A 144,179-nucleotide genomic window follows, 5' to 3' on the forward strand; every position below is an offset into this window, starting at 1 on the left:
CCTTGATGAAAAAGCCTCTTGATGATAAATATATACAGAATGTCAATAAATCAAATTAAACAGAAAACTATTAATAATTACATTTACAGCACAGATCAATAACTTCTGACACCTTAGCAGTTCTTCAGCTTGGATTGTATTGCTCTCCTCTCCTTGTAAGAATATCATATGAATCATAGTACAATTCATCTTGTTCCAGTTTCAGTGCCTTCAGTACAGATGTTTACTCTCTTCATGTTCCCTTTATTGTTTGCAGAGAGCAGGTACTTTAAATGCACAACTCCTTTGGCCAGTTCTGAATAACTTTCTTAAGATTATGTGAGTTGCTTTCAGGATTTTTTTTCTCTATTCGCTCTAAGAAGGAGCATTAAACTGAATGTGGATCTCTAGACTGTGAATGTCTTCATACAGTTATATGAATTTTGCCTAAAGTCTCAAAAGTTAGATTACATCTATCACCTGCCTTATTTACAGAGCATCTCACAAAAATTACTTTTTGATTGAATTGATTTACAACAGCAGACACTTTCCAAAACCTGTTAAAAGAGAATCAGTGGACTCAAAACCACTTATAAAGTCAAAAATTATCTAAGGGATCTTCCTGTAAATATTTAGATAAGTAACATTTTAAATATGTATTTAGGACTCTTACAGATATGTCTCGGTTCTTAAAAATAAATAGATTTTAAATTCTATTTAGCATGGCATATCGAATTAAATACAAAAGACTAAAAGAATCAAGTAAAATTTTCAAACTTTAGCACTACTTCTCTCCTTCAGTAATGTAGAAAAAAAAATCCTGCATAAATATTTGTTTCTCCTGTGTTAGTCTCTCCCTTTTGGCCTATTTTTTTTCTTGCTGACAAAACACTTTTTTTTCCTTTATAGGGAAGAGGGCAGAGAAGGAAAGAGGAGTGAGGGCTTCATCCTTTAATTAATCCATGACAGTGTTTTTTCCATAAAAAACAGTATTCATCTTTCATGAGATATCTTGTATTTGCACTTCAAAAATAAAATATCTTTTGTTGACTAACAGAAAACCTTTACATGCTTAAAATTCTCTGTCCACTTTAGCTACAGCAATTAATGTTTGAGAAAATTGCGTATTACCCTAGTGATTTGATGGCCTCAATATACAAGAAGAACAAGGTTTCTATCAGAAGTAACATGATTTATTAAGCTGTATCATTTATCTAGTTAAAACTGACAAGCTTTCAGGAATTTTTCCTTCTCACAGGTTATTATAATTATCATCATCATCGCCATCATTATTATTGAAACTATTATCATTAGTTGTATCCATACAAGCAACAGGTAAATTTCAAGTGGTCCTGAAAAATATAGCTTTGAAAACTATGCACTCTTCACAAGAGAATGGTTCTATAAATCTTTAAAAATTCATTACAGAGAATAGTACATAATGCATAGTACATAAAAATGTGGTGATAAATAAGACATTGCTACCATATTTTGTGTTATAATTCACTTAGAGAAAGCTATATCTTATTTTTAGAGAGAGGAACCTATCAGAAAAGTGCTATGAAAACTTTATTTCCATGAAACATAACATGCCACTAATTATAAATGCCTCGTAATACAAGAAATATTGAAAGCTTCCCTTTCTGTTTTAAAAAATTGTAATGGAATTTTTGAATCAATTCCTGCAGTCCTAGGAAAAGCTGTGAAACTTTTTTCAGAGTGCTGTTACTAGAAGCAATTAAGCTGCCTATAATTAGACCTCATAGATTTTTTTCCAGGTTTATGAACATTTCATTGATTTGAATGAGAGTCCTACACAATGAACATCTTTGAGATTGCTTGATTAAACTAATTTTTTTTTTTAGTTTAGTAGACTTTTTGAACTGGTATGTGTTTTTCCTAATCCTACATTTGTACCTTTTAAAATATGCATTACAACAAAGAAAAATTAAAAAAAACTTACAGGAAAGACATAAAAAGAATCAAAGTATAAAGATAGTAAATAATTGAAGATCAGATTCATTGTGTAGTTACTCTCTATGAGCAATAACACTTCTGTATTGGAGCAAAGCATCCCTTCTCTATTCATCACTGAGAATAAAAGAAAGCATTTAAAAACAGCTGAGCCTAGATATCGATTAGTTGGTTAAAACTACGGGACATTAGCTCCACCATGGCTTTTCTGCACCTGTCTCCCTAAAAGAGGAGAAAATGCTGTTTTCTACTGCCTCAATATTTGTACAGATGGGAAATGGACAGGTCTCAACTGAGCATGGAACGCTTTTCTTCCGGAAGCAGAGGGATTTCAGGGATCTTCAGGGAGCTAAGGGTTCTCACTCTCTTCTCCTGAGGTAGTAATTAGCATCTGCTGGAAATCTCCATCTTTTCTTACTTCTCTGAGCTCCCACCCAGGGAGAAAAGACAGATTCACCTTTCTTATCACTCTTTCTCAAAACCCAACTCTTCAGATTTTGGTATGTAATCTGCTGCTTTATACAAATTAAGTAAGATTTTGTTAAAAAAATTTCTACAAGATCTTTTTTCCATTTTCTGTCTCTTTCTAGTCTTGTGGGCTTGGGGGTTTTTGTTTTCTGGGTTTTTTTTTGTTTAATTGGGTTTTCTTTTTTTCTTTCTTTTTTTCTTTTTTTTTTTTTTTTTTTTTGGTATTTAGAAATATGACATATAAAGTACAGAAGTAGTCACATACCCATCTTGTGAAGTAATTTTCAGTGTTTAAGCCTGCAGGAATGCTGCTAGTTACCACTGCCTCATGATCTTCTAGGTGGATGCACACACTGCACATGGGGATCCATTTGGGAGTGCAGCAGATGTTACTGAGAGGAGGATGCTCCAGGTGGAACCATGTAAGATCCATTTTGAAGAGCTACACCATCCCTGTGTTGTCAGCCTTGACTTCTGCAGCTGTCAAAAGAGTAAAAACCTGATAATGAAAGAACAGAGTTCTCGTTTCTGAACAATATGATTTTTTAAACACTTTGTATATTCATTATTTTTGGAATTGCAAATATTCCTGCACTTTATTATTCTTTTAATATTTTTTCTTGTATATGAAGCAATTTAATGTTGTTCACATATTGCCTGGTATCAGTTACCTATAAAACAAAAAGACCATTTCTCTTGAATACAGATCTTCTGTTTTCCTCAGCAAGTAACAGATTATTACTGCATCTGCAACAGACATGGGTGTGACAAGGCACAAAACTGCTTCACTGCCTATCTTTTCTGACTGAAATTGGATTCATACCAAGCAGAACAGGGAATATAATCTGGCTTTGAAGTTCAATCCATCCATTCACACAGTCAACCAACCATGTGGTAAAAACCAATTATCCTCACTTATAATTCATTCCCAGAATCAAAAGACCAGATTCTCACAGTAATCAGTGCAATCTTCAGCACAGAAAAAATTAATACTTGCATATGAGTGAGAATAATTGAGTGTAATGAATAAAATGTGTGGATTCACCTTTTTTCAGTAGACAACATGAAGCTTTTCCTGTCATCCATTTTTCATAGGAAAAATAGACTTCCCTATGAGAAAGAGGACTTGTAAAAGGAAATTGTTTTAAGCCAATTGTTCATTAATTTAAGCAATTGTTTAATTAAAAGAGACAAAATGTTTCATTAGAGGGTAGCTCAAGGATATGAGAAACTGAGTGAAGTGCAAAGCTATTCCTCCATGAATATTTTAGTTTTGGCTTCAGATTATGTGTGCAGAGCTGGTTTTCCTCAAGAGATCCATAAGCCCAATTGAATACAACAGCAATGACCAACCTGCTGCAGGCAGCTGTAGTAGGTGCCACGTTTGGGCTGGGCAATGCCCAGGATCCCTCCCACTTCAGCCATTCTTCACTGTCTGTGGTTCCATCATTTTTCACATTACAATTGTCACTCATCTAAAATGACTCATAAAGAGCATCCTTTTTTGCCATAATACAACATGATTGGAAGAACTTAAGACGTAAAATGCTACAGGCTTGGGGCAGAATGGCTGGAAAGCTGCTCAGTGGAAAAGGATATCAGACTGAACCAGCAGTGTGCCCAGGTGGCCAATAAGGTGAATGGCATCCTAGACTGTATTAGAAATAGTGTGGCCAGCAGGACCAGGGCAGTGATCATTTCCCTCTGCTTGGCACTGGTGAGGCCGTATGGTGGACTCTGTCCTCAGTTTTGGGCCCCTGACTCCAAGAAGGACATTGAGGTGCTGGAGTGATGCCTGAGATGGCCACCTAAAAGCAGACACCAGAAAAGAATAAGGGAAAAAGGTAGGTATTTATTTGAAGGGCCTTCAAAGTTACACCCTGGACAGTCAAAAGGCTACACACAAGGTGGATCGTCGGTCACAAGTTCTTCACACTTTTATAAGTTTGGTTCATTTGCATATCAGGGTTAATTGTCCAGTTACAACCTCAGTTCATGATGTAATCACCCCAAGTTTGCCCCTCTTCAGAGGCTTTTAGTGTACACATTTTGGGGCCTGGTGTCCTTGATGCAGAAACCTAGAGAGGGTTTGTTATGTCTAACCAGCATGAGAGAACAGTAGTTAGCAGGCCACAAGAAACTTCAGAGTTACACACTAGGCAGTACAGGATTCGAAAAATATAAAAGTTAAAACCTAAGGCATCAGGAGCATGTCCAGAGAAGGACACTGGAGCTGGTGAAGGCTTTGGAGAAGCCCTATGTGGAGAAGATGAGGAAGATGTGGTTGTTTAGTCTGGAGAAAAGGAGGCTCAGAGGGAAACTTATCATTCTCTAAAGATGTCTGAAAGGTGGTTGTAGGCAGGTGGGGATAAGCCTCTTCTCCCAGGTAAGAAGGGATAGGACAAGAGGAAGCAGCCTCAAACTGTGCCAGGGGAGATTTAAATCGGATATTGAGAAAAATTTCTTCCCTGAAAGGGAGGTCAAGAATTGGAACAGGCTCAGGAGGTGGTGGAATCCCCATTCCTGGAAGTGTTCAATAAACACGTGGATGTGGCACTTAGAAACACGGTGTAGGTGTGGACCTGTTAGTGCTGGGTCAGTGGTTGGACTCAATGGTTTTTTCCAACCTAAATGATTCTGTGATTCTATATTTTGTGGGAATGAGAGTCAGTGAAAAGCAAATGCTTGGTAATGCTAACTTCTTATCTTCACTTGCTCAGGCAGACAGATAGAAGTCTGTCTCCAGAGTCATAAATTATTCCTTGTGAACCGAATTCTTGGAAAGATCCTTGAGGAAATGTTCTGGACTGTACATCTTTTCAATAGCAACCAAAATCTTGAATCTTCATTGCACCTAAAATCAGACTGGAATACTGTTGTCAAAATAGGAATATGACCAAAATTTTTACATCTTCAGAAAATGCATAATATGTATCTTAGGAAAACACTCAAAGACACCATCGGGTTTCCATTTGCACTTCAGCCCCAGGACTATCTTAACATGGGAGCAAAAGCCTGGTCTTGGTTTTGTCTGCTAAAATGCTATGAAGTGATAAAGAATGTTATATATAGGGAAGAGTAGCAAAACAAACAAACAAAAAGACTGCTTTTTAAAGAGCTAACTCACATAATTCTCTTTAAAAGATAACATTTTATGTATTTTTGATTGTACCTTGCAGACCATATTTGAAACAGCAGGAAAATTTGAAAGGAAAGGAGTTAAGAAAATAATTCTAGGATCAAGGTATCCCTTATAATCCCACACATTTCAGATTGCTATGCTCAGAATTAAATGGATAATTTTATTAAAACTAATAAAAGCAGAGATTATTCATGTGACTGCTCATTGGCTGACTGCCCTGTGGAAAGAGCAGTGCCTGGAATGTTTCACCATAATGAATAATCCAACATTTACACATTTTGTCCAAAGTGAACTAACAAAATTACCTGGACAATGACATCAAGTGTTTCTTACTTTCACGATAGTATTAGCAGGGAAATACTTGTCTGTAACTAGCAGGAGACAACCAGACATTCGTAGATTCTCTCTTCTATCATCCATTACAAAACTTGAGCAAGAAGTGTCCAATAAATAAATGTATAAATCATGTATCCAGCACCCTAAGACTTTAAACAGTTAACTATTCACAGTTTTCTCAGTATTTCCAAACACTCATTATTTGCCTTCTTCATCCCTTTGATTTAGCTTCTAAATGCTTTGTACCAAAGATAATCTTTCTGCTTATTTTTTTTTTCTTCTTTTTATAAATGGATAATTCCAAATCTTAAAATGCAACAATAATGGTAAACACAGTTAGAGTCATCACAATAGAGACTAAATTAGAAAAAAAATCATTCTGTATAGTTTGCTAGTAAGCAATTAGAAAGAAAATCAATAACCAGCATGGTTCCGTATCCATTTCCTTCTCTAAAAACATTTAATATATGTTTTCTGAACAGCACATTGACAGGCACTGGGATATTTGTATTGGATTTGCACAGCCATAAAGTCATATGTAGACAACATGCATTGTATTTCTCCAAATCAAACTCCAGCAAAGAAAATTGAGTGCATTAATAGCACTCCTTTCCAGTTCTGACATTCAAATTCTGTACTAGAAATATTAAGCAATGTAATCAGGATCAGAGGATGAGAGAGTCAGAAAGAGAAGCAAGAAAAAGGATATCCTGTTATTCTGTCCTAACCATCAGAACTATCTCTGTCTTTTTGAATTAGTGTAACTGAAGTGTACTATTATAAAGAGTTAGATTGAAGTGGTATGATTTCAGTAAAATGCAGATATTCTTGTTGCTCATTTAAATAATTTTTTAGCAACAAAAGGGCAATAAAACCAGACAGAAAATTCTGGATTACCATAATTTCAACAGAATTTCATGAATTGCACTGTTAAAAGGCTGCACATGATACCTTTATTGACGACATTCAGTGAATGTAGCAAGCTTGGAATGTGGCTTTAATTCAGTACATTCGATAATTGACTAAGTCACTGATTTTGTGCAGGTTATTTTGGCTTGTGAAACTACCAGGAAAAGTAAACACATACATAACTGAAAGAGAGCTACATAAAGTGAGGGAAAAAATGTCAACAATAAAAGTAACACTGCTTTGTCTTGATTGACAGCTTTGAGTTATCAAAATTAATTACATAATACCAATTCGCTTCGTGAATCATAAAGTTGACAAGAAAACCAGACCAATGGATATTGAATAACACTAACTTCACTAGCACTAATTTCAAAATAAATTTTCCACAAAATAAAAGTTTAAAATTCCACAGATGGATAATGACTCTCATGGTTTCGCTGCTGTCCTTTTTGCTTTTCACAAGACTTGGTAAATGTTTCCCACATCTATTCACGTGAGAAAAATGGTAGCAACAACATTTTGTATCATTAGATTTTCTTTTGAGGGCTACTTAGTATCAACATTTCAATATGTTAAATACCAGCTGTAAAATACAGTTAACCACTTTTCTTTTACCTGATTAATGAGATTTTACATCAAAGGAGTCATGTATTATTTCCTCATATTGTTTGCTTCAAGTGTGTTGGAGGTGTATGCAATTTAAAGCAAAATTATGTGAAGGACTTTGGAAAAGTCCCTGGTTCTGGTCATGGTAAATCAGAATGATTCAGAAGATACAGCTGTTCACTATTTACACTACTTTCTAGTCTACTCTTTTAGCCTTAGAAATCAGAATTCAAGTGGTAAAAGTCAATCTGATGATACGCAGTTGTTAAATTTTGTTTCACTGGGTAAGTATATTTTAGTCAATACTCTACAGGAAAAAATCTGACTGATATTTCTATAGACAAGATGGAATAAAAATTGTATCTTTCTTGATTACAAAGCTCAGTGAAATATCAGAAATTATGCTTGATCCTCCACAGCCTTGTACATTTTTTTGCTTTCTACATTATTCTGATATTCTGATTCAGTAGCATATTTCAGTTTAAATAAGTACAAATAATCCCACAGGGCTGCTCAAAATCAGAGTCTTTTTATGCACAGAGTTCTGAAAAGCCATTTGTGAGGAATCTCTATGGTGAGCTAAAAATCATCTCATCTTTATAATTTCAGAGCAATGACAGTATATGTTGCTAAATTTAAGTAGACATGGAAATAAAGGCAGAAAAATTCTCATTATGGAACAATGCACACGAAGACATGCATATTTTAAGAAACCAGTAGCAAACTGAAAGAAAATGTTAAATGTTTCTGAGTATGCTACTCACAGCTTAAGAAAGTTATTTCACTTTTCTTGTCAGTGTTTCTTTAAGTCACTGCTGTTTGCCTCTAGAGAGTATTACCAGGAGTAGGCAGAACTTTCCGTTTTAGCAGCAGTGCTGGTATTTGACAAGTATCCTCAGGAGACAACATAGAGTGCCAATTCTTCTGTGAGATAGGCTTAATTTCACTAATTTTAAGTCTAGAGACACCTTACACATCATACTAGCTAATACATCAATTTCTTTCGTCTTAGACTTGGTCTAAGATTAGGTCTTGTAGCTGCTGTAACTTACAAATTGTCTGTAGTCCTGGTTTTCAGATATCAGGTTTCAGTTATAAACCATGAGTCAACCAGAAGTCTTTAAACTTTAGGCCTTTTTGTTCCTAGTTATGTATTCTAATTTTATCAAACAGATAAAAATCTAGAAACTAGATATAAATCTATAACCAGCTTTATAAAGTAACTGGTACGATCATGTCCCCTGTATAAAATTAGATTAATTCTAGATTTGGTTCACTCCCTTTCTACTTTTATTCTATCTCCTACTTCATGTTTTTTTCTCTGTATCTTATTCCACAGGGTCTGACATTATTCCTTGTATTTGGATGGCACAGAAGTTATGTCTTCTCTTCTGTTGCAATAAAATCTTTTTGTTTTCTTGTGGTTTTTTTCTCCATTTTGAAGTATCAAAGATTTAGTACCTCACAGAGATCCCAATGAGAGATTCATAACAAAAGAAATCCCCTAGAACTCAATAAAGGAAAGAGACTTTCAGTCAGGGAAGATGTGATCACTGGTGCTTATAAATGTAGTCAAGAGTTGTAGGAGTTTTTCCAAGCCAGACTCAGTGGGTGTATGGATAACTGTGCGCCTGTAAGTCTCTAAGTCCTGTATGATTCAGCCTGCTCTTCTTGTCTCCTTCCTCATCTCACTCATTATTTTATTCTCCCCAAATGGTCAGTATTTCTGTTCAAAGAGGCTTCTTTCACCTTAGTGCTCCTGCAAGGCCCGTTTTCAGGAAGGAATACAAAAGCATTGACTGCTAAATTGCCTGCAAGCTTCCTAGAGCAGACCTGAAAATCTTCCTTATGTCACAGTTCTTCCTTTCCTAACGCCATTGCTCAGGACATATGAGCATTTGGGGCACCTGAGCCATGTGTCCCACTCCTAGCAGCAGCCCCACTATTGCTGATCCCTCTCCAGACACGCTGTAAGCAGAAGCAGCGGGGAGGATACTATTGATATCCGCTCCTGTTGGTGTATAGCTCCTATATTTGGTGTGGGGATTTCTCTCACCAATTTTTACCTTTCTGAAAGTTTGTTCTGGCTTCTCTCCAAAACACAGGATCCTCTTTACCAAGGGCTTTAAAGCTTACTATTTTTTTTCTTAAACATTCTTTTTTTTCCCCCAAAGTTATAAAAAATAACTCCTGTAAAACATGTCATCACATGCAACCCAGTCCCTCAGCATGTGACTTCTCTGGCACTATTGGCAGACCTGTCCAAACATCTTCATATGTTTTTCGGTTGGCTTCAAGGTTTCAGGATTTGATCTAGGTGAGGAAAATACATTCATTGTTTTAAGTTCTGCTGCTTCAGTATCCCAAAGACCTGAAAAATTGATTCTTTCATGTCACTAATGAAATTTTCATCTTCCTCTCTCTTTACTGTAGCTGCTTCAATTCTTTTGTAGAAATATAAATCTCTCACAGTTAAAAAATCGTTTTCTCCACTTTTGCTTTCTCTATATTTTCTTTCATTTGGTCCCTTTCTGACTTTTTACTTCTCTCCTTTTTCTCATTTCAGTTCTCTCTGACTTTCTGGTTTATATGCTTTTTAAGGCTAAATTCTACCACAGTAAGATTCTTTCCTATTCTCTGCACCACAATGTGAAAAGTCTCCTCTTTTTTTTTTTTTTATTATTTGGTTGGAAATCTAGACTAAATACAAGAAAACAGACTGTACTTTGTTCAAGCATTAGAGAACCATTAACCTGAAACAAGAGTACAGGTAAAAGAAAGAAGTGAGACCACTTCAAAATAGGGATAATACCCATTTCCCTGAAGAATGGATACATTGCCTTTTAAAGAGATTTCTTTCTAGTCAGTTCTGTCAACATTTCATCTCGTTTTCTCCTTTTACCTACATATTTCTTCTTTAAAAGCAGTGTATACCCATGCTCTGTTACAGTTGCAGTGCAATTTCCCAATTTTAAATTTTTGTTAAAAGAAGGCTTCATTTTTTCTAAACGTTCCTTTTTGATGAAAATTCATTCATGTTCATTGAGCATCAGACCAGATTCAGTAAAAAAGGAAAAGAAAAAAACCAAATTAATATAAAACACATATACATATGCTCAAAAGTCGTGTTAAGATTCTATCTACTACACTGAATTCTTTATTATCGGCTTTTCTCTCTTTTTACTTATTCAGACTTCCAGAGCCCCAAAAAGGAATTGTCTTACTTTCTTAATGGGCAGCTGATCTGAGAAGTGAGGTAAATTGGTGTTTCCTTTTGTTTGTGGCTTTCACATAACTGAATATTTTTTGGAAGTAGATGCTTGCTTTATGATAACCATATAACTGTGGGTTGGCCTGGAGAGTTCTTTGAGAAGTTATATCACACAGGGATTTCATCAGTGCTTCTAACATACTTTGAACAAAACATTATTGGAAATGTCAGCTTTTCCTAGCTTTACTGATGCAAGAGACAGATGAGAACATCATATTGTCTAGTCTGACCTTCTATATACCACAGGTCAATAAGTTTCACACAAATATTTAATAAAATTTAAAGATTTATTTAAGCCAGAGGTCTCAGTTCTCAAATTGCTGTACATTGAGGTAATGACAGATTTAAGCACAATGAGTGCCTTAGGCTTCTTCATGGTTGGAAAACTCTTATGGTGAGATGCTCCCAGCAGGGAAATCATGTCTGATGCAGCAATGTTTCTTCCTTCTCTGCTTCTTCATAAAATGCCTACCAAACCTGAGAGAAAATGCTCATTTATGCAAAATCAACACCCAGTGTTAGTCTGGGTAAGTGAACTATGCATCACAGAGATTTTTTGTTACAGAATTGACCCGCACTACTCATTATTCACCTTGATTTTATATATAAGTAAAAACCCAGAAATTGCTTATTTTTGTCCACTACTTGGACAGGTCAATTTAAAAAAATACTGACTGTGATGGAAGCATTGTGACTGGAGATGGAGATTGTCCTGGATGCTGTTCATGAGGGGAAGGAGCCATAGGGTGGGATGGGCAGATCCATCAGCACCTGTGTGGTGGCTAAATCTTAGAGTCTCTGCAGAGATTAAGCCTGTGTTGATGTTTGCCATACCATTCTCTGGCACTGCATTCAGCTGGCATGGAGCAGCCTCTGTCTTCACTATGAGACCCTCTGACCTTCTGAAATGTGGTGACTGGGTCCAGTGCATCTTTGGGGAATGATCTTCAGCTGTTCTAGCTCTGGAAGCACAACCAGGGTTTTTCAGGGATGGCCTTTGTTGACACCAAGCACAGCCAGTGACTGGTCTAAAAGTCTGGCTATGTAAAACACCGACTCATGGGGGTTAGGAGTATTTCCTAGAGTTGCTTGATGTGTCTATGTAGGCACAGTCTCACGGACTGGAAAGTGTGATAGTGTGAAAGAAACTGTCTAGGTAGTAATTGGCTGCCATGTGGGAGCTGCTATGTCACTCCCTAGAAGCAATGACATGTACTGTGGTCTGGGATGAAGATGTTTAGAAAGATCTTCCAAGGCATGAAGTTTAATAACTTTAATTTCCATTTTATCTTCCTTACTTCGAACTTTTGCTATGTGAAAAGTGTTCTGTTGTTCATGTAATAGAATTTGGCTTTTTGTAGTTAAAGGCCTTTAGACTTTCTCTAGAAACCATGGTAGGAAAGGCAGATTCACACCAAGGCCCTGGCCAACTAGTCTCACAGTCTCTATCAATTGAGAAAGACATGGAGAAAAAGTCACTAGAAATGCCACAGGCCACATATATATGGGAGAATATTCTAGACAGAACCTAGTTGCACCCCAAAGTTTAAGATTTGAAAGTTTTTGCCTAAAAATGCAGCTTTCTGTTCTTTTCCAGCAACATAAATTATTTTTAGAAACAAAGGGCTGTAGGATGGTATTGAAGATTTTTACACTGGTGGGGGTAATCTGGGATTTTACTTCTAAAGCCTTCCTCTTTTGAAAAAAATATTAGGAGAAATTTAAGGAGGATTTACCATCAAACAGAATAATTTGTGGCATATGAAGCAATCCCAATCCCATGTTCCACTCCTTGCACTAAAAGCAGAGCTTTACAAATGGCCAAATCATTTCCATTTGAGGCACAGCACTTTGGAGCTTCTTTTTTTGAAAAATAATGGACTGTGCACTTTTGAATCGTTGTGTGCCACAGCTTCAAGTGGCTCTGAAAAGAGAAACACATGATTTAAAAATTGTTTGGCATATCACTGTTTTGAGTCCTAAAGCCTAGCTGGAAAACATAATCAATAGGACTACTTTTCCTGGCAGGATAGACTTTGATTAGGTTGTTTTATTGAAATTTCAAATGTTCTGGAAAATAAGTCTTAAAATGCTCTAAAACACTTTTTCTTGCATTTCAGGTAGATTTTTTCCCAATGTAAGTGGCTGGGAATGAGAAATGTCTTCTCAAGATAGAGTAACATTTGAGAGACCAGAGCTTAAGAGGCATGTCAGACTTTGAGATGTGAATAAAAGTGTACCACACAATCTCATCTCAGGTTCACATCTCTCCTAAACAGACAATGGAGGCTGGTTTACAGAGGCATCTCAACAGTCCTTCTGCTCTCAGAGCAAATGGTCAAATTCCTGCAACAAAGAGCAAAAAGACTAAATTATATTTTCTTTCTTTAATTTTTTGACTACTAGAAAGACAGTGCTTTACTTAGTTTATGAGAAATTCTGTGAAGGAAGCTTATCTTATCAGGGTTTTGGTTTCATACCATTGCTGACAGGACAGCTAGCTTCCTTTGTCTCTGAAAAGTTAATATCAGCATTCTTCAATAAAATGAAGAATGATCTTGCTTCTGGCCAATGTGATTTGTTTTTCTGCCAGAAGTAGGCTCTGTGTACTCTAAACCCAAACTGTGCTGCTGTGTGTAACAGTTCAGAGATTGACTGTCTGCTATGCTGAGCCTTTCTGTGCCTTCAGTCTCCCAGGGCTTCCTATTTCCACCATCCTTGCCACTTGGTCCCATCTGTCACTGCAGAGACAACTTCAAGAGCGAAAAAAAGATACTCAGGTTGTTGTCTGAAAGTACCTCAACCCTTTCCTTGGTAAGGTTCAAAATACTTCTCTGGCAGCTCTGCAGCAGCCAGGGAACCTAGGGTATTGCTACAGCCATATATCCCAGTGTCATGGTTTAGGATGGGTATTTCCCATATCAGTATTCCCACTGAAACAATGCCCTGCTTGCTTGCTCTCTCCTCCTCCTCACCCAGCAGCTGGCTGGAGAAGAGAATTGGAGGCACAAATGGTAAAGATCACAGGCTGAGATAAGCACAATTTTCTGGAAACAGAATAAGATAAGAAAATGAACAGTAACAGCTACAATATCAATTTCAAAGTGTACAAGATAGGCAAACGATTCACATGGGATTGCTCAGAACCCACATTACCCAACCACTCCCTCCACCATGCTTACTCAGCTGGAAGGACTCCATTCTCCCTGGAAGTGACTCTATTTCCCATGCCCTTGGCAATGACCTGAGGTGGTAGAGAATAACCTCTGGGTCCCAGCCCTGATCCTCCTGGCTGCTGCAAAAATTAACCGTGCCCTGGCTGGAACCAGGACACCCAGCAGATCAGAAATTATTTTCTGCTCTCACTTCAACAGGCAGTTTCAAACTCCAACGTTTCACTCACATAATTCTTCTGTGAAGAATTATAAATAATAAAACCAATATAAATAAAAAACAATATAAAGATGGCACAATCTTATGTATAGGTGAAGTTCTGCTTGGATGTATTTGTATTTCAGCAATATTGATTCCGTAAGCTACTTCCATCACTCATGTCAGTGCTAGTCAGACAGCAGAAATGAGGTTTGTATTTCTACTCACTTCACCAAACTTTCATCCAGCAAGGAATAGCGTACATACTAGGAAACAACTCAGAAAATAATAATGATCATCTCAATGCCAATGAACCAATGAAAGAGAATCAAAGATGAATTTGCTGTACATCTGAAGGAGTTAGTCAGAACAGTTGGACTGATTTTGTTTACTGCAATATATTTTAATTATGATTTACAGTTGCATAGGAATTCTGATCTACTGGAAAAAGAGCAGTTATTCAAGATGAAAGTAGGAAATAAAAAAAAAATTATTGGAAAATTTACTTTTAAATAAATGAATTTTCAGACTCCTTAAAAAGGAATAGAAAGAGTCATGGAATAATATAGAATATTTGTACATAAGGGACTTAAACTTTTAGAGCATCTCTTGAGTCATGTTACTTTCTTAGCATTAACTGAGCAATAAAGATACAAAGCAGGTGGTGGTGTGGTCCTTTATTATTTCTTTATAATACTTTATTTTTTATTAAAAGAAAAATACTTCTTCCTAATTCTATGCCAGTATCTTAGGATCTTGTGGCCTTGTAAGTCTTTTTTCAGTCAGATTTTTATTTTCAAGGCCTAAAAATATTTTTAGGCTTGTTCTACACACCACTTACTACTGGAAATCCTTTAAAATCTACTTATTCTGTCGTTTAGTTTTACAACTGTGGAAAAGTAATAACTGTTCATAATTTTTTTTTGTGCTAGTGCAAAATGGATTGGTAAATATTGCTGCCAAATCTCTACAAGCTTCAATGTAGGAACAGTGCCAATTCACCTAAAGCTAATAAAAGTCTTCCTCTTAATTTGATCAAGAAATGGTCTGAGCATTGACAGAGTAAATTAATTTGGCTGATTTTGGACTGAGGTGGACTCCTCCTTCTCTGTACCTGATGTGATAATGCAGTGATAACCAGTGTTAACGCTGTGGTGCTGCAGATTTAGGAGAGGTGCTTTATCATCAAGGCTTGCCACTGCAGTGTTCAGGCTCTCTCACTGATCATCTGCAAGTGATAGCATTGAAAGAGACCTGTCCATTCCTTTCTCCCCTCTGCACTTTGCGTAATGTTGCACAAAGTCTGTTACCTATTGCATCCTGCAGAGCTGTTACACTTCCCAAAGAGACATTTAATTAGTACACTAAACCTCTTTTCTATGCAGTAGCTTCTGTAGCTAATTAAACCATCAAATAAGAACCATAACAAATGCCAGTGCCCACTAAAGTTGCACACAAATAAATTTTACTCTGCTTAGACCATGATTTCTATGAAGTGGGCTGTATCTCAGCCCTGTGCAACCACACAGCCCTTTAATAGGATACTGCCATTACCAGTAACAGGCCACAAGCTTTGTAAGGAATTTCCAAAATCTCAGGACTGAGGCTTGAGAGCCAGGCTCAGTTCAAACTTTTCTTCACCTGTTGCAGCTTTGTCATACTTGTTTAACTGTGACAATAAATTCTGTAATTGGCATGATGTTTATGTCTATCTTATTTTGGTTTTATCACTTTGTATGGCACAACCACTGTTTTACACAGGTGGCATCAAGCAGCAATTTTTGAAAGCAGAATGAGATATTTATGACTCTGACATAATGATGTAATGTAGAGAAATACCTGTCTGATAAAACAGCAGGGTTACTGAGTAGTGAAGGCACAGGATGTGGCACAGACACGGGCAGATGTGCTTGGTAATGGAAATCCCACAGCTATAAATATATCACTGATACTCTGTCAGAAAAAAAAGAAAAAGTAGAATTCTACAAAACTAGTTTGGAGTGTCATAAAGACTACAAGAAAATAGTATCTAGAATGTATAAAATACATTGTATATAGATGATGCATGTGTAGCATAGAGAGCAGGTCAATCAAGAAAGAAAAAAGGCTTAAAAGTGTGGTAGTAAACATATAAGAATTAATCCAGAAAGATTAAAGAAAAGTAAAAGTAAAATGTGAGAAAAGTAAAGAAACTGTCAGAATGAACATTACATTCCTCCCAGAAAATCACTCTAGTTGCTGGCAACTTGAGTGTGTATAAAAATTCTAGCTGTATTATTATTGGTTTTTTTCTCTACTATTCAGAACCTGGACTAATATTTACTAGATTCTGAACATTTCCTGATTTCCTGAAGATAGTAGTGTTACTATAGTAGCAGTAAATTATAGTCTTTGTGCATACACATATGCATTTCTACTTTGCCCATAAACAATATTTTGAATGTAATATGTGCTCACATCAATAACAAAAGGCATTCAATAACAAAGGATTTCAGTGGGGTTCAGGACTTAGCACAGATCAATTTCATTCTACCTCAACTTTTAAATCCTATTAAGTTATGGGTCAATGCATGTCAGCCCACACTGTCTTTTGACGCTGTCTAAAGCCTGGAAGGCTTTTTTCTTGTGGCAGCACTTCTGCAGCAGCTTTTAGCTGCTTCTGCCCCCAAGGCTAGTCCCTGGTCTCTTGGGAACCAGTGTCATTTCCCTGCTACCATGGCACACCTTAAGGTATACTGAGCTCAAACCTTTACAATTCAGAAGTCCTGTGTGCTCCTAGACACCCAGCAGAAAATTACCAGCTGATGCCTTGTGCACATATAAAACTGAATCTTTATTTAGGCATGGACAGTGAGTTTCATAGGATGTTAGGAACTGCTTCACAAAAATAGTTTTTCTACACGATAAGTACCATATATATATATAAGTACCATATATATATATAAGTACCATAAATACATTATTTCCATAATATAATATATATCTGCTTTATGGTAAGGTTTCAGAGTGTGGCTCATTTAACATTGCTGTTAACCTTAATTTTTTTGAGAAGATGGCAGAAGTCTGAGCTATATTTCAAATCTGATTGCTTATAAACCATCTGTTTTATTAAAATTGGAAGCCCAGAGAACGACATCACAAAACTTATTATTTCCTTTCTTCTTTATTTCCCCAGTGAAAGGAATATCTTTTTCCACTTCAATTAGTTTTCAGTCTCCCTTCTGCAATACAATCAAGATGTTTCATACTGGCCAAATTATTAGTGACAACTGACTGGCATATGGAGACTTGTATCTAAAATGTGATTTAACAAACTGATTGAGTCCTAAATGCAGAGCAGTCTGACTTTCAATGTATCGATTCAAAATCATTTCCGGTACTATGGGAATTCCAGTATTTTTTGAACTACTGTTGTCGGGATATTCTAAAGCCTATTTTTTGTCTGACTTCTGAATACTTTCTCTAGGTGATTGTCCCATTGCCTATTATGCTACTTGCTCTACCAAGCAGTACATCAGTAAAAGGTTCAGTTCTTGTTAGCCAACCCTGAGCAGTGTCCTAGTTAGTGAGCTCAAATCTCTGGGTCACATTGCAAGAAAGATTTTTATTGTATTACAAACTATCTGGGTAGATATTCTTGTGGTTCTTGTGAGAATTTGTCCTGAGTACGAAATATTGAAGACAAGTAGTGCTAAGATAAGGACTTGCAGGTCAGATAATGGAATTTAAATATCAAATAATTTCTTAAATGTTAAATTATGTGCTAATTAATGGAGAATGAGCTTTACATTTCTATTTCTGAGACTTTTTTAACTAGCAAAATTTACTGGCTAAGATACATCCTATAATAATATGGAATCACAGAATCATTTCATTTGGAATAGACTTCTGAGATCATCTTTTGAGTCCAACCTTTGACATGATCAAAGACCATGGCATTAAGTGCTATATTCAGTTGTTTCTTGAACACCTCCAGGGATGGTGACTTCACCACCCTCCTGGGCATATTAATCCAATGCCTGAAAACCTTTTTAGTGAAGAAATTCCTTCGGATGTCCAGCCTGAACCTCCCCTAGCACAGCTTGAGGCCATTTCCTCTTGTCCTGTCACTTGTTGCCTGGGAGAAGAGGCCGATCCCCACCTGGCTACAGCCTCCTTTCAGGTTGCTGTAGAGACTGATAAGGGCCCCCGTGAGCCTCCTTTTCTCCAGGCCAAGCAACTCCAACTCCCTTGGCTGCTCCCCATAGGACTCATTCTCTAGAATCTTCACCAGCTCCATTGCCCTTCTCTGGACTTACTCCAGCACTCCAATGTCATTCTTGGAGTGAGGGGCCCAAAACTGGAGAACACTTGAGGTGTAGCCTCACCAGTGTTGAGTACAGGGGGGATAATCACTGCCCTGGTCCTGCTGGCCACACTATTTCTGACACACGCCAGGATGCCATTGGCCTTCTTGGCCACCTGGGCACAGCTGGCTCATGTTCAGCTGCTGTTGACCAGCACCCCAGGTTCTTTTCCCCTGGGCCACTTTCCTGATATGAATTTTTGCTGCCTTCGATGATAGTGTGCAGGAGTAGAAAAACCTCTGCCCCAAACAAGATGTCAGTCATAGGCTGTAACTCATTATTTTCAACAAAGTGGATGCCTGTGGAAAATATAAGATTGAAGACCAGTAGGAAGCAAAGCTTTCTGCTGTGGAAACTGTATCCAGACCATTGAAATACAGACATATTATGCTCCATGAAATGGCCTCAATTTCCTTTGTATCTCTTTATACACTGATCTGCCAAAAAATCCTGAAGCAAAAGACTTGTCAAGAGCTATGGAGGCTATATGTAACAGTATTTGCTGCCATTCCCTGTAAACCTGCTGCGGTACCCCTCACTTTTTGCAGTTTCATAAACAGTTCCAAAGCATTCCCATAACCTCCTCAGTGTTCTCTTCTTGCTTTAAAGACTTCTGTTTTTCCTATCTTGAGATGTAGGGTCTCCTACCAATTAGAAGAGTTCTTAATAAAACTGGTCTCCTCAGAAGTTTAGAAGTTATTTTCTTGCTATCCTACTTTGTGCCTTTCCTACTTTGCCATAGGCTCATTTAGATGGAGAACAGTAAGTATGTTCAGTTGAATCATAGACACTCACAATTGCACAGTGCTATTTGACTTTATTGGCTAGTCTCTAGTAATTCACATTACTTGGTGTGCTGTTTCTTTAGCATTAACTCAGGGTTCTTTTGACATTGTCACATAAATCCTGACCAGTCCTTCCTTGGTAGAACAGTTATTTTAGTGATATTAGTGTTTAATGTTTAGTGAGGACTGATTTTTCTCATTTAGAGAATTTTCTAGTGCACTTGATGATTTCTATCATTTTATTGTTGGCTTACTCAGCATGGTCTTCTCTCCTTCAGAGAAAGATTTATTTGTAATATTCTTAAATACTAACAGTGAGTTTTGTCCTTTCTCTATCTACATCCTTTTAATCAGTTACATATGCACTGAAAGGCATAGATCTCTCTGAAGTTCTTCTAACAACAACTTTTTACTGATAAACTTGACCTTTTGATGTTCCTTCCCATCATTTCATAAATTCTGACTCTAAAAAAATTATGATGTTCTCCTACAGCTTCTTGATTTGTTCAATAATCTCTGATGAGGGAAGCTGCCAAAAACATATTTAGAACTTTAAATACTATTTATCTGCTGAAACATCTTTACAAGAAAGGTGGCGTCCCTCATATGCTGCTTTCCTTCACCAGGTAAGGAACCCCTTGGTTCAATATCAATACAATATTCTTGGTTTAATAATTACTCATCTGGCATTCAGCTAGAAACTGCTTCAGGAAAGGCTTTCAGTCTGTATTAAAAAGTCAGATAAAATGCAAAAATCACAGTGAGTGCTTGTGCAGTGACAGCTTTTGGATTAAGAGAAGTGATATGTGTGATGAAGATTACTCTCTGTGATGAAGATGGAGTTACTCTATATTTATGAGGCAGGTAATTTACACATCTAGAGCGAATCCACAGTGATCACGATGCTCAATTTAACAATTCCTATGAATGTGGTGATACTTCTAAGAGTTCAAACAAAAGTTGAGCCTATCATTTTTTGCATTTACTGTATATGAAAAGAGAAGGGTTTTTTCAGCTGTGCTCATTATTTTAAGTGATGCCATTGTATAATTCAGACATTTTTCCATCTCTTTTATTTTTGAATAATCAGTGAAACACAAAAAATTAATTCACTGTGATAAAACTAGATTCTTCTTCAATATAAATTTTCTGCCTGCTTTATTTTTTATTATGGCCTGTAAGTGGCAGCAGCACTTGCTGCATGAAAATCTAATTTTTTTTGCACAGAAAAATTCATTTAGCCCAATATGTCATAGATAGGAAAGCAACTCAAGGACATAGTAAATGGGAAAAAAGAAATGACTGGGGTAAAAGCAGCCAGTACAAGAATTTTAATTCAGTGGAAGTCAGTTGAGATGGAAGGACATGCATTATACTAATAGTATTATTTTCTGATTTTTTTCTGATGAATGTAGTTAAGATGCTAAAAGCTTCACATTTTCCTTCTGTACAACAAACAGCAGACTGCATGTGGCCCAGAGCAGGTAAAGAGCAGGAGCTTAGAATTTTTCAAGGTGCAATCCCATGGATAGCTATGCCAGAGAGTAAAAGTAATCCATTGCTGGAAGTTACTTCCTCACAAGATACAGAAGGAATATTCAAACATGAGAATGAGATTTAGGTTTTCGATAGACTATAGATACAAACGGAGGATTAGAAACAGGAGAGGATTATCCAGAAGCAAACTGGAGTGTACACCAGTAAGCTTTTAGCACAGTTCCCTTAGTAACATACCATACAGTTGGAAATAAGGAGAATGTTTCCAAGTCCGATTCTTCAATCTATTTCAGAAAACTTCATTTTCTGATAAAGCTGAGGTACACAATTATTACTCTTAGAAATGTAGTGTGGTGTATGATTTTCTAATGGCCTTGAGTCACAGTATTGTTGGTCAAAGAGTGTGCTGGTGATTATTCAACTTTGTTCAAGATAGAGATGAGTGTATTTCTAAGACATTGTCCTTCTAGACACTTACATGAGGCCTTCTCTAAAGGCAAATACTGCCAATATTTCTCTTCTGCTGCCTCTTACACTGACAGAAAATGAGAAAGAATCTAACATGATATTAACCCTTTTGTAAGCCCTTTGAGAAATACATTTCAGTAATATCTCATACCCTATTCAGACCTTTCACATTCACCTCACAAAGACATTAGAGAGAAGCCTGTTTAATTTTTCATAATGTTTTAAACAGGTTTATTGGGAAAGGTATTCTCAGTTCCACAGAGCTGCTCTTTAGTCTTCACTGCCCAGAACCTTGCTTCAGAGGGAAATTAAATCAGAGATGCTAAGGAGTAAGTGGATTACTGAGTTGCCTTTATGATGTCTACTGAAGATTATAAAATATTATCTAAGGCCTACTATGATTTTCTTCAATTTTGTCGTGACCCAGTAAATCATTATATGTGCAGTTGCCTTGGATTCTCAGCAAAGAAAAACTCCATTTAAACAGACATTTTTGTTTTATACTTCAAGTAGGCATCTTCATTTAACAATAAGAAATTAATGTCATAAAGGTAGACTTTTACAAACAAAGAAGAAAACAGTAGTATTTCACTCTAATTCCTTATGTAATCCATTTTAATATAGCAGAACATTCATTATTCTTTGGAGAGTGTTCTCCCAATGCTTATGATAATTCATTGGATACAACATTTATCTTTTATCTACTCATAATAAAAATCTTTCTAGGTGAAAACCAAATTAAATGAAAGAGATATTATGTCAAAAGAAAAATTTTCAGGCAATTTGAAACCATTATTTTTATTTTTACTTTTAAAGATTTTCACTACAATTAAATATGAATAAAGCATAATTAGATTACATTTAAATAAAATAGTTTGAGTTTAAATACAAGACAGATTAAGATGAAGCCCTGTCAAAATATTTATGTGAAAAGTATGCAGGGTTTTTTTTTCTCTTTACAAGTACTGTTTTCATAAAGTGATATTTTCTGATGAAATTAATATTTTCCCCTGAAAAGAAGATCTTGCTAGGTCTAATTTCTTCTGAAATTACTTCTGCTGTATAAATCTGTGGTCCAACTTCAATTAAATTATCTCTTTATTGTCTCTCACAAACCAGAGGACAGATGGCATTATTATCATCTCTGTAGGACAAGCTTCAAACATTGCAACATCTTTATTAAAAAATAGTAATTAATTTCTCTATAAAATTTTCCAAGATCGAGTTAAATAATTAATTTGAACTATAAAATAAAAAATGCATGCAGAATATAATTTAAATATAAAAATACTTACTTTTATCTGTTTCCTTATAAGTTTGCAGAGAAAGTTGATATAATGCCATGTTGTAAGATAGACTCAAGTACCATAAAAATGATAAAATATCAGTGACCAAGCATAGGAGTCGTTCATGGGATATAACACCAGGAAAATGAAAGGTTAGAAATGTTCAAATTGACTTCTTTTATTTAAGTCAAGCAGCAAAAGCTTGTAAACACAGGTTAATGAAGACCTAAATTTCATCTTTTTACAAATATCAAACAATCAGAGTTTGTTTAAAATGTTATAAACATGACTGAATGTTAGAAACATAGCTGTCATTTTTGTCATATGTATTCTGTTCCAGCCTGAATGTACTTTTGGATTTGGACTGTCCTATTGGTATAATAAGTCTTGGAAAGAATTTATTACCATTATGAAAGCAGCAGTTGTTCTCTGTGCTTTGCTGCATAAGAGAGGCCCCTGCACTTCTGAAGAGCAATCCTCTCTCCTTCTTATGCCCAGTGTTTGCCAAGGTGGTTGTTGGGCTTAATGTGGGCTATTATGATTGCCATGTGTATACTTCCTGCTAAATATTGGCTTAAAAAGCAGCTACAAACAGTTTTCAGCTATGCACAAACTCCCCAAATCTGTTATCAGCAGGTATTACTCTTATGCAGCAGTCATCCATTCCCTATTTTCCCAAAACTTCTTTTGAAGATTGGTTTTGCTCATCTCTCTAGTCCTGGTTTAATGGCTGTGTTGGGGTTATATAACCCCCATTTCCATTTCAGATTTAACAGAAGGGGAAAAATATTCTGTCAAGAGCAGTGCAGGTTTACACTATTATCATGTGGATGACAAAGGCTGCAAGAAAAAAATGCAGAAGGTAAATAAGGAGAAACATGTCTGACAGCTGTATTCAGACAGGCTGCCATGTTCTCTATGCTCAGTGACACACAGAGGTTCTGGGAGGGGTTAGCAGGTGCCTCCTGTGGCAGAAATTTGGGGTTTGATAAAGAAAAATCTCCGATTTTCTTTATTGTAGCAAAATGTCCTTCTTTTTTCCTTGAGCAACCAGCCACGGGAGACATGTCAACCCCCACCTTCTTCACATCAGGGTCTGATTCTTTTCCCCAGTATACTGACAGTTTTCCCAGTTTTATAAAAGATCCACACTACTTTGGGGACTGCAGCCCCAGGAGTCATATGACAATGATGGGGCATTCATTTTCATTCTCTAATAAACTTGTGGAAGTAGGAAGTAACAGGACGCATTAAGTGATCTCTACCTTCTTTACATCTTCGAGTTTGCAACAATTTAGGGCATGTTTGATTAATGCATAGCAACAGCATTATAGTCAGCTCAGGTTTTCTTTGTTCTTTTCATATAACACTTGTGGCTCTGTATCTTTATTGAGCATGAAATTGAGGAAATGGTAATATTTATTATTTCAGGCCTTCTCCAGTGTATTCTAGCTTTCTCTGCTACTTGAGACATATTGTCTTATTTCAAACTGAAACATATGCTGCTCTAAACACAGAGGTGCTGCACTGGAAGGACTTCCTACTACTAAAGATTGAGCATAAATATTTTCTTCATGGCATTTAAATGTAAGAGAACATGTAATCTGATAAACCAGCATACATTATGTTTATGGGGATACAAATTTGACTGCCTGAGCTAACTCTCTAGAGAGAGGTAGATTGAGTCCATAAACTAACTAATTTTGCTCGCTCTCTGTGTACTCCATCCTTTAGTTGTGGATGAAACAGAGCTGATCTGAAAATGACATTAGAAATGCAGCAGAAGCTATGTCCTCAAGAGGCGGCTGACAGTCTGGGTAAGGAGACATCAGGGGCTTATGCACAGATATGGGGGAGAGGACACAAGCTGTGACAGCTGTCAGCCACTGTCTGGCTCCTTGTCATGGAGCCATTCCACCACACTAATGAAAGATGACTGTCAGTGACTCCAGAAAACCAGCACCATGAAGCTCTGTGAAGGGTCTTGTTCTGCTTCCCCTGCATTCAGATGCTGAAGGTCTTGTTTATCTAGACCCAAGTTATTATTACACTCTAAAAGATGTCCTCATATCTTACTAGTGCCGTGGGACTTACTGGTGGTAAAGCAAGTTAGTGGTGGTAAACCAACCGCCGGCGGTGTTGAAACATAGATTTAGAATGATTTTAGTTATAGGCTAGCTGTGTTGAGATTAGTTGGAACAGGAAAGAACTTGGGCCCAGTGAGAGTTAATTAAAATAGTTAGGAGAGCTGGACCTGTAATGGGTTTTAAGATGTTAGTAACTGATTGCCAAATAACTGATGATCTGTCATTTGCATGTTTGCTTAGCTGTGCTTAGAACGAGGAGTAGAAACATTGATAAGTTGGTGTAGGGAACAAGGACAATTACCAATTTCCTCCCTTTGTGGGAACCCGTCCAAAAGTCATGCAAGGTGAAACTTAGAGGTCACTAAAGTAATTAGGATTGTCAAACTCAGAAAGGCAAAAAGGTCAAAATGAGGAAGATGAGCATAGTTCATCTTTTTTGGGACCACCGACCCAATTCAAGACCACCAACTCAATTCAGAACACACACTACGCATGCTTAATGACATTTAAGCTTATTTCCATACAAAGAGGAGAATGGGATGTGTTAACATTATGAATATGCATTTGTATTTTGGATATTCATAATATTTGGAAATAGAAGGTATCGTGTTTGCTTGGATTGGGGCCCTGCGTCTTAGGGAGCTATCCCATGCAGTGCCTGGCGCCAAATAAAACATACACTTTCTAACTCTAAAGTGTTAGAGAGTTTTTGTCTGTCTCAGTTGAATATCAATATTAGATCAATATTCATATTTTGGTAAATCAGTGTGGTATATAAAAATTTGTTAAGAAGCTTCTATCTGGCCAGAAATTATAGCTCAGCATGAATGAATGGGCTTCCAGGCAGTCCACGGCCTGTCTTGCTAGTTCATGCCTTTAGACTCCTTCTAACTGGAACTGCCTGCAAATGTTTATTTTAACCTAAAGTATTTATGTTGATGATGACCTGCAGACCTTGATGTAGCTTCACATGAATTAGCATGGATAATTGCCTGGCTGATTGCTCAATAAATCTGCTATCTGAATGTCTGGACAAAAGGGCTCTGTTTTGTTTGGGTAGTATGGATAGCCATAAGATTTCAGTGTTCACTACTGTTTTAAAGTATTATAATTCACTTTACTACTTTGGCTAATGGGCCTGAACCTTAAAGTTGGAACATCTAATAGAAGAAACTTTAATTATATATGGAATAGCTGTAAATTTGTGCTTAAATAGACATTTAATCAGATGAAAACTGCATTGTTTAGAACCCACTGAAATGCGTCTCTTATTAAGACACGTTAAAATGAGGAAAAAATTCTGCTGAAGTGGAATGTACAAGTGAGTGACTGCTTCCAGGCCCAAGGTAGAAAACTGAAAATTGTTTTAGATAAAGAGATGAGATCAAAACAGAAACTTGCATAGGACTATGAAAGACTTAGAGAAGTGGAGTTTTTTCAGGAAATGCTTTTATAGCTGAAATTCAGAAAGATGCCATTTTTCTTCATTCTAGAAAGATAAAAGACTCAAATGAAGCCTCAAAATTTATTTTCCTTATTCAGAAAGAACATCAAGAATGTCAGTGGATTCAGCTTTTATTTCACCTCCTGTCAGTTCTTTACCACACCATGACATATCATGGGATGAGGTAATAGGCTGAGGAGAACCTGAATTTAGTGAATAGAAATTTCACAGATTCAGTTCAACAATTAATGAAGGTCTAGGAAGTCAGATGGATCTTTTGATTTAGTTCTGGTTACCAGGGGTGAAGGACATCACTTCAAACAGGGAATTTTTCTCTTATGGTTTTTCCATACTTTGAATATGAGAAGGCAAATGTGGCTCACTTCTTTTCAGGCTACATCAAATGTCTCATTCTTCTACAATAAGCTAACACTATTTTTCTGCTGACAGGAGTCCCCTGCATAATTTCTCCTGAAGAACTCAGAAATTAAAGTTCTCTAGAGAGAACAACATAGCTCAAAAGTTTAGTTATTAAAATTTGCCCCTACATTAGTCAAACAATCATAGAAAGTTGGAAAATGAGGCATCGGATTGTCAGGTCACAGACTTAGTTTTAGAGAAGTAATATATAAAATCTATTCCTTTTGAGTATGCTGTACTTGGTAAATTGAGCACCTCAGAAATTTGCCAGAGGTCTTTAAAAAAAGAAAAGAAAAAAAGATGTTACTCTGTAGCATGATGATTAAGGCAATGCAAATTGGTCACAGCGATTCTGAGTCTTCCTCTGAAACTAAAATTGCAATGTGAGAAGAAAAAACTTTCAGACCATGTTGACCTGCAAGAATTCACTGAGCAGGGAAAACAACATATTAGCAAGCATCATTTGCCTTCTTTAAATAAAAAAAAGTCTAAATTGCAGGCAGCTATAGAGTGCTGGTGCCATTCAAATCTAGTTCAGTTATCTGTCCCACTCACTGAACCCCTCTTTCATGGTCTATTTTCCCGTGTTTTGATCTCACAGAAACCATAGAAACATAGAATGGTTTGGGTTGGAAGAGACCAGATGGATCACCTAATTTCAACCCCCAGTGCATCGGGCAGGAACACCTGTCACTAGACCAGGTGTCTCAAAGCCCCATCCAACCTGGCTTTGAACATTTCAAAGGATGGGGCATCTCCTGCTTCTCCAGACAACCTGTTACTTACCACCCCCACAGTAAAGAATTTCTTCCTAATACCTAATCTAAACCCACCCTCTTTTGGTTTAAAACCATCGCTCCTTGTCCTATTACTACATGCTTTGTAAAAAGTACCTCTCTGGGTTCCTTGTACCCTTTAGGTACTGGAAGGTGGATGTCAACTGCATCACACAGGCTGGTGTTGTCAGCAAACTTGCTGAGAGTGTGCTGCCCATGTCACCAATAAAGATGTTGAAAAGTGGTGGTCCGAGGAACACCATTCCTCACTGGACTTCACTTGGATATCAAGCCATTGACTGCAACTCTTTGAGTGTGACCACCCAGTCACTTCCTTATCCACTGACAGGTCTATTCTTCAAATCCATGTCTCTCTAAAGACAAGGATGCCATGTGGGACAATGCCACTGTAAATGGCCTTTTTACCATGAGGTTCAAGTGGAGTCAAACAAACAGTGATTTAGGGAAATTTTGAATTTGATGATGAAATATAAACAAGCCAAAAAGCTAACTTTTCATTTGGTATAAAGCCATAGTATGTTTTACAAATGCTATTCCAGCTGAAGGTTCAGCCAATTAACATGGCAGTTCATTAAAAAGATTGATTATTATTGGAGTGAGAGAAGACTGCTAAGTACCAGTTTCAAGCTACCTTTAAGAGCCTCATATCTGTAACAGATGCTGGTTGTCAATTCTCCTGGGAAATGCACAAAAAATATTCAACACAACAAATGGCCCTTTACAAAGTGTACTCTCCAGCCTCTGGAAATCAATACTGTGGAAAGTTTTTAATGGAGAATTTTCATTTGTGTTGTCAATTAGAGCTGATGCTTATGCCTCACTTAAAAAAAAGTAGTGCTTGCATGTAAGATTTAGAGATGGCAAAAAAAAAAAAAAAAGTTTTTTTCTGGTTGCTATAACATTCAGCTCTAAAACTGAAGGAAAATACAGAGAAGGGAAGTGGAAAGAAGAGATTACTTAGAAAAAGCATGTTACACTGGAAGACTATAGTTTATATTATTATCCCACAATGAATCCCAGAAGACCCAACAGGGATCCAATGGGTGTGGAATGATATGAGGCATGTACAACATATTCTTCTCATGATGTGGGATTTATAAAATATACTAGCAGTCTTAGAAATTAAATAGATGATCAGGCATTCTGTTCGGGTTACATAGGAAGAACAAACGAAGGAATTAAAAAAAAGGGTCAATCTGGAGATCTCTGAAGGACACACTGTGCTCATAATTATGAGTGCAATTATTATTATTTCTTGTTATTTTCCCAGAAGACCAAATGCACAAAAGGAAGGAGGGTTAAAAGCAGAGTCCTCAAACACTGGCTGTAAGTCAAAACATCCTCAATAAATGAAAGCAAGGGGATGTGGGGATGACTGACAAAACAGCAAGGTGCAACACTAAAGAGGAAGAAGGAAACAAGCAGCAATGGAAGGATAAGGCTTTAAAGCATCTGCAGCAGTGAGAGAACCCAGTGAGCAAGAGGAGCAGCTCCCCAGGCTGGCGATGCTGCTCCAGGTGGGAACTGCAGTGCTGCTGAACAACTCCTGCCAATGCAGTGATGAACAGACCTAACAGAGGGCCTGAAAAAGAGATTCATTTCAGCCCACGTTATCCGTCAGATTTTAAAGTATTAATTTTGAGATGCAGTTTTCACTTTTGTGGTTGAGTGATTGTCCTCTGCATTATCAAGTCCCTGGATTTCCAGGCTCTCTGGTGCTCTTGTGACCTGCACTAAATCATGTCCATGAAACCTCTGGCTCACAGCTGGCTGTAGTGGTCCATGCAAGGCTCTCCTGGGGACCTGGGGCTAATACTATCTTACTAAAGCCATCTGAGGGCAGGGAAGTTGCACGCTCTGGCAAGGATTAGGCAGCCCCCAGCATTTGCTGCTCTTCTTGGCTCTCTAAACGAGCCTTTCAACATTACCCATCAAATAATTTCAAATACAAACACAAATGAGAACTTAAGCTTTTCCACTTTTACTTCTCTTCAGTTTTATTTGAATTAAAATAATGACTGAATTTTTTTGAAGTATGAAAACATTTACACCTTTAGAAGTGTTTAATGTCCAAGAGTTTTTTGCTTTCTCCAATTCTACCACTATTTTCCACACAGATGAGCATCCCCAAAATCTTGTCTCACAAAATTCAGAATTATTTTGAGATCTCTGAAAGTCACTGAAGCATAAAACCAGTGGTTCAGGTTTCTTAATTGTTACACTATTCATTTTGACATCTTAAAATATGTTATTTGTAATATTGTTTACAAATTGTCTTATTTGTAATATTTCCAAAGTTATTTTCCTTACATTGAGTCTTACATTGCAACTTATTTCCTTCAGTCTTTTACTTAATATCCAGTGCGTTGTTTTAGAGAGAAAAAAAAAATTTTTACATTTATAAATGAATATAGAAAATCATTTATACATTAATGAAAATGTATTTTTGGTGTTATTTCATTATATTACTTGTCTCTTTTTCCTTCTTTTCTATCATTCTCCTTCTTTCTTTCTACTGTGATTTCTTATCTCTGTTTCATCTCCAGTATTGCTTTCTTCTTCTCTGTCTTATTTATTTCTAGTCCTTCATGCTTTTTTTTTTTTGTTTAACTGCACAAAACTCAAACTATTCCATTAATGAAGAAAATGTTTGGACTGTTGTGAGTCATATGGACAAGTAGATTTGAGAAGCTTCATACTCTGCTTTTATGAATTTATGAAGTTTAGATTTAATCCAGCTAAAGATCAGATATCTGCTCCAAAATTTCTGCAGAGACAGACTGGGAGACATCCTGTTCTCTGAAGAAGATTGTGTCATTTTCCAGAAGCCTGGCTCCCATTCACATGTAAACAATGGGCTGCTTGCATAGAAAAGTAAATGATGTTTCTGCACAACAGCGCCATAAGCTCTCACCCCTGAAGACGAAGTGCAGTGAAATCATTCACTCAGCAACAGCCTTTGCCAAGACACGGGAAATCTTCATCCAGATTCTATACTTCTATATTTGTCTGCTTCCCTTCCAGCATTTTCCTGTTCAAAAAGAGATTATGGTGAGTTCAGGATGAACTGTAACACACACAGCAGAAGCTAAGACCAGTTCACCATAAGAAGTCATTTTATCAGGCTGCATTTCATTTGTGAAATGTATTAGTGTTGGCCACCACCCTTCATCATTTCATCAGTTCTATATCTGGAAAGAGAATGGTGAAGTGACTCATTTTAAAACAATTAGCTGATAAATGTTTTGGGCTGATTAATCATGAAAAATAGGCCTGGCAAATACAAACAAAGTTAATGATTTGCTATAGTAATTTTGCTATTTCAGTCTGGAATTTTTTGAGCAACAAATACAGTAGAATAAGAGGCAAGGCCTGTACTCCTGTTTACAGTTATGGCTATTATAATCCCTTTTTGGCCTTTTGCCATCCTTGCCTAAAAAGCTAAGTGAAAAAACAGCCAAATTATAAATATTTGAGGGGGAAAATCCTTCCAATAGTGAGTCAGTGAAGGGATAGTAAGCTTGGACAAAGACTTTGTATTAAACAAGAAGGATTTCCTTCCAGCCTTCAGCTCTCCATTGTTCTACTCGAGGTTGTGAAATGTGAACACGCATATCTAAGAGTGCATAAAATAATGATTGGATTGACCATATTTTGTACCTTTAATAAACAAGGGGTATCAGATGAAACTTCACAGAGGTTCAAAAAAACCATAGTAAAACACCGCATTCTCAAATTCCATCTATGGATAGAAAAGTACAAAGAGCAACATCTTTCTATTTTTCTTTTGTTTTGTTTCCTAGATCAGTGAGAAAGAAACAATTAGAGACTCTTTTTATAGTGTGGTGACTATACAAACCACTTCTTCGGACATGACATCTCAAAATTATTTGTTCAATAAAACTACAAAACAGATGCTTGTAGGAGACTTCAAGAGACTCCATTCTCTAGCTGACAAATAAGATGAACTTCTAAGATCTCCTGTAGAAACTAAATGGTTATAAACCCCCAAAAAACCCAATATATACATCACTGTTCTTCACTATTGCAAAATACAGATACAACTCCAAACAAATTATTTATATTACTAAACAGGATATTTACAGAAACCTCTGAAATGCAGTTGACCAAACATTGTTGTTAAATTCAACACCACTTTTAAAAGAACTAACTTATGCTTCAGTCATACTAAAAAACAACTGTGTCAGCAAGCTTTCAGTGTGATAACCTTACATGTACAGAGAACTTAAATATTCGGAGGTACAGAGAAATTTAAACTTAAAAGGTAACTGGAATGTTGACCAAATATTTTGATGAAGGATTTGATTCAAATGAATATAAAACAAATCCCAGTCACTCAATATTTGATATGTGATGTTTAGAAAATTTGGAGTTTGGGGAATCAATACTGAACAATTTGAACATTTTAAACCATAAGAAGTTGTTTGAAGGTAAAAAGGATGACTGGAGTTTATAATAAAACCGGGAATTGCCTCATCTATGAAAGGATGGGTTTTGCCCTTTCGACCTTACAAGAAAATCACTGCAAGGCTGTTGATTTTATAATTCCAGGGAAGATAGGAAAACTCTCATAAATTGATATAGAATACTATAAATTATATGTATTATTCCATTTCCTATCAGTTCAACCACAGCAGTACTGATTTAAGAATGCCAGTTATTTACTCTGAGTTAGAAAAATAAGTCAATTATATGGGCAGCCTTGGCTTGAAAAATAGGATAAGGAGGCAACTGCCCAAGGCAGAAGGCTGGGAACAAGGACCTGCACACTAGCCTTGAAGAGATGACACTGGCTCTTCCAGACTAAATTATCACACTCAGTTTCTACCACCATTGCTCCTTACTGTGGTTGTTGCAGCTGAGGGAAGGCTTGATCTGCGCAGGACCTACACCATGGAGGGGAAAGAAGCGACTCCTCTCTGCAGAAGTCAATGGGTCCGCTTGAATTACCATTTTTTGACTCACTTCATGAAGTGAGTCATGGAGTGCATGAACTGCATTTTTTTTGGGTGACACTAAATGGTAAGCTTTATTCCAAGAGCACAACTAATGCTCTCCAATTGCTAATGACAGTTAGTCCATGGGATGTGACTAGAATAAAAATAGGGAATGGAAGCCCAAATATAGAAGAAAAGAAAGAATCAAACATAAAATCCGAGTTCTGACTCACCAGAGTTTATCCCACACTCTCCCTTATGCTTGCCAACGCACTTGCCAATGCAGACAGAGCCATAGATCAAAAACTCTCACACTTGAAGGTGGGTCAGATCTCTGAAGTCGCTCTTTGGTTTCTCCAGTCAGAAAGCCATTCTTTCATACTCTTTTGGGTGATTAATAATGAGATTTCTCCTCAGAGTCATTACTCTCTACTAGGAGAAATCAGGATGCCAGTGGTTATTTAATTTGATTCCTACACCAAAGATGTCTATTTTGTAAGCTGAAAGAAACAGCTTTCTGCACATTACACTGAAAATAGAAAGTTCTAGCTTGGGAGAAAGATGAAAGGATCAGTAATTTATGTTTGATCCTTCCTTATATATGACAAAGGTGTGATCTTTTAACCATGGCACTTTCTCTTGCTGTGCTGCGTCAATGAAATAATATGCTTCAGATGACAAAAGGTTTGGTTTCAAAGGGGTTTTTTTCGTTGTCCATGAAGTACATCTTTAAAAGTGAAGAATGGATGATTCATCTTACTGGAGATCCAAAGAATACTGTAACTCCAGGCTTATTTTAACTCCGCAAGCAGTCAGCTTTGTTGGCTTTTTTTCATGTTGATGTGCTACACATCTCCAGGCTTCCTGTACATACAAGAGAGGGTTTGTTTAAAGCATAACAATGCAGAAGCCTCAAAAATCAATTTTATGATTGTGACTTCTTGAGGCACCTTCTTTTGGAAGTTTTGATTTGATTGAACAATTTTGTAAACCATCATCTTTAACTACAGCTATATAAATAATATTCTTTCATGATCTCCAGCTTTCTGAAGGAGATGTGGTCCCTGGATTAAAAAAAGATGGCAAATAATCAATCCCACTAGATTGGACACTCAGTTTTCTTAACTGAAGTCAAATGAATAACTCTTGCACCACTCCTTGATGCTCTTTGCTGTTAGAAGGCCCAAGGATACAGCACCATCCACCTGCCAGCAAAGCCACTGTCAAAAGAAGGGCAGGGCCATTCACTCAAGGAGTCTGTTTATGAGCATAATGAAGCAAAATGGTACCTCTGGTGAAGCTCTCAGAACCAAGGCATTCACTTTGAGGTGTTTGATTGTACTTAGTCACCAGCTCTCATACATTTCCTCTTTGGGGGTTAGCAGTCTGGATGCTGCAAAACAGACTAATTACTGCAGTCAAGACAACATCTCCATAGTCAAGCACCTCTCACCTCTTAAAAATCAGGACAGGAGAGGTAGGGAAATAATAACAAAGCACAATAGTGTAATTAGGGCCTTCAGGATATTTCACCAACCAGTTGTTTCACTGAGTCTCACACAACATGAAAAAGCCAAAGACTAAGCCAAACACATATTTCCACCACTATCTCTGGCACAAGATAGTAACTTTTGAAGCAAGTTACAGTCTCAAAACTGCCAAGTACTCCACAAATCTACAAGCTTACCTGAAGTAAACTCTCAACACTTCATAGTGACTTTTTTTTGTAAACCACCAGTACCCCTTCCTGCTCAATACACACCAACAGCTCTACCCCCTAGAGTTTTTACTTTTTATCTGTTTTCACCACTGCTGCAATCACCTTCATAGCAAATAAAATCTTGTGCTTTCACCCTGTTTAACACAGCTTGAGCCCTTCCATTACTGTAGCAACTCGCCTGTTCCCCTAGCCTCTGAAAGGTCTCTATTTTAAACCAACATTAAACACAGTTCAGGTTTTGCAGCATAGTCTCACGGTGCCAAAAAAGTCCAGCTGTGACAATCAAAGTTCTCATTTGCCTCACTTTTGGTGTCTCTAGCTTGGCCTCGCAGGGGCTTTCCCTGCTTTGTCCTGTGTTTAGAATAGAGATGTTTTACAAAAGTTATCTTCACTGATTGCCCAGGGTTCTTTCCATTGCCTGCTTAGATCTCTTTGTTTGTTACTCTTTCCAGCTTTTAAGAAAAATCTTCAAAAAAGACTAAAATTAAGTTACCTGAACTGATTTCCATTAGAAGCCTCTGAATTTATGCTGGAGTGATTTTCTCAGTGCAACAAAGAACTAACTTGTCTACTGCAATTAGTAGTGACAACCCAATATATCTTAGCAGAAGGTGCTTTTTCATCTTTTATGCATATTTCATATGGGAAGTACAAAGCATTTGGGGAAGTTTACCTCAGAAGCACTGCATTGTCAGGCTTCAAAATCACTGAGAATCTTTAATGTTTCACAGAAAGCATGATTTCTTTTTCCTATGAATAATTTTTGTTTCATTATTTTTTTATAATTGCTCAACAGATGGATAAGGGTTTAGAATACCAAAATAATATCTTACTTTAGAACAGCACAAATTAAATGAATGTCACAATTTGAAAAATAAAAGTGTTTGAGATAGCCTGCAATTAGTGAAACTTTCCATGTTATGTCAACCTAATACTGAAATCAAGTACATTTTGGAGTACTTAATATTTTACTTTTTCTACTTATTTTTTTTTTTAAATTATGCATTTTTGAAATTAAATTAGAAATACTGAATGTAAATCTATGTTCATAAACACATTTTATTAGAAAAGAATAAAAGGAAAAAGGAGTTGCCAGGGGAATTTATATACCATACAACACAACAAAGTAAAACTGGGCCAGCAGAATGAAAGAGACATTGCCTGAGTAAAATCAATATAATAAATCCCCTAAATGATTTCTGAACAAATTATGATGAATATTGTTTAAAAGCTAGCACTGTGGTGATCCTGACTGGGAGACTATACTACATGGAAGAGTTAGTGGTCAGCAAAATAGATTACCTGAGTAAACCCAGTCCCACGCAGTCCTGTGCTGCACACCCAGGGTGCCCTCCCAGCCTGTGCTGGGCTGCACAAAACCCTTGGCTGAAGGATCACATCAGCTGACATTGCCACAGGCTGCTCCGGCTGGGTACCAGCAATTGCAACACCTTCCTGTTCTTGTCTTTATCCAGAAGTGCAGCAAAACTTTATGTGAGCATCCCTTTTTTTTGACAGCAGAAATAATGAAAAAATTATCCTCATTCAAGAAATTCCTATAGCAAAGGGGGCCAGTCTTCTCATGGGCAGGGTCTGGACAATTTGTACAGAGTATGTATCAGAGATCTGTTCAAAGCTGCTCAGCTAAGGACTCTCAGCATCTGAAGGGACATAAGATTGTCTATATTCTTTCTTTCTCTCTTTCCAGTGTTACCTCTAATACATAGTATTTGAAAGGATACTTTATAGAGCTTTAGTGACTTTTTTACTGAGGTCATAACAGGCCTAAATGTCCTTGTGCAAAACAACTACTTAAAATTACTATTTGAAGACAGTAGGACCATGTAGACTGCAAATGGAAATCTGAGTTTCTCATAACAGCCTTATTTCTATTTTTCTTTTCTGTAGACTGCAAATGGAAATCTGAGTTTCTCATAACAGCCTTATTTCTATTTTTCTTTTCTGTATTCATTGAAAGTACAAGGGCAACTCTTTGAGTAAAGGGTTGATGCCCAGCATGTGTACAGCTACTGCTGAACTTCTGATTGGCTCTGAAATACAATTTCCCTGCTCTCTCCGCAGGAGCACTTTCAAGAGGAATTGAGGAAATTATCTTAGACAACCTGCTCATTCCAGTTTTAGGAACCATTTTTGATGCAGTCAAATACATGCAAATGACATACAAAAATATTCTTTGTGAATCTTAAACATTCCAGACGTTTAGTCCAAAATGCCTCCGTAGCAATTACATACAGCCATTATGGGATGTAATACTGTCCTTAGGGCCCCACAGTGTAAGCCCTAAAGCTCAAATTGACAATAGCATTAGCAAAATTCTCCAACTACTTGATTAAGTGACCGTCAGATAAGACTTAGAACTTGTACTAATTTTTTTTCTTCCTTTGGCTGTTGCCTATATGTATACCCATTATGACAAATGTTCAAATAATCATGTTTGCTACAGAGAAAATATACCCTGCCTGTTACTGCATCTCTAATTGGCTCCAAATTAATACACCAACTTACAGCCTTCCAATTTTGTATCATTTGCAAATTTGCTGTGAATACTCTCTGTCCCCTCACCAGGATATAACAAAGATGCTAAGCAGTATGGGTCTCTCTAGAGTCAAGCCCTGCAGCACACCAGTAGTTCCTTGTCTCCAGCTGGACTTTGTGTAGTGACAACCATCTGAGCGCAGCTGCACTTTTTAGTCCACCTCATCCTCCACTTAGTCAATGTTTCATTAATTTGTCTATGAGGATGTTATGGGAGAAAAAAAGCCTTGCTGAAGTCAATACAAGGAGTACCTCCTGTTCTCTTCACATCCATCAAGACAGTCATCTCATCATAGAAGGTCCTCAGGTTAGCTAACTTGCTTTCCTCTCCATCAATCTACGCTGACTATGACCATTTACTTTCCTAATTTTCATGTATTTGCAAATGTTTTCCAGGCTTATTTGCTTCATAACAAGGAAGTTGCACTTCCTTGGGGTCAAGGTGAAACTGACTGCCTTATAACTTCCCAGATCCTCTGTCTTGTCCTTTGTGAAGACAAAAGTGCTGTTTGCTTTTTTCGAGCCCTCAGCTGTCTCTCCTGGTCACCACGATCTTTCAAACATAAGAACAGGTAAACAAGGACTCATGAACTTTCAGCCTCTAGTTACAATAAAACGTTGGAAGTCCCACTGGTTGAGAGTGCACATCGTAACAACTGAAGTTCTTTAGGCACCAGCAAAGAATAATGATGTAATATGGTCAAATATCAGCAGAACAGATTTGATCAGCAAACCTGAAAAACTGAATGAAAGCAACTGAATATGAGGAAATGGTTTGTGAAGTTTATAGCTTTCAAATATGTAACTGCAGTGGTTTTCATGAAGAAAAATCTCTGCAATGACCGCCAAATATAAATGGATACAGGAGCACTGAAGAGCATCACTGGATATCACTGATGCAACAACAAGGTCAAAAACAGTTGTAAGGGTCAAGTGTGAGTTTACTTCAGAAAAATCTGTACAATAACTGTCTCTTCACTGATGCACTCAAGACAGGCCTGTGTCCCTCCACAGCTGTATTTGGTTTACTTGGCAAGGTTTTTGTAGCAGGGGGGCTCTAGAGGTGGTTTCTCTGAGAAGCTGCTGGAAGCTTTCCCTGTGTCCCATGGAGCTAAGGTCAGCTGGCTCCAACACAGACACATCATCAAGAACTGAGTGTGTCAAGCTAAAGCAAGTAGAGTGCTGAGTTCCAGGCCTTTGACAAATTTTATGGATAACAAATTTTATCCAGAGCACATCTATGGCAACAATCACTGAGATGACCCTCTTAGCCTGGACGTTCACAGCATTTTGTTATTGCTCCTTTCTCTTACTCAGTGTTCTTCAGAAAACTTCTTCTCCATGTGAGAACCATTTTGACAGGAAGGATAGCTTGTTTTACTGCTTTGTTTTGTTCGGGTTCCTTTTGTTTCTGAAAAAGATACCTCCATTTTCATCTGAATGCCTACAGTTTTCAATTTTTTTTTTTCATTTTAGGTGAAATTTAAATAGAGGCAGAGTTAGCAAAGAGACTCTCCTGGTACCTCGTCCTTGGAGAGCTCCTAAGAAAGTTCTTAGCCTACGAAAAGACATTCATTATGTCAGTGGTGGTGTGATTTATAAACCTGAGAGAAAAGTGGATGATGAAAACTTGATTAATGTCCTTTCTCTCCAGTCATGTTGCTTGAAACCTGAAGAGATAATAAATAATGAAATATCCTATATGGATGACACTATCTACTTTCAGCCTAAGGGATAGGATTTGCAATTTTTCCTGTACTAAAGTCCTCTAAGTTTTGGAGGAAAGCCTCCATGGAAAGAGAAGAAATTAAGAACTGCACAAGGGGGCAGAAAATTGCCATTAACAGAATCAGGTATTTATACTGCCTGGCTTTATAAAATCTGTAATCCTTGTTTCCAGAAGCCTCAAATGCAATGTCCCTGTTGGGACGATGTGGGACAAAGTTATTTCTGTTGATTGCTACTGCTGTCATTTCCATAACAGTCACAGTTAGAGAGGCACAGTTATCTCTTTGAAGATATTCACTGTCTCGAAGGACCAGAATTCAATTGCCCAAACACACACATTTATTTTTATTTCAGATGACCTGACTATCAAAAGACAGCTGTGAGGGCAGTTGTAAACAGATGCTATATAAGACACTTAGGAAAAGGCTGCTGGAGGCTGGATACAATATGTTTGAGTTTCTAAAATAGTGTCTGATTCTTGTGGTTAGGCAGCTGACCAATCCATTTTCATTCTTCACCATGTTTCTTTAAAGCTGATACCTCTGAAAAATGTTCTCCCTATCTTAACTTAGATTGCTTTTTTTTTTCCAGCTATCAAAACAGATGAGATTCATGAAATAGTGCTTTTCATGGGTTTTTATATGCAAACATACTTCTCTGTCTAGCTGCATTTTCCATTTAACTCATTTTGGACAATTCCAGCCGATTTGACAGATGGGACAGTGGCTTCAAAGGCATAAACAACCTACAAGTGTCATGAAAATAGTCTGGATGAATGACCCTATTAGTGCTCTGACACAAAAAAAAGCATGGTAGGAATTTTATTATAGACATTGAAGAGCCATATAAGAGAGAGCTAGTTTGAGCACTCCAGCAGCATGAAAACTCCATGTGGCATTAGCAGCTCCATAAACAGCAATAATTCCACTGCTCACAGAATAATCATACTTACTATCACAATTCCACAACCATCTACATTAACAAGTGACACCCAAGTGGTGAAGAAGCTGAACATTGTATAAGAAGCAAGAAATAAAATTTAAAAATAAGAGAGAGAGCTTAAAACAAATGCAAAAACAAACATATGAAAGGTCAGAGAAAGACTCAAGGTTTTATTCTTATATATTCAAGGCAGAAAACTTAAATAACAAAAAAGAAAAATAATGTGAGAAATTTGTAGCAACACATTTGTATCTGAACTGAAAGAAACTTTCACAAGTACTCATAGATATGTGATGAATACACTATTAAGTATGTCAGTAGCTGGCACTTCCAAATCTTGTGGAAACAATTCTGCCATGTCTAACTGGTTGGCCCACACGTGGTTTTATGGCTATTGCAAATCTCTTCAGTGCCCAACAAGTAAGCACTGGGCACTCTAACTTATTTTTACAAGTAAATTCCATGCAAATGAAAATTAATTGATTCCTTAGTGTTTCTGCTAGGTTTGTTATTTTTTGTTTGTTTGCTTGAGTTATACCAATATAAGCCATCCATGTCCTTGTATGCTTTAGGAAGTACTTGCATATTGTCTTTGCTCTGCACAGGAAACAGACAACTGCTTGCAGGTCTAGGGAATAAACAGAAACATTTGCTTAGAGATTAATAGCTAACAGAATCACAGAAGTTAGAAGATGGAAAAACTACACTGTCTGTGAAATTTTCTCTGTGCATTATGGTGCCATGTTTAATGGAATGCTTTAGCTTTTCATTTTATTCCAGTGGAAACCATCTTGCCCACTAACTAGCATTGACTTTGTTTCAGATATCTCTGTGACTGTAGTTTCCTTTGCATCAGCATAAGGATTTTATCACAACTACTTAGACTGTCTGATTAGCAATTTAATGGGATTTAGTTGACCCTAAATGAAAGGACAGACAGCCCTAATGCCTGGAAGGCCATCAGATTTACGTAAGCCTTCCTACTAAATGTGTTGCCCACAGCAACCATTTCCTGGATTTTGAGCTAAAATGGATACATACTTCTGCTTATACTGGAATTTAAGGAGGTGGCAGACAGAAGGCTTTAATTGGATTAGTCCACCAGTATGGTGTAAATTTTGTATAGTAGTAAGTTATAGTATCCAATATAAAGATTTTCTTGGGCTTGAAGACTTAAAACTGTCCTACATGTCGCAGTTCCACTTTAGCTGCAGTGATGTAGGTTCAGATATAATTAAGGGAACACACTGACTTAGTACAGATAAAAGACTTATATAGCCTTGTACACCCTAATTGAGAACAAGCTTTCGCAAAGTGCAACAATAGGATGATGCATAGAGGGAAAGGAATGCAGTGAGTAGAATGATGTGATCTAAAGCACATGTAAATGTTCTCATTACAAAGCATTGGTCAGATTTTTTCTTTTATCTCTTATACTGGAATACTATATTTGATCTTTACCCATTTTTGCCACTCAATTTGAGGTATGGAGGAGAAGACATGCTGAAAAACCCACTTCTTTCTGATGTATTGTCTGATTAGTCATCCATGTACTGGCCTCGTTCTAATAGAGACTCCTCAAAGTAATTCAAAAGAAATTTTGAATTGTTCAAAGGTATAGGGTACCCAAAGGTATCCCAAACGGATTTATTCATTCTTGAGATGAATGAGGCAATGGATTTAAGTCTCCTGATTTTTCTATCTCCTGATAGAAAAATACCATAAAAATACAGTTTCTTTTCTATTAGTTTACTATTTCAAGCTGATAGAAATTTCATCTGAATGCTTACTCACGTATAAATAGGTGGTCTGCAGTAAAAATTACCTACTCCTTACCATTAAATTACCTGTGCATTAGAACCAAAGGACATAATTCTTCACTGTCCTACTGTCAATATAAAGCATAGTACATGTAAAAACGTACTATGAAAATACAGTGGACAAAATGTTGATGTCTTGGAGAGTTCTCATCAAAGCTTTCAGACAGATGTGAACTATTTTAAAGAGTGCTAGGCAGTAAAGAAGGAAGCCTGATTCCTCCTAACCCTTAGTAACATGACATTAGAAGAGCCCATTGAATTCTCATTTAACTGGCCTGGAGCTGAAAGTAGCCTGAGCAACAAGTATCCTCGGGCGATCTGGTGAAAATGTCGGCTAAAGGTTTGGAAGTAAACAGTCATGCTGAGTTTTCTTCAGAAAGGGCTAAACCCTCCTGACATTTCATTTTCAGGGTCTTTGTATATCACTGCTGAACCGAACAGGTAGAACAGAGAAATTTTTGTTTCCAGCTGAAGTATCAGGAATTATCTGAATTATCTGTTTCTGAAAGCATGATCAAGGGCTTAATTGTTCTACCCTGTCATGGTAAACCCTGCAGTGAATTCTTGTAATGAGTCTGACTGACACTGTAGGCATAGCTTGCCTACTCTCTTAGTCATCTCTTGAAAAGAAATGGCTGTATCTCTTGTGGTTACCTTGACAATCCACAATTTAGGATATTTTTTAATGCAAGTTTAACACAAAGGTGCATGCTGTACATTGCAATCCAATGGCTCCCACAGTCTGGTAGTATAAACTACACTGGCACTAAGGTAGAATAGGCAATACAGATGCAAAACACTATGGAAATGTTCTTATCATTCAGCAAAACCATATGTAGAAGTTATATAAATATGCATGCATTTCTCTCACTGCTTTAGATTCCTGCTGTCCCTGTGTCTTCATTTGCAACAACAGCCAGTCTCATCAAATCTCACATAATTAAACTGAACAGAATGGCAAGGGTAATTGTTCATATGTTGCCCCTGTGTAATGAGTCACCATAAACTAAAGGATGTGTTAATAAGTTTGCACAGCTGGCATTTTGGGTTGGATTCTGGCTAAATAGGGACATCTTAGCAAAACATTCCAAGCATTGTGCTGTTTCACCCCACAAAATATCCTCAATTAGGAAGGAGATTTTTCCACTGCAATGTTAATCTTCCCTTGAATTTTCAGCATCAGCAGCTGAGAATTTAAACACTCAGAAGTCTACACTACTGCTGGAATGTGAAACAGGCTCTTCTTCACAGACTTTTAAGGAAAACATATCTTCTCCTAGTGTTTCTCATGAGGAAACTGAATACTCCCCCAGTACTAGCTGGGCTCTTCTAAAACCTAACACACTTCATGCACATACCTATTGGTAGATGGATTTTTGTTAGGTTTATTGACCTGAGAGAAAACTTAACCACTGCTTTGCTCTATCTGCTGCAGTTACTCAAACAATATTTTTAATTTTATATAGCAAGTTAACAGAAATGTAGCAGGAATGATAAAAAAATAAAGGATTTTGTAGTATCGAGGTCTTAAAATTATTGTGAAAGTCAAGGTTGCAAACACCTCGTGTATTGACAAAATGATAGTTGGAGGAGAAAGGAAAATAAACACAGAAAAATATAGAATATTTGGGAGGGTATTTTCTGAAGTTTAGACTAAATACACTGATAAGCTTCATTTCCTACTTGAAAAAATACATCTTGAACTGTAACATGGGCATCAGAAGGCACAAAGCTACAGACAGGGCTGAAGAAACTGTACTTTTCAGGAAGACATATTCTCCTCATTAAGTGACATGAAGCACTTTCCCAGATGAGTGTCGCGGTTGACAGAAATCAGCTGGAAGTGCACTGTTGGGATTTAACAGACAGTAATTATTGGGAATTCAGGATATCTACTGCCTTCTAGAAGAAGCCCATCTGATTAAAGGCTACTTTAAAGAAAGATTTTGAAAGTCATGACCTGTTTGACATTAATGAAATAACTCGTCAGCACCTGTAATGTGCAACTCAGCAACTGAAATGTCATTCAACAAAAAACTGAGCCAGGAGCTCCTGAGTCTGCAGTAAAAATTTGTGGCCATGTGTATAAGTGCAAATGCTGTGGAAAAAATAGTCAGAAAAAGTATGACATAAGGTAAATCTTTTGCCATTACAGTGTTTGAGTGAAGAATGGGAAACAGTAGATATAAAAGGCAGTTAGCTGTCTGCAGTGGCACTGCCACTCAGCTGGGAGGTTGTTACTGTAAAAGTCTTAATCCAGTAGGAAGAATGAGGCTAAGCTTCAGCTTAATTCAGAAAAGGAGCAGAATAAAAAGGAAATGAATAGTGAATATCCAGGTTCTGAAACGGAAGACACCGCAGGTAATAAATGGCTCACATATAGCTCCAGGATGAACTAACCATCACACAGAAGTATGAAGGTAGAAAACACTAGATGATGGGGATTGGGATGTTTCCATATTCCAAGTGCTACTGATCAGTCATATGCTGAAGAAAAATACATCCAGCCACAAAATGCTGCAAGAAAACATTTTGAAGTATTCTTGGGGAAATATTTTAGGCAGATAATCATATTTGTGTTTAGCATCACAGGCTTCTTCCTTTAATATCTGTTGGCTTACCATGTCCTTATGAAACACTAGTTTGTGCTAAGTGTTCTGTAACATTCTCCTCTCGTGAGCATGAAGATTTCATACTGTAAGAAGCCTGGGATAGTAAGCAGCAAGCCAGGATGCCTTGATGTGGAAGCGGTACAAGGCAGCCAGCTGTCAGGTGCATAACCTACTTCTGCACTGACCATGCCCCCCTGATATTTCCTTGCCAAAAAGCATCTTAGTGACCTCAAACCCACACCCAACTCACATCAAAGTACAACTGAAAACAAAGAAGTCAGCCAAAACCAAGGCAGGAAATCTTCTGAAAACACAGTTTTCATGGGAACATAGGCGACATGGGCTCAGACACCTAACTCAAACTTTGCTTACCGTGTGCCCAAGTGTGGCTTATAAGGGACTATTGATTTACACTAACCTTAACTCTAAAATTATGTGTTTTAAAAGACAAAGTCTAATATTTTTTCTCCTTCTGCGCATATTGGCAGGCATCTTCAGTATTATATTATACAATGGGTATAATTCAAACCAGGACAACCAGGATTTTTTTATATCAGCTGATCTAAGAATCATAGCTATCTGCAGTGTGGCTATTTTAAACCATAGCTGTCATTCAGATATAGTGGTCATGGCCACTTGACTAGACCTACAAGCCTGTCTGAGAGCTGACACTCCAGTGGCCTCAGGAGATGTGGGATCTGCCTTCCATCTCCATGAACATGTATCCTTATGTAAGCTGGAAAAGTTACAGGTTTTAACAAGACCTAAAACAGTGCACTGTCCCCTCGCTGGGTAATCTTAGGACATGCCATGAGGCCTGTGAGTTGGAGATTTTGAGGCAGGGCATGATGTGATTATGAAAGGGAATCAAAAGTATCAGTGCTTGCTGAATCTTCCATCACCCTAAGTCCAGCAAGTAGTGCACAGCTGATTTAGTCAGACCTCATGTCTTGCCTCTTGAAATCACACTGCTGGTGTCTCCCCAGCTGTCTCAATACCCCCTGTATATCAAGGCCGTCTGGTGACTACAGTCCATACAAAACCCAGCAGAGCACATACTCATGCATGTATTGGAGTTTGAAACTTACTCTACCAGCCAAACTTCATCACAGGAAATGGGGCCAATTTGATAGCACTCAATGCTAAAACAGCCCTAGGGAAATCCTCAACGCTATTTACTGATATGTCACCATTTTTCTTCCCTGTGTCCACTATATCTGCTTGTTAAGGCATGACCCCCCCCTCAGATTTTAGGGAATGTGGAAACATTTACTGTTTCTTGGTACATTTTTCAACACATTTTCTCCCTCCCTGTATTTCAGCAGGCATGTTGGCCCGCACGTTCCCCAAAAGTTTTCACAGGATTTTGCTCTGGATATATTTCTCCTCCTTCCTGTCATTGAGGTGTGCTCCTTTCCCTATGGCGGAGCCAGTTTGCTGCTGGTCTCGAGCGTGTAGAAGAAGGAAGGAAGACAAAATGAAAATATCCCACATGGAAGTGACCAGAGACTTTTTGCACCATTCAGCAAATCTTTTATCACCTGATGTTTGGGAGACACAGTAAATGGTCTGAGGAACAGGGTGGGAATCAGATGACAACATTTGTAAAGCATGTCATAAAGAATGTCATAAATCTTATTTCACTTCTTTTCAGCCCAGGATCTATCTGCTTAATGGCTAGAGAGTAATTTTTTTTTCTTTTCAGAATAAGATTTTGAAAAAAAACCTTCTGTAACTGGGGCACCGTGTCATGCTGTAAGAACAGGCCTTATGGATTTCCACACATTTCTACAGCTCTGAGTGCCTTTCTGTTGAGCCTCTCTGTTTGTAAGCTGCATAACTGTTCACTTGAAGAGGAACATATGCCCATATTTTCAACACTTGAAGCAAATGTTCATATAAGACACAGAGAAACAGATGGACCAGACACATTACATATTATATTTGTTATATGTGTGTGTGTTTGTGTCTATTATATGTGTTTATGTTGTTATTTGTCATACAACACCAATTCTTACAATATACAGATAAATATATGAACAATTCTTCATACACCTATTTTTTCTCATCATCTCTTAGTGGATGTGTTTTTAGCTTATGTTGTACAAGAAAGACATGGATAGACAAATATTTGTGGACATCATAGTTTTGCAGCTCATTGAAGTAGATCTTTTTTCTTACATCCTTCAGTCTACAAAGAAGAGACAGAACAATCTCCTACCTCAAATACTGAAATGTAGAAGACTTGGGTTTATACAATACACATAGAATTGGTAAGTGATGGAAATGTACACAGGGAGCTCAGCTCATTATCAAACTAATCTTCCTTCTCCAGCAAGCTCATAATCTTTTCTGTCTTAAAAGTTTGAGTTCTGCCTGTTTTAGCTGTGTGGTGCCTCTGGTCAAACCCAAGGAATTACTGCATTTCATCATCAAAATTAAATTATATCTCTTAGACCTCTTTCTCAGTTCACTTAGTGTAGATCTTTGACAAATGCCATGGAAATGCCTGCTGGCTGTGGGTTCTGTTAACAAAACAGCATACTTACACTCATTCATCACCTTTAGGACATTTAAAATATCTGAAATTCATTTGCATGGCCAGTCTTATGCAATGCTCATTATGAATCTCACCAACATTCTTAATTCTTTCTCTTAGATGTTATGCTGCAGCTTCTAGGGCAGTAGTAATACTGGTATCCTGATTAGCAAGATTATAAACTGGTATTGTGCATTTTTTGTGTGTTTCTTTAATTATAACATCATCTGCATTTCCTCTGGGCAGGACATCTCCTTACAAAGGTAATTTTCTCATGTGAATTCAGCAGGGACACAATGACAACTTACTTTCTTGGCAGTTATGGCAACCTTTTTTTACTTTCTAATTTCTGCTTCTCTGCATTCTACATTGAATACACATTTCCTGGCTCCTTTACATACTTTTATCCCCTCAGATGGTTAGAATTCAGGTTTGTAAAATAGTGCACTGCAATGTCAATGAAATCCATTATAATTTCAGACTATGCAGCTCATGAAACAAGAAATCAGTGGTCAAGGAGATCTCATTTTCTTTAAAGGCACTATGTCCCACCTGAAATAGAGGTTCCCTTTTTTCAGCTGGATACTTTATTTAGATTTAGTTCAGCATGTCTCCTGAAAGAACCAGGCATTCACTTGTGATAGCTGGAAGCATTCCAGGAGAATGGAATCAATCACCATCATTTGAACCAAAAAGGCACTGATATACTGAAATGGCTCTTATCTTTTGACATAAAATGCCATCTCTTGAGTTGTACATTAATCATTGCATTCAAGATTATCAGAGGTATTTCTGGCCATGGTCTAACACTGATTCACTACAGAGATTTACAGTGAGATTTTTTCCTTCCTAGCATCTAATTGGATGGAAACCATTCATTTCAGAGACTGTATCTGTGATAATCTTAAATTAAAATTCCATTCAGTCCTGTATTTGAATTTTTAAAATATTAATAATTTCCTGAATTCCTGGGATTGAACACAAATGAGCTTACAGTTTTTCACTCCCTCTGACAGGGCACCGTAGGTACCACAAATCTGTAACAGGGGTGCTCTGGCTTACCCAGTTCATTTTCCAATGCTTATTTCCTACCTTTTAAGAGGTGTTTCATCAATAAGTATTATGGACAGACACTAGCAAAAATTAAAACATAGAATCACAGCAAGAGATTATTTTCATTCTTGCAAACAAGATACTTTTATGAATAAAGAAAATATTTTGAAAATCTGCCATCTACTTACCCCTCTCCTCATACCTCTAGAACTTTTCCTTCTTTTCCTCTCATGGTTCCTCTTTGAGTGTCACTGAAGTTTTAAAGGAATAGAATAACCACAGCACACAGTACATTTAGATTAATGAAGAAGGTTCCCATAGAACAAAGAAACTGCAACAGACTGAGAACAAATGGGAAGCTGGGACCAACAAATGCCAAGCTTTGGTAGAATATTAGGGAAAAATGGCACTGTTGAATACAAACTACTGAAGTGACATAAATGATATTATAAAAATCTTCTTGCATTATTAACACACAGATAGAAAATGAGAAAGTATTCTATACTGACAGACAGGAGGATTAACTAGCAAAATATAACCTAATGACATCTAATAGCAAATTGCCAAATTCCAGTTTATCACACTCTGAAGACCCTGTCTTATGTGCTCTGACAGAAACAGGAGAGATTTCATCCTAAATACAAATCCTTCAAATACATTTTCTTGTCAGCAGATTAAACTTTATCCTCTATTGTAAAACAAAGGCAGTAAAAAACTGTATGTTAAGAGCAGCAGGGATACATTCCACTGGGAATTATGTCAGAGCTGCACCACCAAGTTCCTGATATTCAGCTTTCCATCTGGTACCTCTAGACATTGTGGAGAGCAGACTGCACCTGTGCGGCTGCAACAGCTAGATCTTGTTCAGAACAACAGGTGTAACCATACAAATTACTTTAAAAACACATGATGACATGATGCCTTCATAACATAGACCTCACCTATTTTGAGAAGTAGTTTCAGCATATTCAGTAGTTTCCTTGAGAGAGTGTGATCCAAAGTCAACAGCAGAGCAGTAAGCAATCAGTTTATTCAGGTTCTACTAAATGCAAATAAATAATTTAATTTCAGTTGGCCTGAGTTGAGACACTATGCAAACCCAGTGACTTCAGTAGCTCTGCCTTCAAGAGAACACAGCATAGAGGAAAAAACCACAGGTTCTTTGTTAATTTTAATCTAAATAAAATTTTTCCATCCATTCTAATAGCATAGAGCAAGAGAAGAACTGTAACATTCAGAGTCCTGAAAGTTTACTGAAAGAATGAATATAAAGAGATTTACAGCATTATGTCAGTACTAGTTGGCAGTAAATTATAAGGATCAATTTCACTCTGTCTGTAAGGCCAAGAAATACAAAGCCCAGCCTTTTTTGTCAAAATAAATAATATTGGTCTTGCCACAACAAGCAAATCAATTTTTTTTTAAATTTTAATAATTAAAAGTTATAATCCGTCTCTGAAAGTATTGGGTTATTTGGAAAGCTATTATTGACTTAAAAATTAGAAACATTTGATATTTTACCTAATAGCCACAATACTAGAACAGACTACTGATTACAGAATTTGTAAAATTGGGATTCCAAGCTTTGGATGTAATGTGTGAGTATATTCATAGAGAGATAGATAAGCCACTACAGGATGTGTTCCATCATCTCTGCATTTTTCATCATTGCACTTCACCTGCCATTTTATCAGACAGCGATTTAAGAAACTTATGCCTCTCCATTATCTGCTTCAGATGGACTATCTGAAAAAGTGTTATATTACCTACAAATGGGGTCATGACACTCTTCTTGTGCATTTCAAGACAATTTGAAAATATATTTATAAATAGATTTAATATCGATTTTAGGGGCTCCAGCTGGTAACTTATTACCACTGTGAAAACTGTCTTTAACGAGATGGATAGAAGATGGTCTTATGTCCACTTCAATTTGTACCTTAGTTCCAAGGGTTTAAACACATTTTTGTACAATCATAAATGGACCAGGATGAATATGCACACAAAGGAGGCCCTCACTAAGTGAGGATGTTCCCTAAGGGGCCCTTTTGCCATCCTTAGGTTGGCCTAGATGGTACAAAGGATGTGCAACACAAGGATAGTGGGGTTCAGTGCTGTTACAAGTACATGACCTATGAAAGTTTCTGTAATTGTAGTAACAAAATCTGCAAGCAAAAGAGGTTGCACACAAATGTGGCAGCACCCTTCATCTTGCACTTTTAACAGGGTTTGTTCTTAGGGAACTCAGTGCAAAGGAAGACAGACACAAAGTTCAACACACTATAATTTTGAAAAGATAAGAAAAGTTATTAACAGGAGAGAGGAAAGTAAACAGCACATTTAATAATGTTTGTGAAGAGACTGTAAGGGAAAAGTGGTAGTGGAGGGAGCTGAGTACGGTCAAACAGATTGATGGAAACTAGAAGACTTCATGGAGCTGCTGAACTTTATCATGACACACACTTGACCCCAGAGGCATTTAAATAAAACCTCTGTTAAGCCTAGATGAGATTTTATCCTTGCAGGCAAACAAGCTGAATGCTTCAATACAGTAATAAAACAGCTAAAGATGGACATTTGTGACTATTGTCACATGCTTCACTGCATTTTATTGGTCTGTCCAACATAACACTTGCCCCAACAACCTAGTAATATGCATGTCAGTGTGGCTGATCTGTAGAAAAGTAGGATTAGGAGACCTAAATTTATAATACGTATTTATAATATTTAAATTTATAATAGCACATTGGGTGGTGAAAAAAAGCAGTCATCCTTTTCCACAAAGGCATGTGAAAGGTTAAGCAGATGCTGTCTCTGGAACTTTTCCACACTCTTAAAAAGATAGATCTGGATCTGATTCACATCAGTGCAGAAGCTTCACCTGATTTAAAAAAGTCAAATGATTTAAAAATTCAATTGAGGAAATATTATAACACATTTTCAAAACAGATGTAGCTAATTTCTCTGGCTAAGAACATAGATGGAGTCCATCCATCCATAGACGGCCATAGATGGACAAGCTTTCCCATAGTAAACTTTGCTATTCTTGAATTGCAGCACTGTTTATGGCAGAAATCCCTCTCTCTCCCTTTTCTTTACTGGAAGAGTAATACTGCAGAGCAGCTATTAAAAGGACACTGATTAAACCTGACAAGTTTTAACTCCCATGTTTGAAGAGTAATGTAAGAGCCTAAAGTAAACCTTTCAAAAGTAACGTTTTCTTTCATAGCTATCATCCTCCATTCCTTCTTTTTGCTACCTATTCTCAAGTCTGCCAAAACAGGAGACATGTCCTGATGTACATGTCCAGACGTCCTGAACTAAGTGACCTTCATGCACAGGATGATCAATGTACCTCCAGTGTATGCATCTTCTCTAACAATGGCAAATACACTGAATTAGGAAGTATTCTTAAGCTTCAATAATTCCATGCAAAGCTGACAAAAAAGGGGATTCATAAGCTCCTGTGAATTATGTCATTTTCTGCCTACATACAGAATGCAATTCACTGCCCCCCTTCATATCCCTCCTCCCTCCAAAGAACATTTTTTTTAAAAAAATACTCTAATCTTCTTCCTGAACCACAGTTCTTTCTGATTAACCACGACACTCTGAAAAAGAGCATGTAGACACTGCACTACCATCTCCACTTCTTTACTTATTGCCTTTGTCTTCTTTTTAAATTATATATATTTTCTTTTAATGAGTTTTTATTACCAACTCATCTCTTATAAATAGAAAAGTTGCTGTATGCAGAAAAGACTTAATCAGTAAAGGTCCCAACAGAGTGCTTGATATATAGAAAAATAGCATTCTTTTAGCTGCTGTCTCATTTAATTGCAAATAAAATTAGTATTCATCACCTCTTGAAACATTTGATTTACTTGAACATGCACAGTCTCGATAACTAACAGTTAAAGTAATTTTTATATTCTTTTGCTGTCCTTATTCATTACTTTTTGTATTACAGTTGGCACAGCTTCTCCTGAACCAACATGAGCTTTATCTGGCAGTCACTTATCAAGAACTGGCACTCTTATTACCCAGGAGGCCCTGGCACAGTAGCAGATAGAATTTGGATGATTAGTCAGTGTCGTAAAAATGAGAGTAAAATTAAGAAATAATAAGTACAACATTAACATTGTTAGGCTTAGATAGAAAGAAAAAAAATATTACCGAAGCTCCTGGGAACAAATGACATTGTTCTTAATCAAACTGGAAGTTATAAAATTAATTAGTTTTGATTCTCAATGAGCAAAGGCTTTTTGTGTTCAAGGACTTTTTTAAAGAGGCTTCTTCTGTGTTTACTTACCAGGAAATAAATTCTGTCCTTTGTTTTACTTAAAATTTCTAAGATGTTAAGGTCACTGGTGCTTGTTATCCTGCCCACCGACTTTTTGAAATTTGAGGCTGATTCTATATTTAAATGGCTCAAATCCATGCCTGACCCACAAGAGGACAATCAACTCAGTTTGGATAGTTCACCCCGCGTCAAGTTCACTTTCAGACAAGTGTATTGCACAAAGTTATGCAATTAATTTCATATCAGAGTACCACAGAGATTTCATTATATTGATCAGGCTAACAAGCATGGATTCTGTACCAGCATACTGAATTTCACAGAGATATTATGATCATTCATGTTGATCCAGCACAGATTATTAAAAGTAGAAGTAAGATCTTAGATTATTTGTAAAAGTTTCATGGTAGAATCAAATGGTTAGTGTGTCAATCTGCAAAAGATCTTATAAATTTGTATACATATAAAAATAAACAGGTGAATGAGAGGGAAAGATTAGAAAATATCATATTCTGAAAATTATATCTGATTGGCATAGCAGCAACTTCATAAGATTATTCACACAGTGTAACACAAAAGATCAAATCTCCACAGGAGAAGGAGAGGTCAGTAAGGGAGGAAATACATGACAAGAAAATGTCTCCACTCAATTACAAAGTGCAGAAATTGTAAGAGTAATGATAATGCATGAGAAAGGCATAAGTGTTGCCATGACTACAAGATTATATATATATATGTGAGGTTTTATTAGAAACTTGAAGAATCCCCCTACAAAGAGAACATACCAAGGAGAAAGAACTTTCAGTCGTACTTGTAGAGTAGGCAGAACCAGAAAGAGACTGTCACTCGGTGTCCTAAGCAGTGAAGAAACCAAGTAGATGCAAGACTCTTTGAGGCTCGAACCTCTTCACAAATTACAGTAATTTAGGACAAATAACCAAAAAATGGCAGAGCTCCAAGTCCTTAAAGATAAAGAGAACAAAACATTTATTGCAAAATAAAACTCAGGGAATTTTAGGTCAATCTAATGAAGAAAGAGATTAAGGAAAGCTAGCTATTCCTCAAAGGAACAAACCAAGAATGAAAGGAAACCTATGCTACTGCAGGGAAGAATTGGGATGTGTAGTCAGAACCAGATCTTCTTCCATGATTTCAACTTCAAGGAGGAATACAGAAAGTGGAAAGTAGAGTAGGTCACATAAAACTTACAGATAAATTCTGTGTGCCTACAGAGAATAATCAAACAGGGCAAAGGACAAACTGATGCATGTCTCACAGGTGGTATTTAGGATAACAAGAGATAGTTATATAAACTAAGGAAAAGGTTACCTAAAACAGAAGAAAATCTATAAAAATGTGTCATGCAAAATGGAACCTTTAAAATAAATTTTAGACAGTTCCTTAAAGAGAATTCTTGGCTTAGGGTAAATAAACATAGGTTGGAGAATTCAGATGAAGTGAAATGTTTCAGACTTGTTGGGTGCAATATCAGGAAAATTAAAGGAGTGAACAAATCTCAGAACTGTTCAAAGTTACCATTAAAATAATGGAAGAAAGGTGAGGTAACAAGCAGCTAGCAAAGAGGGCTTTGCAATTGCCTAAAAAAAATAAAGTTAGGACAAAAGTAGATAAGAACTACAAATCAGTCAATTTACTTAAACTCAGAGAAAGATACAAATAATGAAAGAGAATGACTGTCACTAACTAAAATAAAACTGGAGGACTTAGAATCAAGACAGATGCCAAAAAGAAATTGCTTCAGATAAAACTGATCTTTTTTTTGTCAACAGAAAAACTGCCTTTTTGGAAGGAGTAACAGGAATGTTATATATTTTGCCTTTAATACCTTTGGCACAATCCTTATTATTCCAGTATCAAGCTAGGATAATGTGCACTAGATCCCATATTTACAGAAATTATACAGGTTTCATAGTTACATTGTAAAAAGGTTTATACATAATTATTTAGCAAAATTGAAGGACAGATTAGTTGAGCATGTACAGGTGTTCTGTTCACTCCAGAATCTACAACATTTTCATTAACAGCCTAAAGAATAAATATTGTGCTTACTGATTTAGCAGATGACATGATTCTGGAAAATGTGAGAGGTATATTCGAGGGTAATTTGGTCATAAGAAAATGAAAAAGTAACCTAAATACTATGCTACTTGCCAGGTGCAAGTAAAGTATCTTTGCATGTATAGTCAGCAACACAAATAAAAGAAAAGTAAATAAGAAAGCAAACATTTCAAAGGCAAAAGATCTTGGTAATTTCAGACCACAAGTTAGACACATCAATAATGACCTAGCAAGAAAGGTAAATATCATTTCAAAGAGTGCAAAGAGAAGTGTAATTTACAATTACATGGAGCAATACCCCTTCACTTGGTTTAGTATTGGTAAGGTCTCAGCTTGAGAACCATGTTCTGCACTTTAAAAGCATTCACCATTTGGAGAGTGCCTAGGAGAGAGCAATTAAGAATGATCTGGAGCTTCTAAACATGACCTAGGGACAATGACTGAAGCAAGGACCAGGTAAATCTAAGCAAGCGAAGGAGACTTCTTGAGTGAACACAAAATACCAGTAAAGATAAATACCTGCTGCAAACAGGAAGAAAAATATCTGTTTTCACTGTGCAGTGTGAATGTAGCCTGAAGTGGCAGAGAAAAACACAAGAGAAACATTTCTAATTGTGCCAGTGATAGAATATTTCAGTAAATAAGCAATGGGTCATGTGGAGTCATAAGCACTGCAAAGCTTTAAAAGCAGGTCAGGCAAGCAACTGCCAGAAACAAAAGGTAATGTTTATTCTGCCTTGCAACTAGAGAAAAAGAGTAGTTGAAACTCCAAAGTTCCTTTACTAACAAATGTTCTGTGATGTCATGAATACATATAATATGGAGTACTTAAATAGAGGAAGATGAACTCTCTCATGTTGGTTCGAATGGTATATTAGCCATTTCAGACACTGAAATAACTTTTGCAAGCCATTTGTGATTTCTCTTGACCTGCTCAATATATCAAAAAGCTGTGAGTTTACAACTAAAAGCAAGGGCTTGTATTTTTTTCTTTTTGCGATCAAGTGGAACATAACATAGCTTTAACAGCTGTGATGTTTTCTCAGTCTTAAACATGTATTTAACCTCCAAGACAGGAGAAGTTTCACATTTTTTGTCTCAATATATTATACATATAGTGGTAAATTTCTTTCTGTGCTCACCTAAACATGTAAGATTCAAACCATTTTTCATCAACTGGAGCTAACTGTGGCAGAGGATGTGCCAGTAACATTATACAGCAAACTATTACTGTGATTAAGTGGAACATTCTCATACCTCAGCTAAATTACTGATGAAAAATGGACTTGTAGTATCCATTGTATCACAAGATGTTAAAAGAATCTAAGAGGAGTGGAAGTTTTATTCAGGTTGTAAAAGCAATGCTAAGAGTAGTTTGTACAGACACAAATATGTAATACCTTTGGTGAGCTTCTGGAGACACAAGTCAAGGTTCGTGCCGTTTTTCATGCACTTTGAAGACAAATTAGGCTTTGTGATTTTGACAACTATATGAGGGGGAATAAAAGCTTTCTGAAAATAATGCAAATATTTGCAAATACACTAGGAGTTTAAAATATGACCCGCGAGTTTGTCGCCATTCTTTAATTCCCAATTTGTAAGCTCTTTTAAACACTGGAAATCATTATTTATAAAAGTAAATAAACGTATGTAACCTAAAATTTGCTGCTTTTGACACTACTGCTGAAAATATGGACTTCCATGGGATCCCATGAAGAGAATAGGAATAAAAACCTTGCTTCTAAGAAAAATGCGTTCTGCAAACTTATAGGAAGTGTTTGGATGTCATTCTTGTTAGTCTGAACAGCAATTACACGTATGACACAGAGGGTAGAGACTTAACACCACCAGTATTTTTGTTCAGCACACACAGTACCAATTTATCTTACACTGGTCATTACCTTTTTTTGATGCTGGAAGTTCTATTAGAAACACAGGCAATTCATTGTGTATTCAGCAATTTGATGTGATACATTAAATAGTGACTCAGACTTTCTCAGGGAAACGACATGAATGGAATTAATGATCCTTGTGGGTCCCTTCCAACTCAGCATATTCTGTGATATTCAGTTACGTGGGATATTCTGTGAAAATTGCTGCAGTGAAATTAATAATCTGAGACCACACCTTAGTTTCTCAGTCATCATCTTCTAAGGATGATGAAATTATGATCAGTTAAATTGGTAAATTGATATATAGATTAAGATGTTTACTTTTATTAAAACATTCAATCATATTTCAAGGATTTAAATTCAACCTAAAAAATGATAAATATGTTCTTTGGGTTTCTTCAGTATTTCAAATGCAATAAAATTCAATGAATGAGTTTTTCCATTACATATGGAAAGACAGCATCCTCTGATGTGCTTCTGGATACAAACCAGCTCTTTGTTTCCTCCTGTCATTCCCTCCTGTCACTTTGTGGAGTACTGCTGAAGAAGTCATCCAGTCCTGGATGAGCATCAAGTCCTTATCAATTCTCCAGCCACCACCTGTTCACATTGATGAAATAACATGTCATTGAGGAAGTGAGGAAGAATGTATACCATAATGCATTTTTAATGCAGTTTCAGCTGTCTGTGGCGGTCTGAAAGAATAGCATCGAGAATTCTTAATAAAAATCATGCAAAACCACAGACAGGTAGTGGATATTGCATTTTTCACAGCTAGAAAACCTCCACATGCTTGGATAGTACTGCATTTAAATTCTGTACCGTGTAGTACAGTATGTAAGTCTCTCAAGAGCAAAACTAAAAACAAAGAAACAAAACATGAAAAACATCCCCAAGTGCTGGGGATCATTTTCACTGGTTTCTTTACTCACACTGAAACAGTACTGAACACCTAACCGTGCCTCAAGCTGTACAATAAACAACCTGGCTGAAGCTTTGTGGTTTTTTACATAAGCAAGCATTCATTACATTGCAGCATCTTTTCATTACGTTGGACATAATAAATAGCATTGCAAACCATAATTTTGAAAAAAGTTGTTTCATTTTGTGTAACTGCCATCTCATGGAGATAAAAGTTTATAAAATCACATAACTATGTTAATTTCCAGCTCTGGTTAAAATTCTTGACTCAATGAATCTGGAGGTTAAATAAAAATATACTCTTAATCCACATTGCCCCCATGTTGCTATGGAAATTAATTTCTATTGGAGAGTAACTTCAGAACAAGTGCACTTTTGGTTTTGTTGTTGTTTCCAAATAGGCAAAGATTTTTAGTGGTTTAGTCACCATCTAAATAGGTCAGTTTCAATTATCTGTACACCAAGCAATTACAATCATAAAAATATCCCTCAAAATTGTAAGGTACATATGCACTTGATTAGCTGGTAATTTATGGATACAGTATATGGATATGATTTTAGAAAGCAGTAACCAGAGAGAAAGACCGGTGTGGAAGAGTGAGTACATGCTATTGAGTCAAGCACTGCCATGCTTCACAAGAGTGTCCTGTGTATCACAAGTTTCTGGTCACTGTAGGCGAGCATGCTATGGCCTGGCAAGGAAATCAGAAATCCTGTGCAGCTGTAGTAAAAACATCTATGTGCAGGCTATGACATAGGCTGTTTCCCTCATAGAAAGAGTCAGCAGATAAATTTTGGAAAACAAAACAAATAATTTGAACCAGACAGGTTTCTGAATAGCACATGACTGAAACAAGGCTGCAAACCCTCTTTATTCAGTCAGATGTCTGTCTATCTGATTAGTTCTAAGCACATGCTTGACTCCTACTGAAGTAAACAGGACATGAAAACAATCCAAAGTATGTTACTGAAGAGGAACTGAGTGGTGAACTGAGCCAGAACAAATACCTTGAGTATATGAGGCACTTATGGAAGAGAGATGGAACATCTGTGTGCAGTTCACTGATAAGCAGTTCTTTAATTATATCTAGGGAAAGGCATGGAGAAATCCAAGATTCTTGATTCCAGCAAATCACAATGTTACTTCAAGTGCACTCATCATCCTGGGCTACCTTTCCAAGACAACAAAGAGAAGCCAATCTGTTGAAAGTTCTCTGTAGAAAAAAGCCTAACAGCAATAGCAAATCCTGGATATAACAGCAGCAGCATTTCCTCCCCTTATGAAGCTATGCAGCCTGCAATGCTGCAATTCCCCCTTGCTATGTATGATTGTATCTTATGTAATAATGGCATCTGGTGGATTGGATTGGGGCAATATGTCACTCAAGAGCACTAATTTATTTGCCAAATATCTTAGCTCTCTGTGTAGCATTGCAAGGAGTATGGGGAATAAACAAGCAGAGGAAAACTCTGATTTAATTGGTATAACAGATGATGGCATATGTAGCAGTTTTTGGAATATTAATAGATTGTCCAAGAAGGGCTGCCTAGGGAATGAATAAGAGATGTAGAATTCTCTCACATATTAAAGATGCAAACACCTCATATGAAGGATGAAAGCTAAGAGTTAAACCTGCTGCATGGTGAAAAAGAGAGAAAGAACACTATTCAGATGGAGCTATATACAGATCAGTTTCCCTCAAGCATCATTTGGATGGGGGTTTTTTTGGTTAGTTGGGGTTTTTTTCCTGAACACGTCAAGGAATCATCTAAAGCACAGGACTGGGCATTAACAAAACATTTAAAAAGGCAAATGACAGACCAAAATGTCTGCCTAATATTTGGGATGCACACAAAATACTTAGATAGAAAAATGTAGAAAGCAGCTAGGAGGGCTGTTCCTGTGGGTCTGAGTCTTACTAGCAGGGAAAAAGTCAGGGCAGAATGCAGCTTCAGTAAGGGTGACCATGAACTGAAAAAGTGCCTGGTTAAAAGAAAGAATATGAAGGAGAACACAAAACACACCCAATTTTTTTTAAGAGTGAGTTCAGAATTTTTTTTATGTAGGTTCTCAAGGGAGAAGTCCTAGAAAAGTCTTGGAAGAAAAAGTCTTAGAGAAGAGGTGACATTTCCCCAAGGAAATAAACGACACAGCAGGTATGAGATGTCCCTGTGCAGAACAAAGCATGGAGACTCTGGCTGAACTGTGAGTTTAGCTATAGAAAGGGAGGATATAAAAGTGGAAGTTAGGGTAGATTATGAGACTGGTACAAAAAAGTAGATTGTATAGACAGTAAGTCAGAAATACTAAAATACAACCTGAAAGAGAAAATAAAGAACATGAAAAGTAAAATGTGTTAAGATACAAAAGAATTTAATCCATTAGGGATATTAGTACAGCAGGGATGGAGAACTAACTACAGATGATGGTGGACCAAAGTGTTAAGGACAATTTTCAATTTTCTTTAATGGATCATTTACAACTCAGTGGAACAGCACAATTTAGTATCAGTATCAAAGGCATAAAATCTCATAGCACAATTGGGAAAGAGCATGTCAGGGAGAATTTGAAATAAACATATATTTTATTAAATTGTTCATTCTTGATTAATTTCTTTCTAAGCAGCTTAAAAATTATCCAAATTACTCTTAGGGCCATTATATATGTCTGAATTCATAAAGAAAATAGAAGTAGCAGAGGACAGAAGGGGACAAGATGGTGTCTGTATTTTAAATGAAGAAAAAATGAGGATATGAAAGAAAGGAAAACAATTGAAATTAGTACGGATCTCTGAAAAACACTTTCTTCAAAGTAGTTTGCTTCTATCATGGAGTAGCATGACTTGTGGTTAGAGAAGAAACTGTAACCATTACATGGCTTTTAATGCAGTGGGAGATGACATTTTCACAAGCAGTTCAGTGAAATACAATATAGATGAAAGGTGAGTGACCAATCAGATGAATAATTGGACCAAAACAAATATTAATCAATGGCTCTCTTTCAAGCAGAAGGATGCAGAATGGGGCTCTGCAGAGTCCATTCTGGATACAATTTTGTTCATTACTTTCATTTAAATTAAGACATAGGAAAAGAGAACACACACATATAAATATGCATATGCATATGTATATATATATATGTAATTTGTAGATTGCATGGAGCTGAAGAGTGCAATAAGCTTCCTGAGAAACATAATTAAAATTCAAATAGGAAAGAAAGACATGAAAGAATTTTTTATTCAGTAGGCGGCGGGAGAAAGTTGTGGTAGAAGATTTCATTTACAAATTGAGCAGGAGGAATAAACTATGAAAATACAGGGTGGGTTAATGGAGAGTATGTAGTAAAACATCGAAAAAATCTGATATGTGAGGTGAACTGTAAACTGCACAGAAGTGAAAAATGTCATTGAGCCATTAAGAAAAAGGCAAAACTCATTTGAGGAAGTTAAGAGAGATGTTGAAATAAGACAAAGGAAATAATTCTCCCAAAGCACTTGGAACTCTTGCTGTAAATTTTGCAGCTGTGTCACTGTATTCTTTAAGAAAATACAGCAAAACTATGATAGTGAAAAGTAGTGAGAACATGGATACACATGAAGAGTGTTTGGATCAGCATAGGTAATTTAGTCTAAGGAACATTTTCAGGGGATAATATGGCACAGTATTGATACTGATTTTTGAAGCATCAGAATAGATCATGCGAATAGCTGTGAAAGCTCCATCACTGCATGCCTCTAAGACTAGATTAGAGAAGCCACTGATTACTCATTCTTGATTAGCTACCTCAATTTAAAGTTATTTGAAAAAGTTCTGCCCAGCAGCAGCACTTTGCAGCTCAATTATTGTAGGAAATGACAGAGTTCAAATCCTGGAGAAAGGAATTGAGATATTTAGAGATTCACAGATGCTTATACAACTCCGCCAGATAGTGCAACAAATGTCGTCATGGACCATCCAGACATCCTTATTAAGAGATCGGTCCCTCTGATGTCCTCTCAGTGATCCATCAGTTCCTGGGGATACACATGTTTAAAGCAGCTACATCATGATTATCTCACCAGGGAATTGCTAATACCTTTCACATGTCTCAAATGCTCGCTTGAAGCCTAACTGCTTGGACCATGTCAAACAAACCTCAGTCAATTTCCTTCTCCTTCTTTTATAGTCTCCTTTGACATTTTTTAATATCCCATATTATCCCTTTTTTTGGTTCCTTTACCTTCTCTACTTCTTTCATCTACTCCTTTTCCATTTAGTATATGTAAAAGAAAAAAGCTATTTCAATCTTCTGCCCACACTTTCAACATTTCCTATGATTCTTATAACACCCAGGTGCTGAATGAATGACCAGTGACAATCAAATACGAAGTACAGCTAGAAATTGACATTTAACTTTTATCTGCACCTCATGGTTAAGGGAAGAGGAAATGAAAGGTGGGAGAGACAGAGAAAAGTGTAAGAGGACTGAGTTAGCATATGACGCTGCCAGCTGCTGTGGCAACTTTGACTGGCCATTCTAGCCCTTGCACGCCTGCATTCTGTAGTATAGGTGTTAATGGAATAGTGATTTATTTCAGAAGAGTTGTCTTCCCCACTCTAATTCCCTTAGAAAGCTCCTTACAAAGCTCACATGTGCATTTGAGTACTGAAGCAGGGCCTTTCCACAAAGACACAGAGATAACCAAATCTATTTTGTTTTAAACTTTAAACCCAGTCTCAGAATCAAAAAGCAGGATTGTACTTATATCCAGAAATTACACCACTGACCTGTTTCTAAAGATACTCAAGGATGTTTGAAAGAGAGGGTTTGAAAAAGAATCTCTGACAAAAATTTGACACACCACATATCCAATTATATATTTTACTCTCGTGGCTTATAACAAGAGTTTTTTGAGGGGCAGACTCACAAGGACATCAGTCAGGAGTGTTCATAGCAATAACAAACCCAAGGGGCTTCCATATGAAAGAGTCAGTCACAGAATTATTATAGAAATATACTGCTTAAATTATAGTTATCTTTCTTCCACTCAGCAGTAACAAGCAGACAGGGAGCACTTCAGCAAATTAACCAAATGGCAAATGATTGTGGTGGTTCTTGTCCCTGAGCCAACAGTGGGGATATGTCCCACTAACCCTTAGTCAATCCTTACTGAACAGTCAGTGGCTTTTACTTGGGTGCTCCTTCATTTGCATTTGGTAAGAATTAAAACTAAAATTATGAGTGTCATTTGACAATATGAAAATCAAGTCAAATGTGGCTGCTGAAAAGCCCTTTTGAAAGCACCATGCTGGACCTCCATGAGCATTTGTCATGGGTTAGCAAAGCATAGTCCCGGAAGTGATGTTCTTGCAAAGGGACGCTTACAGCTCCTCTATAACCTGACAGAACCTATCAGCTGGCCAGTTTGAATATGGACGATTTTTTAAGCCACTTAAAATTTTGACTGCCTCTGTGATCCACACTTAAGAACAGACAAACCCCAGGCAGACTCTCTCTCTCGTTTCCGGTGCTGGGACAGGTGGCTGTGGGCCCAGTGCAGGGGCCGGCGGGCCCGGCCCAGCCCCTGCTTGGTCCAGGCCGGGCCGGGCCACGGCCATCCTGGAGCCGATGGGCCCTGTTCCACCCGTGGCCCCCCCCACAGCCCGGCTCTGTGCAGCCGGAGCGGCTCGGCTCCCCCTCTCCAGTGCAGCCAAGATTCAGCTGAAGCTGCCCTGCTGCCCAGCAAAGATCATGTGACCAACAGCGATAAGCGACAGTCCAGCTGCAAGGCCTAGGTGAGATTAACACTTTTAGTGCTGTGAAGAGCTGAAACCCTAAGGGAGGAGAAAGAGGAGATGCTTAAAGTTGAAATTCTGTTGTAAAGCTATGAGGTATCAGAGTACCCGTTGTAATTTCATGAAGGCATGGGGGGTGGAGCGTTCAGCTTGTACTTGTGAGCAAAAGCACCTGCACTGAGATAGGCAGATGCTGAAGCAGCTATAATTTGATGAGAAGTTTGAACAGGGAGAGATGGAAGCGATGAGGACTTTTGCTCCAAATGGAAAAGGAGAAGACCTCAGTTCTAGAGATGCTCCCAGAGATAGTCCTAGAGATGAAGATGAGGAGGACCCCTTGCTCCCAGGGAAGGAGGAGGGCCTCTATTCTTAGAGATGAAATGCTCCCAGAGATGGGTGAAGAAAACTTTTGTTTCTGAAAGGCTCAACCTTAAAATTGTACCCCAGTGACTCAAGATTGGACCCTCGAAAGCAGTTGTGGGAAAAGCTGCAAGTCATGGGAGGAGGACTCTCACATGATGTGAGCAGAGAACCAACCCGGGCGGCTGTCTCGTTGTGATAATTTCTCCATAGCATGGGCAAGAGAGACTCCTCCTCCTAAATGAACTGAACAAGGCTATTACAGAAGTGGTAAACAGACTGAACATCTCAAGGGCTGTCTTTTTACACTGTCAGTGGGAGAAGGGAGAAAGGTGGGGGGAGGAGAAGTGTTCTGAAGGTGTGGTATGATTTTATTTTTTTTTCCTTTTCTTTTTCCTTATTTTAGGTCTATTAATAAACTTCTTTATATTCTTTCAAGTTTTGTGCCTGCTTTGCTTTTGTCCTAATTCTTATCTCACAGAAGGTAAACAGTAATGAGTATTTTGGACCAAATCACTACAACATCACGTCTTGTGGGGACAGATCAGGCATTCTCTAACTGCTCAAAGACAGGGTCTTCCTCATCATTGCATCTGATGATCAAAATTATTAGTGCAAGAATGTGGTTATCAGAAACAACACAAACAATGCTGGATCATTTGGGGGGAAATTCACTAAATGGTTTTGACAAAAACAGGAGGTTGAGTCATCCCAGAACTGTTTGTAAGTTCTTTGTCTAAATTTATTCCATCTTTAAGTCTTTGACCTTTTTTCTATACTATAGATGCAGGCACTGCTAAGTATCAAGATTGTAAATTTTATTTTTCCTTCCAGCTGTGGCTGAAATTTTCATGCTTAGAAGAAAGAAATCAATGACATTTTCTAACATTTCCTGAGTCACTATTATAATAACAGGAAACCCCCATTTCCTGGATCATTGCTTTCTCATAAAAGCATTCTCTGCTTGAAAGGTCATGCTCTCTAAATAATATATACATAAAAATGAATCAATATTCATGAATTTAAACTTTTACAAACTTTAAGGCAATGCACTAAACTTCTGCCTTTATTTTAATTTAGCTCAGTCAGTGTTAAAATGTTAGACATTACTGCCTGTAAAACCATCTGTAGATCAGCATGATGCAGCTTCTTAAAAAGGCAGTGATCTAGTCCATGAAATCATTTGCTGCTCCAAGTCTCATTTTAACATCTACTTCTTCATCTAAGCATCAGCAGTTTGCTCTTAGACACTATTTCTTCCCCATAGAAAGCTGGAAATCTCCCCAAGAAACAAGTTATAAAAAATGGACTATGAGTCTCCTATTAGTCAGGGTTACTGCCTTTAACTGATTGCCTACCACCTTTAGCATGGTATGACAACTATATTTTTTTTTTCCCAGGAGAATGAATCTCAAGCCTTTTGTAGAGCAGCTGGCACCAGCCTTTTAATGTCTGCAGAGATATTTTCATAATGAAATAATGCATTAATGAAATTTATGAATCCTATTCATACCATGCTTTACACAATCAAATTGAATTTCTATTGACTTCCAAAAGTGAGTAAACAAATAATATTTTTGTGGTTTTATCAAATGCACCATTTGTCTGATAATTTTAGGAAGATTCTCTTAATTTAGAAACTTTTATTTTGTGGATTTTCCATCAATCTTGAAGAAGTATAAGGATTTGTCTGAGAGAGAGCAATCCTCATAGCAATCCTCAAAAATTACCTTTTCTAACATGGATTGAGGAGGCATTTCATATTATAGAGTTTGAAGTGCATTTCTAGAAAGTAGCAAGAAGTTTTAAACTATTTAAAACAACAATGTATTTAATGTATTAAATGCATTGGCAAAGATCAAACAAATATCAAACCAATTTTTGTACAGAAAAAATATAGCCTCATTAGAAGCAGAAAGGTGAGCTGTAGAGAAAATACAAGCACAAGAGAATATTGTGTGCAGAAACTGTGTAAGAAAAAATTATTTCTCATTTTACAAATGTTTCTATTATATCATCCCCTAAAATTTGCCCTCTAAAACCTTTTTTTTTTCTCTTTTTAAGTGCCATGGCAGGCTTTAATATAGCACGGTTGGGAAAGATAAAAAAGATTATTTGCAGTATGTTATGGAATTTTGCAGACATTCTCACAGCAACTGCGAGTAAAATGCACTCCTTAATAGACCACCTTAATTTAAAAGCTTTGCAGTTACTCTCATTCATCTGATTTTGATCCAGGCAAATAACTGAAGTTGCCATTATGTCTTGGAGGTGTAAGAATGCAGAATATTAATATCAGGTTTGGAGAGCACTGCATTCATGCCCTGCCCAAATGCTTTCCTGCTGGAAGAGAAAACATTCACTTTTGCCAGCTTCTAGCACACAGCTACTGAAGTGAAATGATCATACTGTTCTGACTTTGATAACCATATAAAAAATTTTGTATGCTATCTCTCATACTCTGGATTCAATAGCCACAAGTTAATATTAAATTTTAAAACCCTCTAATATATTCATGGGTTTCAGAGTTGCTGAGTCTTGATAGCAACACAGCATGATCAGGGCTCAATTAAATGCATTTTCAAATATCAAAGACATTTTAACTATAAACTTGCTTCTTTGTTTTTAAGAAGTAAGATTTTAAGAAGGCAAGAGATTGATCATTGTTAATTTCTGATGCTCAAAAATCTATACAACAAGCTAAAAACAGAAGCTGCAGGGTTAATCTGACTATTGTACTTTATGTATCACAAATAATCAAAGAGCTGAGAGGCATTTTTTAGCTTAAAGAGAACTGTAATTACTTGAGAAAAAAGTAATTTCACCTTGTCACTGATTTTTTAATTTTCTTGTTCTGAAGGTCTTTGTTTCAAGGTTTTTCTTCTACAGAGTGTACTGGCAGTTCCCCTAGGTAGCTCCTCCCACTGGCTTTTATGAACTTACACACTATTATTTTCTTTTATTTTATTTGGTTTGTTTTCTTCTTTTTCTGTTTATCATGTCTTTCTCATGAAGGCCTCACACTGTGAAGCCCAGAACTGGACACAGTGAGACAAGTGTGGCCTCACCACTGTCAAGTCGAGAGGATGTGTCACCGCCTCGCCCCGGTGGCAGCTCTCCTAACACAGCCCAGGATACCACTGGCCTTCTTTACCACATGGGCCCATTGCTGGTGTTTCAACACAGCATCCACCAGCACTCCCAGGCCCTCTTATGACAGGCCCCTCAACTGGACCTGCCACTGCAATACTTGCAGAAGCCAACAGGATGTTACTTCCTCCAGGGATTACTGAGTTAATAAGAATATTCTTATTCTCAGAATAAGAAATAAACCACAATGACTACTTAATTTCAGTGCTGACCTAGTCCTGCCATTCCAGAATATAACCAGGGCATGAAGGAGAGCTGACAGCTGGCACGGAACAGAAAATAACGAGTGTCATCTGCAGGCTGACAGAAATGTAGGTAACTGATGTGGGTTGCCGCTGCTGTGGACATATACCATTTGATATTGTGAAAAACTGAAAGCATTTTGCTCCAGAACATCTGAAATAGTAAAGAACAGGATTCCTGACTACTTACACAAGCTATCGAAACCTCAGGTGTTCTATATACCAACTTTGTTTTTCACAAAAATCTAAATATTCATTAATCAAAACAGGAACCACCTTACCATACTGGTAAGCTGATGGGCACATGCAGCATACTCCTGGTCTCATACTCATGTTACAATACCATCATGAAAACATTTTCAAGTCTAGAAATCTGGCAGGCTGTATTTTGGATTTATTAATTAATCAATTCATTGAAAAATTCATAAAAACAGCCTTTTTCCTTCCTAAAGTGATGTCGATCCAAGAACTGTGGTCAGCAAATGACTCCTAGAGATGCTGCAGATTAAGGTCTTTGTTATTTCTGGGATTGATTATTTCAACTATTTATTTTGGGGTTTCATTGATTGCACTATTCAAACTCCACAGTCTATGACAGATGCTACAAGTGAGATCATATGTAGAATTTTGAGGAATGTGAAAAAATAACCCTATATATTTAACTCATCATACATTTCCTCAGCACTTTTAAAGAATTGCTTCCTTTTTGAAGGCTCCTAAGAATTAGTAAGTTACTTGAGCAGCAAGTAACTAGAAATAAAAACTGAACTTCTTAGGAGCCAGTCAAGGGAAAAACACTTCAGGATTTAATCTTGCTTAAGATTATTCACAAATGTTAGTGGGAGTAGGAACAAAACAAGTATTTATTAACAACAGAGAAGTCACTCCCCTAAACCGCATCCTTGTGCACAAAATCACCAACAAATTAAGCTATGTCTCTTCTGCAGTACATTTTCTCATCACTTTGGTTGCATCACTTTGATGAACCCTCTACACTCTGTTGTGTTTGGCCCACTGACACAGAGCAAAACGAAAGATTTAGAAATGTTCTCTTCTATGAAGACTCAAGAGACACAGAGGCGTTGTGAAGCACCCCTGACTTTTCACCTCATGAGAGATTCCTAAATAACACAGGAAAGGCCTAAGTCTAACTTTATACAAAACTTTCCCTTGGCACAGAGAGATAGAGAAAGAGAAAGCTAATAAGCTTTGGCTAAAAAAGTTGTTTATAAAAAACTAGCTCCAAGCTGCTCTTGGTTTTGCTTCAAAAATCTTTGCACACAATTCACCTCTACAATTTTTTCTCTCCTAATGATAAACACAAATTAGTGTTTATCATTAGTGTTTACCTTAAATTCTGGTAAGAAGAGTTCTGGAGATTTACTGTAAGGGAAAGGGGAGGAGAGATAAACCACAGGTTATAGGTGTAAAAACACAGAGCATATGTCTGAAGACTTAATTGCTTTACCTGAGCTAAAACTCTGTTTTGGTCCTGGCTCACATTAAGTTCCCATCTACAGTATTATAACAGGCAGAATGAAGACAACTTCTACATTCTGTGGCTCACAGACCAACTGGCCTGTGAAGCTCCAGAGGAAGCTGTGAACTTTACTGCCTTTTCTTCAGGCACAGGAACATGGGACCAACCCATGTTTTGCATCTGTTACAGATGTACCACCTGTTTTAAGACATTCACAGATTCTTGGTTTTACACTTTTTAAAAAGCTTTTTAAAAAGTTGACAAAGGTATCATATCACTATGAAAAAAGTGATAATACCCATATAGTGTAATTTTTCTCTTGACCTACAAAATATTCAGAAGGATTGTGGAGGAACTGAGCCAGCAAACAACTTCAAACATTCCATACTACATTCTCTTCATTTTCATTTAATTTTCATTCCCTGTTCTCAAGAAGCAATTATAATTTAAAACCTCACTTGTTTGCAAGAAACCATATGCATAGCATGTAGACCTGCAACATTGTTTCAAAAATGGAGGGATTATTATGTAGAAAATTCAAAATTGCAAGTGTAATATAAATAGGATTATGTAAAGATAAATAGCTTCTTCCAGCTGGTGCAGGACCACAGGGAAGACTGATGAATGATTAATACTTGATATTTATTTGACCTGCAGATTGTTTCAGCTAATTCCTGGCTAGTATAACAGAACTATTTCTAAATAAAGAGAAGCAGTATATAAAGACACTAAAAATTGAAATTAAAATATGTTTGTTTGGTTTTTTAATATTCACTTCCCATGAACATTTATAGACTCCATTTATCAAAAGCTCAGTGTTTAAGACTGGGACTGCCAATGAGAGAGATGGAAAGGGAAGTTACCCTGACATATTTGTGTTCAACAAAGAGAAAATCCTCTTGCATGATACAAGCATAACAGTGAAAAGGCAGGACAGTACTGGCTGTAGGTAGGAGTCCACATTTTGATACACTACTTGCGAATGCTTTTTTCCCCAGGAGATTAATCTTGTAATTTTTTACTGTTCATTTTATTGTTTTTATTAATTTTGTTGTCTTTAATTTCAGCAATGAATTACTCTATTGCTCCAGAGAGGATGTTGGCACACAGTTAACCCCTACCCTGAGCACACACACTTTGACAGTGAATGTACCACAGTTCCAGTGAAGGCAAGCTCTGAGCAAAAAATGCCATGTGCAGGGTAAGGTGCCGTGGGGAAGGCAAGCAAGGGCCACCCAGCCCATGGGGTCACCTGCACCAGAACCTGCATGCTGGGGACAGCATGCTTTCGAGCAAGAGACCTAACGCTTCCCCTCCTTATGTCTGCCCCTTCTACAAAGGAGGCAGTTACAGAAAATAGAGACAACCTTTTCCTTGCCTCAGCCACTCCATTAGCATTTCTACTGCCTCAGAAACACAGAAAAATGAGGCATTTTTTATCTCATAGAAAAGTAATATTATGAAAACAGGACTGCCATCCAGAGATGCCAATAATTAATCAGTTGGAAATGGACTTGAGTAGCTGTATTTACATGCTAATGACTTTCAATATCTAAAACACCTATTAGGTGTTACATTTATGTACTTAATCTCAGAATATGAAATATCTCTTCCTGGGCCTTGTTCACCTTCCAAGTAAGGAGAGATCATTAAAAGAAAGCATTAGGTAATTCTTCATTCCTGGGTCTTGTTCACCTTCCAAGTAAGGAGAGATCACTAAAAAATAGCATTAGGTAATTCTTCATTTACTTGAAAGCAGGAGATTGAATTTCTATTAATCAGCAGTAGCACATATTCTGTAAACATCACACAGTGATATCCAAGTGGTACCATACGTACAGATACTACCTCCATTATGGAAAAAATAATTTTTTCCACAAGTCTTTTCGAGCTCATTGCTATAATAAATATCTGGAGTCAGCTAATGCTTGTACCCACTAAAATTGGTAAAATCTTCAGTGAGCTATTGTCTCCTTATTAATCCTGTTCCTGCACTGAAAAGTGTGATGAATGTGCAAAAAGATGTTAGCAATTATGATAAACACAGAAACTAAACAATTCTGCTAGGATCTTCTGATGTTACCTCATGAGAAACTGATGGCTGGCCCTTTGGGGAGGTTGGTCACTGTACTGACTTGGTAGGGAAGCCCTGAACCTGTCATTCTCTTCTCTGGCCTGTGTGCAAGAATGGCACATCAGCTCAGGTAATCTCAGCACCCATAATGCAGGTCATTGTGGAAACAGCTGGCTGGACAAATAAAAAAATCAAACCAGACAATCAAAGGATACCATTATTTATGGTTTCTGCAAACATTGCATTACACGTTAGACAGACGTGTCTTTAAAATACAAGTTCTTATGGTAGTTGATATACTTAAGATATGCCCCCATATTACAATCTCTAGAGTTGATAATCTTTACAAGTCACACAGAGAAACATATGTTGCTTTCTAGATATTAAAAACCTGTGGATTACAGCCTGAGAGGGCAGTATGACCAGGCATTATGAGTACAATTAATCCCTTTTAAAGAATGATAGACACCACTATGATCAAGTTTCCTACATCCTTGCCTGTGCCTTTAAAGTTCCAGGGAAATCCATAGATTTTCACTGAATGAGCTGCTAAAATGGCCAACTGCAAAGTTATTCTAGATCTAATTGGGGAAAAAAAAAAAAAAAGAAAGACACAAAGACAGGAAAAAGTTACAGTGCTCTGCAGCAGGAAGCTGCAAATATTTGGAGGAGAGACACGTGTTAGGGACCCCACCCAACAAAGCTTCACAAGGCCGATGTTAAACACATATGTTAGTTTATTAGAAGAAAACCAGGAATTTTCAGGCAGCACTAAGGTACCAGCACTACTGCAGCCTTTGTCAAGGATTCAGAAGATCAATAGTTTATGAGGACTACTAGCCTGGGCACAGATATGCAAGGCAAATTAATCAAATTAGTAAATTTATGCTGCAAGAGCAACCAGTGTTTGAAGCAGCTGGGAAAGACAGTTCAATACAAAGGAAAAAATTAAAAATAATAAAATCAAAACACTCTAGATTTTGTGCTAATCAAAAATTCGGGTTCTTGTTCTTAAGGAACAAGTCTATCATTCCTATCTTTCATCATAAATCCATGCCTGAACAAGAGACAGTTGTTAGATTTAGAACGACTTTAGATTTAGGTTTAGTTGTTAGATTTTCCCTCTACAGTTTTATCCAGAAAGAGCTAGGCAAAACATTATCTGTTAATATGAAACCCAAAACTGCTGATACAGCCCTGAGGTCAAATAGTTTGCTGACCATACATAATATATAGATCTCTAAACAATAAAAACAGTAACAAGAAATTTTTTTTTAAATTGGAGACTGGAAAAAATGTTTGTTTTAACAGGGAGAATGAAAAACATCCTGGAGAGCAAATTGTAGTATCCTCTGGGGTGCAAAACAGTTGAATTTATTGGGAATGCAATCACAGAAGTTGGATATCTTCAACTTACAGAGATAAAAGTCTTCAAGGGAAAGAGACACTAACGGCTTACACTGAAGAGATGCCAGGGATCTCATGTTACTGATACGTAGAGGGACATGCTTCCATCCCAGGCTCTGTTTAAGGACACAGGGAAACAGCCAGTCTCAGAAGGAAATCCCACTGGTTTCACCTATGAACAAATGAAGCATGGACTGATGGCTCATTTACCATCTGTACACTTGTCTATGTGTACATGTAACCACTTCACAACCTTGGAAATCAATATCATGAAAGCACTAGAACTGTACTCTTTTTCTCTTTATGAAAATAAACAACATATGCATGAACATCTGTTAATGTAAATAATTCTGAACTATATTGTCAATTATAGCTTCAATAACTGCCTCACTGTGACATTTGTTGCCATAAATATGAAATGTGTTGAATTTCAGAATGCAAGCAACGTATAATGAAAATGTGTGGAATGATTTCCCTCTATCTTCAGACTTCAAAAACCAATTTTCAAACAGCTCTGCAATGAGCCAAAACCAGTTTATGATTTAACTTTACTACCTCAGTAGTGAAGTTAAATTAAAACAGGATGAATTGGTTTGTTTGACAGGAATTGAACAAATATTTAGCTGGTAACTAAATTTGTCCCTTTTCCTTCCCAGTGTAGAATTTTACTGACTGTGATTTTTTCATAGTAAAACTAAATTATTAACTCACAGCAAGCTATATATTAATTTAACATCACTTCTCATCTGTTCTTAGGCACTACCTGTGCATACAAGATTTTTATCAGGTTATTTTTGTTTCTTGTCATAGTGCAGTGGCTCTTCTGTGATTTTAACACCTGGCTGAAAAGCTGAATCCAGAATCTCTGCAGCCAACAGTATTTCATGAATGCGTTTCCCCTTCTGCAGCAAGGTATCTCATAAATATTTTAGGGCAGATAGTCATAATTTGACATTCAAGCTGTGCTGGTTAATTAGGATTGATTGCATAAATTGCAGAATATTGAAAGACTGAAAAATACTGTGCAAAAGAAAAAGCTAAAAAAACTGCAAGGCTTTCAATTTTTGAGGGGAAGTTAACAGAAACAGTGGCACTGCAGATCCTTGCCAGTACTTCCTTTCTTGGGGAAAAATATACCTTGCCTGTGGCAGAGCTGTTGGAAGGATGATTTTTTTACCTTGGTGTGCCCTTAAATTGTTACTGTTTTGCACAGACAGAAGACTGATGTATGAATCCAGGAATAAATTAGCATGTTGCCATTCCATTTTTCATCAGGAGGTGGTGTAACCACAGTTTATCTGTGTTGGATTGATCTGGATGGATGCATGTTGGCTGGGTTTTCTGTTATCCCAGGTTTGGTGAGATTATCACAAGCAAAAGCTGATATCAAAATTGCCACAATCACAACAAAACTCTTTTTTCTAGTAAAAGCAGTGAATTAAGCCCATTTAATGAAGTAAATCTTATCACTTCTAATCAGGTTGATTTTAGCCCATATCAAATAAACTCAGTTCAAAAGCACACATTCATTCAATTTTCAAAAGTATATATACACTATTTAAGTGACATTTTTCTATCTAAGATAATCCCACAGATAAGTCTTATGCAAACATTCACTATATTTAAAAATTTCTGCAAATTCTTGAAAAGAAGACACCTCAGAAGTTACTAATGATTGTTGTCTAATGACACTACGAATCTGATAAATGAAATAGTATTCATTGACAAAGAGATTACAAAAGCAATGTCCACTGTGCTATTTCTCACAGCCCACCACAGGTCCAGAGGTTAGCAAAACCTCTGGATAAATAAGAGAATAAATATATAACAGAAAAGAACAGAATGAAGCTGATTGTTTGAACAAATTTGACTCCTGTGATATTGTAAGGTTTGGATTACATCCAAGTCTGGTGCTCCTTTGCATCCTTCCAATGTAAATTATTAGGGTTTTTTCCATTAAAGACAACGAACTCACAGAGGTCTTGAGTTACTGAAAACAGAAGGGAAAGAAATATGTGACAGGAGCTCATGAAATCACAGCTTGGAGAAAGTGTATATAAAAAATGACTGTTCACCATGAAAAGAGAAATTAAGGGCCACTTAAATGATCAAGAAACAGTTTAACACAATCAAAACAAAAGAGACTTTCTCACACCATGGGATGGTAAATTATGTAACACATTGCCATAAATAGCACAGATGTCAAAAGTCCATGGTTTAAAAGTTACAAGGGTATCACAGAAAAATGTAGAGACAAATAGCTAAAAACCACTGAAACAAAGCAAAACAATAGAATTACAGAATAGTTTGGATTAAAAGGGGCCTTAAATATCATCAATCCCCCTACCATGAGCAATGCCACCTACTAGATCAGGTTTCCCAGGGCCCCCAAAACTGGAAGTTTTTGCAAGATGTTTGTCATGCTCTTTTACTCTTCCCTGAGAACGTACTGTGGGCCACTAGCATGGCATTTGAAGCCATGTCCACTTGATCTGGACAAATTTAACTATTACAATGCTCCTGTGAGCCTCAGGTCAAAGTACACAGTGTTGAGGATAAAACAATAATAATAATAAAGAAAAAAAAAAAAGTGATTTTCAATAAATTTTATAATCCCTAGTTCCTTGAAATTTATATTAATGGCCTATATATGTTAATGTATCCAGTGTGGAAATAATAACCCCTTTCAGAAGCAAATCGTTCTTACTGCTCTTTAGAAGCAATGATTACACCATGTGTTACCAATTTAATGGCAAGAGTACATTTGGCAGAAACATATTTAGGAGAAAAATGTGAGCAAAATTAAAGTACAGGTATTAAGCAGATTTGACAGTAGGGTGCAAGAGCAGCATGAAATTAAGTTATGCTAAGAGGTGATGTTTAAAATGATTGATCTCCACCAGAGGACTACTTCATTCATGTCAAATATTCTGTGCTCTCAAATGCATAACAAAGAGCATACCAGGCTCCAGAGGCAGCAGAAAAGATTAATAAAGTGGAAATGCTGAACATGGGGAGCTGAATACAATTTTGATTAAAATACCAACCAGTTTTATAAGGTCAAATCACATAACTCTTTAACACATAAAGTGACCCTTAATATAGGAGCAACAGATTAAAAACTGATCTTTGACTTGGGAAGCGGACAGAGCTTACAACACCACCACAACATGGTGACATTTAAAATTTCTTAGCCAAGTTAAAGGTGATCTCCAGGGTTTTAATTCTGAACGTACTGTCTTCCACTCCTCTGTACCAAAAGGCTTTCTACTAGAGTCTACACTGAGTCATGTCAGCATCTCACAGGAGGAAGAATAATTTGAATTAAGTGACAAATCTGGACAAGAGACATCACTCTGTTCAGAACCCAGCTTATCTCAAATTCCTACTTTTCTAGGAAATATTTAATTTGTAGGTTTTACATGGACGAAAACTAATATTTTTGCTGTTTTCCTCTTCCTTTTACTACTGCTTGAAGATAGCAGAAAAATAAAAGAAGTTAACATAAATATGTCACAAAGATGGGCACCAATGTAGAATATAGAGCAGGAAATGGTCTGAGCTAACAGATCCACCACAGCGCAGCGCAATGCCATGAAGCAATGCTGGCACCCATCTGGAAGCAGCATCATTATGTTCATGTGCTGTAAAGAGTCTCACCCAGAGATGCTTCTGGCTATCTTGGTGAAAAGAACCAGAGAAACCAGTAAAAGCCTTCTGATCTCCCTGCAGAGGATAGTTGTGCCTGTAAATTAAGCCCTCTGAAGTGGTAGGGCTGAATCAAGATATTCTCATACAGTTTAGATTCTGTGAATTTTCTCTGGGTTCCAGTGAGGCCTCTCAGCTCAAACACAGGTAGTCCACGATGATCTTTCAGGCTGCTGTAGTAAAGGAATGGCTCTGACTTACAAAGTCCTGTTGAGCAGCAGCTGCTGAACCTCCACACACCAATAAGAAAATTTGTGGTCCTAGTGGAAGTGAATTAAAATTTTTCTGCTTACACATCAATTCTCCTGTTATGGTCTGTTTCAGGGTTTGATGAAATTTGTTGGTACAAAGTTTGTCCATTTCCGTTGGTAGGGCTGGCTTAATAAGATTCATTTTTATGGTAATGGTTCATTATTTTTATTACTTTGAACTAACTTCTAGACAACTAAGTGTTATAAGCAGCAACAAACAGCAATCAAGGTTTCTCATCTAGTGTCTCATTGCCATTTACTTAACCTCTCCTTCACTGCAACGCCTTGCGAAGGTTCATAAATTTACACTTAGGCTCAAAGCAGTCATCAGATGAATTCTGCACTGAACTGCAATGATGTAACCCCAGAGTGTTTATGTTTTGACATATGAATGCATAAAGCCTGTAACTCTAATAATAGACCCTTCCAAGCCTTTTCATGCACTCTAGTATGTGTTTTCCACATAAGCCTTTTACTCCTAATGTAATTTCTATCCACAATACTAAAACCAACATTAGAGAAGAAACAGAACCTTCAGAAGTTCTAGAATAAACTGCTTTATGGTGTAACTGATACTTGTTTAACCATGGAGTTACAAGCACTCCATGCTCCAGGAGGGGCAGCATTGCAGAAGACTGCCTCAGTGCTTTCAACTATGGTAGAAATTAGTCTGGGTTTTTCTAAACAGGATTAACATGTACAAATTTCGTCATAAGCAAGGCCCAGAACATGAAGAAAAAAAATTACAGCAAGTATGTGAATAAATTCTGTTACAAACAAAACAAATTTTAGCCACAATTATCCCACAGAAGTAACTTTGGGTAATTTTGTATAGTCCTTTGCATTTGCAAATTCTCAGCCAATTCTTAGATAGCCATTAGGCTCACAAGTCCCCCTGTTTCCGAAACATCCCTATCACAAGTTTAGAGAGAGAATTTTCTCACTAAACAGAGCAATTTGTGCAGGGACATACAATTAAACAATACAACTCAAAAGCTAAACTCCTTGCCTCTCTTCAAATTAATTTATCATTTTCCACTTTCAGTCTGTAAACAAGGCTACACATTGAACTAAATGGATTGTCCCCTGAGGGAATATTGTGGGAAATAAGAGAGTAATAGAAACCTTTCAAAATAATAAATGTTGTTCTTCACCGATTATGCAATGTAGATGAAAAATGCAAAAGCAATAAGAGGAAAGAAAAAAGTAACATCAGAAGATTCTTCAAATGCTACCACACAGACAATAAGACACATGTCAAAGTAGCCTTCACCAAAGATTGGTTAAATAACCTAGCACAGGCCCCACACAGGAAGGGGATATCCAAACAGGAATTCATGCATTTTGATATCTGGTACAATAACCCAATTGGATACCTAACTCCATAAATCAAATTCACAAGGCTGCAATAAATGCTTAAACTCTCTGTTCATTGAAATATAGGGAGCTGGATGTGATTCTGAATTCCAGCCAGCTAAGCAGTGGGATGCTGCTATTAATCAATACAAAATGATGAATGGAGGAACGGATGTGCCTGAAATTCACCGCTGTGATCCCTTGTCCATTTAGCTGCCTATACCCCAACATCTCTGAGAAATCAGTATTCAAAACCATTCTTTTATACACTGATTTTTTTTTTTCTCAAACAACTGATCCCTTTCTTTCTTTAGAAAAGCAGTGACAGATTCTCTTCTTCCCATGAGAGCCCGACAGCTAGGCAGCACCACAGCTGGCCAGACAGCTTGGGTCCTAAGCCCTCTATATCCATATGTATCTAAAACCATAGCTTATGCATCCCAAGAATGGGCATATAATCAATCGATAAGCCCAGGAATAAGCTGCAGGATAACTGGAGAAGAACCTTGCTCAGTCTCATAAAACAGAAACATTTAATTATTCTGTAAACATGTCCAGGTACGAACCAGACAGGAAAAAAATTGTTTAGAATAGCAATCAACACCACTGCAAATGTGTATTTACAACATTGGCAGCTGAAAAACTGACTGTACCGGTTTGGCCAAATTTAGAAATATATCCTCTGAGAGAAGGCAGGTCACCACCCCTCCCCTCACCAGGTTCGGGAAAGAATAAATTTTCCTCAAAGGAAAGTGAAAGAGATAAGAACTATTTATTTGACAAACACATGGGAAAAGGAAAATAATGCTAAATAATAAAAATCTCTCGCTGTGGAGAAAAAAACTGGGAAAGTGTTAGAGTCCTCCCTTTGGTTTCCTCGGAGCTGGAGTTTGGCCCACGGCCAGGCCCTCTGCGCTCAGTGGAAAGTCCTCCTGATGTGCTCTGATATTGAAGCAGTCCAGTGAAAAAAGGGAGAAAATCCGAAATTCAAGGGAAGGAAAAAAAGTTCAACCCTCAGTCTCTCTCCAGAGAAAAAGAAACTGAACAACTGGCCAAAAACTGACCCGGGAGCAGCAAGCCGGGTGCTTCCTCACTCCCCCACCGCAGCTGGAAAAAAAATGTCGCTATCTCTGTGTGACCTTGAACAAGCTGCAAACTGCTTTGAAAAAGTTTTCCTCAGTTTTTCCTTCCCCCTCTCAGGCCCAGTTTAAAGGCATAAAAAGGCACCAAAATTAATTTCTGGGCATAGGGCAGCAATATGGGATACACATCATAAAGTCACCCCAAGACACTGACTATAAATAATTTCCAACTGGCAATTAAAAGCATAACTTTTCAAACACAACATTTTGTTACAGCTTCCTAATAGAATAAATAAGAACAAGAAAACCTATCCAGGCTATAAGATAGAGCCTGAAAATTTTCTAGGGGGATTTCAGGAGGTGCTGGCAGGTGACTTGAGTTACTGACCCAGAGATCTTCTCATTCTCCATTCCTATGCTGCTTCTGCATAGCAGGCTACCAAGTGATGTGGCCTCTGGCTTTGTAAATGACTGGAAGAGCCATTGAGAATGTACATATTAGAGCTGGGAGAGTAGATATTGCCTAATTGACATTAAAGCATTTAATTAGACACTGAAAAAGCATGCCGTCATCTCAGCCTATTTGACAGAAACTGCTGCGTACAAACAAATGCACAGTTATCACTGTGAATCTGGGAGGGCATCTAAGGGAAGAACCTCCTAGCCCTATGGGTCTGCATTCTCAAGCTAAAAGAGAAAGTTGTCTCAGCCACAGCTTAAAGGAGTGAAAGCAGATGTTAAAAAACAGGGAGAGAAATTTAAACTCCTGAAGTTATACTTAGGCACCATACGATTGTATTTTCAAAAACACATGGATGATTTAAGAGCAAAAGCCCTGCTCGAAGCCACTGGGTCATGGACACTTTAGAAACTGCTACCCAGCTGAGGGTGCATCTCTTTGAGAATTAGGGTTTATGCAACTTCATACAATCATAGTTCTGCAAAATGACAAATAATCTCTAAACAGCTGTTGACATTCTCAAAAGCTGTATTTTAACTCCTGCCAAATGGCACCACATGGCAAAAGTGACTCGTTGCTTTTGCTGTATGCCTGAATGGTGGCAGTTAGCTTGCTAAAATGTACCCTGCTGGCTTGAATGCAGAACCTGTGCCTCACTTTTAAAATAAAATTGACATGCAGGGAAGGTATAACCAACCTCAGCCCTCCACCAGCAGCTACCAGCAGGTAGCAAAGCCAGTCCTTCACTGGCTATCAAAAGTCTGCAGAAGCACATACTGAGATACTTTAAAAAATGCCAGTTTTGAGGTTTAGATTAGAAATTTCCATTAATTTTCATAAGAATCCAGCCCACCCATGACTCAGGCAACTGAGGACCTCTAAGGCAAATTGTCTTCCACTGGTATTTTCCATTCAGTTAATACCACCTCCAGCCTCATTGCATCTGGATCTGATGATTTTACACAGCCTTAACTTGCTTCCTGGTTTCAAAACAAACATCACAACTAAAAAAAACCCAAGCAAATATGGGAGCTGTATGCCCGTTTTGTTTTTCTGAGAAATATTCCCTTCACATTAAGTTTATGATAAACAGCTTTGGGAAACAATAGACTGCTCATGGATCTGTTGGTCCTTCGAAAGTGATCAGGTCTGCAAACTCACTCTGAAATTTTGAATCTTCCTTCTTGTCCCCTTTCATAACCTCTCCAGTTCTGTGTTTTAGGATTGAGATTCTAGTCCTTTCCACCGTGTTCCACACAAGTAGTTTTCATTAGAATAAATTTTATGATTCTTTGAACCTTTCCTAAGAAGAAAAACTTACAGCTAAAGAAACGGATCTAAAAAATTATTCAAAAACTATTTCAAAAAGTGATTATCTCATGCCATCAGATCATCTTAGCATGGCAGTTGGCTAGAAAAACATCAAGTATGAATATAAATAATATAAATCTTGTTCTAGTTATGTGATGGACTACCTTTGCATGATGAATTACCTTTCCATTAAAGGTTTTCCTCTTTATACCGGCTAGACACATGTACAACTAGCTTGCCTTGTGGGCACCTAAAAAACTTACTTAAACACTAGGAAAGCAAATTGCACATGATAGTATATTTAACAGCTGTTAGAGGATTTGGACAATTCTAGTTTGCCACTGCTATCACAGTGTGAATTTCCAGAATAATAGTTTTTCCAATGTATTATTTTTACTTGCTGTAAGAGCTTGTTTAGCTTTCATTAGAAATGCTTCATTTATTTTTGTTCAGGAACAAAAATGTGTAAACATACCCTTGTTTATGGTGAGTAACCTTTCATTCCATTTTTCTTTTAGCTCTTGCTGACTTGAAAAAAAAAGCTAAATAAAATATAACACCTGAAAGTTTAAGTACGTATACAATCTCTCTAAACTCAGGCAAGTTGTGCAATATTAACAACTGCAAAACTCAAGCCACACCATTGCTACTCCACTTCAAACTTTCTCCAGTTTTAACCCAGGCCTGCTTTATGCCATATTCATTCAGTAAGGGTGAAAACAGTCCACATAACCTACTCTTTATGAGATATTCTCAGATTTAAAACTGTTGACAAACTAAGAAAGATGTCTTAATAAAAACCCAGTGGATAAAGCTTATTACATTGATTCATCTAGCCCCAGGCTAGGCTGTAGTAGTAATTAACTTACACAGTAAATTCTGCAAGAAAACCTGTAGTTATTTGCTCTGTTATATGGTAAAATAATGACCACAGAAGCACTTGGTACAATTTTACTAGGACAGATTGAAGGTAAGGATGGAGTAAGAAAGCAATAAGAGAGAACATATGACACACTGCTACCTGGGATGGCTTTCAGGAAGGATCAATGCAGTCTGACAGTGTAAGAAGAAATTTTTTTTTTTTTTTTTTTTTTTTGTCCCCAGAAACTTCTTCACAAAGAAGACAAGGAAAAATGTAGCATACACACAAAAAAAAAGTTATGAAAGTTATAGAGAACCTGTACCTTTTCTCATGTCACCTGAGGAGGGTAAACAGCCATATTTGTACAGAATTGTAATTGTGATTTTAGTGCAAATCAGATAATTCTCTGTATGAGAAGCCAGAAATAACATTTTTGTATTCTTTTACAGAATCTGGGAATCTAGGTATGATATCGGTACATATTGAGTAATACGGACAGATGCAATTTTGTATATAAGACTTTGTACATAGGTCTAAAGACTCCATTTTTAAAAATATTATCAAACTAAGATAGATATAAAAGCAAAGCCCTTCTTGCTATTAAAGCCTAAACCAAAGGTGGGATCCTTTAACTGAATCCCAGCTGTTTCACCTTTCTGTTTACCTTTATTAGAATAGAATACACTTCCCAACCACTTCGGTACTGACCAAAAGCTAAAGCACGTTATTAAGGCGTTAAGGGTATTGTCCAAACACCTCTTAAATGCTGGCAGGCTTGGGGCATCTCTAGGAAGCATGTTCCGGCATTTGGCAATCCTCTTGGTAATGAAATGCTTCCTAATGTCCACTCTAAACCTCACCTGGAACTGCGTTGAACCATTCTCACATATCCTATCACTGGATCCTAGGGGGAAGAGCTCAGCATCTCCCTCTTCACATCTCTTTCAGTTCATGGTCAATATTTTTGCAATGAATAAAAGGAGTCCCAAATAGCTAAGCTGTGGAAGAGTGCTTCCAGGTATTTTTTAATTAGAAGCCAACATAATGCCCCTATAAATTTTTTAGTCAATAAATTCAGCTACAGAAATTAAGATGTTTTAAAATTCAACTTGCAAAATTATTACCCATATGAAAATATAATCAAGAAAATAAATCATTTCTTAAAACCATAATTATTCTGACCTTAAGTATTCCTATAGCAATTTTTCATGGGTAATGGGAATGACACAAAATTATTTACTCACCCTAATATATGCTTTTAATCAAAGAAAAAAATTCATAGGCCAATTAAAATTCACAGACTTTCACAGTGGAAGAAAAAAAGGAATACAAACAGAGCATTCTATTTAATTCAATCACCAGTTAATTTGATTCTTCATATAATCTTATAAAATCTTAAAATTGCATGGACTTAGAGGACTTTCCTTCATACTTCTTTCACTCTTGTAATCAGCTGGGTAAGTAAGAATAATAAATTATTAACATTAAATTTGTGCAAACCCTTTTTACGACAGTACCATGACTGCGCTTCCCACGTATTTTGTAACACACATGAAATTCAAGGATTTTTCCAGAATTTGATGAAGCACCTTGTACCTTATTAACTTATGCAAGGAAAATTTTATATTTTGGGCTCATCAAATTTTCTGCATCTCATTTGTAGGCAACATAGAAGCACTTTTTGGATTCCGCATGTTTCAGTGAAAATCTGTGTGGCAGAATTCACACATTTTGCACAGCTACTTTATTCACTAGTATCTGCCAAACTGAGTTTTCCTAAATGGCAATTCAAGTCCCTCTTTAAATTCCACCTGGTCATCTCCATTTCCTTCAAGGATGAGCTGTATTTAATTAGAGGAACCTCCCTTTGTCCTTTTGCTGGGCACCCTTTGGGACAGGCATTTTTGGTTTCAACAGTGAATTTGGGACAACATGTAAACAAATGACATCACCAACCAATAACATTGACATAGTTCACTGTGCCCATTATCACAGACCTTAACCAATGCTCACCAAGCTTGTTTACACCCAATCTCCCAGCTCCAAGGCAGAGAGCCTTTTCAGCTTACTGGTTGTTCAAAAGTATTGGTAGCAAGCATTGCATTCTGCATATAAGATGGTAAGGATCTTTAATCATCTCTGGGACTTAAATCTCAGCTCAAAAGACAGTGGAGGGATGCCCTTACTTTTCCCCTTGGGCCCATCAGAAGTGTTTGCATTTTCAAATGCATAGACAATGTAGAGCACTAACATGTCTGAATATATGTAAAAAATTATTTAAGCAAGCTGGAGTGCTGGTACCTAAAACACAACTGTGAAAAACAGGAACCATAAGCACTATTTTCACCTGCCATATGCTTCTCCAGGGATATTTATTCTTACAAGTTTTCATTTTTTATGGCTATAGAAGATGGATATTCCCTCCTGTTTAAAAGTAATAGGATACTTACTTAATTTCTGTAAATATTGGAAGAACCTGAAAAACAATTCCATACAAGCAAAACTATATTCGTTTTCCTAAACTAATGGTAAGCAGCAGATAAGCCACAGGAAAAGAAGTCAATATGTAAAAGTCAATATAAAAGTTTCTTTCCTGCTTCTTGAGAGGGATAAAGTAGTAAACTGGAAAGTTCAAAGTACTTTCTAGATTTACAAGACTAAATATATAAATGTTGATGTTCTTTAAATGAATTAAAATTATTCATTTAACAGGTTGAAATAGGTACAGGATGATTTCTGAAATCAGTTAGCATGTTATGTCTAGAAGTCAAACTGATCTGTCATTATGCTGAGAACCAGAGACAGAATAACCAATGCAAGATACCAAGTTCGGCAGGCATATGGGAGTTTTGGTTAATATTTAGACAGGGATTACTCAAACTTTAAAAAAAAAGTGAAAATTCAGCAAATTAAGCTGTTGGCTGGCCACTGGCATGGTCCCAGAGTGGGAAGAACGTTGGTTCATGGCGGGTGGGACCAGCAGACAAAGCTGTACTCTGTGGCAAGAGAAAGTCTTGCCCAGCTGCAGACTGTACTGAATATCTTCGTCTAAAATAACTTCCTTTTTCCTTTTATTTCCAGTAATAAGACTTTTTGCCCCTCTCACTACTTTCCTCATTGGTGTTCAATCACTACTCTCAGCATCCACGTATCCCACCAGCAGGCTCCCATATTCATCAAGTGTTTTCTTCAGGATTTAGGTGTGAAATGGGTAATAATTTCTCCTGAAAATGTAACTGGTTGTCTGTTTGACAACCTACAAGTTGAAGCTCTCCTACAGTCTTTCTTCTGAAGGTGAATGCTTCACAACAGCAAAACAGACACAACTGAAAAGACACAGTAGATTCATGCAATTAAAATTTTTCAACAACTCATTAAAATAATTACTACATTTATTTTCCAGGAAAGTATTCATTACCTACCCTACACCCATTAATAATATGAGGAATGCATCTTCCTTATGCTCTGGTACGTTATTGCTAGTTTGATAAATGCAACAGCTCACATTCAAGGAAGAGCAGTGCCTATTGCACTATGGCATCTTTTTCTTTTGTTTACAAGGATCCGATTTTCAGCAGATTGTTACTCTTTCTCATCTTGTTTTTATGGTTTATTCATTAAGTTAGAAGAGCTGAGGCCTAATAATTTGAAGCATTTGTCTTTGACTTCAACAACATACCTCTGCAAAACATAAATTCCCCTTATTCTTCAAAAAATATGCACATCTTCTTCTGGAAGACAATAAAATACAATATTACAGTAAATTATAGCCAGTGGCTAATGAGAAAATGAGGATGAAGACATTAAATTTTTGTTTAATGCATCTATTTTTCTGACTTGACTTGTATTTCACTGAAATTACTCAGAAGTACTCCAGTCACAGCTACACCGTGAAATCCTTGACTTCAGTAAGACTATTAACCAGAGTGTCTATCAATAAGAAGGTCAAAGTTTGGTGTTTCCAATTAATGTTTGAACATTTATGCAGGTTGAGGTTTACACCAAATTCAAATAATTGTACTGCATTACCTACAGAGGGTGGAAGAGAACAAGTTTTTAAATTTCTGTCCTATGTTTGAATTAGTCAGGCACTCCACAGGACAATATTCTGGTATTGGCTCAAGACACACATATAAATTTAGAAAAATTTGCAGAGTTTAGACTTTAAAGAAAAAATAAAAGGTGAACACTCAGTTTGCTCTCTTCTGACTCTTCACTTTTTTTTTCCCCCATCAGTGTGATTCTTATTGTTCTACCTTTTAACAAAATTACGTCAGTCACTCCAGAGTAGAAGTGACAAGTGAACATTTGATATTTTATCAGATTCAACATCTTTATATAAAGCTTAGCTTACAGGGTCCAGACAGGCCACACCATGTTTGAGACTGACCTGTGCTGTAGCAGGTCATTGGCCAACACACTTTTCTAAGCAGCTTTTGCCCTGAAACAGACACCAAGACCTTGAATAATGCCACAACGTCTTCACCCCAACTAGGGCATCACCCTCCTTTCTCCTTTCCTTTGTACAAAGTTGATCAGACAGCCTGGTAGTACCAGTAAAGTACATCTCACCTGTGCTAATGAAGGAACTTGCAGGGTATTGCAAATTGCTCTGCATGCTGTATTGCAGTAGGATTAAAATACCCTCTGTCAGAGAATGGGCATCTAGAACTGGCCATCACTTTCTTAAAAGTTCAACTATGCTTGACTCCAGAGATCTGAAACTATCTTGGGGAAGATAAGCTGTAAGGCACAAACCTATGGGCCCAGTGATGGTCCCCATTATAGGCAGTTCCTCTCGCATCTGCCACCCTGGTCCACAGAACTCTACCCAGCTTTGGAAGTTCCTACACATTCTTCAAATTATGAACCCCTATTTTTAAATCCAGAGATTTCTGATTTATTGCAGTCTTCTTTCATAACTAAGATTTCTGCTGTGTTTGTACTAAGTAAAAGAGTTCTGAGCTTTTCTGGTCTTGAAGAAATTAAAACAAAATGGAGAACAAAAATTATTTTTCTCAGTGCATGCACAAAATCACCTTTAATAGCCCTTTACCCGTGTTACCCCTCCACAACAAACATTTAATCCATCTTAAATTCCCTCTGAGAAATCATTTGCAATTCAGTACTACACATTACCTGTGAATTGAGGAATTGAGCACAAAGCTAGAGTTTGCTTGCATAGCCTGCCCTGTGGAAGGACAAACACTTGGTAAATTACATGCAAACCTGATAAAATCATCATGGTTGGGCTGCTGTAAAAGATGTCAGTGAGGTAAAAGATGTCTGTTCTGGATCTTTAGATACACTTTAGAGGAGACCAGCACCACTTTTTCCACTACCAGAGCAGAGCAATTCTAAACTGATGATCTCCTGTGATATTTTAACTTTTTTTAATTCTGGCACACTGAAAGAACTTCATCACATAGATTTCAGCAAATTGCGCCTTTTCTGGAAAATACACAGTAACTCTGGGGACCTCAACAAATCTAAATTGCACCTGAATAAGGCCTTAAAGAAAATGTTTTTCCATATCAGATCAGGAGAACATGTTATAGATTAATCATTTGTAATAGATATTCTCTTACATCTCCTGTAACCTAATCTACCGAAGGGCTGAGTAAATGGGATGTGCCTGGATAAAAGGCACAGAGTGCTGCCAGAGTTGGAGCACAAATCTCCAGCAAAATCTTCTCTCCTTTTAGTCAAAAGAATTCCATGGAAGCAACAAGGGCAATTATTAAAGTTTTAAAAAGTGCTGAGTGTGAAAAATGCAGAAGACATCTATGCCTTGAAGAGCTCACAATTGAAACAGCCAGCAAAAATAGGCAGTTACCAGATGAGGGCTAGCAGATGCGGTATGTCACGGACTAGTGTTTGAGCCAAGAAGATCAGCATGCACCGTATTAGTTCCACCATTTTGTATTCATCCATCATTGTGTTCTTCAGTTTCAGAGAGATTAGAGTTCCATACAGGCAGCTTTACAGACAGAGATTTTCCAGTGAAGAAAAATTTCATTCCAGACAAAACCAACTTGGTAACCCTTTGATGAATGCAAAAGGAGTTTCAGGGAAACCCTGCCCAGAGAAAGAACACCTGGATACCTTGAAGTCTTGAAAACACTTTGGAAAGAAGACTGGGAAAAGCTAGGCTTTGTGCTATGAAAACAGGGGGGAAGAGCTTTGTGTCAGGGGTTTGTATCTCTAGGAGGGTTCACATGAAATGGTGGTGCAGTCGCCACCTACATGGAGAATACACTTGCAGCTAAGGGTCTTATCAATCCACTTTCCAAAATAAAATTTCATGTCAAATGGTGTCTCACCCTGTGGTTAGGAGTTGCTTACCCAAGCAATTAAAAAATCCCCATCTCTGCAGGAATGTTAGGACCTGGCGGCAGGCTCAGTCTTTCAGATAGTACTTGCTGAGAGAAATGCTTCGGTGATAAAACATTGGCATTCATTCAACTGCAGAAAACTTATACCAGCAGTTCCTTTTATTTTTGCAATATCTGCAATTCCAACTTCAAAAATTAAGGAAGATAAAGAAATTACAATGCAGTAGAGGCAATGCCAAATCATTTTGTGTTTAACTAAACAGATACCAATTTGCAAGAAATTTCAGGTGGTATTGACCTGGATCAGATTCAAGTAAGTGGCCTAGAAATAAAAATGGATCTCCTATGTATCTCCTTACTGCTTCCCTCATCCATCTTGTCCTGTGGCACTCCCTCATTGAGCTTGAGTCAACAAAAGAAATTATATTTCCTTTTCTCTTAAAGACCATTACAGTTTTTTTGCTCCATGACTAAAAAAAAACCCTGAAAACAAACGAAAACCACAAAACAAACAAACCAGTTCAGATTTCATCACTATCTGCCAAAAGACATGCTTTTTTAATTATGTGTGCAACTCTAAAAAATAAAAATCATGATCTACAGAGAAAGGCACATAATTGCTATGTGCTCTACTGTTACAGAGTTATTATATTTTTCTTCAAGGAAAAACTTTCAGAAACCTGTTTACTTCAGGAGTCATTGCTTTACATTTCAGCTTACTGCAGTATAAGCATTAATGCTTATCAAAAGCTGTAATGCATCACAGATTTGGCATGCCCTTTGCCTACAACACTCATTAGCATGTTTTAGCTGCTTGCATTCATCATGCAGGGATAGAAAGAGAAAAATCTAAACTGGAGTCCCAATCTCTAAGCAGGGCTTCTGCAAAAGAACCATATTTAGAAAAAATGTCTCTGCTGTAACAAATGAGACAGTACTGGGGTGACATTAAGAGATTCAAGATTTAGTTGAGATGTAAACTCTACCCATTGCATGAGTAGTGGGATATGCAAGTTAAGGTAAAACACAGGAAAAGAGAGGCGAGAAAAACATTACCAAGGGGGCAGAAATACAAAGGAGAAAAGACAGATCAAAGGAGGAGGAAACAAGACAAATGCTTTGACAGAGATAGTAAGAATGCTAGAAAGAATTCTTATTTGCAAACACAGAGTAAAGCTTCATTTTGTTTACCTTTGACTTTTTTTCAAATCTGTGTATTAATTTTTTACTCTGATTCCTTAATACATGATAAACAAGCATTTGTTTAGTTTACAGGGAAGACTGCTTGGCGCTGTAGAGCAAAGACCACCACTGTGAAACCAGCATATGAAGTATTTATTCGTTCCTCAGAGATGGTAGATTGTACTAACACAGAGGAACTCTCACAATGCAATAAGATTAGGAGGCTCATGTGCTGGAGAATACCTCCTGACAGGCTTCAGAAAATAAATACAAATCTATTGGCAGTTACTGGCTCCTGGGAATTCAGCCTACTCAAATCGGTTTGTTGTTGTTGAGTAGACATCAATACCAGCCCACAGCTGTGGTCACCATCTTTCCCAAGACATCACACACACACATATACAGATATTTATATAAAGAACAGACTAGAACAACTTAGCCTGGAGCAAAGATGGTTGATAAGCTAGATAAAACAGAGATCTGCAAAACCACGTTATGGGAAAGGTAAATAGTCACCCAAGGAAAATGGTACCAAAACCAGATGCCATTTAGTGAAATTTCAGATACTGCGTCCAAAACATCCAGAAGGTGATTCTCTGTGCAATAAGGTGTAAAGCATCACTCTAGGAAACTGTGAATGCTAAAGTTTTACATGAGTTCAGAAAGTGACTGAACACACATAAGAAAAACAAACTTTTAAGACAGCGCTTCTGCATCAAGCGATGATACCCTCCCAGCATCCTGCAGGCACTTGTCCTCATATTCTTGTTATTTACCACTTTCAGTACAGCAGTGCATAGCTAGATAGCAGTCATTTGTCAGTCATTACAATGACTTTCAGATTCTTTAACCAGAAAAACAAACGTTTTAATTACTTTTCCCCATTCCAAGGAACTGTCACTGACTCTTTTGTTACAACAGAAAGTTGCACTATAATAAAATTAATTACTTGCTCTTTACAAAGGAAAGCTTTAGTACATTAATAAATAGGACATTTTTCAGATGTTAGAGAGTATTTAAAGAAAGGAGTTCCATTACTTTTTTCAGGTAAATTATTGTAACTTTCTCATACTTGACTCTTTATTAGCAATTACAGAACTAAGCAGATTGTAAGGGAACTTCCTTCGTTCATTCAATCCAATCTTCTGCTCATAACGGGTATAATAAAAGCAGGACGTCTAATAAAAGCAGGTTGCACAAGATATTCTACAGTTGCATTTTGAAAAGACCTGAAGATGGAGTATCTCATTCCTGGGCAAAGGGGAGATAAAAAATCCTATATCCAAGGTTGTATCCACTCCCTCTTGTCCTTCAAATACAAAGCTCCAAGAGTCTGGCTTTGCCTTCATTGCTGTCTATCCAGAAGATAAATGTCTGTTACTGAAAAAGAGCAGGTGGTGTACATAGGCCCTGTGTATGCTACCAACTTGAATAGCAGGTTAAGTTGACTAGTTAATACCGGAGAAAAGCAGTTCCCTTGTGATTGCAGCTATGATAAAAAACTTCATCTGGATTTCAATTTCCTTTTTTTTTTTTTTTTGAGATCCAGACCTCTTAACTGAAATCTCTTTAGAGAAGTACCTGAAGCCTACATGCTTTATATAAAATCTGATTAATTTATAAACAACCCAGATGAAGCAGCTATGAAAAGTATTTATAGGAAACAAATCCATATACATAGCATTGTTCATCAGATAGGAACCCTTCCTGTTTACAACTGCATGAGTGTCCTATTTCATCATTTCACTTAAAGACAACACTCCAAATATAAGCATGTGTGCATGTCAGTCCTCACACCTGCCAGTGTCTTACTTACAGATTTTTTCCCTCCTTTATAAATAGTTAAGAGGCAGTAGAAATTCACAGTCTCCATGCTATTTATTAATAAATACTACTTATTAAGAGGAATAAATTTTAAAGGGATGTGTTTCTCAGTGAATCTAAATCACGTCTCAAAACGTCACCCTTTCTTCCTCTCTGAAAAGAGCTGTGATCTTTAAGATACCCTCTGAAGCTCTCCCTTCAGTATTGATATGCACCAGGAGCTCTTTTCTGACTTGACTTGGAAGGCAAATTATAAACACCCTTCATCCCTTCCCTTTGGTACTGCAGAACATCTGCTTGCTTACTTTATGCCTCTTGATTTTTCCATTGTTCTTACTGTGGAATCACACATTACAAGCATCCATCTCCCTCAGACACTTGGAGATCTTTGTGAAAATACTTGTTTTATTTATCTTCAGTTTGGCATTTCATCGATTTGTCTTGTTCACGGAAGCACATTTTCTTCTGGGTGACACAACACCCCCCCATCCTCAGACATTTTCAGATCAACATGATGAAGTGTTATAAATTGCTTGCTTCTTCATATTTCAGTTTTACTCCCATGCAAGAAGTGCAAAAGAGCATTTTTCTTTCTTTCCAAATATGTGAGATTTTATTGGAATAGATTTTCAAACAGTTATTTATAGTTGTGATTACAGCTGCAACTCAAGACACGTTAGACTGCTCTTTCTCTAAGGCTCAAAAAAACTTTTCAGTATGAGAGGATCTTGGAAAAAAACCTGTTATGCACTTACTTTTGCCTTTTTCCTCCACAAACTTTTTCTAGTGACATAATAAGAGAAGCTCAGTTTGACTTTTTGTTTACCATTTCTCCTTCCCTGAAAATTGTGTTCAATGTGCAGTTTCTATGTGTATCCTGACAAAGTGCAAAGTGAGGTGGTGTGAATGACAGCAAAGATTCTGGGCTGCTGAGGGTCAGAGAGCACAAGGACTAAGCTGCTGTTAAGTTTCCACTTCTTACAGGTACAGAGAGGGATGACATTAAGTCACCAAGTACAAGCTTAACAGTGAGCAGAGAAGCTTAGGTATGTACTAATATTTTGTGGGAAGAAAAGCTAAAACTGAATCTATTTTGTAGATCCACAGAGAAAACAAGGCTTTTTAGTAATTTGGAAACATGCACAACTCCTTTTAACAGGGAAAACAGGCTTATGGAACGTTGTTACTTTCAATCTGGAAATATTTGTCAGGCAAAGATGACAAAGTGACACAATTCACCCGAGCAGCATATACCTGTCACTCAAAAATATGATCAGCTGTGGGACTCATGAGACTTTTTATTCTGCACAACCTCAGGCTCAACTTTTGAACTTGCCACTGCCCCATTGTGATGAGGGAGTTCCAACACTACTGCCTGCTGCACAAGCATATTGAAAGCCCCAGGAGAGAGGGTTTCCACTGCCTGCCCAGCTGTGTCCTTATTTACAGCACGGTCTAAAAGGGAAATGCACAGGGAGCATAACATCACAGGCACACAGAGATTTGGACTCCTCCATGGAAGACAGGGCCAGTGGGTCAGGGCACACCAGAACAAGTTGTGTCTCTCCAAACAACTGTCATTAGATAATGAGAAGTTGAGTACCAAAATGTGTTGGGATTTACATTTTATTAAAAATTAAGGGTTTTTTTAACTGAATACAGCATGTTACAGCTATAGTCCTCTGTTCCCTCCTTCATTTATAGCTCTGACTTTTGGGTATTTCCCAGCTTCAGGGGCCTGGATGCATGCCTGATTCCCCCTCATCTCACACTTGGGCAAAATCCCACTGCATAATAATTCTCCCTCCTGTACCTTCATTTCCACAGAAAACGGAACAGGAAAAAAACGCCCATGGTCCCAGAGATCTGCAGTCTCCATACAGAGGACTGTGGGCAAGGGTATCCTACAAAGCACATGCTAGACTCAGACTAACTATTGTTGCTCAAAACTGTCTTCTGCCTTCGTTGCACAAGCTGAATTCTGCAGGTCTCCTGTCTAGTCTGCTTGCTACATTATGGCAACCACCGTGTCAAAAGCACTCACTGAACAGCATTCAAGTAATTGCAATTTCTCCCTCTGGGTGCTGTGGATAATGGAGTGGATTGAATACTCCTGTGTAGTTAGGCATAACAGTAAAAAGCAAAGCGTAAGCAAAAGCCAACACTTTTAAACCTCAAAAGTTAAGGAAAGAGAATTTCCCTTCTTAGACAATGGATAAAAAGATAGACATTTTAGTAAGAGCAGGGACTAACACCCGGAAATCTCCTCTCCCAGAGGAGCATGTGATGCAGTCTTCTTTTACCGTGCTTCCTCTGTCCCAAACAATGTCATGTTCCCAGAAGACTTACAAAGGAAAAATAGATTCTGTTCTTATCCATGCCAACAGATACACTGCTGTCTTGAATGCAAAAGAAATGGGGTTCAAATTTTCCAGATGTTTCAAATTTTACAGCATTCTGAAGGAAATGGGCACCATTTCTGCTTTTTTAAAGGACTGCTGCCTTTGGAGTCTTGCACTGACTCTGGAACCCATGCAGATATGGACACATATGAAGATGCCACAGTCTTCAAACACACATGCAAGGGAACACTTCCACACACACTCAGAGCAAGCAGACCTATTTATGAACACACAGCTGTTCTGTACCTCTGCAACAAGCCTAAAGAATATGCCAGTGCACGCTCTTGCTATGCAGAGGCAGAAAAAGGACTCAGAACACAGGCCTGACCTGTAAAGTCAAGTGCTACCTTTCTTTAGCCCTGAATCCATCATGTGGAGCTGGAAAAAAAACAATTTCAAACAAATCCTAAGAAGTTTATGTTTCCTGGTTCCATTGCCATGCTCCACGTAACATATCGCACCATACAGGCTCTACACAACATTGTTGTTGAAAGCCTTAGTTAAACTAGGAATGATAAAGACATCAAAGAAATGCATTTGGGGTAAACCAGGAAGCTGGGAGTCATCAGTGAATTCATTTAGAGTTATTAAAGAAATTTCGAACAAATAGAAAAATAAATTTCTAGGTAGATAGTAAGAGAGGTTTTGACTGTTTGATTCCAGGACTGGTCACTGAAATAATCAGCTAAAGAAGGTGAAGCAAGTGAAGTAAGGCAGAAATTCTGAAGAAACAGCATCAAAAAAACCCAAACCAGTCATAACAAAAAAAAAGGAAATGGACTTTAGACATAAATGAACAAGTCAAAGCAAGAAATATCTCCAAGTCAATGACAGCATAATGGGGTAATTCAGGATAAGACAGATGGAGCTTTGCAGAGGGAAAATAAAGTTAGTTTTGAATAATGCCTTTGATGATACCTGCTAACACTATTTAGTCTGGAAAGACTGAAAAAGTTATGGCAATATAAAACAAGTATTTCATATAAATAAGGAGATCAGGTCTTCTGATGTACAGCAACCTTTTTTGTCATTTAATCGTCTCGTTCTTTATGGCAGTCTTCCATTGAGATACATACATGCTTCAATCTCCAAAATCCTTTGTAAGAAAACACAGTCTTTCAGGTTAAAAGCTAAGAAATGTATATAGGTCCCAGAACCTATTATGAACAGATTCTTTATGTCTATAGCTTACCTGCTTACTAAGAGCAAAGTGGAATATTTATCATATAATGTTGCACATATTTTTATTTCATATATTATTGCAGTGCATATATTGCACCAACAATGGACATAATTGCAACATCAACTTTAAGGCTTCAGCCCTACTGATTAAACACTCTGACCTTACTTTACTCTGAATCCATCATTTATCCTGTTTTAACCAAAGTATTTTTTTTTCATTTCTTAATACATTTGGAGGCTGTTTTTTATTTTCCAGGCAAGCAGATAATTTTGGAATTGACAGAATAGAGACATTTTCTGCACTGTCCCACACAGTCCTTAAAGGAGCTGATCATCACCCTTGAGTTACCAGAACTAAAAGCTATTTATCCTTCAGGTGCTTGAGGGTTCTAAAAGGAGAGGTTTTGATTTAGCTGAGCTGGGAACATACTTAATCTTTCAAAACAAAAAAAATCAAGTAAAGCCTGAGGAGTGCTTGGACATAAGACTAGGGTGTTTATAGACATTTGTGCATAGAAACTGAGATGCTGAATATACCACAGCCTTGCTGACTTAAATGAGATCTGCCCCTCATTTTTACTAGAATCAGCTGTGGGTTCTGCTGGCAGAGATAGATTTACAGACTCATGCACAAACATTTTGGGTTAAGGGATAGCTGTTTGGAAAAAAAAAAGGAGCAGAATTATCAAAATCATGGGTTGTGGTCTGTGTTTTTATCAGAGACTTCAAAAAAAGAAGAAAATTGTAGAAGTGCACAAGTCTGAGTCCACAAGCATTCCTAATGGGAGATGGGCTGTTCCTTTAGGACCTGTGATAAAGTACATTCCTGGTCATTTATTGGAGGCCACTGAACACATGTTCATGTCTTCATCATCACGTAGCTTGTACTTTTCTCATAACAAGTGATACTCATAGGGCAGACAGAAATGCTTAAGAGGAAAGTTTGGCCAAATAAATGAAAGAGAAAATACTGTAGCTGGCCATCCTACCCTCCTCTCCCCCTTTCAAGCATGGGCCAAGATGGTTCTTCAAGAGAAATAAAGACAGAGCAGAAATAATGGACAAAGCAATAAGCACTACAGACTAATAGGTAAGAAAAAAGGTATTTTGGATAGATAAAGAATGTTTTGAAATGGATGTTCAAAAAAAGTTATATGCAAGAAGCAGTTGTGATCAGTAAGCAGAAGGAACAAGATACCCAGTGACTGACAAAATCCCTGTGCAAAGAAAAGCAAAGGAAAATTAATGCAAAGTATTTTGCTCAGAGCCTCTGCTAAAAAATGTAACTTATTTTTCCTTGCCTGGCAGTCAAAAAGGTAATTGCATAATAAGGTTAGAAAATACATTGATCCCAGAACACATAATGTGATCTGAATTCAAAACAGGGACTCCTTAAGGAAAGGACACAAACATGAAAGTAACCCAGGATATGTTCAATGGTCGGCTCCTGCAAACTTGTCATATTTTCAAGATGTAGAACTTAATCTTCAATTAATTACTTATCAGGAATGATGCACTCTGGGGACAAGGGTGCTTATTTTTAAGCACACATTTCAAAGTTTACCCAACTCCCCCATGTAATTGTGAATGAATTGGGAAATGGTTGTTTCTGTACAAAATATCTGATCTGCACAGTTTTGAATAAGTACACACTGATCAATGGGACAGCTGCTGCTGTATTTTTGGTTTTGCTCATCTAAGCCTGCCAAGTTACTGGTATGCTTTCAGCAGAGTGTTGTATTCAGGGAGAGTCACAAGGGCTATTTTTGTAACAATATAAAATAAACTTTAATACTGCTCTCAGTGATGCTAATATGAAGTAGAATCTGAGCTAAAACAATTCAGTTTCCACAAAGTAATTTAAACTATTGCAACCACCCTCATTTCAGGGAAACACCTCCAGGTTTCCAGCTGAAAGAGGCCTAATATTTATAGCCAGCTGACTGTGAGAAAGGGAACCAAAACCAAGCACCCTTTTCAATTAAAAGGCAAATGCATTTCCACAATGAACTCAAACGAGCCTAAATCCCAACGATCCTTTTTGATCCTCCTTAGCTAATGAGGCAGAAGACACCAGCGGGAGTTAGACCACAGGCAAGGAGCAGCTGAAATTTTTATATTTGTATTTAGAGGAGTCAGAACTTACAACCACATGGAAGTGTCTGAACTTGCACAGGTGGGGTGCTCTTCCTGCCTGATCTCCAAAGCTTTAGGTATCATAAGGATCCAGCACTGATACTTGGGAATCTATAGCTTGACTCTTAAGGGACTGTAAGTTCATAGGTTATGTCCTCAGAGACAGGAGGTAAAGCACATCACACAAATATGTTTTGCATAGAATTTATGAAAAGCTACTCCTTCCAGTAAAGACTAGTGAAACAGAAGCTGAACACACCTCTGACTGTTCTGCCTTTCTCTTTTCCACCCACTCTGAAGACACTTCACCAGGTAAAAGTTAATTACAGCCTCTGCATCAGATCTGCTATTCTCCTCCGGCTGTTCCAGATGATGGGTTTATTAAAGGAGGGGGCTCTTTTATAACCTTGTCAATGACTGCCTAATCAGTTTCATCTGATGACCAATGCCTTCTCATCAAGTAATAGATTGCTGAACTTCTGGCAGTGAGATCTCAACTGACTACCTTGGCCTGGGTAACAGCTATCATCATTTAAGGGTGTTCTGCTTATTTATCAAAGCTGGGTAAGCTACAGTGTCATCCTATCTATTCTGTCAGCATTTTAATGTCCGTGAATACTTGGAGTGCTGCATACTTGTAAGTTATTTGCTGTATATCCATCCAAGGATGAAACTTGCTTACTGTATTCTATTGATCTCACTTTTTAGGCAAATCCGCCAAGAAAAAATAGTTAACACCAGTGTTGTTTCTCTGGCAGACCTGAAACCCCAACTTGTGCAGGTGAAAACTGCTGCACAGACATGAAGGCCTGGTCAGCCCATCTCAGTCTGCCACTGAACAGTTGTTCCAGAATTTGAGGGAGGAGAGTAAGCCTATCTCATGTTTCCTGCAGAGTGGACCTCCAACTGTACCTACAATTACATTCTGTAATTGCCTGTGAGATTCACTAGTGGGAATATTCCTCTGTAGATAAGCAATATCAAGTAGCAGGAACCTGACATTTATAATCTACCTCTTGATTTGTGTGTTGGTCTTGTGGGATTTTTTTTGGTCAAAACCACAAATAAAGTAAATAGAAATTTAATAGAAGCACCAATAAGTTTTCTCTTTAAAACAATAGTTAAGGGCATTAACAGACTCTGATGCCAGTGTTGGAAAGAAATAGAAGAAAACCTCAAAGTTTGTTGTCCATTTCATTCTGTGTATCTCACAGCAGAAGTTAAGAACTGCCTCGGGTTTGCCTTGCTCATGCCAGTAAGAGCATAATCCTATCCTGCTGAGTGCAACTGAGCACGTCGTGCTCCAAGTGACTTGCCTTCAACTCTTCTTTTAGCCAAAAGCAACACACAAAGCAAGTTTTCCTTCCTGCAGATGAGGAGCAAGCTAGCAGCAATGAGCAGAGTGCAGCTTGTCCCCCTTGCCCCTACCCTTCCCATGCTAGCCCTGAAAAATGCATTTCACGGAGTCTGGTACCACAGTGTTTTTAAGGGAGAGTAGACAAGAATAACTCCCATATTCACCCAGGGGCAACGTGCACACACCTGAGCCCATTGTCATGCCAGCCCAAGAACCTTTGTTCACCTCCCAGGGTGTGTTTGTATATCCTTCCATCAGCAAGGTTTCCATGCAAAAGTTCCTTTTTCCTTCTTATTCTGTCCTGAAATTCGCCCCGTGATTTTGTTGTGCAAAAGGATGTTTAGTCCATAGTTTTGTTTTTATGGGCAGTGGGGGTTTTGCTGTTTCGCTCACAAACCTGAGCAATTTTCCATCCTTAATTTTCTATGAAATGCAGCTGAACTATCAGCTCTGGATCCTCTGTAAAGGGAACGCATGACAGTGGAGTTATAAAAATAATCTTGCTACCAAATACAATACACATCTTTGCATCAAAATCATACTTAAGGGAAGGATTTATTTTGGCATGAAGGAAGAGGATAGTGGCTAACAGGACATGAATGCATGCAGAATTTAAAAGGTAACAGTTTGTTTAATCTACTTAACTGGGAATTAAAATTAGAACTATTGAAATCTCACAGCTGTAGGGAACTCACAAAATAAAAAAAAAGCTGAAAAGACAAAATCTCAGACAAATGAAGCTAAAGAAAACAAAAGACAATTATATTTGAGTGAATGAAATTCAGCTGATGTTAATGGCTACACAAATAGAAATCACAAAACTGTCAGTTAAAAGAAAGGCAGAAATATCTGACACAAATACTAGAAGACAAAGACAGTAATTTAATAATAGCTCAGTAGGATACAAAACAGTGATGACTAAGACGGGGCATGAGACCCTCTATAAGCAGCTTTGAAGTGGCAGTCAGTGAGATTTCTGAGCCAGGAACAGGGACCTTCAGTAGGTTTCCAAGCCTTGTGGAGAATTCAGAGTGCTGGAGATATGTGAAAATTGTGGCATCTATTTTAGAAGCTAGCTAGGCCAAGAAAGATGGCTCAATTTTATGTGTTTCAGAATAATATCAGACAATTCTGACCAAAATAAATGGAATGGCTGAAACCAGACCAGCTAAAGACATCGAAGGAAAGTTACCATTACAGATTTGCAACAGCTTATGGGGGAAAAAAAGGAAGTTATGGTCAAATTTGACTAACTGACTCTGTAGTCCAAAGTTTTCTGACTAAGAGAATAATGCTGATACTGTACTGTCCAGTAGATAACTCATCAGCCTGACCCCAACAAAAAGGAACATTCAAGTGAAAAGGCATCTAATTCAAAGATAAAGTCCCTATGCCATACTGCTAGGACAAGCATTGCTACTGCAAAATTTTTATCTAGGTAAAGGATGGGGAAGGCAGCACTGTATTCAGGTGCATGTGAAAATGAACATGAACTGCCTCTCCCTCCATTTGCTTGGTCAATAGCCACACTTGCGTCAAGCTTGTCACCCAAATCCGAGAGACCCAGTGCTGTCTTCAGCAGCATTTGGTCTACACCTAAATCCTTTCCCAAAAGCTTAATGTTTTTAGATGTGTAAACTTGGAGATACTCAGCAAAAAGCCCAAAAGATTGTCATCTCTGCCTGGTACCAGTCTACCATATCCATTTGAAGAAGGGTATTAACAAACAGGAAGGATGAAGGTGGAGGCAAGAAGGGAGTAATGAAATAAATCCTAAAACATGCCTTACAACAAGACTAAGAAACCTTGAAACATTTTATTATCGTAGAAATTACTTCATCTATGCTTAAGTACCTCATAAGGACAGAAATTTGACAGAGGACTCTTCATTCTGCTTGATAGGGCTTCAAGATGAAGTTGAAGTAAGATCATTGGAAGCTGAAAGAGATGTAAAAATAAGTGTAATAGGCCTCTGAAAAAACCCTACCAAGGCTTTTATGGGAACTTCTACTATAACATTTTAAATTATTTTTCTCTTTTCTATTTCCATAAGATTATTAAACCAAAAACTCATTCAGGAAAAACATCATTTTATATTAAGAGATTATCAAGGTTATCAGACCAGGCCTTTTGGTTTTAAAAGTCTTTCAGATGAATTTATGCAAAATCTTACATTTACAACTTTCACATGAAAGTTGTTTTAATGTGGTTTTTTGAGGTTTTCTGTCCCTTTACATATCTTTTCAGGCTTTTCTCAAGGGGTTTTCCTGGACTCTCTGATTCTATTTCACTGATTCTACTTGGACCACTTTTTTATTTTTCTCTTACTGAGGAATCTGAACTTGACTTTCTTCACGTCTTTCTTTTCTTCAGTTTTAGTTTTCCCTCTCCACTTCTTAGTTTGTGCTCCTTCCAATCCCTCATTTGCCTGCCTTTCTCATTTTCAACCTTTCTCTTTCATCTCTATTTTGCCCTGTTTATTTTTCCATTTAAATTATTTGATGTGACTGCATATGGAATAAGTCTTTCAGGGAACATAAATATAAGTTACTAACCACTCTCAAATAATAAACAAAATGTATCCAATAGTCTAAGCAGAAGAGGTAAAAAGCATGGACCACAGTAACAACATCAAAGCATACTGAGTTGATTTATGAGCATGTTGAATTGCAGCATCTTAGCTAATTGCTTTTGATTCTGACTTTAATAGCTTCACTCATGGTGAATTTTATAAAATATAAAGGCAGAAATGTTGAAACCACTTTAAAGAGTCAGCAGAATGTATACATATACTTTTATCCATAAAGAGCAAATCATAGCCAGCGGCAATCTTACTGTTCTAGAAATTCTGACAGGTGTGTCTGAAAGGCATTATCTTCTTAAGGACTCTTATCACCCTTTCTGAGATAAGTCGATACATTCAATTACATTCCTGGTGTGCAGCCCCAGAGTCTTGCAATTATTTATTCTCCCACAGATCCAGCAGGGTTTCAAGTCCTTCTGTTCATTCCCTTCAGGACCTTACAGTCCAGACTGGTAGAACCAACTTTTCTCTAGTCACTGGAACTAATCACTGGAGGAAAATACTACAATTTAGCTTCCAGGCAGAAAATAATTTTTTTTTATATCTGACTGAGAACTCTACGCAGAAGTCTGACATGCTTTACTTCATTCATCTGAACCCCACATCTTTCAGCGCATTCACTGAATAATCTCACATTTCCCTGTGAATATATGGAATCTGGGTTAAATGATCAAGCATAAAAAAAGTTCTCATCACAGGCAAGTTTGTCCTGAACACATACAGAATGTCTTTTTTCACCTTGTCACAACTCACATATTTTTCATTTTTATGCCACGCTATTTCTGTGAAAAAGTCCATTCACCAAGGCTGATGTGTATACAGGGTTCACCTTTTCTTAAAGGCAATAGATATCCTTGTCGGATGTTAAGTTCACATTTTAGACATTGCTGTTCTACCAAAGGCAATCTATTAAATTTATTCGTGATCATATGTGCACGTTGCTGCTTGTGGCAAGACAGAATTTGGCTTTTGAATATCTGGGAAGGAGCTGTTCAAAAGCTAAATATTAATCTGCAAGTGAGACTTAAGGCATTCTTTCTTTACATTGCAGTATTCAGTTCAAAAGTACAAGAGTACCTCCAGGATACTAAGGAATTGTATGAGAATTGAAAACAATTAAAAAAAAATCTTAATAAACAAACAAATTAAAATATAATAATTATATTGTTCCAGGAAAATGTTGTAGATACAAAATTCATCCCAGGTGCCTCAGTAGAGTCCTGCTTCTTCTTTCTTTTTCTTAATAAATGTATTCATTTACATGTCTGCTTTGCAGTAGCAGTTTTCTTAAAAAAAAAAAAAAAAAAGGGAGGTAAGAAAAAACAGGCAGAAAATTAAGCAGATAACTATTTGAGAGACATGATTAGACACCTCAGCAGGACAGTAAGAAAGTCACGGATCACTGAGTCCCCAGCACAGAGTGTGGCAGGTAAAAGTGTGTTAGGAGTGATGACAGACAGAAGTTAACTTACTAAGATGGCAAAGAATCCATAAAAGTTAACAGTGCTCATGGGTTTGGCAAGAGGAAAACTTCATCTGTGTTAGAGGTAGCTGAACCTGATGGGCAGTGGGAGCCAGGGGCTCTCCTCCTGTCTCAGCCCCATGGATGTGGGGCTGCTGGTGTTCCCTCTACCTGAGTGCAGGCAGAAGAGAGGCTGAGCACCCATTCCTGACAGCTGAACATGTGCACTCACACTGCCCACCCATCCAGCCACACGGGTGGACACAGAGAGAAAGCCTCACACAGCCCTCAGGTGAACATGAAGAGCACAGGTGGCCCAGTCCTGTTCCTCCTCTCCTGCTCATCAGGACTGGAATCTGTCTCCTAGTGCCATGTGGCACACACAATATATGGGCCACTGCTGCTGTTGGCCTACTCAGTCTCTCCAGGAGCAGCCCCCACTGCCCCTGCCATGCTCCAGTTTTTGGCACCACACCCACGAGCCCCTGAGGTTCAAGGCTCACTCCTGCTGCTGGGCCCAGACCTCTCATGTTCACCAGCTTGTGTGGGCTAAGGTTTGCCAGCATTCACACATACACATCTAGAGCAGAGAGCAAGGCCACAAAGAAGGCAGTCAGAAATCAGATTTAAGTAGAACAGAGAGCAGACTGTGCCCATCAAGTCCAGGGCTCTGTCAGACAAGCTGCCTGGCCTTTATTCAGTTAAGCCCTTCTTAAAATTTTCCTTCTTTTTTTTCCACTTTCATTCCTCCTTAGTCCACCTTGCTCCCTCTCTTCCCCCAGTTTTGTCCTTTCCCACCAACTCATCTCAGTGGGTTTCACTCCAGGGTGAATCTTTCTCCCACCCCTTGGATGGTCTTAGGGAGCAGCTGAGTTGTCCACTTCCACTGGGTGGGCTAGTAAGGTTCTTTTGCCTGTCATTGTTCCTCCAGTCTTCCCTGGGTCTTTGAGTTCCACATGATTAATCTGTGATCGCTCAACTGAGCAGTCTTCAGCAAAAATAACCATGCCATGAACAACAGAATGACAGAGTAAACGCCAGCCAAGTTATTTATCTGGGGCCAATGAAAGGCTCATAAAATAATCAGTCTTAAATACAAGAAGTTATCATGAGAGAATTGCCACAAAATGTCAGGTAAGACAGTAAAAGAGATGTAAAAAAATGAAAAAGTGGACAGTCTAAACTAGAGGCAGAAAGAAGCAGCTTAACATCTCAGGCTAGTTCATGAATGAGGCATGACATAGACACTCCCAGGTCAAACTGCATCCAGAAGGCCTCTGGCTGTACACTCATCAAAGTACACACTACCCACCTCTCCCTTCTCCCCACAGGTAAATCAACACTCTTTATCATAGTCTCAAATGGATCTGTGCAGAAACTTGTATCCTATCACACAAAGGCCAGGGTAGTTGGTGTTTGAGGCTGGAGGTAAGAGCAGGTCATCATCAGCACTTATCATGGGCTGGCCAGGTGGGCTGTATTTAGGATGATCATTCAACCACAGGTAGCCTTGAGCCAGTTCTTCACTCTCAACTGTGCAGAACAGGACATACACTTTTACTGCAAATGAAATAAAACAACACCTCTGCCAGCCCTGCCATATGCAGTCATGCAAGTGCTATTCACAAGAAGATTTGAAATGCATTTATGTGAGTTTCCATCCAAAAGCAAAGGTACCTTTGCTATCTATCACCCCTTGCAGCAGTGTAATCACAGAAATATCTACGGCAGACAAAGGCATTTGGCCACATGTGGGGCAGATTCCTGTGCCCCACACCAAAACCAGCACCTGAGCTCCTGCTCATTCCAGAGCAATGGAATTCTGCCATCCCCGCTGTTAAATTGCTAGACCCTTAGATGCTTTTAGGTATAGCTAAATTTCAGCTTTAGCTACATAATAATCACCCACAGGATTCCAAGACCTGCTTGGGTATAAACACTGGCTGAGACCAACTTCCCAAAGACATTTTGATGTGATCACCCAGTTTGGGAGATAACAGTTTAGAGGACATGGACACGGGCCATTCAGCACCACTTGCCTTCACACTGGGAAGAGACATTTAATGCACTGCTTTAAATCAACACAGCGCTGCTGTGAATGGCCAAAAATCCAGTGTGGGGTACAGGAGCAACACCAAACTGCTATTCTTTAGAATCCAAACGAGTTACCAGAAATTGCACTATTTCTGCAGGATTCCTGATGAGATAAGGAGTTACCATGCATAAATAAATGCTTGGAGAAATTGGGACTAAAGAAGACATTTCACTGAAAGGAGGAAAAAAACCACTTGTTTTTGTTATGTTCTTTTCTGAGCATAGAGACCAGCAAAAACTGGGATCAAAAGTATTCTTCACTAAGAAGGAAACTTGTGATTTATATTGTCTTTCAGCACCTTTTCAAAGGACATGTAGCCTAAAATAATAGGTATTTAGAGTAGGATTTCCACAACACTGCTTTAGAAACAATCTCTATTATTTTTTTGAACTCATGAACACATTCACTAAACTTCAGAATATAGTATATACAGCAAATGTTTCATCTTTCCCCATAATTTAATTCTTTGGCATTTTGAAGTGAAACTACAATGGTATTTATGATTATCTCACAAAAGAAATTGTATTTTCACAACACATAATGCCACACAAAATAGCTGCAGAAATCATTGCATTTCCAGTACAGAGATTAAAGATATTATTGAAGAACAAAATTTCTAGTTTTAATTAAAGATCAGAACAGAACAGGTTCTTTCTTTTTTTTTTTTTAATTTCAGTTTTTTACTTTAAGCATGAACATTTTAACTTAAAAAATAAATTATTTCAGAGACAGATTCTGATTTGATTACCATCTCAAAAGAAACATTTCCATCATTTCAAAAGCTTTCCAAGCACTGCTAAATGACAAATGCACTGAAACAGACTTTCTGGTCTCAGAAGGCTAAAATTTCAACTAATCTGTGTCTTCCCATGGGGCAGAAGTACAGAGGGAAAACAATCTCAATATATTTTCAGTCACAGAAATCTTTGCAGTTACTTGCAAAGTCCACCAACTTCAGGCCACAAGGCAGACTCGGAGAGTTTACAACTCTGTTCCCTATATGAGAGAGTTACTGACCAGCGGCGTGAAGAGAACTTGCAGAGTATTCCCTGGCCAAGTGATTTCAAGTCACTGTGTTTCCAAAAGTTTAAAACATTTATTTAGAAAAGAGAAGCATGAAAACGGAAGGATAGGAGACATTTCTACAGGAGATAGCTAGAAATATGCGGATTTTCTTTTTGCTCTTTTTTTTTCTTTCCTCAAGGCCAATTTAAATGAGTTAGAAAATGATTTCTCAAGAGTCAATCATATCTCTCAAATTTTGAAACTTGAAAAATTGAAATTCCATCTTCCTAAAGTCTCCTGTAATAAGAATGTCTTTATGCCATGGGTAGCTAATGAGAAAGAAAGCATAATGGATATAAAGGTGAATATTTCCCATTTGCTGTCATGCTGCAGATGCTGTATTAATTAAATTGCTTCCGATGCACATGTCCAGAGACAGCAAAAATGTCAACACAAAAGACATATGAGTTACAGTGAAGCCTGTGGAATTGCTGCTCTGGCAGCAGTTACGAATCTTACTTTGTTTTCAGATGTTGCTGTGCATTTTATTGCTCATAGCAAACCTGAGCAGAAGACAGCATTGTCACTGGAAAAACAGCTTGCTAAAATAAATTTGTGTAGTGGTTCGGTTCAAAATATCCATTACCTACTTATTTTGCTTCTGTGAGACAAGAATTAGGAAAAAGCAAAGCAGGCACAAAACTTAAAAGAATATAAAGAAATTTATTAACAGATCTAAAAGAAAGAGGAAAAAAAATTCAGAACAATTTCCTCCCCCCACCTTTCTCCCCTCTCCCACTGACAACGTAAAAAGACAACCCTTGAGATTTCCAGTCAGGTTACCACCTCTATAATAATCTTTTTCAGTTCACTCAGGGAGAGGAGTCTGTCTTACTCATGCTATGGAGACATCTCCACAAGAAACAGCTCTCTTATGGCTTCAATGTCATAATGAGACAGCTGCCCAGGCTGATTCTCTGCTTGCATGTGAAAGTCCCTTCCCCTGATTTACAGCTTTCCCCACAACTGCTTTTGAGGATCCAATCTTTGCAAATGGGGTACCATTTTAAGGCTGAGCTGTTCAGAAGCAAAGGTTCTCTTCACCTATCTCTGGGAGCATCTTCATCTCTAGGAATAGAGGCCCTCCTCCTCCCCTGGGAGCAAGGGCCCTCATCAAATTACAACTACTTCAACATTTGCTTATTTCAGCACAGGTACTTTCGCTCACAGTTGCAGTTTGAATGCTCCAGCCCCCCATGATTTCATGAAATTACAACGGGTACTCTGATATATCATAGTCCATCACCACCATAGCTTTACAACAGAATTTCAGCTTCTAAGCTTGAAGCATCTCCTCTTTCTCCTCCCTCAGGGTTTCAGCTCTTCCTGCTTCACAGACTTTGGTATCTTTATGGCACTTTCTTCACGTGCCTTCACCTTCCCTCTTCCTCTGACCTGGGAGAGGATTGATGTCTGCAGGCTTCATCTGTTCTGGAGGGAACTTACAACACTAAAAGGGTTAATCTCACCTGGGCCCCGCAGCTGGAATTCCCTTATCACTGTTGGTCACATGATCTTTGCTGGGCAGCGGGGCAGCCTCAGACGAATCTTCGGCCACACTGTAAGGGGGGGTGGGGAGCTGGGCCATGCCGCCTGCATGGAGCAGGGCTGGGGGGGGGGGGGTCACGTATGGAACAGGGCTGCGCCACGGCCGACCCGGCTGGGCCCTGCTGGGCCACCTGCAGGCCCCCCCTGCTACCTGTCCGAAAGCCAGAAGACAAGAAGAGCTTTCCTGGGCTCTGTTTGTTCTTAAATGTGGATCACAGAGGTGTGTCAAGCTTCTTAAGCGGCTTAAAAAGTTGCCAATATTCAAACTAGCCAGTTGATTGGTTCTGTTAGGTCATAGAGGAAGCTGTAAGCACCTCTTTGCAAGAAAATAACTTCCGTGGCTGATGGAGCCTTCTTTACTAAAAAACCAAACTATGATAAACCATGACAATTTGGAAGTGTTAAAGTCAGTGTGTCAAGTTGTACCCAGAATCTAGCCCAAGAGGCAGAAAAGTGAAAAAATTCTTTCTCAAGATGGCTCTTTTTTATGTGGTCACAACTCCTCAGACAATTCTTCAGCAGTTTTGAGAACCATCTTAAATTCTGGGGTTTGTCATGGTGAGAAGGTGGAGGAGGGTGTTTTGTTACGTGGCATTGGACATTGCCAGCCTGAAGTGTTGCAGATGTCTTGGTTACCTTTCAAAACACAGATCCATGCCCCCGGTAAATCCTAAATTGAAAGATGGACAGAAAATATAAAGCAATGTTACTTGGCTCTATCAGGTTGGAGCAGTGGAGGGATGCACTAGGACAGCCAGATCACGGGGCAGCTACTTCTTGTACCTTATTGCAGCTGCCAGTACATCCCTAAGTGTCCTGAAGAAAAATGCAAAGACTGCTCAGTTATTAAAATCTGATGCTTATAGTCTCAGTTCAAACTGCTGTCTCCTACAAAGAGCCTATTTTGAGATTACTTCGGTGTCATTTGCTAATCACTGGAAAGAACCAGTTGCCTGATTCTTGAAGTTCTACCATCATGCTGCATACGATGGTACACTGAGTGCCTGCCCCACTCAGTTTCTGGCTGGGGCACACAGCAGGGTGAGGAGGCATCCTGAGAAGTGCTGGGAAGCAGGAGGGCATGTTCAGGGACCACTTGTGAACTAGTAAAGTCTTCTGGGTGTCTACAGTGTATCCTGTTGAGCTCTTGGGGCACTTTTATCTGCCTGAACATAGCACAGTGTGGCACAGGCAGTGTGCCTCACAGTATCACCGCAGAGATGGCCCCAGCAAGCATCCTCAAAGGGCCCTAAAAAAACTGAAATGAGGAAAGAACACAGATGGCATGTTTTAAAGCAGTATCACCGAGCTCAACAACAAAATCAAAGTGCCACCAGCATATGAGCAACAAGCTGGGGGGGAAATTTTCCCAGCAACTTGTTCTTTACACTTACTATCAGGAAGAAGGGAACAGAGGCTGGATGTCACTAGGGTCAGCAAGAGCAGAGGCAATTACAGACAAAGGTACAGTCCAGGGGAAGTATTTGGTCATTGCAGTGACCAAATTCTTCCCTCAATTCCTTTGTTACTTCTTTGCTACCGTGGGAAATCACCAAGAGCAAGAACAGAGAACATGAGAAAATACCATTTGGAAGTCCTTTTAATAGACTGGCTACTCTGCTCAGACAGTGTCCACAGGTTGGACGTGTGCAGTCTGGGCACAATTTCCAGATCAGACAGCTGTGCTGTTTGTCTGCATAACTTTTGTATACAGACCATTTTGAGCAAAATAAAATGATTAACATGTTCCAGTCTGCCCACAGAAAAAAAAATACACAGGTGTGCACCCATTATACTTGGGATGAATTCAAATGCTTTTTACTGCCTTGTCCCAAAATTAGATTTAATCACCATTCAAGAGTTTCCTTGGCGTGGTGATCTGCTTACCCATGGCTTTTCCTACCCATATTGTTCCCCCCAGGCTTTTCCCCGCCCTTAGCCCTGGCCACTCCCTCCAGTTCTCCCTATTGGTTCCTGTACCCCAACCCCGCCCAGGTACTGCTCCATAGCCCCTGAGAAAATCCCCTGCACCCGCATCAGGAGGTCTCTCTGCCTCTGGGGGTCGCTGGGACAAGGTGTAAGATTTAAAGTCCTCTGAAACCCTCATGGAGAGATCCTTCTCATCTCCTTCGCCGTCACTGTGTTGTAAGGCTGGTAGCTACCGGAGCAAAAGTGCGGAGCCGTCCGAAATGGACTGCGGGAGGATGGAATGGCTGCCCTGCCCTAAGCAGCTCCGCTGAGCTCTCAGGAAAAGCTGCAGCTTGCTAAACTAAACCTAGCACTACAACAGCTTGGCTATTGTAATGCCACGTTTACATTTGGCAGAGCTCTTGCTGATTCCTGTCAGCTCTTTTCATTTGCACTGAACCTGTCTCAGAGAAGGTTATTACAGATTTAGACACTGAATTCAGCTCTCCTTCACACCTGCTTTTGTTTTCTTGTCTGAAAGGTGAACTCTGAACTGTGTGAGGAATTGTGTTAGGATGTAACAGTTACAATGATAAATGAGCAGCTCAGAGACTTCAGAATTTTCATGACTATCATGATTCTTCAATTTTATTATTATGTTTTGCATTGTTCTCCAGCTGGAAGACTTACGGTGGAAATAGGGATTCCATTAAAAGATGGAAGCAAAACCAGAAGATATTTTGTTGAATTTGCTTTTAATTGGAAGAAAAAAAAATAATAGGATCTAGCCTTTTTAGTTTGTCACAAATACTGTCAACCTCCTGTCCTTCAAAGACAATGCAAAAAAAAAAAAAATCTGTCTTACAAAAAAGTTTCTATTTTTAAGAAAGCACTGAAGACATATGCCATGTAGATTAATTAAATTAGGGGAATTATTAGATAGCATTAATAAAAATTCACCTTCTTTCTCAAACAAACCTTTTTGCTGAAGCAAAAGGCCAAGTCTTTCTTAAATAAAACTTCAGATCTTAACCAGCAATCGTACTGAATTATCACAATGGGCAAACCTCAGCACTAAAATGGTGGCATATAGGAAATACCCCTTCCGGCAAGATAAATGACACTGTAAAAATAATTTTAGTGATATTTTAATGTAAATACAAGTCATTTTTATTAATAGACAGAATATTGATGGATTATACTTAAATATTAGAAGATGAATCTTTCCGAGACATAAACACCATTTCGTTTGCTGCTGTTACTTACTCAGAGTGTCAGCACAGTTTTTGCATGCCTAAACTTTGGTGTTGTGTTTTTCAGAACACTAGCTTAAGGACTGCAGAACATTGCAGGGAAAAAAAAATATAAAATACTTTGTACACTATTATTTATTGCTTAAAATCTGTGGACAGAGGGAGGGAGGATAACTGTAGAGAATATTTGGCATTCCAGGAGTTACCTGTTTATTTCTGTAATTAAAATCCATATTTTTTAAAAATGTTTGGAATTATAATCAATATTTTTAAATAATGTTTGGAATTATAACGATGGAAGTATAGTTTTATAAAACAGTAATCATTTTAATTGCCCATATTATTAATATTGACTGATATCCAGTACAAGAAAGACTCATGAACCTGTTAGAGCGGGTCCAGATGAGTGCCACAAAAATGATCAGGGCTGAAATACCTCCCCTAATGAAGAAAAGCTGAGAGAGATGTGTTTTTTCAGCCTGGAGAAGAGAAGGCTCTGGGGGCACCTTATTGTAACTGACTCATAAAAGGAGCTTAGAAGAAAGATGGAGAGAGCCTTTTTACCAGGGCTTGTGGTGACAAGACAAGGGGTAATTATTTTAAACTGAAAGAGGGTAGATTTAAATTAGATCCAAGGAAGGACTTTTTCTATAATGAGGGTGGTGAGGCACTGGAACAGGTTGCCCAGAGAAGTTGTGGATTCTCCATCCCTGGAAGTGTTTCAGGCCAGGCTGGATCAGGCTTTGAGTAACCAAGTCTAGTGAAAGGTGTCTCTGCCTATGGGCAGGGGAGTTGGAACCAGAGGATGTTTAAGGTCCCTTCCGACCCAAACCATTCTATGATTCCCCAGCATATGGTTGCTGAGGCAGTAATAGTTATCCTGGGTTATCTACCACCTTATGGATAACCAGTAAAACACATATTCTGTTCTGTTCTCCTTCTGGAAATGGTTTCTTGGAATGTATAATTACATAAACACAGGCTGTGGTTCACCTCGACCCTTCTCAGTTTTAGAGTTTCAACACTTTCCTGTCAAAACGCAGCAAAATGTCAAAAGCATACAGCCAGTACAAGATTAGTTCAGCTCTCAGGTACTGACTAAAGGAAGTAGCTGGGTGAGAGTGGTTTTGTGTTACTAAAATATAATTGGTTTTTCACTTCAGCTTTTCAGTGGCTCTGGGTAAAAATAATTGCTGAATATTCAAACATACGCTGTCAAAACACTATCTTCAATTAATTAGATTCTTCTGGGTATAGTTTGAAATATGACACTATTCACTTCAAGGACAAAATGCCCTACAAAATAGTGCTTAGAGGCATTCTGTCCCTTGCAGTTTGTACAGAATTACTTTGTGAAGAGTTTTCACAGTGAAATTCTTCAATAAGTTTTCTCCGAACATCCTCTTAGAATCAGAGAGTAATCTCTTCAAAATAATCACACTTGACATACGGCACTCTTACCTCCCTCTTCTTCTTCTCTAGAACATCACCTAGATAACCCGACAGTGCATTTGCGAGACACTGACATACGCGTATGTCGAGAGCACTGCATTTCAAACTCCTGCCTCATACTACTGTACTTTCTTGTCAAGTCTATCAGCTTTTCCTCCAAATTCTTTTGAAGTGCATTTGAAAGGCACTATACAGTACTTATTTACATAATAATGCCATATAATGACACTTGCATTTGGTGTCTACTACCACCGTGACCCATGCGCTTTCATTAAGGTGTTGTAGTGGTGGCCATTAGACATTAAACGGAGAGTCTTGAAAATATCATGATGAGACACAGTTGATAAATGCTAATTGATCTTCTAATAAAGCAATTGTGTGAGATAGGAGAAAACCTTCTGGAAGACTGAAGACTCTTAAGATACATTTTCCAGGAATAATATGAGTTCTTGAGCACTTTATCACCTTAAGAAGTAATTGTGCAGCTTACTTTAAAGCAGGTAATTTCAAAGGCAACGATGAGAAAATTCACAGATGCTTTTTACATGCTGCATAATAAATAGGCACATTGGCAATGATTAAGTGGCTTCCTTCCATTCCGTAAGTTATTGATATTAGGGACCCAAGTTCTTTGCTGCAAACTAAGAAAAGCACTGGCAAAGTTTTATTCCTTGTCATCTTGCTGAAAGAAGACCAGTTGCTATTCTACTTTGTAAGATTTGCTAGACACTTAACCACTGTCTAATCTGTATAGTAATCTGTGTTTCTGGGCTGTTTGGGGGTGTTTTTTCTCCTTTAAAAAAGGAAAGGAAAAAACCACAAAAGACAAACAAAAAGCAACAACAACAACAACAACAACCCAACACAAAAAAAAAACCAAACCAAAATAAACCCCAAAAAACCAAAAAAAACAGTTCTCTTGTTTGGAATCTAGTGAGGGCATGAAATTCTATAGAATACTCTTATCAATATCTCCAGCTTCTAGGATTACTATCACAGATCTGGTCAAACCTCTCAGCACCAGGGCAAAAATGCATCAAAACAGCTCGGTGTAACATTTTACATCCTTCCTGCCACACAGTTACAAAACTAAGTCCATGGTGATCCACACTTGGTCTTCAGTGCTAAGATTTCAGAGAATTCTTGGAATAAAACCTGCTGTAAGTGAAGTCAGTGACAATGGAGAGGATGGTCAGTAGTGTGGAGAGATGCTCTCTCCACCTGTATCTATGGGAGTGTATGAGCACTTTCCCTGTACAGCCACCTTAGCCCCAGGAACTTCCAGGGTAGATTCTTCACTTTATGTAGTCCTTACTGGAAATGCTTGAGGTGTCTGTAGGGCAAAAATGACGAATGAGAGTGGCTGCATCTTTTCTACTCGTGGACACCAGAGTGACTTTTAATTTGGTCCAAGTTATTGCTTTGTGTAGAACTACCAGAGGGGAAAGTAATAACTGATTTATTGTTAACTGCCATACTACTCTAGCTAAAACTCTGACCTGCAGCAGTTTTTCAGCTACTTAATGTTCTTTCATCATTTTTAAATGAGTTTCTGTTATTAACAAACTTACTTCCCTATGAAGGAAACAGGAAAATCTACTTCTTTACTGATAACTTTTTTTTCTCTTGAGTTTTGTAAAGTTCAGATTGATGCCTCACAATGCAAAAACCCTTTATGGGATCTGTATTGCTCATAGTAATATTTATGTTGATAAAGAAACAAGAATGACCAAATTATAATGAACAATAAATCAGTTTGCAGCAAAGGACAATATTTCTATTAGCAGCTTAGGGTTTGAGAATCTATTTTTCAAAGCAAGTATTATCTAGGAAGCACACATCCTAAATTTCTTTACAGTCATTTTCTTTTTACTTATTTTAATTATTGTGCTTAAAGTTGTTGTCCAGTTGTCCATCAGCTTTCCTCAGAAAATGTATTGTATACCAACATGCCTTTAGTGTTCCCCTTGCTAATTTGTTTTACCAGGTGAACATTGTCACAGTCAAAAATGGATTTCTCATTCTGCTCAAGTTCTGTTCTGAGTTTTTTAAGTTGCAGAATCCAGCCATGACTTGCCACAGTGTGCCTTTTTAGGCCACAGTATGTAGCATTTTAGATCCTCATATCTTCTTTAGTGAAGATATTTACACACCCCAAAGAAGGAATGACAGTTCACTGCCTTTAGCAGACTAAGAATTCTCCATTGTCAGAGGCATTTCCCCTGGATCCCAGAAATACGTGGCTTTTTTTTTCCTGCCTTCCCTGTAGATTTTCCAAGTCCTTTAATAGAGATGATAGTAGGGTTATACTCAGTATTCCAGTCCCAGCATAAAAAGCACCTCACTGCTCACCTATTTAGATACCCAAGGATCATATTAACATTTTTAGTACAGGCTGCACTGACCGCTTATATAAAGTTGCTACTATTTCCAAGGTCTAAGTAATTTTTAGATGCAGGATCTTCTATGTCTGAGTCATCAAAATGAGATTATGACCTGTTTTTTTAAGGGATCACTCTAGATGAAGGTGGGGTACTATGGGAAATTTTGAGGTGTTAAAGAGGGCCTTGAATTAAGATTATGCTGGGATGCAACATTATATCCCTCACAACATAACTTAATCTAGAAAAGTTTATAGCAACAGTTTTTCGCAGTTCTTCTTAACTTTTTCTTCATCCCTTTTGTCCCTACAACATAATATATATAATTTGACAGTCAGCATGTCCATTTACAATTGACAATTAAAATACCTGTTCTGTACTGCTTTTTAATAAAGGGCCATTTCAATCCTTCTGATTAGTCACATTTTTTTCATTCCTTTCTTGTTTACTCTGAAAGGCCTTTCATCTGATTTCAGGTTTAAGAATTGCTGAAAGGAAAGTTTTAAAAGTGATTTCAGTATGCTGAACAGCCGTGATCTTGCAGATAAAGATATAATAAACAGTGGAGTAGGGGGGCTAGTGTTTGCCTGTGTCTGTAAACTGGACAAATGAACTGTTGTTGAGTTTGCCTGTGCCTATATGACTTAAGTTGATTTTTTGTTAACTTTACAGATAAACATTTGTTAGCAAAATCAGTGACTTCCCAATTAACAACTGTGAAGGAAAGCTTACAGAGTATTAAAGGAAGCAAGCTCTAAGATGTTTACATGTTAGGTTTGTCTTTGAACAAGCCAAGGAATGAAAATAAACTTTATGACTCTAACTAATAATAACAAGTGGCACAGCTTAGATGGTGAATATCAAGGATCAAAATAGGTTATTTGGGAATGATCTACTGAGAAAAATTTATAATTTTTTTAGTAGTCTTCAGAGAAGGTATTGAATTTGAGGAATAATTCCCCTAACAAAACTTCTGAAAATGTTTTGGCCCTTCAAATCCATCAAAATAAGTGTTAATTGAATTAAGCAACTATCTTGAGAGGCATGATTTTAGTTCTGTGGTTCTATTTTTTGTGTGCATTAGTGGTTTAATCAGGCTTTACATACAGAGAACAGCTGTGATGGTCCTACATTTACACACTGCTTCTTGGCCCAACAGATCCATAAATGATTTACATCCTAAGTTCTACGCCTGTCCTGTGAGCACAGCTTCCAGTGAAGTCCATAAACAAAGGAGCCAATGAATCAGACTCCAAACAGTCCCAAGCTCTCTTCATCGATCAGAGAAAGAATGCAAGCACAACCCATCTACCCATACAACTTCCTGCTGCCATACAATGGCTAAACCATACAAGTCAAAGCTTCAGATGTAGCCGAGAACTCTTTGAAATTTGGAGCAGATACTGGAAACAGCATTCTGCTCTTTCCTGCAAATAATACTAGTGCTTCTGTAACTGCAAGGGGTTATGGCCTTCCTTTTAATAGCCATGGTGAGAGCACAAATCTCCTGTCTAACAAGCAAATCCACTTGGCATGGATAGGAGATTTGCACAATGCTATCACTTACTTTTGTACAGCCTTGCTGTTCTATCCTAGTAACTGGCAAGCAGGGATGGAAGCTTGCCCCTCTCTTCTACTGAGCAGTACATGCTGGAGTGTTTAATGGTGTTTGCAGAAAGCTTTCATCAGTAGATGTGCAATGTATGCTTATCATATTCTGCAAACTTCATCTTATGATCCACAGCAAGCTGTCTACCTCAGAGTCATGTAAACCCAAAGAGGAAAACTTTGAAATCATAGAAGCTTAATACAACCAGGATTACCACACTTTGGAAAGACTGTTTTACTCATCTAATAGGCTCTCTAGAGAGAGACTTGCTGTTTGAGACTTTTTTCTTTAAAGAAAATGATTGATTTGCTGAGAGACATTTGAGGGACAGAACTGCAGAAACTCTTGAAGAAAATGTTGGTCTGACTCCTAATGTGTTCTTCTGGAATAAGATAGTCTCTCAGCACTAGGAATTTTTGCTAAATTTTACTATTATGCTCCTAGGTATGTTCATTTTTAAAACAAGGCAACTTAAAATTCCAGAAACTGAGTGCTTGTAGAAAGTTCATATCAAATAGATAGAGCAATTATAGCCACCTGTGATTCAGAGCCCCTCTGCTCCTCCTTTCGGGGCACTCATGCATAAGTGATGATATAGAATTGCTCCTAATAATTATTTCCTAATCCAAGTGATATATTTAGATTTTCATGTTAATTAAATTCATATAACAAACCTTACTGATTCTAGTGAAGTTGAAGACTTGAGGAAAAAACATTTCACAAAATAAGAGTTCATTCGTCTCCCCAGTAATGTAAACTGTGATTAACTCATACATGCAATTTCCTTTTGCCTGCAGCAATCCCTGTACTGCATGCTGCACAAAGACTCCTGGAAAGTGGGCTTATACATGCAAACTGCATCAGGATGCTCTTTATATCTGATGCCTGGTAATTCCACTTCTCCTCCACCAGCTCTAAGCACAGACTTACTGCAGGACAGGTTGGTCCATTAAATCATTAGGATTTCTCCTTTCATTGTGCCTAAGAAAACCACGCCACACACATGGACAAGTTGAAAGCCTAACAAAAAAATCCATGATGGTTTAAGAACCTCCACTTTCAGGACATAAGAGATTTCATAACATTTATCCAAGAGCTTTAATAGAGCCCTGAGGTATCCCCTTTGCTGTCTTCCACCTCAAATTACCTGGTACAGATAGTAGAAATACAGTTGCTCTGTGAGGTGTTTGGCATGCTGCTACTTCCTCTCCTACCATACCATACCATATAAAAACAATCCCTTCTACCCGAAATTTTTTATTTCATTTATTCCCTTAAACTGTAACTAGCTGTATTTTTGAAAATGGGAATGAATGTTAGACAAGGAAGAAAATACAGGTGCATGTCCTTCCATAGCAACTGCAGCTAGATATCCTGCACCTTCCCCAGCTGCACCTTCACTCAGAGGGATGGGAACCCATGCAGCTTGATTCACACAGGTGAGTTTGATATATGAATAACCTCCAAGCAATGGGGTCCATGGGGTGTATTTGTGCCGTGCAAATTCGGGTGCACTTGCTGGCAGGACAGTAAGGGAAGTCCTTTCCTCCCAGGAGGTTTTATATGAGACATTGCTTGTATGTCAGACATCACATCCTCCAGAGATGGCACCACGATTTGCATGGGGTGTCAAGCTCAGGTGATGCTAGAAGGGCTCCATACAGATGAAAATACAAATACCATAACCTAGATAAGAAATGGCTTTTGAGAAATGAAAGTCAACTGGGTATAACTACGCTGCCAACATATGAGGATTAAAGTTTACTGTAGAGCATAGACAGTGTGTACCTTGCTTATCCTGCCCTCCTTATTCTAAAAATCATATTGGGTCTATCACAAATCCAAGCTTTCTTTCTCAAAATTCCAGTCTCACAAAGTTGGGTATGCTAATAAACAAATCTATTTCTCCAAGATGGAAAAGGAAAGGGTTCAGATTAGTTTTGAATATTCGACCAGGAAAGTGTTAGTTCTATTATACAGAGCACCAAAGAAAGATAAAACTAATTTCCAAAAATTTTAAATATTAGAAATGTGACAAAGTTTGTGAAAAGCAATAACACCCTTTCTTCTACCAGCTGTTATTGTTGAAAAAGTAAAACGTTGTTGAAGGCAGAAGCTCTATGTCAGAAATGATCAAGAATCAGAGAACTTTAAATATAAATACAAGAAAATGATTTTACATTATTTTTATTTAACATGATAACTTTAAATATATACAGTCTTGCACAAAACTTGGTTTATATTTTAAGGGCAGAAGAGGGTGCTGAGAAGGGAGAGGTGATAAAGCCACCAGTTCTAATGGAAAATACAGAAAGAGACACTTATTATCTTGTTCACTTGTAATGACAGCCTTTCCTTGCATTTCTTGTTTTAATCTCTTCGCTTCAAAATAAGGGAGAGTTCAGTGAGCTTTCTGGCTCATGGGCAAAAGATAATAGTATTTTTTTTTCTGTTTTATTTTTTTATTTTGCAGCTAATTGGGTTTTAATTCCACTCAGAAATTATTTTTTAAAAAAATATATAAATGCAGAACATACTTTTTTTTCAGCTTCCGTGTGGCTAATACAGTTTTTAAAACATCATACTGCTTTGCACAACCTGTTATTATTTCTCCTCCAGATTGAAGCACTGTTATTCAAACACTTTTGTTCAAAAGGTCTGCTTATGCAGAAGCTGTGAAAACAAATCTCACTGACACAAATACTCTTCAAGCCACATGAGGAATTATTACTGTTTTTGTTTTGGAGGCAGAATATCCATCCACAACTGTGGAGGCCACTATTGCTTTGACTTCAGGTCCTGACATTGCATAATAAAGGAGTTTAATAATATCTTTATTACATATGGCTACCTAAATAGGTTTAACCAAACAAAATTTAAAGCAGAAGCAGCAATTTAAATGGAATGTAAATTTAAATTTAATTCAAATATCTAAACCAGCTTCCATTAAAAAATAAGAACGTCACTTAATTTCTGTGCATATGACATTAAATGCATTTGGTTTTCTCTGGAAATGACCAAATTCAGATGTCTTACAGGTGCTCTCAGGCACACACACATAGGGTCCTGTGGTAAACAGGGGTCTGAAATTACAACATGACAGCTAGAGTTCACCTGCTCGTGCTGTGCTCTGGCATGGGTAGCTGTGTGTTAGCTCTGCCCTTGGCCACAGCCGGTCAGCAAAAGCTGCGAGCACGAACACCAGCAGTTACTCATCACAGCCAGTAACACTGGCCACTGGCAGCCTGAGCTGCTTCTTTAAACATCTTCCCATACACTTGCTGTTCCTCTCTGGAATGTAGGCCTTAACCACCACCTGATAACATGAGTTGAAACTGTAATGGCTTTCACTGTCAAATAAAGGAAAAGCCACAAAACTCCCCCAAAACAATTTGTCCTATACACCTGAGTCCTAAGCACTTTTCCCAGTAATACAAAACTGGGTAGCCTTGTACTTATGTATTTCATCTGTAGTCAGCATGACAATATAATTTTATCCTCCCACATGCCTTTCACGGCCTTTTGGAAAAATCTGTATTAAAATGACGACTCCTGTAGCAATAAAATGGGCTCTGACAAGTAAGGGCATGTCAGGGTTCTGTCAGCGCTCCTTGGACCACCTAGAGAGAAAGAAAGACTGTGGTCAACCAGGAGTCCTTGCTGGTGCCTTCCGAACAATTTACCTTGCACTGAAATGGGCTAGAGGTGGGTATGTAAGAAAATGCACATCCAAAATGCACCTTGGGCATGAAGGAGAGCAGTGGTGCCAGCTGAGCTCAGGATTCTATCGAGGAATCTAATCCACATCTTTTCCTTCCCATGCACAAATTTAGTCAAGGGAAAAGGAGATCTTTTCAGATTAAAATGCAGGCAAGTTAATAAGGCTGATGACAGCTACACAGGAAAGTGTCCTAAGTGTCAGAGATGATATTCTGCACTGACAAAAGGTCAGAGACACAATCAACAGGATAAGCAGTGGAGAAAATACTCATCAGGGAAGATCTGACAAGTGATATAGCTATCAACAAACAAATAGAAGGTCTTCTCTCCAGCTCAGTACAAAATTTCCGTAAAGTAATGAAATTTTTGCAAAGCAGAGAGACAGGTGACACAGTCCACTATTACTTTGTCTGTGGTATATTCCAACTTCTCTTAGACATTGAAAACAGTGAATTTATGGGGGTCACCTACTCCAGAAGTTCTCAGAGCAGGCTTTTAATTCATACTCTAAGACAGCTGGAAGGTCTTTCTAACTATTATTTGAATGCAATGGAGCACCAAATATAGTCATTCATAGAAATTTTCCCTCCATATTGTAATCTGTCTCACACATGTCAAAATAACTTGAGTGACTCATGCACTATTTGTCTGGTGCCCAGTACTATGCCTGTCAAGGAATGAACACTTGGATTTAAAGGTGTGTAAATTTATCTGGCAAAGTAGGAAATTATTTGGATTACTCATTAGCATCAAAGAGCCTTCCATGTTGTGCCCACAAAACACGACCCTCTAGGTCATAATTACCCCCTCCTAACTTGTTATTTGTGTGTACATGGTGTGCAGGACAAAATACACAACAGAAAGAGTGTGATCAAATCAGGCACTTCATTATCATGTTTTCCACTCATCTGTCCAATTATGATTCATTTTACTAGGTGAAGGAAATGGTTCAGCACTGAAATGCATACTGATCTCTGCTCCCTGTTTATCTTCTAGACACAGAGAGTAGATCAAATATTTCCCAGTTTAAGGTCCCCCTGATGCAGATCTTTGAGTTAGAATAGGTCTTATTTTAATTCGGTTTCTTTATTTTTAACAAGTAATGTGTGTGGGCAAGGGGTTGGGGGAAGAAGATTTTAATGCTCCACAAAGCTTTTTAATCCTTTTTAATGCTCCAAAGAGCTTTAAAATTGTCCTTTTCTCAAAAGCAACATGAATGTGGAATAGGCTTTCCCTCAGTCAAAATATTCATGGATGGAAAATAGTAGGAAGTAGTTTCAGTTTCATCATATGAACACTGCCTTATTAATTAGGAAAACGATTCTCAAAGATTTTCACTGACAAAGCCCACTTTAAGCATAACAAACACCACTGTTCATTAACTAAAAGGTTAATACCTTTTTTTCTGCTTTTGTGTTGCTTATTTTTACTACTGTTTATGAATATTGGTCAATTCTTCACCGGCAGCTAAGAATAGATAGGTAATATGGGGGGTTTGGTGTTGGGGTCCCTCCCCTGCCGTGTAGCCCTGGGAGAGGGGCCCTGAGGGCACAGACACGGGGCTTCCCTGCCCCTGCTCAGCCTCGTTCCCATGGGTTGGTTTGTGTTCCCTGCGCGGGCAGAAGGACCCTTGGTCCCGTGACTGGAACAGTTCCTCCGCTGAGCCCCGGCCTTGCGGCTGGAGAAATAAACACCTCTGAAACATCTAGCAAGAATCTGTCTGTCCATATATATTTCCTTTCCACGGGACTCCTGGTTTGATATATGCGTGTTGCAGGATCCCCACTGCAACAAATGGTGGAGAATTGAGAGCAGAACGATCCCCGATCCCTAAGCGACTGATTTGTGTGAGTAAACCCTGGAAACTTTGGATTCCTCTTCTTGGTTTTGCTTTGCTATTCCGTATCTAAACTATGGAGGAACCGTGGGAAGACTCTTGGCTCTCAGAGCCGCATATGGACATTTATCTTAAACTTAAAATGATTCTTGAACAACGATTTGTAAATTTTAGCTTGATTCAAGCTCAAAAAGAACTGAAACACTTCCTGGCATGGTTGTTTAAGAACTTTTTCTATGTTTCTTGGGATTTAATTATTACCAAGGGCTTTTGGAAAACCGTTTGGACACAGTTAATACTGGAGTCAAAATATATGCCGATGGAAGAATATTTTCGTGAATATTATTTAGTTACCGAGACTGTTGAGCAATGTCAGCTGTGTCCCGGCGAAGGGAAGCCTGGCGCAGGGACCGTGCGGCCCAGGCCACGTGCACCGAGCGCTCTCCGAGCAGCAGCGAGGCAGTTCCCGTGCGCGGGCGGAGCACGTGAGCCGCAGTGTCGGCGGCGGAGCGGGGAGCGGCGGGACCCGGCGGTGCCCGCACGGCGCAGCGCAGCGCGTGGTGGAGCGAGCCCTGGGAACGCCTGGCCGAGAGAGGCGGCGCGCGGGCGGCGGCTGGCGGCAGCGGCGGTGGAACGGAGCCGCGCCCAGCCGAGACGCGCGCTGGAGCGGGGCGCGGGGGGATCGTCGCCCGGGGGCCCGGCCGAGACGTGGATGCAGCGCCCGGCATCGGCAGCGAAGCTGCGACCAGAGGAGGCGACGCACGGAGAACTGAGCGGCGCGGCCCGGCCCGGCCCGCGCAGCCCCGAACGCGACCCCGGGAAGAGCGCGCAGGCACCAGCAGCCCCGACAATTCCAACACGGGAGCGACTGAAGGAGAGAGCAAAGACGCAGCGAGACAGAAAACAGCAGCCACTCAGAAAAAGGAAAAGATCATAGTAACTAAGATCTTAGGGATAGTAAAATGGTATAATGTTAAGCAAAATTATGGTTTTATAACAAGGTGTGACAACCAGCAAGACATATTCGTGCATAGAACTGCTATTAAAAAGAATAACCCTGAAAAATGCATCCCAAGCTTGGGAGATGGAGAGGTGGTGGAATTTAATATTGTACTAGGGAGAAAAGGGTTACAAGCATCGCAGGTCACTGGGCCTGATGGTGTTTCTGTGAAAGGCAGTATATATGCAAAAAATCGTAGTCATGTTAGACAGTATCTCTATTGTAAAACCCCCCTACAGTCTCCCTTTCCTAATCCCACTATTCCCTTTTACCCTATGTCCTATTACCCCCAGTGTATTCCCAATCCGTTTTTTCACCCATGGTTTCCCTCACAAAACCATGCTTTTGCCAATTGTTTCCTCAAAAATCCCTTTCCAATGCCGAGTGGGGGATGAAAAGGGGGAGGGAAGAAATTAAACCCTCTCCTGCCTCAGTTTCCCCACAAAGCATGCTCAGAGAGTCCTGTCTCCCTTCTGTCAGCCCTAAGATGTTCCACAGAATCTGATTGGACATTTAAAGACTCAGGAGGGTGGCTTGTTTTGTCTTGAAACTGTTCTTGTAATGTTTATCCAGTTGTTTTCATTCTCCTTTTATTAAAATAAAACGGGTGAGGTGTTGGGGTCCCTCCCCCGCCGTGTAGCCCTGGGAGAGGGGCCCTGAGGGCACAGACACGGGGCTTCCCTGTCCCTGCTCAGCCTCGTTCCCATTGGTTGGTTTGTGTTCCCTGCGCGGGCAGAAGGACCCTTGGTCCCGTGATTGAACAGTTCCTCCGCTGAGCCCCGGCCTTGCGGCTGGAGAAATAAACACCTCTGAAACATCTAGCAAGAATCTGTCTGTCCACATATATTTCCTTTCCACGGGACTCCTGGTTTGATATATGCGTGTTGCAGTATCCCCACTGCAACAGTTTTCCCCCCCCAATTTCCATCTTTTCTTTTTGCTTGCTCTTGCAATAAACTCAAAATCGTGTATTAATGACATTACCATCTGCTCACTGAGCTCATAAAGAGTGTATTGTGGCACTCAAGATTCCCTGAATCAATGCTTCTGCTTTCTATTCCCAAGAAAAAGTACAAACATACCAGTTTTGGAATATCCCCAGCACCAAAACAAAGAGTGCTCAGTAGGAACAATCCACAAAAGGCTTTGTTAATATGGGAGAGAAGCCCCTGTTCGTTGCTGTATCAGCTGACGACAGCTGAGGTCAATACAGTTTCTGCTGATAGGGCCACCACTTCCACAGCCAGTGACCTCTTAAGAAATCCTACTCCCACATACCCATCCCATTGGGGCCTTTCTGATCTATTGGAACACCCTCCAGCTGCACCCAGCATGCCCATGTTATTGATGAATGAGATGAACATCCTGGTACAGCACCAGAAGGGCTTGACCCAGCTGCTAGAAGCAGCAAACACAGAATAAAAACTGAAAGAAACAGTGTGAACAGGACTTTTCAACTGGTTTTGTTTCTTCTTTGTATTGACATACTGGTTATACTTAAATAAATCAGAAAAATTATTATTAGAGAAAAAAATCACAGGTAAGAAGGAGCTGAAAAAGACCAGTATACATGGCAAAGCAGGCTAACTCTCCAGCCTCATCTCAGAAACTTAGATGTCCTTACCCCAGTGAACCCTGGCACTGACTACAATAGGGCTGGTCTTGGATAAGAACCCGTCACAAAGGACAGGGTTCCAGCGCTTGACTTTCACTTATGGTACAACTCTTCTTGGGGCCTAAGTGCCTCACTAGTGCACAGACTTCCATACTTGAATAAAATACTAGGAATCTAATCCACATGTTTTCCTTCCCATACACAAATTTAGTCAAGGGAAAAGGAGATGAAATAAGAAAGCAATTAAGAAAAGACAGCAAGGAATTAGCTGCAACCCACAGATGCTACTAGTAAATCAAGCTTATTTCCATTTCTACTACCTATCTGATAAGGCTAGATGAATTCACCTCCTGAAGATTACCTTTATTTCACTGAGCAATAAAATATCAGCAAATACACCAAACAGATACATCTTCTTTCCTGTGTTACATCTTCCCAACCACTTTCTCATTTTCTAAAATCATTTTATTTGCTGCTGTTTTGCTCATTACTACAAGCTTTTACACTTTTCTCTAATTTTCAACTCACTCGAAGTTGTAACTCATGGCAGCTGAGTATAGAGCTATGATTAATGTCTCAAATCACTTCTGTTGAAGTTGCCACTGCATTTCACTCCGCAATATCCAAGCACTCAGCACCATCTCTGGCCAACTGTGTTAAGTACAAGCTAAAATTCAAGTACCAAATTCAAAGGACTCAGAACAGAGGAGGTTGACATGAAGATTTTATAGACAAAAAGACCTTTGCTCACCTGGAACATAAGGTGGCCCCAGAAGTGAAAAACATGTGAAATTTGATTTAGATCTTTCTGTAAAACTCTATAAAATTTCTGTAAGTTTCTGTATTATGCATTATCTTTTACAATTTGTGGTTTTGTTTCTCCTTTATCTAAGAAGCATTAAACCCCTGTGTTTCCTTTTGCAGGATGGCAATGTTTTCTGCCTTGAGTTAATCTCACTATTTAACAGCTGCAGAATGATGGACTAGATAGGGAGAAGCTGTGAGGATGAAATCCCTGTTAGGATGGGAATCCATATTTCACACTTTGGTCCCTTACCACAATGAACCAAACCAAAACCACAAATCCAAAAGACCCATTATTACAGAGGAAAATACTGAATTTGAGCTTACATATCTGAACTAAGAAAAATGCTCTCCCCAGCCTTCATACCATATATTGAAGCTTGCATCTTTCCTTCAAAATTTAAAGTGTACATATATTTAAAGGATAAAGATAATATGTGGAATCTAATTTGCACATCAATTTTGCTTTCAAATCTTGGGAAAAATCGGCTTTGACTTATATGGTTGCATTAACCCTTTTTTGGGGTTGCAGGTTGAACAATATTTGGAAAATATGAAATTACTGTAGTTGAAAAATTATTCCCTCAAATTACATAAGCTGTAACAGGAACACACTCTCCCTTCCCCAAACATACATAAATACATGTACAGAAAAACTACAGTTTTGAGGCTGTGTGGGTTAGATCAAGGCTTAGTCTCTGCAAGTGTTTTCATCAACATCTGTTTTTCTTCCCCTGGCCTGAAATGCATACTTAGCAAAGTCCAAGAGGAAAACGAGATCTTCAACTGCATTTGTATTGTCCATAGAACAAAGACAGTGATCTTTTGCTTTACGAGTCTGTGTAAAGGGCAACAGTATATTTCAGTTACACATTAAATTCTGATCCCTGACCCAAAATGACTCAGAAATTCACATTGAAGTAATCTTAACACAAGTCTTCCTTTCTATTTTCATTCTCACAGTCTACAAAACTTGAATGTTCTTCTTCACACTAAAAACTGATAATCACCTCATTTGTTTAAATGATTTATCAAAACAAGGGTTGACTCATAAGAGAAGTCTCAGACTTCAATTCTACAAAAGCCTAAATGGCAGCTTAGAATAAAAGCATTACTATAACCTATCATAGTAAAGGTTGCATCTGTTTCTCGTCTACTTAATTTAAACATATACCATTGGTATTCTCAGTAGCCAGGCATGAAATACCAATGAATCAATCCATTGCACTTTCTCAGATATCCGAAAGACACTAAAAAATAAATCTAAGTTTTCTTTTTATTTTTTCACTTGTCATGACAAGCATGAAAAAGGCTTTACTCAAGAACCACAAGCAGAATGTCTACTCATCAAGTGTAAAAATGTCTGTTCACTGAGCATTTGCTCAGACTTTTATGCTGACTGACTTCCTGTGTTTTCTCATTCCTTTCATGTTCTCTTCCTGTTAAGGTGAAAAGCAACTGACTTTCAACAGCATAATGTGGTTGTAGAAAAGAAATTTAGATACACATCTTTGAATACTTGAGGTAAGTGGATTTAAAACCCAGTGTTCAAAAGGACTGGATGGAAACTTGACTATAATCAGTTAGCCCTCATGCCATCCAGAACCTCAGTAGCCAGATGTCATTTGTGTCCCAGTCCTAAAAGATCACACTCATCGCAGCTTCTGAAAGTTGAGCAAGTGTTGCATAAGCAGGGGCTCACAGCTTTCCTTCATTTTATTCCTTCAGCTTCCTGTGTGCCATCTGACTCCCATCCTCTTCTTCTGTCTCATCCAAGTGGTTCCCCTGTTCACCCTCCGCCAAAACAGCTCATCTTCAACTCTGTTGTCCCACATTTCCATTTGCCGTATTGCCATGCAAAAGGTCTCCCCTATCCTCTTTAACACTGTCCTCTTTTTTGATGCCAGGACTTTTGTGTAGCCAGTCCTTCACATGCCACACTCTCTGTTTTATCTTCTTGTATAAGGTATAAGGTGTAAGGTATAAGGTGTAAGGTGTAAGGTATAAGGTTTCTCCATATACTTGAGCCTTCCTGCTGCCTCTTCCATCTTACAACTCCTCTGAAGTTGCTCATAGACCTAATATAGCTCCCCTGAAAGAAGGTAGGGAGCAATGAGGTTGGGGAAAAAAAGTTTTGGACAACACAGAGCCTTGCTTGGCTGAGGTGGTAATACCAGAGGAAAGAGGGAAAGCAGGAAAAATGAAGCTTAAGAAACCCTGTAATGGGTGTCATTAAATGTTGGCTTGGTTTCTTGCATTAAAAAAAACAGTAAGAAAAAAACCAGCAGGAGATAAAACTGTCTGCAGTGTCTCTCCATACCAGTTTTTATTCCTGCTTTCCTCTCAGTTCAGTTGCGTTCTCTCTGCCATTGCCAAGAATCTCACCCGGAATCTTCATTCATGAGATGCAATTTTCAAAAGTACATGTTGCAGAGAAATGGTCCAATGAACCATGAAGTCACGTGCAATCTTGGTTGAGCCAACTGAACTTGGTTGAGCTGATTTCAGTGGTGGGCCCTAGACTAAAACCAAATATTCAGAAGTTAGCACAGCTAGGGAAATGGTCATTTTTGAAGGCATAGTGCAAAGAGAAAAAGAGCCTTATTAAAATAGCTGTTATCAACAGGTATTTTTCCAGCTCAAGTAGAAATAATTCAACTTGAGGGAGTGAAGAAAGGGTTAATAGAGTGTGTGACATGTTTTCATTCAGCTGGGGTTCTGTGAATTTTTTATTTATTGCAGAAATCATGATCGTAAGCCCTGTAGGACTGGGGATGGTAGGCTAGCTACAATACCTTTCTGAAGTGTTGTTCCAGATTGTATGCTAGAAAGAAGAGAAGTTAGGAAAGAAGAACTAGCAGCAATTCAGAGGTCAACCTGAATTGCACGCCTGTATTAGGGATAAAAGGCATGGTTATGCATGCAGAAATCTCAGAAGAATGCCTTCTTGCTTCTAAAAGGGACAACAGCAGCTTTAAGGACAACAAACAAGCAGGATCCTGAAGTTTGTGCCTGGTATGACAGTTCCTCAAAGCAATACCGCGTCTCCTAACATCCCAACAGGGCTATGGTTCAGTAATAACTTTATGGGAAATGTGACATCCAAAGCATCAGCATCACTTAGGGAGAGTATGTCATTCCCTCAGAGTATTTCTCAATTACAAGTAACATAACACCTCAAGGAAATGACACAGTACACGGAGTTCTTCGCATCAGCTTCTCAGTACAGCTTAGATGAAAGAGTGCCACACATGACTTAATTCTTACAGTTGGGATTCACTGACAGCTACTTGGATGTTGTTTACTGTCCTAAGTCCAGTGAGAGTTTGTCCTATATCCCCTTAGAGCTGGGTTCTTTTAATTAGCTTGAGATGTTTTGTAACAGTGAGCTTTCCTGTTAGAAACACATCTTTGAATATGGAAATGATTGCTGATGGTGGGACAAACTCTATGTTCATTAAAAATTGGTACAAGCCCAGACTAATTTTTGCTTTGTATCTCAGCCATTTACAGATACTTGCAGATGAGATTGGTCCTCGGCTGTTGCACAAAAAATAACACATACAGACAGAAATGTTACCTCTTATATTGCAAAAATTCAGAATTACTTTTTGGCATTCCTAGTTTTTATCTTTTCTTCCCAGTTGTTTGATACATATCAAACACCAGAAAAACAGACTTAAAATACTCACACTAATCCTGAAGTCATGTGTAACCCTTACTAATGCCTTTTACTTCTGTCACACAGGATAGAGACTCCACTGGTGTCTAACTAAAAAAATACGTGCCAGGGATGAAATGTTAGAGAGATTGATCAGCTTTGCAGTTGCTATAAATCATTAAAGCTCCAGTGGATTTGCAACTGCACTGCAGCCTTTGCAACTGAAGAAAGATGGTTTACAGCCTCAGAGAAGACAATCTGCAGCTGCTCTTCACTAAACCTTTGTATAAAAGCTTGACATTAATTCATGAAACAGTGGTAAGGCACTAACTACAAGGCAGGAAAAGGAAGATTTGAAAGGATAGTGTGACAAAGAGGAGACAAATATGTACAACAGATGTAAATGTTTCAGAGCTAAAAAGCAAGTGCTACTCCCTTGACATTTATTTTCTGTCAAAATATAATAAAAGAAGAGCAAAAAAGTGTCTCAGTAATGCACATAATTATGACTCTAGCCGTAGACATGTTTGCTTGAAGTGATAAAAGTACAGGCATTCCCAGGTGTTAATGGTGACTAATCAATCTTCTATTAACAGGTAACACACCTTTAACTGAAAGAAAGGAAAAGGACATTTTCACAAATCAATCCCAAGAAGTCAATCAAGAGAAATCAGGAGAACAGAAGCATTAGTTATGTACCACAGGCCCTGAATTAATGTCAATTATTAGAATTCAAAAATTACTTCTATCCAAAAAGTTAATATTCCAGCAGCCCCTGCAAGAAAGTTAATCTTGTTGATGACATTTCTTGAAAAGCTTGAATTGAACTTCTTCATATTATTCTCCAGTAAAGAGGGAGAAATCATGAACCTCAACATGCAGAACTGTTTCCTCATTCTTCTTTGGAGAGAGAGAAGCAAAATTTGCAGCTATTTCCTGCCTGCTCCTTTCCAAAACACATACCTTTTCAAATCTGTAAAGACTTCCAAGAGTTCAGTGGAGGGAAAACGCATTTTCATCTAAGCTACCTGATGACATGCTGTTACACAGATTCACACAAACACATGCACACCTGCCCTTAACCTTGACAGGCCTTTACCATGGCCTTCACCATGGCCTTCCTTTGCCCTAACTCTAAGAAGAGTTCATCCAAGAACAGGGAATGGGAAAAAATTTCAAATACAAGAATGAGCAAGCAAAAATCATGGCAGAGCCTGGTCCACATTTCACAGTGCGTGTTGCTTTGCAACCAGTGAGGTAATGCAGGAGGCTCCACTATAGTCCTTTAGGGCAGTCCCCACTTCTATGTCTTCCACCTGTCTCAAACCTGGACCTGAAATGATATCTAGGGGTCCCAGGGAGACCATGCTAAAGTCAGTGTCAATTGGGAAGAGCCTGGCAAGTCTAGTTCCTGCTCTCAGGATTACTTCTGATTTATTTATTTACTATTGGGAAGCAAGTAAGGAGCTGATCAGAGTCCTCCACCTTGTAATTCACATAAATCCTGCCCTGGAAATGCAGTAACAGTTGGCACTGGAGGAAATCCAGGTCAGGACAGGAGGTATCAAGTTTGTTCAAGTGCTGTTTGCATTAGGGTGAAAACAATGACCCCACTATAGGGTCCATCTATGTCCTGCTTTAGTTATCATCATCCTTTTCTAGATGCAGCTTCTCCCTCTCTCTCTTTAGAAATCCTGCACCTAAGCAGCAAGCATAAAAATCTCCAGTTATATTGCTGGCATTATTGTATTCTTCCTCTCATTCACACATTTCTAACTGCTCCCACAATGGTTCCACTAGTTTCCTCATTTATTGTAAACCTAATGCAATGGTAGTATCAAAACATCAGCCTGCTTGTTGATCAGCCAAGCAGTCCTTGGTGATTTTCCAAGGAGAAAATATTGCTAAAGGAACAAAAAGTGCACAAAAGTCTATTTTATTTAAATCAAAAACGGTAGGTAAATAAGCAGGATTTATAAACTCAGGGTTTGTAAACATCACTAATACTCTTGGGATATTTCATTAGCTCCTTTTTTAATTCATGTACAGCTAAAGGGTCACATTTGTGAAAAGTGGTTGTTATTAGCTGTGAAAATATTATGATTCACTGTTATTCTCACAATAAATGTAATGTTCAGGGAGTCCTTTATATGGATCCAGTTAAGCAAAGCTCTTAAACTAATGCTTACACTATATTAATGCTATGTACCAAACAAAATAATACATTTCTTGATTTTCCAAGAGGGTTATTGGAATACCTAGTTTGACAGAAACATTTCCAACAATCATACACCCACCACACACACACCCACACACACAAATGCACACTCACACACACAATTAATAAAGGAATTGTTAGGTTTTCTTCTTAGCAATGAATAACTTAGCAAAGAATAATCACGTTGGCAAACAAACTAATTGTAAGTTCCCAGGTAAAAACACCTCCCGCATCTGTGTGGAACAAGTCACATTTAAATCCTGCTTTACAACTGGGACTCCACAATGCCATTGTGCTTACTAGCAATAATAACAGTGCTAATAACAGTGCTAACAACAGTATGATCTTTGCTCTCAATGTCCTTCCACACACAGTGACTGCTGTGGTACTCTGTCTTCACTGGGGTGAAGCTTCTTGTACCACACTGTGTCAGGAATATAAAGGAAATGCACCTCCTCAGCAAATGCACCTGAGTGCTGCTCTGCCCACCCATACCCAAAGGCACATAAAGACCTTCAGTACTTCCCAGCACATGCATTCCCTGGGCATCATGAGGAACGCAGACCGTACCACAAATGATTCCACCCTGCATCCCACCAAATGACACCCTAATGATTTCAGCCTTAGCAAATGTTCTGGGAAATGCAGAGATGGAGAGAAAACATTGAATTAACCTTCTACATGTTTTCAGTTAATCAAAAAACATCTTGCTACATTTCTAAAGAAAAGAATAGTTCAATGCCTTTGTGTTTCTTTGCTGTATTTTAATTTTTTCTTTTTTTTTTTTGGTCGGATAGACAACTAAAATAATTCAAATGTATGAACTTTTCTCAGCAAGTAATGTTTCAACAGAAACCCACAAACAGTTATGAAAAGAAATGTCCACTAGGAATTTTTATGTTAAACCACTGTACACTCTTGGAAAAGAAAAGAAGGTAGAGAAGTAGAAATGCAGGATAGCTTGTTTTCCCATGAGTCAAAGGCATCAGCTCTTGTCTTTTCATGTCATCTTGCTATCAATAAGCTGCTGCTAGGATGTGAACGTTTCCATGGCAATGCATGAACTCTTAGCTTCACTAAGAGCACTGTTCTCCACACAGACACTCCTTCATTTTCTGAGATTATTTATTTTTTCATACCTCAGGAACAAATATGGAAATGAAAACAGAACAAGACAGGCAAATCGTGCATCGGACTAAAACCTACAAAGGCCTGAGGACCTCGGTGTGACTCCAGGTAAATGTCTCTGAGACAACATCATGGCTTTCGCCATAGTTTACGGCTGCTTACTTCTACTTCAGATTTCTGGTATGGAGCAGAGAATGATATCAGGCTCAGGAAATGTTCTGTAACCTGAAAGGCGGCAGTTTGTGCAGAGGAAGCTGCATTAAGGGGCCGGCTTTGCTGGATGCGGGGGATTTCGGCAGGCAGAGCCCTCTGTGCAGGTGCTCGGTGGAGGCGGGGGAGCGGAGCCGGGCGGCGATTGCCACCTGTTGGGACTGGAATGGCAACTGCAGGGCCGGAATGGCACCGGCAGGGCCGGAATGGCACCCGGGGCCGGGAGCCCCGAGGGGCTGACCCGCACCCGGGGCGAGGCTGCCGGAGCGCCCAGCCCGGGCCGGCTCTGCCCGCGTCCTGCCTCCCTCCCTGGGGAGGAGCCAGCGCCACCTCCATCCCCGCAGCGCTCCGAGTCCCTTGCGCTTCAGCCTGCTTGTCAGGGGCTGATTTTTTCTTGACAAACTGTTCAAGTAAGCAAACATTAAGCCGGTATTTACGGGTGAGAAAATCAAGCGGTGCAGCTACTTTCCCTCTCCTCCCCTCTGACTTTTAGAGGAGGAAAAAAACCTTGGAACGAAATTGGTTGGCTGCAAGTGTCCCTCCCTAGGCAAAGGAGGCAACAGGGATAAGGCCATAGCTATCACCTCTGTTGCTCCTTTTGTGATTTCTTTCTCAAGCAAAAAAAAAAGGAGACAGGGAGCTAAATGGCAAAGGAAGAAACTGAAGTGTCCCTTCTCACCTTGCTGTTCCATGTCCAAAACACTCTGGGAGCTACTGGCATCACCTTGAGATGTGTCTAAACACTGACATCATTCTCCTATCACTAAGAAACTCTTGACTGGCTTGCCCTGCCGCTCCTTTCAGGAGACTTGCAGCTCATCCTACTGCTCAGTCATTACCATGAGCCTGACTAGACACTTCGGGTTCCATTCAGATAGTTCTTAAGCTAGACAGCAAAGCCAGAAGGAAAAAGAAGGTAGTAGGTTACAAAAAAATCATGCACAAACAGGTAGGAATCTTGGGAGAAATGCTGATTCAGCACATAGAAAGTTGTAGATAAGGAATTTAAAAAAATCTTGATCTTTAGTTTCTTCTTTGCCTCCATTTATTAGATGGCTGTCTAAGAAAAAATGTGTGACAGTAAATCCCAACAAGTATAGCCCTTGAAGTAGTGAAGTTTGAGGGCAATGGAGATGACTAGCCACGCTGGAAATAAGACCCAGAAACCCATAAAATACTTTAAAAGAGCTTTGTTTTAGGGTGGATCTGATTGACCAAAAATGAGAGACACATTTATTCTGTTCTTAATGACAGGGTAATACAATTTTAGAGCCCAGTTTCTGAGCTCTTTATATCCCATCCCTTCTGCCTCACAAAACTTGTGTGGCAACTTGTGCTAGACTCTCAAATACACTCAGCATGACTTTTTTTTCTCCTTAGGTTTAATGTTTTCTCCTTAGGAATAACACATAAATATCTCTGGCATTAATTACTTTGTCTGTTTATTTGCCAAGTGGTTTTGACAGCTCTCCTTGATCATGGGACAACAATTCTCTTTAAAATACTTCATTTTCTAGACAGCCACCTTAAGTACAGACAGTTTCCTACAGCCAGGTAAAAGAATATTTATGGAACTTCATTGTTAAAAATTGATCTGTTACTGCTCTTCATCATTTGGCTGGTCCCTGCTTTCCACAGTCTAAAATCCCACCCAGTCAGAATCTCACCAGAGTCACATATGCAGAGGGATAGTCAGGATCTTCAGAACAATGAATTTATCTCTCAGCAACCACTGCCTTCCCTCACTTTGATAAATCTTCCTTTTCACTGAGCATATTTCCAGAGCCACATTTGAAGTTCAAGTGTTTTTCAATGCTTCCTTCTGAGAGGCCAATGAATAAAAATTACATCAGCTTCTGACTCATATACCTGTTTGAAGCATTTTTAACCCTAAAAGCATTGTTCCTCACAATCCAAAATTAGTGTAGGGCCTGTGACCTGTAACTAGCAACAATGATCTTACTGGTTCACTTGACAACAACATTAGTTGATTTCTCATAGATACTACCTTAACAGTTGTCATAATGCTGTCATTGTAACAAATATTACCTAAAGATGCTGAGCTGTGACAGCTGGGGATCCAACACTACAAACTTTGTGGCTCACAATGAACCAATCATTGTGAAGAGTTAAGTAATAAGAGTGGCTTGATCATGTTGGTCAAAAGCTGGAAGGGGGGGGACTCTCCCTGGCCCAAACAATGCATGAGGGTACAAGATAAAAATCACAACACTCTTAGAATGCCATTAGCTATGCTAAATTCATTGAGAATGTCAAATACATTCAGATTCTTTTTTTTAAATGTTGTCATTTATCCACTTTCAAAACATTTGAATGAAAAGTGGCTCAGCTTGAGACATGGCATAACTTATGCTCATGTTTGTCCATTTCTAGTACATTTGAAGATAAATTATATGCTAGAATATGGTCCCAAACCCACACAGGCCAGTGGAATCCTGCAATGGACTTCAGTGGGCTTTGGGATTACAACAGAATGAGAAGTACTGAAGGTAAGAAGAAGCATTGACAGAAGACAGCACTTTGAAAGGCCTACGTTAAGTTCCTAAGCACCATCTCCACAGGAAAGGAGAAACACCAGCATGTCTCTCAGCAGTCCTTTCTGCCATGTAAATTATTTTCAAGGGGTACCAGCTATCATCCCACAGCAACACAACCATGTGGAAGCCCCTCTGGATTCTCAGCCAACTTCAGACGCTGCTGTGGGAATGCTGCTGGGAAGATCATTGGCAGGACCCAAGGCTGTCCTCCCAGGCCAGAGGTAACGAGGAAATAGCACAGTAGTTGTCCTGCACTGATCCCACAGCTGCTGCACTCCTGCACACATGCAAGCTTGTTTAAAGAAAACGTGATGAAGTCCTTTCCTCTGGCACTCCACCACAGGGTATAAACACACTCCTGCTTTCCATCGCAACTCAGAGTTCTCATCCTTCCTGCTTTGAACACGGAGCTAAAACCTTTCTTTGCAAACTGGGAGAAAGTTCACAAAATAAGTTGGGGCTAAAAACCCAGTCTTTTCCCATCACCTTCCCCAGATCCCTACCAACATTTCTTGCCTTCTCCTATAGCAAGACAATCAAGGAGTTGGAGATAAAACAGTATGAGATTTAAAAATTAGTATAGTGTAAATTAATTTAGATCAACAAACATTAAAGTTACCCAAACACAGCCTTGTAGGTTTTGCACAATGTCACTGTGAGGAAAGTGAAGGTTTCTTTCAAAGGAGGTCATTTCGTTAGTGATGAATGAAGAAAAATTGAAGGCAACCTCTGAAGTACTTAGTGAACAGGATTGCAGCCTTTAAACCAGGTGAGGGTTTGGGAAGGTTCTAAGAGAGAATATTACAGGTTCCTCGCTCAACCAAACATATTTTTATACCTTATAATGTCTAGATTCACTTATCAAATAATACATTCTCTCAATTTTTTGTTTCTGGTTTCATACAAGTTAATTACAAATTAAATTATTTAGATACGTTTCCAGCCTGAGCTCTACTTAAGTTTTTGCCTGTGTATGAATCAAAAGAGCATGAACCTGTTGAAAGTACTCTTATTTGGTGATAGAATTTGATGCAAACTGAGGTAGGACTTTGTAAAGAGAAATTGAATACTACAAAGTAAATCTGCACAAAATATTATATTACATGATTTTCAGCATTTGCCAGTCTTTCTTTAATATTTTAATTTCTTCAGTTCTGCTTGTGTATGCAAGATAAAATTAATGTTTTCTTAATACCAAGGAACCTTATGTTTTCGGTATGTTTATCACTTACCTGTTTCAGTTTCTTGATCTTGGGCTGGCATTGCATAAAATCTGTCCTTTTATCTGCATTCACCGAGTTTTATATCTTGCGTACACTCAAGACAGCTTGCTTTTCATTTCTGTTACTGTTTTATTCTGAAAACATTTTTATTGCACCCCTGAGAAATTTAAGACAATATCTAATTTGGAGACATGGCATATCAGGAAATCTGGATTGCAATTTTAAGTTGAACACAAACCAGCATCTAGCATTAGACATCAGCTAAAAAAACCCAGATTTCAGCCCTAACAGAGCCATGCAGGTTGTCCTCACATTTGAAAGTCACATTATCAGGGATGAAGGGGAGAGAAGCAGGGGCATAACTTCTAGAAGATTCAGTCTAATATTATTGTGGCGGCTCTTGAGAGGCAGTCATATGCCATCAGGACTTGGTATGGCCCATGGAGTAAAGAAAAAGGCATGGGAGGTTGGCTGGTGGCACCAAGCCATCAGGACAAGTTCTTCCTGGGCCAGCTAGGGGGGGACAGTCTGCCAGCTCTGATGGTGATTGCTTACAAGCAGGCAGTGATGGCTCAGCAGAGGTGATGGAAGGAGTTCCCTAAAGCAACAGGGCATCAACCAATGGTCATAGGCTGGACACCTCCTTTGCTCATGCCAGGGTCCTGGAAGGTCAGGCTGGCTGCTGGTGAGGGTGGGGGACAGAGTTATTGGGGATTGAGGGAGTTGGGTTCACACTCATGCTTTTATTCAATCCCCCACACAAGAAGCTTGTCTGCCCTAGACAATGGCTCCATCCCCATCCCATCCCTCCCTGTCTCTCTTCTAGTCTGTGTTTCTCTGTCTGTTTTCTGCCCTATATTCCTGTCAAAGGGCAGGAGCACCTAAGGCTGAGCCCAGGTGTATTTCCTGCTGATTTGCACTGCAACATCTTGCTTAAACCTACTCTGCAAACAAATTTACAGTTAGCTAGAGTTTTGGCCTGCATGAACCAGAATCAAATGAAATATTATTCCTGGCAGAATATTCAGCTCCTCCTAAGACTATAGAGCAGGTACAGACTTTTTCCAGAGATCAGTTCCAGTCTCCTCTTAGTTCTGGCTGTTATACCACAGATCCCTTTCACAGACCTGGTCAAGTTTGGTCAAGCTCCAATCTTGACACTATTTAGTATTTCAATCCCTTTACTGCTCTTTGAAAATGTTTCCAGAACCCTGTTGTTTGGAGCAGAAACCTCCTCCCAGTATTGAGGGGATATACAAGCATTTGACAAAAGTGTACTTTGCATATTTAGTTCTGTCTTAGGACTGGGGAAGGACTATGTTCCCAAGGCTCCTTCCAGCCTTACAATTCTGTGACATAAATTTATTTCCCTGTGTATTCATCTCTCACTCTTTACAGATCCTAATCAGTCTATTTACCTCTGGCTTTCAATGGTCAGCAACTATTGCTCACCTTATGTTGGCACAGTGCCTTAAATATAGACCTTTAAAAGGTTTTTAGATCAAAAAAAAAGAAAGTGAAAGCACTTCATCATTCCAAGAGTATTAACATATTTTCTACAGTTAACATACAGGTAATCTAGAGTAAGGTTAGCAAATATTTTTTTCCATAGACTACAGTACAATACTGTATGTAATAATATACCATTTCAGCGAGGCTGTGATGTATCACAGGTATCAGCTTGTCTACAGTCACTTGGCTAGTAATTATGTTCCTCTCAGAACACCTCAATAAAAGAACTCATTGTATGGTGGAAATTCTCACTTTGAATGTGATCTTATCTAGATAGTATTGGCAAGTCTGGGTCTTTTTCATTGTTTGTTGTTATTACTCTGGAAGGCAGCTTTTGGCTTTTTATCTGATTTGCTGTTGTTTACAAATTGCTTAGTGAGTGTAACCTCTGGGAAAAGAATATTAATGATGAATTGGCAGCCAAGATAGAATATTAGCAAGCATGGCTTCATAGTTTAGTAGCTTGAGCATTCAGATTAAAGTGAAGAGACCTAGGTTCCCACCCTGTTTTACAAACCATCTGTGTACTCTAGTCAAAGACTGCTTGACATAAGTGATTTTTGAAACAGGAGTCCCATGCTATTTATCTCCCAGGTGAACAGCCAAAATACATAGATAAAGACCAGACCTTTTTTTACACCTTTTTTCACAGCTACTCTCAAATCCTATGAACAATGTCGCAACAGTAACAACAACAAAAAAACAAACAGGAAAAAAAAAGAAGCACAGTCTTTGGAGAAGGAAAATACTGATTCTTTTTTCAGAGGGAAATGGAAAGTGATGTCAGGAGAGGCAGAACTCTGTGTTGTAACCAGGGAGCTATTGCTTAGCAAGGGGACACTTACTTGGAAAGAAAGCAATGGTCCCTGCATTGTCACCTGCAACCAGGGCAGCATGCTCTCAAATTGCTCACAAGATCAAACTCCTCAATCTAGACAGGTGGAGGAGCACCTTCAATGAGATCTCATATGTATTCCTTTATTTTTCAGTAAAATGGGAATGCCACACTGTTTGATACAGTGCCTCAGCTGAGAGAAGAGCTCACAGGCGGCAACCGGATACAAATTGGTTTATTTAATAATCTCAGGCAGCTGTCAGTGGGGATAGCTGAAATGAACTTAGTCCAACACTAAGTCTTACTTCAGATGACCACACTCCTTTCTCAGACCTTGCCATAACCTAGCATTTCTGTAACACATGTACCTCAATACAATACTATTTCTCAGTCATGCACAACAACTAGCTATAGTGCTGTGGAAGTCTACTTTTCCCATTTTCAGTATTTCACAACCATCAAAAAAACTGTGCAGATGTTCCACAGAAATTGAGCATAAGATGACCTTCTTTTGCTCATTAATTTATGGTATATTGAACAAACTGTAAATGTTGAATTTACGACATTGTGCTTGTCACAACATCAGCATTCTTTGCACCGACATAGGATTCAACATTTCATTCTCCTTTTACAATTATTTTGCCAAAACATGGCAAAAATCATATCCACAGAAAGCCTAACTAGCCCTCAAATAATCTATAAGTGGTCAATACCTACCTACAGTTCAGCTAGTCTGCAGGAGCTTTGTGATCTCCAAGGGAATTACTTGCACATAAGAAAAACATTGATTAATTTCTTATGTTTTTTTAAACACTGGCAGACATATGACATATATTGTTAGCTCATTGTTTAAAATTTCATAAAGGGTGGGGCATGCTATGAGTACTTGTCTTTCATGTACCAGTGAGGAGATTGCAGGTGTCACCATGTTCAGTTGAATTGAAATCTTCTCAAATTTTGACCCATGTGGCAATTCCTTCCCCAGGTATCAGAACCTGTTCTCAAGAAAACCTTGCCCTGAAATCTTTGGAAGGACAGCAAATCTGCCTATTGAGTCTTCTTTCTCTTTTCTTTCTCATTCTTCCCTTAAATATGTACTTCAAACTTCACATAATAAAACCTTTAGGCATCCCATGTGATGATTAAGAATTTCAGCCAAAATTTCAGCCTGTCATGTCACCCCACTTTTACCCCTGGTTATGAAAAAAAAATAAACTAGAAACTATGGAGAATACTACTCAGAATGACTGAATAGAGGAAAAAAAGATTAAACTAAAAATTACTCTAAAATTGGAAGGTCATCTCTTCTATGCCTTCCTAATCAGGATTAGTTGTTGATGAGTGAGGGGTGGGCCACTCTCCAGGTTTTTAAAAGTCTGCATGCTGAAGATCCCATGATGTCCCTAGTCCAGGGTTAGCAGTCCCCAAGCAAGACATGCCACTGTGGGACCAGAGAGTTGTTCCAGACAGTGGGTGGTCCTGTCTTGCCTGTGACACAGCAGTCCCCAAAGCATCAGGCAGAGCAATGGGCCGTTGTACTGCCTCCGATCCAGGGTATGCCTCAAAGAGCAAGTTTACACTTTTACTACTAAGTTACTTACAGGTTTTTCACTTAAAAAAGAGCTCAGCTATTCCAGTAAAAAACAAATCAATCAAATACAAATAACACCATTGTAATGAAACCAAACCTCCTCCCTTTAACTTTCCACCCTGCATTCAACTCAAGCCCACAAATCAAGAAAGGCTGAAAAAAGAAACTCGCCATAGTAAATATTAAAAAAAAAATTATTTTAAATCAATTATTCTATTTATCCAGGCTCCTAAAATGATTGAGTGATAGGAAGGAATTCCAAAAATGTTCTTTTCCTCTAAAAACTGGAAGTCTACCTGAATAAAATTCAGGCACTGAGTATTACATAAACACAATCCATAGCTATCAAATTTAGAAGAAAGAAGGGTTAAGGTAATTACAGTCTTCAAAGCATCTCTTTTCTACTGTTGTTTCTAGTTACTTGATGATGCATTAGATAGCACTTCAAATGCATATCATTGGTGTTTATATGGTAGAAAAAATAAGTATTAAAATTAATGTCTGTAGGTCTTCTCAAAACCTTCTCTTCTGCAGACTGAACAACCCCAACTGTCTCAGCCTTTCCTCAGAGGAGAGGTACTCCATCCCTCTAATCCACCTGATGGCCCTACTCTCAACTCACTCCAACAAGTCAATGTTCTTCCTGTGTTGGGGATATGAAGTTCAACAAGTGAAAGTGCTGCATTCTGCACTTGGGACAGAACAACCCTGGCTGTACAGACAGACTGGGGATTGAGAGGCTGTAGAGCAGAACCACTGAAAGGGATCTGAGGATTCTGTTCAAAGGCAAGTTGAACACGAGCCAGCAGTGCCCTGGCAGCCAGGAGAGCCAAGCGTGTCCTGGGGTGCATCAGGCACAGCATCGCCAGCCAGGCAAGGGAGGGGATTGTCCCACTCTGCTCTGCACTGGGGCGGGCTTTGGGTGCCACAGTATAAATAAGAAGGGTATAAAGCTATTAGAGAGAATCCAAAGGAGGGCAAAAAAGATGGTGAAGGGATTAGAGGAGGAGCCATATGAGGAGCAGCTGAGCTCACTTGGTTTGTTCAGCCTGGAGAAGAGGAGACTGAGAGGAGACATCACTGCAGTCTACAACTTCCTCATGAGGTGAAGAGGAGGGACAAGCACTGACCTCCTCTCTGAAGCCAGTGATAGAATCCAAGAGAATGGCCTGATGTTGTGTCAGGGGAGGTTTAAGTTGGATTTCAGGAAAAGATTTTTCACCAGAGGGTGATTGGGCACTGAAAAAGGCTCCCCAGGGAAGTGGGAGTACCCAGCCTCACAGAGTTCAAGAGGCATCTGGACAACACTCTCAATCACATGGTGTGACTCTTGGGGTAGTCCTGTTCAGGGCCAGAAGTTGAACTTTGGTGATCCTTGTGGGTCCCTTCCAATTTCAGATATTCTATCGCTCTATGAAAATTTTGCCTGAGAAAAAAGTTTCAAAGTTTCTGGGAAACTCAGCATATATATGAATTCAGTGCCAAAGGAGCACTACCTTTGCAAAGCACTATTCTTTTATTATCTTATTCACTACTATAAAATCATCTTAATGTATATTAGGTGATTGGGTACCATTTCAGCAAAATAAGATAAAATATAAATAGACTGCATCCTTTGCAGTCAAGCTAATTCCACTGTTTTTCTTGCCAGTGGAAATCCCTAGTTCACCTCTTTTTCTCATGCCAGTTTTCCAGTCATCTGATTTTCAACTTAACTAGAGCTAGGCTTACACAAACCACTTGAAACAGTTACTTATAAATGCTGCAGTGCTACTTACATCTTATTCTGTCCCAAGTGGTTATCATGTATTATTTACTATATTATTTGACAGTAACTGCCACAGGCCTGCTAGAAGAATTGGTTTAAATGCATAAAGAATACAGATACATAAAGAACTGCGTATCTTGGGTGTTTTTAGATCTAGTCCTGATTTAATTAACCTAAAGCATGTAATTTAAATAGGAGGTGAATGCATGAATACCTCTGTGGCTGAATTGCAAATCAGGAGTTCATAAATTAAATCACAGCTTGCTTAACATTCATAAAGCATGCCCGGAGATTTGATTTTTTTCCCTACAATGCAGGGAGCAATTCAAATAACACTAAAAATTAATCCATCATTGGGTTTTTGCTCATGCAGTAAACAGCACTCTCTTCCTGAGGAGAAACCAAACTAGGTAAGACCAGCAGTTGTAACCCAGTTTTCCTTAATCTGTGGGATAGGGACAAAGGAAAAGAAGAAAAAAAAGAAAAAGAAAAGGAAAAAGGAAAAGGAAAAGAAAAAGGAAAAGGAAAAGGAAAAGAGAAAAAGAAAAGGAAAAAGGAAGTGTTAAGTCTTCTTTTATAAAAGGGAAAAAGAAAAGAAGAGCTTGCTTTTCTGTTTTTGCACTTTGTTTTCTTTGACAAAAATATTTTTACAACCCCAAGGCTCTCTGGCTTTTCAAGCCTTTTTCCAGGAGTTCTCCTAATGCAACAGCATTGCACTGTTAAGAGTTCATATGCAGTGGATGGCAAACAGTGGCCAAAAAGAGCAGACAATCATACAAGAATATGAATTGTTGTAGAAAATATCTGCATGCCTAATATTATAGTGCTATATCTTTGGAAATAATTGAACTCTATCCTTAACTGCATTGCCTACTGGCCGTCATGATGCATGGGTAGAGGAAGAGACATTGACATTTGAAAATATTGCATTAAGTACAGATGGGTGTTTCAGGCAAGACAGGGCTAAATACATAATGCCTACAATTCAATTTTGTTGTTATTTACAGCTGACAGTGGATTTCTGATGAATGTGTAAGGATAAAGATAGGTGTAGGTGGTTCTCAGACAGTAGAAAATAGCATTAGCATACCATACTTGTCTGTGAAAAAAAACCAAGGTTACAAATAGATGCCAGGGAAGGCTCACTGACAGTTCCTCATGGATTATTATAGCTCATTATTATGGTATTCATAACAAAAACCCTTCCATCTAGGGGAAGGGAAGGGAAGGGAAGGGAAGGGAAGGGAAGGGAAGGGAAGGGAAGGGAAGGGAAGGGAAGGGAAGGGAAGGGAAGGGAAGGGAAGGGAAGGGAAGGGAAGAGATAAGTCATCTCTTAGCAAATGCAAAGATATCCTCCGTCTTGGGAAGTCCCTATGTGAAAATTTATGGAAACCGTAAGAAAATCTGAAGAAGCACTGCTACATGCTGGCCCTGCTACTGTTGTGTTACAGACAGCACCTGCTACTGATCACTAACAAAGACAGGATTTAGGCTGACATCTTTAAATTCTTCCTCTATATATGGTTCTCTGAATCATAAATAGTATTCTGGCTTTTCCAAGTAAACATAGCCCTGATCCTTCAGTGGTCTGAGTCCTACAGAAACATATCACTAGGTGGGATCTTAACTTCAGCATCTGCTTACTACTGAGTTCAGTGAAACTGCTGCTATGATTCACTTTAAGTAAACCCTAAGGACAGGATTCTTGTACTGTCTAAGGACACCACGTGGAGTCAGTGACACAAGACTTTTTCTGAAGATACAACAGGAGACCACGTGAACATTAAAGGATATCTTTAATGGCAATGGATGTCTATGTTCAAGGGACTGAACTTCATCCTGTCTGAACTGGTCACTGAGAAAGCCCTTGTCAAGACTGAGCCCTCTAATTCAAATTGAGTGGCCCACATTTCACAAAGCTTTTTTTTGTTTTGTTTTGGATTTTTTTAGCTGTTAATGCACATGTAAATATTCTGCTGCCTTGGAACACCAAGAAGGTACTAATATCCAAAAGCCAGAGGTAAAGATATGCCCTGGGACCTGCACTGGAGAAGGTCAGAACTTGAATATTTCTTTCATTTGGTTGATTAATGTAATTCCAACCCTTTGAAAATAATAGGAGAAACAACAGCAAGTCCCAATACAATGGTGCTGGGTTTGAAGATCATTCCATGCAGGGAGGGAGGGATAGAAGGAGACAAAAGGTCTTGGTATCTGAACTGGAGATTCTGAGATTGCTAAAACATTTCAGAGCACCATGACAGTGCTAAAAACTAATTTTGATTCAACTTTTCATTTTAAAATTTCAATTAGAGCAGATGAGACTAATAAAAACAAATCATAGATGAAAAAAAAAAGCATTTTGTAAGTAAAACTTTGCTCCATGTGAAATTATTTTTTCTTGCAATTCTTTCTTGGCAAATTTTAAAATGTCAGGTTTTGTATACAGATGAAATTAAAGTAATTTTTTAAAACTGTAAGCTTCTCTGAGAGAATGAATTTGTAGTCTGTGTTTCTCAGACAGAGATTCTGTGTGGGCTTGAGAAATTTAGGCTGGAACAAGGAATTTTTGAAGGATACATGAAAAGATGCAAGTAAAAGTAAATTATTGACATTTTCTCTATTAAACAATTTTAACGCGAATTGCTCTTTAGCTGCTGGACTTCTAAATTACATCCAAACCTTGCTTAAACATAAGGACAAGGTATTCTAAATTAGTGTTATGGCCAGACTGAGAAGGCAGCCTGTGCTCTCCATTTGTGGAGTTGTTTGAGATATAAATGAACTGTATCAGGGTGGGTCACTTATTTTTTGGTGCCCCCAGTTTCAATCTGGAATATAGACTTCTGACTGCATTTACAGTGTCCTTCTAGAGAGACATTTCTGAGGGAGGCAACGGAGTTGATCTTTTCTTCTATCTGGAGGACCATATGAAGGAGGACACATGCTGTATACATAAAATGTCTCTCCACAGGTAGGCTGTCTTCTCTTTTCCTCTCCCTCTTTCACCTTTCTTCTACTCTTAATGCTAGAAATAAATCTCAGAAGTTCGGTGGTCTTTGTAGGAGGTGAGAGTTAAGACCAAAATAAAATTAAAGATCACATAATGTGAACATTGATAATACCCACACTTGTACATCCTTAAACACTGTTCTGGGATTTAAAATGAGCATTTTTTTGATAAAAAGGGAAAGGCTTCCAGCCTTCAGGGCACAAATCTGTTTCCCAGGATGACTGGAAACATCTGGTAATCATGCCTCATTGCCTCTGCCACACAAATATCTATTAGATGGAATGAGCAAACACTGTAAATAGAAGATATTGGATAGTTCTAATAGCACATTGGGACAAAATTAGTCCTTCACTCTTTTAAAAATCAAAGTGTCTGCTGTTGCATGAAGCTACTCTACTCATATTTTTCCACACTACCAAAGAAAAGTTCAAATCAATAGTTAAAAATAGAAAGATATTTATGGTGAGAAGACACACGGTCCACTAATACCTGATGACAGATATGGTGATTGATACACCTTGGTTTATTTGCTAGTGTTGTGTGTAGAACACCACAAAAAAGTAGTGAGGAAAATTTAGACCCCTAGGTAATAAGTGAGGAATCAGTCCTGGCACCACCAAAATGCACCTGTCAGAACAGGCAGGTGCTTTTGTGGACACTCAATGCAGTGAGGGCACGGCGTGGGATCTGAATGCATGTTGACACATCCACCAGCAATGAGCCGTCTGACAAGGCACCAGACAGGGACTGTGCCCACCCCCATTTCAGGATTCCATACCTTTGTGCATGCACTGTAGTCTGGAAGCAGAAGTGAGGAGTAGCAAACAACTCCTTTGATCAGCAAGGTCCAGTGGGTCAACTGATCTTTTCTCCCCCACTCCTTTCTCAGATCCACACAGATCATGAGACCCAAACAACCCCTGCTCAGTGGTTGCAGCTCACTTGCATCCCTTTCCCCCTCTCCAGGGCTGGGACAAGCAGCACCAGAGTCTATTTCAAAGGAACAAGTTGATACTTTATTATACCACAAACTTAAAAGGAAAACTAAGCAGAATTAATTCAAGAGAATACAGTACTAACTGTATTGAAAAGGTACAAGTCCTGAAATCCTACCTCAATTTATACCCAATAGAGAAAGATGATGGTCCTTATTGTTACAATGCCATAAAAAAAAAGAAATAGATACAGATAAACTGATGGATAAACTCCGTGGCTTCAGTCAACAAAAATTTCATGGTCATGACATGTTCTCATGGGCAAATTATCCCCTGGCAATTTGTGAAATTGAAGACTAGATAAATTTTACTTGGGTGCTTAACAGAGGCACCCATGTTAGGGATTTTGTGGTCCAGCATGGACACAGGAAACAAAGACAGATGCTTCCTCAGGAGAGACAAATGCCTCTTGCATGATTCAAGTCACTTTCCACTCTGCCACTACTACTTCTCCCCACTGTAGCTCTCTTCTCCATCCCTCCTGTACATCTTATAGAACTGGAACTCTTTCTTCACTCCTGGCAGAAAGGGAATTTCATTATGGATGGGCTGGAATAATAGCAGGTGCCAGAAGAGAAGAGAAGAGATACTGGAAGTTGTTGCACTCTTGTGATACTCATGAACAAAGGAAAGTTTTCCTAGTAGGACCTGGAAGGGAAGAAATAAACTATCTGGCTTCCTGAGTTAATTATTAGAGACAGATTCTCAGCTGCAAATACCTCTTCTGTATTACATCTGAAGGATCCTATGCATTTGCCTGTATTTTGTGCTTATACCCTAACCCCACTCAGCATCTGATGGTCCAATGGTCTCCTGGGCACTTGCATTTAGGGAGCCCCATTGGAAGGGCTTCCTGACTTACCAAGTGTGCTATTGGAAAGCATGAATCGT

General features: G+C 38.3%; 1 long non-coding RNA gene across 1 annotated transcript; it reads right to left on the bottom strand.

Moving 5' to 3' along the window:
• Positions 1–29,771: 29,771 nt before the first annotated feature.
• Positions 29,772–33,303, bottom strand: LOC116440766. Its single transcript, XR_004238754.1, has 3 exons — positions 32,379–33,303; positions 30,848–30,986; positions 29,772–30,218 (listed from the first exon to the last, which is right to left on the bottom strand). It is a non-coding gene; the product is annotated as an uncharacterized LOC116440766 (long non-coding RNA).
• Positions 33,304–144,179: the final 110,876 nt, after the last annotated feature.

This window comes from Corvus moneduloides, chromosome 3, assembly GCF_009650955.1.
Source record: "Corvus moneduloides isolate bCorMon1 chromosome 3, bCorMon1.pri, whole genome shotgun sequence".
Classification (NCBI taxonomy): domain Eukaryota; kingdom Metazoa; phylum Chordata; class Aves; order Passeriformes; family Corvidae; genus Corvus; species Corvus moneduloides.